Source organism: Gymnogyps californianus, unplaced genomic scaffold (genome assembly GCF_018139145.2).
Source record: "Gymnogyps californianus isolate 813 unplaced genomic scaffold, ASM1813914v2 HiC_scaffold_36, whole genome shotgun sequence".
In the NCBI taxonomy this organism is placed as follows: domain Eukaryota; kingdom Metazoa; phylum Chordata; class Aves; order Accipitriformes; family Cathartidae; genus Gymnogyps; species Gymnogyps californianus.
In genome coordinates, this window is record NW_026114246.1 from 6,589 (window position 1) to 150,767 (window position 144,179).

Consider the following 144,179-nt stretch of genomic DNA (forward strand, 5'->3'; position numbering starts at 1 on the left):
GTTGTTCGGGAGTGAAGTTCCAAACCATTGGAGGTGAGAAGTTCTCTAGATACCTGCCCATATTCTCCCATATGCCATGCCACCCATGGCTATCCAGCCTTGGGGCAGATCTCTGGGTGGTGTTCTTAAATAGTCGTTTAACCTTAAACAAAACCTGGAACACATTCAGGAGACATAGCAATAGGAACATGCTGGTTTGAACATCCCAAGGATATTCAAAATTCTCAAGAGCTATTGTAATTTGCCTGGAGGAGAAGGGGAAGCTGAAGAAATGTATATCTCCCCGTGGATTGGCTCTCTGATGAGAAAAGGTAAAAGGTACAATTATTAATAGTCTCCCATAGGCGGCTACCGAAGTACAGAAGTGACAACAATGCTGAGTACAAACACCCGATTAGTTTCACGACCTGCACTTCTATCGTATGTATCATAAGCCAGTGTTACAAAGTACAACAACATGATAACTCTAGTCCAGTTCCCACGGGTGATAAACAGCACAACAGGGAGCATATACTGCAAGTAAGGTATTACATAACACAACTCTAAGAACAAGCGCACCAACTTTGAGAGCAAATACATCAACATTGTGACCAGCGACTATTGAACTAATATAATGAATGTTTATAACAAATTTGTTCTAACACATTCCAGTCAGATTTGTCGTTATCTCGACCCGTACTGCCCCACGTTGGGTGCCAAAAAAGACTGTCTTGGTTTAACCGCAGCTGGCAACTAAGTACCACGCAGCCACTCGCTCACTCCCCCCACCAGTGGGATGGGGGAGAGAATCGGAAAAAAAGTAAAACTCGGGAGTTGAGATAAAGACAGTTTAATAGGACAGAAAGGAAGGAAAATAATAAATAATAATAACATGACAATAATACTACTAAAAGAATTAGAATATACAAAACAAGTGATGCACAATGCAATTGCTCACCACTCGCCGACCGATGCCCAGTTAGTTCCCGAGCAGCAATCCGCACCTCTCAGCCAACTCCCCCAGTTTATATACTGGGCATGATGTCATATGGTATGGAATATCCCTTTGGCCAGTTTGGGTCAGCTGTCCTGGCTGTGTCCCCTCCCAACTTCTTGTGCCCCTCCAGCCTTCTTGCTGGCTGGGCATGAGAAGCTGAAAAATCCTTGACTTAGGATAAACACTACTTAGCAACAACTAAAGACATCAGTGTTTTATCAACATTATTTTCCTACTAAATCCAAAACACAGCACTATACCAGCTACTAGGAAGAAAATTAACTCTATCCCAGTCAAAACCAGGACAATCGCATAGTGAAGGGACCATTCTTAAATGAGAAAAAATCATTGAGCGGTGGTGGGGAAAGGTTGAATTAGGTTTTTATCTACCTGCCTATCTAACTCAAATATACGTGACCCTTGTACAAGAAAGCTGGCAGCAGCTGATGTTATGTTAAGGCTGTGACACAAAGCTGTATGAAATCAGTAGCTGTAAAACTGCAGATGCCCAGGCTTCCTGACTCTCTGGATTACCCAGTTAAGAACTATATCAACTGACTGCAAGATCAGACTTCTTATTTGAATGAGGAATAGTCAACCCGCGTCAGCTCATGTGAACTTAGTGCAACGATGGGTGCCATTACAAGAATTTGTGAACCCAGCACTTTTTTGGGGTGCGCTTGTGCTATGCTCTGTGCTGCCTGGAGTAAGGCAGCTGCCTGTAGGTAAACCAGCTGGATTAGCTAACAGGGTGTCTACCTTTTTCACATACATAGCAGTCACTTCTCATACCTTCTCAGTTCTCGTGACTGTTGTGTTAGGCTGTAGATAGTTCATGTCTCCCTTCAACTGCGAAAGCGCACCAAGTAAGAAATTCTATTTAATTACATAATCTGCTAAAATAACAAATCAGTAAATTAATGAACTTGAAGCCTAAATTTACTCTCGGCTGGTCCCGTTCTTAGTGAGATAAATGTCTACATAGGTGTCCAAATCGGGGCAACGTGTGTCAAGAAATAGTGGCCTGTTTTCTTAATAGCAACATGCTACGATAAGGAAAGTAAACCACAGAAAGAATCCTCTTGATACAGACCTGTCTGAAGCAGAAGCAAGTGGGGTGTCTTGTCCCTGGGCAACTAGTGTGTTAGATGGTTACCAAATATCTTTGCAATGTTTGTGAAACTCAAATGTTTCTGTGCATGTATCCTTATTTGCGCTTTCTATTTGAGGAGAATGGTAATTAAGTGAAGAAAGGCACAACATTTTAATAAATAGTTTTTCATAAAATTACTGTTCACCTATTCCACTTTCTTAGCTGTAAATGCTAATAAGACAATAAGAGTAGTGCTCCAATAATGAATATGAGAGCAATTTAATCTAGTATTCCTACTGTGTGATATAAAATTGAGTTCTTGCTATGTGCAGTACTTCAGATGCATATAGAACTGATTGGATTTATAGATATTAAACTCAGATTTAGCTGAAATTTCTCAAATGAGATTAGCTAACCTTTCCTAAGTGGAAAAAATGTAAGAAGTGGCCTGATGCTTTGTCTAACTATGCCCACCAAATAGAGTTCCCATTTAGATATGCCTGAAATACATATAGGTCAAACTTAGAATAGCAGAAATGACTGAAAATGAAATAACTCTCTTAAGATGGGCAAAACAATAAACAGAGAAAAACAGAGAAAAAATCCAGCAGCACTGCTTGGATAGTAGTCCTTTAGTAGCTCTGCTAATAAGCTATCCATTTGACTTTAGCCAAATATCCTTTCATTTCACTGTCTCTACTCTCTTTTTTTGTTGTTGTTTTCTTTTTCAACCTACCCAAGTTCAAGTTATCATATTGAACAAATACAGTAAATAAAGTACTCTAGGAGTCTCTGGAGTTGTCTTTCTCAGAAGTTGACAGCTACAATAGACTTAGTTTCTCTGAAGACAAAAAGCAACTGTTCTGCTTTTGTGGAAGCAAGTATTATCTCCAGAAAACTCTTCTTAAATGTACATGGGCCCTTCTCTCTGTCCCCAAAATGTACAATGGCTGCATTTTACAAAAAAGATAACTTCTTTCCGAACTCTGACTAGAGATAGCCTGTCACCCACCTGACCACAGGCATCTGGATATGTCCGATGTGTGGGCTGAGGGCTGGGAGAGTGCATGCTGCTACCCCACTGCACCTGAAACCTGCCGCCCCTGCCCTAGCTGGGCTGGGTCAGAGTGGTAGAGTTAGGTGGCTTGGGCTCAGCAGGGACATTTAGGCACTTTTAAAGTGCATGAAAAATATTTGCTTGCAAAGCAGGAAGGCTCCTGCAGTTAAGCAGTGGGTTGAGGGGAGTGTTTGAACTCCATCTTTCTCAGGCACCAGCATTAGGTGGCTCCTTCCCCTGAAGTCAAGGGTGGGGAAAAATGTTGGGGGGTAGGTGTCTAGTTAAGCTCTTTTTCAAGAAGTAGCTGCCTGAGAAGTGATGGTAATAGTTACCTGGGAAATGTGGGCTTAGTTCTCCCTTGAGGCTTGTGGCAACATAGACTCGCCTCTCGCACTTTTCCAGAAGCGTCTTTGCTACCAGGCAATAAAGCAGTCAAAGAGAAGCACACTCTACCTCTGCTATTGAAACCAGGTCTCTGCTCATCCTGGGATGCATATTCATGTTTCCAGGCAGACAAGCAAAGACAGATCTTGCCTGTGGCCTAACATATGGGGCACTTAGCTGGGAGGAGAGGAGTTCTGAGTTGGCCCTTTTAGACTGCTCATGCAATTCACATTTGGTAAATAGACAGTGCTTAAAAAGAAATTTAGCTGTTTAGTTACATTGTTTAATTATTTAGAGCAGAAATTATTTAATCCAGGAAGCATTCATTGCCTCTGGCCATGATATCAGAGTGGGTCTACAGTAGGATAGGATACCTTGCTCTTAGACAGGGGTGCTTCTATACCTGTATCATATTCTAAATTTTTATATGACTTTGTGCTATAGGTGACAGATAATTTTAAGTTCATTCTGAGTTAGGCAGCTACTGAAGTCTGGGCTTCCTGGATTGTTTTCCTGATTTTTAATGAGCCCAAATTCTGCCTAGGCCCTATCTGGTGCCAGAATTGATCATTTCAACGTGCATTAAGGAGGAATTTAAGTGAGTGATTGGGATGACCTACCTACCATTCAGGCTGCCCAGCCATGAGCTCCCCTTACAATCAGGGGAGAGAAATAGTCGTTAAGTCTGCAATAAGAAAACAAAAGTTCTGATAATTATAGCTCTTCCAACTATTGTATTATATATCCTGTGGTGCTTTGGAGGTTTTCTTGTTGCAGGAAGCTAATGTAGCAAACTTTTTACAACTGAGGCTGTTCTTGTTTCTGGGGCTGTCTGTGTACAGCCCAGAAAACTGAGCTCCCGGCTAGCTCTTGAGAAGCTGTGAGGGAGGAACAGGGTCCTAAACGGCATGATGGCACAGCCACTCTTGAGCCACTGCAGTCCTCACACTGCAGGCTGAGACACTGGAGTGGCAGAGGGATCGATCGTGAGGCAAGTCCTTCAGCCTTTTCCTAATTTAGCCTTTTTGGGTCACATTTAACAGTGATAGAATATAATATGATATAATACACTTATATGATGTAATACACTGAAATTCTCATATAGCCTTGCATTGGGTTTGCGTGGCAAGGTTTTGGTAGCGGGGGGGCACTACAGGGGTGGCTTCTGTGAGAAGCTGCTAGAAGCTTCCCCTATGTCCGATAGAGACAATGCCAGCCGGCTCCAAGACAGACCTGCCACTGGCCAAGGCCGAGCCAATCAGCGACGGTGGTAGCGCCTCTGGGATAACATATTTAAGAAGGGGGGGGAAAAAACTGCGCATTTTGCAGACGGAGAGAGGAGTGAGAAGATGTGAGAGGAACAACTCTGCAGACACCAAGGTCAGTGAAGAAGGAGGGGGAGGAGGTGCTCCAGGCGCCGGAGCAGAGATTCCCCTGCAGCCCCTGGTGAAGACCATGGTGAGGCAGGCTGTCCCCCTGCAGCCCGTGGAGGTCCACGGTGGAGCAAATATCCACCTGCAGCCCGTGGAGGACCCCACGCCGGAGCAGGTGGATGTGCCCAAAGGAGGCTGTGACCCCGTGGGAAGCCCGCGCTGGAGCAGGTTCCTGGCAGGACCTGTGGACCTGTGGAGAGAGAGGGGCCCATGCTGGAGCAGGTTTGCTGGCAGGACTTGTGACCCTGCAGGGGACCCACGCTGGAGCAGTCTGTTCCTGAAGGACTGCACCCCATGGGAAGGACCCACATTGGAGAAGTTCGTGGAGGACTGTCTCCCGTGGGAAGGACCCCACTCTGGAGCAGGGGAAGAGTGTGAGGAGTCCTCCCCCTGAGGAGGAAGGAGCGGCAGAAACAACATGTGATGAACTGACTGCAACCTCCATTCCTCGTCCCCCTGTGCCGCTCGGGGGGAGGAGGTAGAGAAAATCGGGAGCAAAGCTGAGCCCAGGAAGAAGGGAGGGGCGGGGGGGGAAGGTGTTTTTAAGATTTGGTTTTATTTCTCATTATCCTACTCTGGTTTGATTGGTAATAAATTAAATTAATTTTTCCCCAAGTCGAGTCTGTTTTGCCCGTGACAGTAATTGATGAGTGATCTCCCTGTCCTTATCTCGACCCATGAGCCTTTCATTATATTTTGTCTCCCCTGTCCAGTTGAGGAGGGGGAGTGATAGAGCAGCTTTGGTGGGCACCTGACGTTCAGCCAGGGTCAACCCACCACAAGCCTAGAGTGTGATATGGGTAGGGAAATACAGATGCCTTTGGTTGCTTTCCCATCTTCTTGATATCTGTGTGCAAACATGCATTTTCATCTGTGTACAAACATGCTTTCATCGCAGCTGAGACGAACAAATGCAGCAAATGGGGTATAGAGACAGCAGTCGCATTGGTTTCTGTGTGATGACATGCATTTCCTCTCTTACAGTCGTAACATGGCTCATGCTTCTCTGACTATATCTGGAAATATTGCTGGCTTAAAAAAAGGGTCAACAACTGATAATGTGGGCACAAGGGAACAAAATTTGCTGAAGTGAAATGCCGCATGAAAAGTCAGTTTTTATCATAGGGAAGCACATGAAGGTTTTTTTATGATCGTTACTTGTGAAACCAGTGATGTAACTGCATATATATCATATATGTGTGTACAGCTTGTTAGCCTCATGTACTTTTAATTTCTTTGTGATATTGTTGAGAACAAATTGTGGTAGTCTAAGGACAAAGCTGTTTGTTGTACCAAGATAAAGGAAGAAAAGAGAAACTGCAGGTCAGTTTAAAAAGATGCAATTTATGTGAGTTTTCTGTAAAAGAAAGTTATTCCCGCTGAACTTAATGATGGAAACATGCCAGGATAATAAATTTGAGTAGGCTTGAATACTTACTGTCTTTATTAAAAACACATAGGAAGTTGTCAGTCCAGCAGGAACTGTTCTTTTAAGCATTACTTTGGAATCAGTCCTTGTATGTACAGAAGGTTGTTGAGATTTCTTAACTCCAGATGAAGAGCAGCTTATTCATCTGCTCTGGGAGCCGAGGAGAGCAATGTGTGGGCCACAAATAGGGAGTTATCAAGAGAAAGACAAGTCTTTGGGAGTAACTAATGCAGTCGTGGGTAAATTTAAATAGATCTCTTACTCCGCAGCAGTGCCAGAACAGTAAAATAGACAGCACCTAGTAGTGTTATCATCTGTCATGAAAATTTTGCAACTGGCCCATGCCAACTGAGGAGAGAGGCTAGGACGCAAAGTATAGAATTGCAAGAGTAATTCTTTTATTCATGCTCATGAGGTGTCCCATTCAAATTGGGGCACCCCAAATGCAGTTTTACACTTGGTTCTTATACCTTTCAAGCATTCAGGTACAGCATGAGTTGACCAATCACTACTTAACACACACACACTACTGTTTTGCAAAGCAACTATAATTCTATGGCGTCATCATCCACCTGCTTCTTTCTTGATCTAGACATCCCTGGAGTTGGTCTTGCTACAGTTACTTATCTATGATGCCAGATAATGGGAGGGTTTCACAGAGGTGTTAGAGGGGCTAGGATGCTGGCGTTGTCTCAGTAGTCCAGAGGGGTATCCTTTATTCTTCAGGGTGGGGGCTGTCCTTCTCCTCCTTGCAATGAGCTGGGGTCCTTTAGTCATGCTTGCTTAACCATGACTATGCAGTATACAATGTAATATATATATTTTTTTTCTTTTTCAGAAAAGTCATACAATTTCATACTATAAAGACTAATTGGTACAATAGCTAGGGAATGAGATTTTCCTAACATATCCCAGTATCTCCAACTTTTCATTCACAATTTGTGTGTTGTATTATGTTCAGTTTGCTTTTATAGCAGGTTATTGGTAACTCTTCATTGCAGCTTCTCGGATCATAAACGGTTGTAATTGAAAGGCAGTGACTCAGACTTTCACATACTCAGAGGCTTTCAGGCTGGAAGCTGACCTACTTCCAGGAAGAAGCAGTCGGCCAACTAAGCCAAGAAAACTTGTCAGAGGGGAGGGAGGATTTGTTACTAAATGAGACATTGTTTTTCCATTTTTCTGGGTGGTTTTTTTGTTATGGTTTATAATTTATTTCTACACTAAATGTTATAATCTCTGTTCATTATTAAATAGTTTGAGGTATTGTAGCTGGTGTGAAGAAAACTTCGATCTCAAGATAAAAGAAAGTAAAACAAATAGATGAAGCAGTAAAATCAGGACTTACCTTTTAAGGCTTCTGTAAACATGATGAAATATCAACAAAATAGCTGAAGTGAGGATGTTGTGGTTTAACCCCAGCCAGCAACTAAGCACCATGCAGCCGCTTTCCCCTCCCCCCTCCCAGTGGGGTAGGGAGGAGGACCGGAAAAACAAAAGGTAAAACTCATGGGTTGAGATAAGAACAGTTTAATAACTAAAGTAAAATAAAATATAATGCTAAATAATAATAATAATAATAATAATAATAATAAAATTGCAATGAAAAGGAATATAACAAAAAAAAGAAATAAAACCCAAGAAAAGACAAGTGATGCACAATGCAATTGCTCAACACTCGCTGACCGATGCCCGAGCAGCGATCCCCACCTCCCGGCCAACTCCCCCCTGTTTATATACTGGGCATGACGTTCCATGGTATGGAATATCCCTTTGGCTAGTTCGGGTCAGCTGTCCCGGCTATGCTCCCTCCCAGCTTCTTGCACACCTGCTTGCTGGCAGAGCATGGGAAACTGAAAAATCCTTGCCTTAAGATAAGCGCTACTTAGCAACAACTAAAACATCAGAGTGTTATCAACAGTATTCTCACACTAAATCCAAAACCCAGCACTGTACCAGCTACTAAGAAGAAAATTAACTCTATCCCAGCTGAAACCAGGACAGAGGATTATAAGATAGATATTGACTTTTAGTACAAAAAAAAATCCAGTGTCTTGCCAATCACATTCTTTTCTCCTTTTGATTTCCTGTCAGAGGTTCACGTTGTCTTTATTTAGAAGGTTGTTCTCAATAAGAAATCTGGTTGATTTAAAATAAAAACAGATTAACTCTGATTATAAAACTGCTGTTTCAGTACACAAGCTGAAGATGTCTACTTGCCATTATGAGTCTGTACTGATGAGGCTGTGCATATTAAAGAAAAAATTTTAAAAAATAGAGGAGCACAGGTAGTGTTTTCCTCGATACTCTCAGTAATGGGGAGAGACTTTGGAAAAAACAGGCAAGCCCAAGACATCAATACCTGGCTCCAGGACTGGTGCCTCCACCAAAACTTTGGTTTTTATAACCATGGAAGAGTCTTCGAGACACAAGGTATGCTGAAGCCTGACAGGATCCACCTGTCCCGATGGGGGAAATGCGTCTTTGCTCGTAAGCTGGCGGGACTGATTGAGAGGGCTTTAAACTAGAATTGATGGGGGAAGGGGAAACCGTCAGGAGAGCTGAAGGTAAGCCAAGGGTTGGCATGGCATCGCCTGAGGGTGGCAATGCTAGTGGGAACATTTACACTGCTCCAGGGAGCACTGAGGGCTTAGGAGCACATCTGAAATGCCTGTACACCAATGCACGCAGTATGAAAAACAAATAGGATGAACTGGAAGCGTTGGTCAGTTCCCAGAGCTATGATGTCATTGGTATTAGAGAGACTTGGTGGAATGAGTCCCACGATTGGAGTGCTGGGATGGAGGGCTACAGGCTGTTCAGGAGGGATAGGCAGGGCAGGCGAGGTGGAAGTGTCACACTCTGTATGTAAGGGAGAGGTGTGACTGTACAGCCCTTACAGTTAGGGATGATGTGGTTGAGAGCCTCTGGGTGAGGATTAGGGGAATGGAAAACATAGGAGATGTTGTAGTGGGTGTCTACTACCGATCGCCCAGCCAGGATGATAGCACTGATGAGTTATTCTATAGGCAATTAGGAGAAATCTCTGGATCGGTAGCCCTTGTCCTTATGGGAGACTTCAACTGCCCAGACATCAGCTGGGAATATCATACTGCTGTGACGAGCAGGTCTTGGAAATTCTTGAAGTTTGTAGGAGATGATGACTTCTTGTCACAAGTACTCAGGGAGCCAACTAGGAAAGGTGCCCTCCTAGACTTGTTATTTATTTGTGAATAGAGAAGGACTCATGGGAGATGTGATGGTAGATGGCTGTCTTGGCCACAGTGATCACAAAATGGTTGAGTTTAAAATTTTCGGTGTAATGAGAAAAAAGGTCAGCAGAGTTGCTACCCTGGACATCAGGAGAGCAAACTTTAAGCTATTCAGGGAGCTACTTGGCAGTGTCCCCTGGGAATCTGCTTTTGAGGGCTTAGGAGTCCACGAGTGCTGGTCAGTTTTTAAGAACCACCTTTTAAAAGCACAGGAGCAGGCCATCCCATTGTGTTGCAAGTCAAGCAAGCAGGGCAAAAGACCAGCTTGGCTGAACAGGGAACTCCTCTTGGAACTCAAGAGGAAAAAGAAATTGTATGATCTCTGGAAGCAAGGTCAGGCTTTGCAGGAAGATTACAGAGCTGTGGTTCGCATATGCAGGGAGAAGAGACGAAAGGCCAAAGCTCAATTAGAGTTGAAACTGGCCAGTGTTGTGTCAGGCAACAAGAAAGGCTTTTTTAAGTACGTTAATAGCAAGAGGAGGTCCAAGGAAAACATTGGACTGGTACTTGTTGAAGATGGTCACCTGACAAATAGGGATGAAGAAAAAGTGAAGGCATTCAATGCTTTTTTTTTTGCCTCAGTCTTTAATAATACTGATAGACCTTGGGCTGCCTGGTCCCCTGAGTCAGAGGGCCATGACTGCAGGAACAGTGCCTTTCCATTTGTGGACGCTGAAATTGTAAGGGAGCAGCTGTATCAGCTGAATGTTCATAAGTCCAGGGGGCCTGATGGGATTCATCCCAGAGTACTGAAGGAGTTAGCGGATGTTACAGCAGGACTCCTCTCGATCATCTACCAAAGGTCTTGGGAGTCTGGGGAGGTCCCTGCTGACTGGAAGCTAGTCTACGTTATTCCAATTTACAAGAAGGGTGTGAGGAAACTACCCAGGGAACTACAGACCTGTTAGTCTAACCTCAGTACCTGGAAAAATTATGGAGAAGATCATACTGGGTGCTATTGAAAGGCATTTAAAGGGCAATGCAATCCTCAGGCACAGTCAACATGGGTTCACAAAGGGAAAGTCCTGTCTAACTCATTTGATATCCTTCTACGATAAGGTCACCCACCCAGTGGATGAAGGGAAGGCGGTGGATGTAGTTTTTCTGGATTTTTAGTGAGGCTTTTGATACTGTCCCTCACAGCATCTTTCTGGACAAGTTGTCTAACTGTGAGATGAGCAGGTATGAGCAGGTGAAGAACTGGCTGAACAGCAGGGCTCAAAGGGTTGTAGTGAACGGGACCACATCTGGCTGGCGACCATTCACCAGCGCGGTGTTCCTCAGGGCTCAGTTCTAGGGCCAGTTCTGTTCAATATATTTATCAATGATCTGGATGCAGGAGTTGAATGCACCATTAGCAAGTCTGCTGATGATACCAAACTGGGAGGTGCTGTTGACTCTCTTGAGGGACAAGAGGCCTTGCAGAGGGATCTGGATAGATTGGAGCATTGGGCAATTGTCAGTGTAAATTGGGAGAGGAGTGGCTGGAGAGCAGCCCTGCAGAAAGGGATCTGGGGGTGCTGGTTGACAGTAGGCTCAACATGAGTCAGCAGTGTGCCCTGGCAGCCAAGAGGGCAAACCACATCCTGGGGTGCATCAAACACAGCATAACCAGCTGGTCAAGAGAGGTGATTATCCTGCTGTATTCAGCATTGGTGCGGCCTCACCTTGAGTGCTGTGTGCAGTTCTGGGCCCCACAATTTAAGAAGGATGTGAAGGTCCTTGAATGCATCCAGAGGAGGGCAACAAAGCTGGTGAAAGGGCTGGAAGGCATGTCCTATGAGGAGCAGCTAAAGACTTTGGGCTTGTCTAGTTTGGAGAGAAGGAGGCTGAGGGGCGACCTCATTGCTCTCTACAGCTTCCTGAGGAGGGGAAGTGGAGAGGGAGGTGCTGATCTCTTCTCCCTGGTATCCTGTGACAGGACATGTGGGAAGCTGCATTAGGGGAGGTTCAGACTGGACATTAGGAAGCATTTCTTTACCGAGAGGGTGGTCAGACGCTGGAACAGGCTTCCTAGAGAGGTGATTGATGCCCCAAGCCTGTCAGTGTTTAAGAGGCATTTGGACAGTGTCCTTAACAACATGCTTTAATTTTTGGTCAGCCCTGAAGTGGTCAGGCAGTTGGACTAGATGATTGTTGTAGGTCCCTTCCAACTGAACTCTTCTAAATATTCTAAATATTCTAATATATTTTATTCGAGATGCTTCGGTGATTGGCACCCTTTTAATGCATGAGACCCTCTTATTCTGGCACAGGCTTAAAATAGATTTGAAGCAAACTTAGTATTTAGAGTCCTGTTATAAGGGATTATCTTAAAGATCGCCACTTTACTATAAAATGACTCATACTAAATAACTGATGAGGCATATTTTGTGTGTAGAGCATATAGATAAAACTCATTCTGTCTGGGCACACAGGAAGGGAGGGAAAACATGAGGGATGTTGTTTAACCCATGAGCAACTCCGTGAACCTGCCTCACCTGGGAACCTCGGGCAGTAACTGCACAGTGCAACCAGGCTGTGATTTCTTCCATTGCTGCCATTTTTGGAGGATTGTCAGGAGCCCTAAGGTGTTCCTCAGCTGGGCTGTAGCTTATTCCTGGGATCCCACTGTTGTCTCCATCCTTCCACCTCCAAGCTATGGGAGAAGGAGTTATCTACTCACAGCTATTAGGGGTCTCTGGCCCTTTTCCTGCAGCTTCTATAGTGGATGTTCTCCCAGATGTCCACCTACAGCTCTTGATCAGACAGAAATCAGGTCCTTTATGAATGAGGAGTGGGCCCCCACGCCCTGCAAACATAACATTTAGGACCTTGTCCCCAGCCCACGCTACTGGTTCCCCCCAAAAATGGCATGGAGTGGTGTCACGGATGAAGTCACGCACTTCACTCATAAGAGAGAACTAGCAATATGTTTATTGATATAAAACAGCAATTTAACAAAGTTTGATAGTAAATGCGACAGCGGCTTAACAAGATTCGATGGCAAGGTACACTTGATTATTTACTGCATAGAGGACAAGGTCAGACAAAACTGTCAGGGAGACCCTCCCGTTGAGTCATGAGGTTCAGAAAGGACCCCCTTGCATTCTAAACTCCTTCTCAGAGGGGAGTTTAGGTGCGGCTGGATCCAGACTTAGTGCCAGACTTGGTCAATGGTTTATGTCTAAAGGATTATATATGCACAATCAATCCTTTATATCACTTAGCTAACATTTCAAAGTTTCAGTGTGCTTATTCCCAATTCACTTACCGAGTATCTGATGCGATAAGGATTCTCTCAACCTCGAGGAGTAACCTTGAGAGGTGCCCCTGCTGAAGGGGAGATCCTGGCGTGCAGCCTGCTGCCGTGCAGGAGAGCTCAACGGGCCCTGGGCTGTCCACTATTTATGGAGTAAGATAATTGACTCATAGTCATATTTACATACAGACTACAGATGTTAGTTTTTTCCAAATTTGGCTTGAGTCGGACATTGACCAGCACTGTGGTTAGGAGGGCACATTGCTCAAATTAGCCCTTGGCTATTGTGTTGTTATCTGTCTCCCCCGAATCCACATGACCAGACGCATCCATTATGACCTCCACTGGTGGTTATCACTTGAGTGGGGTTACGGGAAATACAGGTCAGGTTGGGGGGGGGAGGAGCACACTGTCACAAGTGGCATACCCTTATTCCTAGGAACGCAAGTGCCCAAGGAAAAGCAATTGTGCTGGTTTTGGCTGGGATAGAGTTGATAGCTAAACAGCAATAACAGCTATAAATTCGATCTAGCACATTCCAATCAAATCTGTCATTACCTTGAACCCTTCGAGCCCCACATTGGGCACCAAAAAGGACTGTCATGGTTTAACCCTAGCCAGCAACTAAGCACCACACAGCCGCTCGCTCACTCCCCCAGTGGGATGGGGGAGAGAATCAGAAGAGTAAAAGTGAGAAAACTCGTGGATTGAGATACAGTGGGCCCCAGAGTCAAGGCCTTTTCTGCTTCTCACCCCACCCCACCAGCGAGTAGGCTGGGGGTGCACAAGAAGTTGGGAGGGGACACAGCCGGGACAGCTGACCCCAACTGACCAAAGGGATATTCCATACCATATGATGTTGTTGTCCCAAAAATCAGGATTCTTTCACCCGGTGTGCAAAAAAGCCAATTAACACACAGAGTCGAGATATTTGTTTATTTCATGTCTGCCCAGAGATGGGTGCTAGGTGGTAACTCCACAAAGCTAGCACACCTGGTTAACACACGGTAAAGCATTTTATACCTTTCAAGCAACAGTTATCAGTATTTTTACAGTTTCGCTGAGTTACCCTCGTTCCTATTGGTTCTCACAAGCCTCATCTCCACTTAAAGTCGCAGCGTCCTCTTTTTTTACTGCGCATGTTCTGTGAGGAAGGGGCTTCTGTTGGTAGGGGGCTCTCCCTACCTAAGGGCGGGTTTTCTAGTATGTTAATTAGGGTAGTTCACTCACAGTTCAAGTAGCTCTTTGGTTGCCCCTGTGCTTATCTTGGTATTTCTTCACCCAGCTGACTTATGGTGTCATCTTGTTTCTCTTCTCAAGGTCCCGCCTCGTTAACTAAGTAGCATCCTTTGGTTTTGTTTCTCGCATATCTCCAACAACGTCATGCTCAGCAATATAAAGCTGGGGGAAGAAGAAGGAAGTGGGGGACGTTCAGAGTTATGGTGTTCGTCTTCCCAAGTAACCGTTATGCATGATGGAGCCCTGCTTTCCTGGAGATGGCTGAACACCTGCCTGCCGATGGGAAGAAGTGAATGAATTCCTTGTTTTGCTTTGCTTGCATGCGCAGCTTTTGCTTTACCTATTAAACTGTCTTTATCTCAACCCACGAGTTTTCTCACTTTTACTCTTCTGATTCTCTCCCCTATCCCACCGGGGGAGAGTGAGGGAGTGGCTGTGTGGTGCTTAGTTGCTGGCTGGGGTTAAACCATGTCACCCAGAAATAATTCCTGTTGCACTTTGATCTGCCACTCCTGCAGCCTGTGTGGTATGGCATTGCCGCTGAACTTTGACTTCATATAGTTCCGTTGCTTTGCATACAGAGTAGTATAATAACTTCCAGTAAAGTATGAGGAATGTAAACTAAATAAAAGACAAAATTAAATTTGCTTTAGGCACAGCTGGCATAGATTTAGATTTGGTTTTAGAATTAGAGGAGTTTATCTTGTTTGGCTTACTTTTTTTGTTTGTACCACACAACAGCTACAAGGCTAGTTTTAGGGCTAGTGAAAGTAAAATACAGTTGTGATTATTAAGTTCTAGAAGTGGATTTGGTATAGAGAGTGATGGTTCATTGGCATAAATAGATGTCTGGGTTGGAATTAAAGTTGAGATTGGGGAAAGCAGGAACTTCAGAGCCCACATTACTGCTGAGCAGCATAAAGCCCATGGAATGAGCTCAAATATGCATTCTGAAAGGGAGAGAATGGCTTTTTCTAAATTCTGTGGATGGTGCTTGTCTCGGTTATGCTGAAAGCAAGGGTTAGGGTTGGCATTAGGTTTGGATTTGGGGACAGCTAGTGCTCAAGCACTCTATTCTTTTTTTCCCTATTTCCTTTTTTTTCCCCTAGTGCTCAAGCACTCTATTCTTTTTTTCCCTATTTCCTTTTTTTTTCCCTATTGCCTTTTTTTTTTTCTTCTCCCCTATTTCCTTTTCCCCTCTCCCCTTTCTTCTGGTGGTGAGGCAGGATTCTTCACTGAGAGGGTGGTCGGTCACTGGAACAGGATCCCCAGGGAAGTGGTCATGGCCCCAAGCCTGTCAGAGTTCAAGGAGCATCTGGATGACACTCTTATTCATATGGTTTAGTGTTAGGTAGTCCTGTGAGGAGCAGGAAGTTGGACTATTCCAACTTGAGATATTCTGTGATCCTATGATTCAAGGGTCACAGGCCTTGGTTGAAAGCTGGTGGCAATAGGTGACAATGGCTAATGTCAAGTTCCCTGGTGCCAGACAGGTTTGTTTGCTGGGTGTTAGGCATTGACATAGCACATGCTAAGAAGGGCAATTATGAATTTTGCAATATTCAAAGCCACCCCAGTGGGATGACAGATGCCCTCATCCTGTATCTGTGGACCCATTAATTAATCAAGCTCTGGTTTTGGGGTACAGTGTAGACTAGTGAGATGCCCACGGTTAGAGTTTGGTCAGGAGCAGTAGGAGCTCAAAGTGCTCATCTGTTTCTGGGTTTTGCAAGGCCTGCCAGGATAAAAAAAAGGCTGGTGCTGGCAGCAGTTGCATCTTAGGGCAGTGTGAGGAAAATTGTGATTCTTTAGTCATGTTTTGGGATACAGATCCAAAGTTACATTTGACACACGTTCTTATCATCATAGTTCCCTATATCAAGGCTGTAATCATCTTTAAATACATGGGTCTGTCTCAGGAACCTCTCTGGAGAAACTCTAGCATTGACCACAAACTTCTATAACATCCTCGTCTCCAACTGCTTCATCATGCTTAATATCACATTAACTAAAGGCATTTTCTCTCAGGTTGATTTTCAGTGTGCATTTCCCTACTACAGACATAGCTTTCACAGGGGTTGATGGTTCCCAGACCCAGGCAGGGCCATGGGAATGACTGCCACCACCATCACCTCAGACAGCAGCAGTAAGTGCAAGCTGTGAGTCTTTAGTTTAGATCAACCATTTGTCGATTGAACATACAAATGCAGGCATAAAAATTATTATGGCTCAACTATTTGAGGAGTGATAGCATTATGGAACAGTTTCCTGTTGCTTCTCATTTTCACTCTGTTTGTATAAACTATGTGCTTTGAGCTTCAGGATAACTCATGGCCACAGAGCAATGCCAGTGCGGTGCAGAGATTTACAGTGAGTTACGTGATCAGATGGAGTGGTGCAGGGGGTATTTCCAAGATCCATTAAGGTCATTCTTTTGAACAGTAGCTGTCCTCCTGCAGGGATTCTGAAATATATTTGCCTTCTGGGAAACTTAGAAAAAAACATACAAATATTTATAAATGTACCCAGTGCAATGTTCAGCTTGACACTTAATGCTGAAAAGCTGTTTGTTTCAGACATTACACATGCAGTTCTGCCATCCTTTTAAATTGTTTTCTGTTTCCATGAAAACTGTTAGCCCTTCCTCTCTCCCATTAGTCCAGTTAGCATTTTATTACTGTAAATAACTCTGTAGTACCTAACAAGGGGGGAGACTGTAACATTGTGTCTTCCTCCTGTCAATCAATATTGACCGGCTCCAGCCCTCTGTGTCACTGCAAGTGTTTGCGAGTTGTATCATCTACCGGAATATGCCCGATGGAGTAGTTTCTAATGAGCTCTGGTTATTTGGTCCTAGTGGTTCTGGTTTCCACTGTGCAGATAAGCTATATTCCTCAGAAAATAACAAGATCAGAGGCCTCCTCACAGCTAGTGTAACATACACTGTTTTTATATAGAGAGATATTTATATGAACCTGAATTGCAGGTTTAGAGATGCTAAAAGTACACAAAATCCTGTTCATGCTGCCTGCATAATCACTGTTTTTCAACAAGGTAACTGAGAAGGAGGTAGGCGTTTTTAAAATATTCCTACACAAAAAAAAAAAAGAATCTGAAGTTACCCCCAACTGAACTGGTAAAATGGACATTATTTGTGCTCTTAAATTTGTGTTTAATTGTGATAAAATAAAGTAAAAAAAAAATGGAGTTAGCAATATTTTCTTTGAGAAAGCTAAAAAGGACTCAAACCCTTGCTTGTGCATCTAAAACTATGTATTTTTATCAAAGCCATTTTATTCAAACTAGTTATAAAATTGCAGCAATAAAATCAGATGACTCCTGGAAAGGTAATATGATACATAGCAATTGCTTTGAAACATAATCATTTCATAAAATGCATTCTTTTGATAGTGCATTACCTACCTATAAAATTTTAAAGGACACCAGTTGAGCTTTTAGCAACCTATTGACCAACTAAAAAAAATGGTTTCTTTTGAAACTCCATATTCTGTACTGGGGTCCCATTGCTTGTCCTTTTACTGTCCCATAAATGCATTAATTACTACCATAGACAGTTCTGTATGAAAGGAAAGTCATATTGCTGCTGGAGCAAACACCCACAGTCCCTGCTTTCTAATCATCTGTTTCATTTTTTCATATCCCTTGAGATCATCTTCCTGTGGTCATGTTTTACCTTACCCTCATTTCACTGCACATTAAACTATATAAAGTTTCTCTTTCAGCCCTACACAGCCCTATACTGTCTGGTGGTTTCACTCTCTGAGAGAGTTGTGCTGAAACATAGGCGTTCTTAAGCAGTATTCCCAGGGGGTGAATTAGTTGGTTTTGTGAAGGCTTTCAGATAAAAATTAAAGGTGCCTTGAGTAGCAGATGTTGGAGGGGAAACCATATGGCAGATGAAGGAATGAGTCAGAGAAAGTGAATCACTTCATATTGTAGGCACAAATTATCATAATTCTTAAATTTCTTGTTCAGAATTAAATACTTCATGTGGCAGTCTATTATCCCCTGCAGTATTTTCTTTCTGACTCAGTGTTGTCAAGGTGTGGTAGTGTTCAAGCTCAGACATAAGCATGTAATTGTTGCTGAGTAGATCCTGTAGGAAATGCTTCTTATCAGTTAAAAGAATAACTTAAAAGGAATCAGTTAACCGTTACCTGACAGGAAAATAAAATTTTTTGTCATTCAATCCCCAACATATATATTTCTAAATTTGTATACATTTGTATATATTAATATCTTTGCTGTATTTCTTCTGACACTATGACATAATGTCAAAAAAGCAACAGTATACATATCTGAGGCAGCCTAATCCCCAGAGGCTTCTTTACCAAAGTTGCCCCTGGTGAATCCAGTGTATTAACATGCAAGTGAAGCTCAGCTTCTGAACAGCTCTGGAGAAAACTCCTGAATGCCTTAGGTGCTATAGCTGGTAAAAGCCTCTTTACCTGTTACCTACAGTGTGCTAAGCAATAATGCTGCTGGACTTTTCCAGTATCATTAAAAACCTAATGAAATTCCTGGTTTTTTAGGTTGTTGGTTGGTTCACCCTGGAGTGGCTATCCAGTTAACAGAACCGGAGATATCTATGCATGTCCTGTTGGTACATCCAAAACCACATTTAAAAAATTGAATTTACAAGGTAAGTTGTAATGAATAATGTCTTGCTACAATTGTTCATTTTTTCCTCATTTTTATACCAGGCCAATCTATCTAATAAAATATCAGAAACTAGCAAGACCAATAACAAAAATAGGTGTCAGCAGAGTATGTGTGAATGTTGCTGCACTGGCATGCAGAGGAATTTAATTTTCATTGACAAGCTCAGCATTCCTTGATCTTAGCCTCCTTGAAGAATAAAATATGGATCTTACTGTATATTATAAGGCTGTTTCTAGAGCAATCTCTCTCTCATCCTTTTCACTTGGCTGTTCCTGAGTTCTAAATTTAACTGTCAGCAAGCACTTACAGGTATTGTTACAGCTGCCCCTGTGATATGGATGTGAACTCTTTTTTTTGCCTTTCTGCCATTTATTTCACACATTCCTAAGGTGGATTTGATTTGTGACATCAGCTTATTGTACAACTGTATTATTATTATTACTACTGTTTGCTATATCTCTTCTGGAAATCTTTTTGTTCTACCTTTATAAATTTTCTTATAGTCTTAGTCATTTGTATCAGCCCTATTAATAATGTTAGTAGTAGTAATATTTATAACATATTTACTTTATACTTGAGGGTTCTTGTTGTAAGGATATGTGGAAGAGGAGTGTCTGCTCCTTTAAGGGTATCTGGTCAAGGACCTTTTTCAGTGCAACAAGAAAAGGAGGAAGCCATAAACAAGAACATAAGGGGACACAAACCTGACAAGCAAATGATCAGGGAGGCAGTGATGAGAACCAAACCTGGTCAGTCACACTAATTGATGGGCTATCAAGAAACTACAGGCACCTCTTCCAGGAAAATCAACCTGGAATTTGCAACTGTTAAGACTGTAAACCAGGGGGACCCCGGACTGGGAGGGGTGCAGGAATTGATGGAGCTGTGCAAACCCATGGGGGATGTGCAGGGGAAGGGGGAGCAGGGAGTAACAAAGAGAGGGGGATAGGCAGAAAAGGGTATAAAAAGGGGTCAGTTGCATGTAAAATGGGGCTAGTCAGGATGCTTGTTTGGCTGAGCCCTGTGTCTGATCACCGCAGTCTGTCCTATCTTCTTATTAAATCTTTTCTTAAACTATCTCTCTGCATAATCTCAGTCTCTGTCCCGTGTGTGTGCTGCAAGGACTAAGCGCCAGCTACTGGTGAGACCGCTGTGTGTGTGAGTGAAAACTGGTACCAGCTACTGGAGTGGGGCCCGGGGTGTGGGTGCCCTGGCCTGTGGTGCCAGCTACTGGAGCCAGTGGGGTTCTTTAACTTTCAGCCACTGGGGCGGGAATGGTGTGTGTCCCAAAACCAGCTGCTGGGGGGGGACCAGGGTGAGTGAGGCAAGTGAGGGGCTCCACGCTGGCAGCTGGAGAGGGACTGTGGGTTACAGCCCAGGTGCCAGCTGCTGGGGCATGAGTGTCTGTATCTTCCCCACACCGTGTGTTCGTGTGTGTGTGTGTGTGTGTGTGCTCATTCATTCGTTCACTAGCAAACTTTAAGCTGGACCAGCTAGCTTAGGGGGGACCTCGGGTCCGGGCAGAGGGGTCCGTGCTGGTACACCCAGGGGGACTTACAAATGTGGAGTGCATGAGGGATGAATGTGTGAGTGCTGCCTGTTTGCAGCAAGCACTGAGCTGGACCAGCTGGTGAATAGGGGACCCGTGGGGTGGGTAAGGGGGCCTGGGATCCAGGCAGGGGTGCTGGTGGACAGAGAGGCCATGCCGGTACTCAGGGGATCCACAAATGTGCACGTGCTTGTGAACCCAGAGTGTCGTGTGTGTGTGCCTGCACTAGTGACCTCCAGTCTCTGCCAGTCCAAGAGGAGCACACCCTGTACATGGGTGCTGCTGAAGGCAACACCTTGTCTGTGGCAGTCTGTGTGACTGGCCATTTCAGGGTCCTCTGTGTGTGTGTCTGTGTGTGTGTGTGTCAGATGTGTGCTCAGCTTCACTACTGGTGCCATGTCCCTCAGTCTGGGCAGAGGCTCTGAGTCCCTGGGCACCGGACTGGGCTCCAGCATCTGGGCAGGAGGGTCTTGGGCCAGAGCAGCTGGCGGAGGCAGCCACACTCTTGACATCACTTAACACTTGTTACATTCTCATTTTGAATTGCACTTACTGAATATATATTATATGAAGCCTTTTCTGCCTCTGTGTGTTTGCAGACTAAGTATAAAATGGGGTTCACTTTCGGATACAGTGAAAATACAGGACCGCAGAGTGTGCTGAGATGCCTACTTTATGTTTATTTGTGGTGCAGCACACTTCTGTCCTCCACCGTTCCTTCCACATTTTTGTCTAAAGTGTGATACTGGATGAGAGGAGTCTGGTGTCCTGCGGAATATAACAGTAGCTGCTCAGCTGCAGCTACTCAGCCAGCCAAAAATACTCAATGGCAAAGACGACAATTTCTTCCTCTCTTTTGCCTTCACCTCACTTGAGGGCAGGCATTCTAGATGGCCACACTTAATTCATGTCTATAATTAACCGTTAGCAAATTTTTTACAAAGATTAGCTTTTGTTTCTTTTATCTCAGAATTTTATACAGCCATTTGGAAGAGGCATCTTAGATTCTGAGAAATCAAGCTTTAGAAAAGGAATTCTAACTTACTAAATTGGTTCTACATCTTATTTATTATTCTGTCATTATTTAATCTCTTTTTATTTCAGCTTTAATAAATATTCTGAATGTGACCGAGATAAAGGAAGACATGAACCTTGGCTTGACTCTAATACAGAACTCAAAAAACAGGAGGATTTTTGGTACGTATTGAGGACATATTCAATAGACAGTCCAAGCTGAATGTATTTTATTATGCAGCATAGATTAATACATATTTTGCATATTTTAAAATATTCCATCCCACTGTCATTACCTAGGGTCCAAAATCAGGAAAATTACAAATTGTCTCCTTCTGCATTTATCTAAATATCCTATAGAAGAGCATATAATTAAATATTCTGTAATTTAAATCAAGTCAGACAACATAGGCAAGAATATTTCCACCATGGACATCTGTAAGGTAGTCTTATATAGTTCTGGTTATGCTTTCAAAAGACAGTATGGGATCTCTCCTCCACCGTAAGCACTTGCACAGTGACTGTTCTCCTGAGATGTCAAGATTTCCAGTCCCATGGATCTGCCTTTTCCTTTAGCAATATGATTTATTTAGTTAGTGAGCTGGAGGAGGATGCATTTTCTACGTGTATATTCTGCAAACCACTCTCCTTGGAGCCTGTAAAACAGATTTCATCATTGAAAGAAAGTTAATGTCCATTTAATATGCTTTTTTACAATCTTAACCATAAGCATGAAAACTGTTGGAATGTAGGTGTATTCCAGTTTATGATGCACACATTGTAGGCATGTGGAATGATTAAACGAAACAATAAACTACAGGCAAATGAGCTTTGAGACTCACTTTAAGCTTTGTATTTCTCTGTTGTATCAGAAAAGTATTCAATTATTTATTATCTTCATTACCATATAGCCCAATTCATTGAAGTAATTAACAGGTCTAATTCTAAGCTTTCCAGCAGCTTTCTTGGAGTTAGTGTATTGGGTTTGCGTGGCAAGGTTTTGGTAGCCAGGAGGGCTACAGGGGTGGCTTCTGTGAGAAGCTGCTAGAAGCTTCCCCTATGATGTCCAATAAAGTCAATGCCAGCGGGTTCCAAGATGGACCCACCACTGGCCAAGGCTGAGCCAATCAGCAACAGTGGTAGCGCCTCTGTGATAACATATTTAAGAAAGGGGGGGAAAAAACTGTGCAACTACAGCTGACGAGAAGAGTGAGAAGATGTGAGAGGAACAACTCTGCAGACACCAAGGTCAGTGAAGAAGGAGGGGGAGGAGGTGCTCCAGGCACCGGAGCAGAGATTCCCCTGCAGCCCCTGGTGAAGACCATGGTGAGGCAGGCTGTCCCCCTGCAGCCCATGGAGGTCCACAGTGGAGCAGATATCCACCTGCAGCCCCTGGAGGACCCCACGCCGGAGCAGGTGGATGCGCCCAAAGGAGGCTGTGACCCCGTGGGAAGCCCGCGCTGGAGCAGGCTCCTGGCAGGACCTGTGGAGAGAGTGGAGCCCACGCTGAAGCAGGTTTACTGGCAGGGCTTGTGACCCCATGGGGGACCCATGCTGGAGCAGTCTGTTCCTGAAGGACTGCACCCCGTGGGAAGGACCCATGCTGGAGCAGTTCATGAAGAACTGTAGCCCATGGGAAGGACTCACATTGGAGAAGTTCGTGAAGGACTGTCTCCCGTGGGAGGGACCCCATGCTGGAGCAGGGGAAGAGTGTGAGGAGTCCTCCCCCTGAGGAGGAAGGAGCGGCAGAAACAACGTGTGATGAACTGGGCCAAACCCCCCCTTTCCCATCCCCCTGTGCCTCTCAGGGGGGGAGGAGGTAGAGAAAATCAGGAGTAAAGTTAAGCCCGGGAAGAAGGGAGGGGTGGGGGGAAGGTGTTTTTAAGATTTGGTTTTATTTCTCATTACCCTACTCTGATTTTTATTGGTAATAAATGAAATTAAATTAATTTTTCCCCGAGTCGAGTCTGTTTTGCTCGTGACAGTAATTGGTGAGTGATCTCCCTGTCCTTATCTCGACCCACAGCTTTTCATTTTATTTTCTCTCCCCTGTCCAGCTGAGGAGGGGGAGTGACAGAGCAGCTTTGGTGGGCACCTGGCATCCAGCCAGGGTCAACCCACCAAGGTTAATCATAACTTCAAAATACAGCAACAGTGCTCTTCTTGATTGTTGGTTTGAGAAGATACTTATTAAAAAAATCTTATTCTATCTCTTTGATAATACCTTTTAATTACTGTTAATACTGTCCCATGCATACCCACTTTAATCAGTATCTGTAGTTGCAGTAATTTAAAACATCTCATGCAGAAAAATTTTCATTTTTAATAATATTTGAACTTCTCTCAAATATAAAGAATTTCCTGATCCATATGGTATTGATTGACTCTACATAAATTGCATAAAGTAACAAAAAAAGAGTTGAACACTAAGACGTGAACAGTTAGCCACTTCTTTGGCGAAGGGAGTTCTTTTTGACAGAAGGAGAACGGGGTATTGGAGACAGGTGCTTATTTGTGACTCAGCCTCAACAAATATCAAAAGTCCTGTGACTTAGATGTGGCTGGAATTGGATAATAAGTGGAGATTATCTTTGCTCGTAATTGCAAGCCGCTGCCAGCCAGGACTTCGCTCCAAGATGCTGTCTCTGGCAGCTGGCCTCTGTGATGGGTTCTTTGGGTTATGCTCAGGGCTTCCTCGTCCCGGTTTGCTGTGCTCCTTCCTCCTGTGGCTGCCTCTCTCTCAGCCTCCGTCCGCTTGCACCAGTCTGTGCTGCATCCCAGGAGGTGTCCTGGGCTGCTTGGCTGGAACGTGACCCAGCCTGATATGTCTGTGCCGTAGCTTGAGGGTCCTGCTGGTTCAGCTGTTTGGTGCCATGTGATTACTTCCCACAGGTATCCTAAGTACAGGGCAGTCATTTTCACATGCTCATTACATTTTTCTGAGGCATGCTTAGTCCTGTTGGAAAGGTGCTTAAGAATTTCACTGATGGTTAACAACTTTTTTCCAGATTTCTGATCTAAGTTTCTATCAGTTTGTTCTGTGTGCAGTGCTGTTCCTTTAGTTAAAAGGAACAGCTCCCATCTCCCTACATGTAAAATTTCCCTTCTATATTTAACACCCCACAGTCATTCTCCTTTGTCCTTCGGTTTGCTAGACAAACACAGAGTTTTTTGGCTGAAATGCACTTTTTAAAATATACCCCTCTCGAACATGAATGACCAGATCTATGCTATATTCCACGTGAGTCTTTCCAGGGCACTATATAGTGTATTTGGTATTTCTCTGTCTCAACTAGAAGTGCTTCTTGTTACATATCTTCAGGGCATATTTGCTTTGCATGTTGGCTGCATGCTTATGGTCACCCTGTAATCAGCCAGTGCCCAATCCGTCTGCTCCTCTCTCTTCCACTCAATGAGCTCCCAGTTTATGTCCACATTTCTTAAGATTAGTCCTTAAAGGCAAGTCTGTGCCCCTTTCTAATATTCCACTTTTCAAGTTCATCAGTTTTTAATATGTGATCTCCCAGTTTTCCCCTGCATTAATGATGCATCTTAAATTTCTGACTGTAACAATGCTAGAACATTAGACCATTTCCTTTTTTTTTTTCTTAAGGTGAAGATCAGCAAAGTTTATTAGAACATTTTTATTTTTTGGTCCAAGATTAACATCACAATTTTGAGTTACCATTAATACAGAAGAAAACAGGCAAATGAGATTGATCTAAAAAGAACTTTAAATCAAAAATAACTTTAATTTAAAGACTCTTCTCCAGCTTCATAGTTACTGGCATAAATGATTTCTTTTGTACCTCTCACCTCTGTAAATATCCATCTTTTCCAGTAAAACTAATCATGCCCCATGTGGCAGCTATAAAGAGCACTTATCTCAAGATCGGATAATGTAGATATACTTCCCTTCTCTTGTCTAGAAAATCTGCCATCTTGTCAAATACGTTAGGATAGTTTGATGTGATCTGCCACTGGTAAACCAGTGTGTGATTTATCTATTTCATTTTCCATTTACTTCTGCCTTTAATTACCTTTTTTCAATATTCTTGAGAAAAGGGTAATAATGCTGTTCACTCTCTCTTCTCTTCCTAAATAGAGATGGTGTGTTTTCTGTTTTCCAGGCTCTCCTGACTGAATAGGGCAATCAGAAAGTATATGTAATGAAGCTATCATTTCTTTCAGAACTGTTGGACAGAGGTTATGTTTTTTCCTTGAGTTCCTAATGTGATTTTCTTTTAAAAAGAACACCACCACCACCCCCCATATCCTCATGACAAAATACTGTCTCAGTATCTGTCTTTTTTATCTAGGTACTTTTGTAAAAATCCTTCTAATATCAGAGGTGTGGCTGTCATGCAATCAGCTGGTTGATCTAGCTGAAAACGTTTATTTTTACAGAGATCATTTTCAGCAAAGAAGCAAGATTATTTTCCCCGGAAGGCAATGAAACACGTAGCCGAGGGGTATGTGAGGCCAGGGCCAAACTTCTTTTAGCTACAGCTAAATAGGACAGTGCATACTGTGAGGCTGCACCCTCACTGGAGATGATGACAAAGTTTAACATAAATATTTTGGCAAAGTGAATTTCCCTTGGGAACAAGGCTTCTCAAATTAATAAATGTGTGTTTGTGCACTGATCACAAAACTCTTCAGTCTGGTCACACTGTTGGTGGTAATCGGACATACCACAAGAAAAGCTCTTCTGCATGTTTGCAGCGACGTGCATGTTCATGGCTCTGATGCCACCTCATGGTTAGTGGAAGTAGTTCTCTGCACGCTTATAAGCGATGTGCAAATACCAACCCTAGTTTTAAACCAATAGTTTGTAGAGCAGGTGGCTTAAAGCAGCACAGATTCCTTGCAGACCAAGTCACACTCCCTAGAAGTTATAGCTGTGCATAGTCTGGAGGGACCAGCTTGCAGGAGGCGGCACTAGGATGATCACAAATAGAGAATCCTTTTTATGAGAAAGTCTATGAAAGGGGTTACCTGACACTGTCACAGTGATAACAAGGGATTTGGCCTGATAATCCAAGAGGGCTCCTCTGATCCTATATTCCTGTAGTCCTGCTTATTGTGCTTTTGTATATGGATATGGTGAGACAAGTATTTGTTATTTTTATAGTTTCTTTTTTTTGTTATTTTTAAAGACTCATGGTCCCTTGTGGGCACAGCAGTGTGGAAGCCTTATGCAACAGGAGTCTGTTCTGAAATCGGTCCAAGTTTCCAGATACTAAGAAGCTTTTCTCCTGCTGTTCAAAGTAAGGCAACATGTGCAAAACAGATTCAATTAAAAAAAACAGATCAAACAAAATCAAGATACATTTTGTCGGAGACTTTTAATTTGGGATTTTTAAAAACATGTATGTGCAAAAAGTAAAGCCCTGTGATTCACATGTAAGGACTGACAGATTCTGATCTAATGCTGATATGAATCTGGACTCACTCCTCTGAATTCAGTGGCATTGCACCAGAGCAGTGAAAATGAAGACAGGCTCAAAATCTGCATATGCTTCTATTGAGTCTTCATTCAGGCAAAACCTTCCTGATCTGAAGTATTGCCTGTGTGAGACCTAACTATGCACCTCTGGATTTAGCCAAAGAGTTGTAAGTACATTGAGACTGAAAGTGTATTTAATGTCCACTTTTTATTTTTGTTTTAGAGTGTTCCTCTGTCAAAGATGTTGTGGTGGTTTGTGATGAGTCAAACAGCATTTATCTCTGGGATGCAGTGCGAGCATTTTTGAAAAAATTTGTATAAGGCTTAGATATAGGCCTTAACAAAACCCAGGTAAGTCAAAGACATCTTTGAGAAAGACAAAAAAAAAAAAAAGTTTTATTAGCATAACTACAGTACCTCCCCCAAGGCCAGAGATTATGCAGTTGTCCTTTATCTTTCAATATTTGGGTTTTTATCTGACAGCTAACCTATTCCAAAGGGGGTTAGTAATTTGATTCAAAACATAGACTAACTAAAATAGAAGTCTAGGTTATATCTAGTGGAGTCAGATCTCTTTCATATATTATATGTAAGAATAATTAAAATGCAGTCTGTGGGGATGTGGTAAAAGTAGAACAGTTTCTTTTATGGGCTTTTCATATGGCTCTTACTTTCCAACTGCTGCATCTTTAAAATAGGAGTTTTTCCTGCTTGGTTACTATCTGATCGTTGAGTTCTTTTTTCCTTTTAATTTGATGATGGTAAGGAAAATTTTATTGCCTTTTTAAAAACATTTTCTGTCTTTGCAGTTGTCCATTTTCCATAAACAGTTCTGGGAACAAAGACTGGGGCACTGGAAATCTCTCTCCCTAAGGCTGCCTTCTTCCTTGGGCTACTTTGGAAGCAAGGTGCTTAAAAGCTAGGCTTCCTGCTCAGTCCTTTCTGAACCTCACCTTTAGCATCTTCTCCTCTTTTTTTTTTTCTTTCATACTAAATGTACATCTTAGCATATTTCTTTAGCATTCACCTGTATTAAAAATACATAGGGTTTGCAGCGCTGTCAAGTAACTAGCCATTAGGATTTCCTTAGAAGAGATCAGAATGAGGTGCTGTCCGCTTGGAGAATTTTTGCTATTTTCTCATTTTTCCCCAGAGCTCCCTGTATTATTGCTGTCCATAAGCTCTTCCAGAAGTAACCAAGCAAACATTTAATGCCTACTATTTCAGATTGTTTGCATTAGCATATTGTAGTCCATAATAAATGACATAAGACACAAGAGCATTTAGCTTTCTTTGCTTTCCAAACGTGTTAATATTAATTGGTTTTATATGTGTTGAAAGAAAATTATAACCCCATATGCATCTGCAGATCTTTTACTCCAGCCTCACAAATAATTAAGCATCATGACTCTATGTAACTGATTGTAATGCGTGATAATCTAACATAATTTCTTTATTGCATAGGTGGGTTTAATTCAGTATGCTAATGATCCCCATGTAGTGTTCAACTTGAATACATATCAAACAAAGGATGAGGTTGTTAAAGCAATGGAGGGAACATATCAGAAGGGAGGAGATCTGACTAATACTTTCAGAGCCATTGACAATGCAAGGTAAAACATATCGATGATTACTGTGCTACTATTGTAACTTATCTTACAAGGTGATTAGCACATCCTGAATTTCATTCCCACTGGGAGTGCAAGTGCTTGGAGCCTCTGAGGAGGTTCCCAGTGCCAGGCAGAATCCATCAGGTACATTTACAGTACCCCATGCAGAACAGTACAGGGATATGTAAACTAGACTTTCTGAAAAACAAGTCCTTAACCTTTGGGTTAAACTCTACACTATAGTAGTTCTGGTAAACAACAGAATTGTTTGGGCTGTCTCAGATGTCTAAACATGACAGTGCATCCAACACCATGGACAAGCTTTTAGGAAAGATACAAAATCACTGAAAGTAGTAAAAATTATCCAGGGATTCAGCGGGACCGATAACACTCATGTTTGCATGTCAGGCCTTGGTTGACTGCAGAGAAATAAAATCTCTTGTCTGGTGTCAGTTTGTCACTGTAGCACCAGCAGCATGAAAAACAGGAAAAACTTAAAATGATATACCATGACTCTGAATACATATACAAACCAGGTCTGTTCCTTAACAGGAAGATGCTATTTTGCAATCGAATCAAGGACGGGACTCTAGGCCAAAATACATGCTTGTCGTGGTTTAACCCCAGCCAGCAACTAAGCACCACGCAGCCGCTCGCTCACTCCCCCCCCACCCAGTGGGATGGGGGAGAGAATCAGGAAAAAAAACCAACTCGTGGGTTGAGATAAAGACAGTTTAATAGGACAGAAAGGAAGGAAAAACAATGATAATGATAATAATAATATGACAATAGTAATACTAAAAGAATTAAACTATACAAAGCAAGTGGTGCACAATGCAATTGCTCACCACTCATTGACTGATGCCCAGTTAGTTCCCGAGCTGCGATCCGCCCCTCCCAGCCAACTCCCCCCAGTTTATATACTGGGCATGATGTCATATGGTATGGAATAGCTCTTTGGCCAGTTTGGGTCAGCTGTCCTGGCGGTGTCCCCTCCCAGCTTCTTGTGCCCCCTCCAGCCTTCTTGCTGGCTGGGCATGAGAAGCTGAAAAATCCTTGACTTAGTATAAACACTACTTAGCAACAACTAAAGACATCAGTGTGTTATCAACATTATTTTCCTACTAAATCCAAAACACAGCACTATACCAGCTACTAGGAAGAAAATTAACTCTGTCCTAGCTGAAACCAGGACAGTATCCACCCCTTATTCTATACCATCTACATCATGTCCAGGTCCCACACTTTCCAATGCATTTTCAATTAATCACCACCACTTTTGCTGCCTTTTAATACATATACACACAGATATCATTCCCTTAATGTATAAGCCTTTAGAATGTCCATTTAAAATGTTCGTTGAGTTCATTCAGTCCATGACTTTGGACTCCATCTGTCATAACAGTCTGTCTGGGCAGGAGGGATGGTGTGAAGTCCACTCAGTCAGCAGAGCAGGATCAGGCTTTGGTGCGGTGCAGCGAGCAGATGACATTGGGCGCAGCAGGAGGATGGTGTGTGGTGTTGGATTGTTGCATGCTGCAGTCAGTCCTGGTTCCATCACTACTGCACTTCACTCAGTTTTGTCAAAGTTCATTCTTTATTAATCTAGATAATTCTTACTGTAATACTGTTGATATAGCATATAACAACTATAGTAGTGATGACATACAGTGGCAGGGTTATATAGCAATTAACATAATACAATTTAATCTATTGGCTATTCTCACCTAAAATCAAATCCCCTTGAGACACACATCGGACTTCCCCGTCCTTCCGCATCACCCACCAAGTGCACCCAGGTCCTTGAGCAAAATCAATCCCACGAATGGGTTTGCCTTTGCCTGAGGCAGGAGTAACCCAGACTGTCTTCCCTAGCATATTTTTCATATGCACTACAGGGACCTTATCCCCTTCTACAGTACGTAAAAGTTCTGATTGGGCGGGGCCAGCTCGATTGGCAGATCCTCTAGTGTTGACTAACCAGGTGGCCTTTGCTAGATGTGTATCCCAATGTTTGAAGGTCCCACCACCCATTGCTCTCAATGTAGTCTTTAACAATCCATTGTATCGCTCGATTTTCCCGGAGGCTGGTGCATGATAGGGGATGTGATACACCCACTCAATGCCGTGCTCTTTGGCCCAGGTGTCTATGAGATTGTTCCAGAAATGAGTCCCGCTGTCTGACTCAATTCTTTCTGGGGTTCCATGTTGCCATAAGATTTGCTTTTCAAGGCCCAGGATAGTGTTCCGGGCAGTGGCATGGGGCACGGGATATGTTTCCAGCCATCTGGTGGTTGCTTCCACCCATTGTAAGCACATGGCGCTTGCCTTGGCGGGTTCGTGGGAGTGTGATATAGTCAATCTGCCAGGCCTCTCCATATTTGTATTTCAGCCATCGTCCTCCATACCAAAGAGGCTTTAACCGCTTGGCTTGCTTAATTGCAGCGCATGTTTCACATTCATGGATAACCTGTGTGATAGTGTCCATGGTCAGGTCCACCCCTCGATCACAAGCCCATCTATATGTTGCATCTCTTCCCTGATGGCCTGAGGTGTCATGGGCCCACCGAGCTAAAAATAATTCACCCTTATGCTGCCAGTCCAGATCCACCTGAGCCACTTCAATCCTAGCAGCCTTGTCTACCTGCTGGTTGTTTTGATGTTCTTCAGTGGCCCGGCTCTTAGGTACATGGGCATCTACATGATGTACTTTCACAACCAAGTTCTCTAGCCAGGCAGCAATATCTTGCCACAATGCGGCAGCCCAGATGGGTTTACCTCTGCATTGCCAGTTACTCCGCTTCCATTGCTGCAACCACCCCCACAGAGCATTTGCCACCATCCATGAGTCAGTATAGAGATAGAGCACTGGCCATTTTTCTCATTCAGCAATGTCTAAAGCCAGCTGGATGGCTTTCACCTCTGCAAACTGACTCGATTCACCTTCTCCTTCTGCAGTTTCTGCAACTTGTCGTATAGGACTCCATACAGCCGCCTTCCACCTCCGATGCTTTCCTGCAATGCGACAGGACCCATCAGTGAACAGGGCATATTGCCTCTCATTTTCTGTCAGTTTATTATACAGTGGGGCCTCTTCAGCACGCGTCACCTCCTCCTCTGGTGATATTCCAAAATCTTTGCCTTCTGGCCAGTCTGTGATCACTTCCAAAATTCCTGGGCGACTGGGGTTTCCTATTCGAGTTCGTTGTGTGATCAGTGCAACCCACTTACTCCATGTAGCATCAGTTGCATGATGTGTAGAAGGGACCTTCCCTTTGAACATCCAGCCCAGCACTGGCAGTCGGGGTGCTAATAGGAGCTGTGTTTCAGTACCAACCACTTCTGAAGCAGCTTGAACTCCTTCATATGCTGCTAATACCTCCTTTTCAGTTGGAGTATAGCGGGCCTCAGATCCTCGATATCCCCGACTCCAAAACCCTAGGGGTCGACCTCGGGTCTCCCCAGGTGCTTTCTGCCAGAGACTCCAGGTAGGGCCATTCTCCCCGGCTGCGGTGTAGAGCACATTTTTAACATCTGGTCCTGCCCGGACTGGCCCAAGGGCTACTGCATGAACTATCTCCCGTTTAATCTGTTCAAAGGCTTGTTGTTGCTCAGGGCCCCATTTAAAATTGTTCTTCTTCCGGGTCACTTGATAGAGAGGGTTTACAATCAGGCTATAATTTGGAATATGCATTCTCCAAAAACCTACAACACCTAAGAAAGCTTGTGTTTCCTGTTTACTAGTCGGTGGAGACATAGCTGCTATTTTGTTGATCACATCCATTGGGATCTGACGATGTCCATCTTGCCATTTTATTCCTAAAAACTGAATCTCCTGTGCGGGTCCCTTCACCTTACTCTGTTTTATGGCAAAACCGGCTTTCAGAAGGATTTGGATTATTTTCTCCCCTTTCTCAAAAACTTCTTCTGCTGTGTTGCCCCATTCGATGATGTCATCAATGTATTGCAGGTGTTCTGGAGCTCCACCTTTTTCCAGTGCATTTTGGATTAGTCCATGGCAAATGGTGGGGCTGTGTTTCCACAGAGGCTGAGGGCTTGTGTCCCTTTTCCAATCGCCTTGTCAATGCCACCTTCCCTAGCAAGTGATCCCAGCTGCTTGGCTTCCCTACCCTCTAATTCCAGGCTACTGGCCCCATTGTCCCAGCATCGGAGCAGCCAGGTGATAATGTGCTCGCCTGGACGACGGCTGAAATCTTTTCGCATATCCCGCAGCTCACTCAGGGATAGGGATCGGGTGATTACCTCTGGTTCTGCCTCTTCCTCCTGTTCTCGTGATGGCCCTGGTTCATCTTCATCCTTCGCTAAGCGAACTGATTTTTTTTACTATTTCTTCTTCTGTATAGGGGTGACTGATACTGGCACAGGTTGGTTCTCTGGTTCAGCTGCAGTGCCTGTCGCAGGGGTTGGAGTAGCCGCAGTGCCTGTCGCAGGGGTTGGAGTAGCTGCAGTGTCTGTTGCAGAGGTTGGAGTAGCCACAGTGTCTGTTGCGGAGGTCGGAGTAGCCACCGTATCTGTTGTGGGGGTTGGAGTAGCCGCCTTGCCTGTCGCTGGGGTTGCAGTAGCCGCTACGTCTGTTGCAGGGGTCGGAGTAGCCGCAGTATCTGTCGGTCTGTTTTCCCTCCCTTCCCCCTGAGGGTGCTGCACAGTATCGAGCAGTGTTTGGTAGATACTAGCCAGGGCCCAGCACAGTGCGATCAGTTGTGCCTCTTGGAATAGCCACAGCATTTTCCTTTCAGACATTCTATCACTTTATCGGGGTCCTGTAGTTGATCGGGAGTGAAGTTCCAAACCATTGGAGGTGAGAAGTTCTCTAGATACCTGCCCATATTCTCCCACATGCCATGCCACCCATGGCTATTAAGCCTCGGGGCAGATTTCTGAAAGGTATTCTTAAACAGTTGTTTAACCTTAAACAAGACCTGGAACACATTCAGGAGACATAGCAATAGGAACATGCTGGTTTGAACATCCCAAGGATATTCAAAATTCTCAAGAGCTATTGTAATTTGCCTGGAGGAGAAGGGGAAGATGAAGAAATGTATATCTCCCCCGTGGATTGGCTCTCTGATGAGAAAAGGTAAAAGGTACAATTATTAATAGTTTCTGATAGATGGCTCCCGAAGTACGGAGGTGACGGCAATGCTGAGTACAAATACCAGATTAGTTCCACAACCAGCAATTCTATCGTATCATAAGCCAGTGTTACAAAGTAGAACAACATGATAACTCTGGCCCAGTTCCCACGGGTGATAAACAGCACAACAGGGAGCATATACTGCAAGTAAGGTATTACATAACACAACTCTAAGAACAAGCGCACCAACTTTGAGAGCAAATACATCAACATTGTGACCAGTGACTATTGAACTAATATAATGTATGTTTATAACAAATTTGTTCTAACACATTCCAGTCAGATTTGTCGTTATCTCAACCCGTCGTGCCCCACGTTGGGCGCCAAAAAAGGACTGTCGTGGTTTAACCCCAGCTGGCAGCTAAGCACCACGCAGCCGCTCGCTCACTCCCCCCCCACCCAGTGGGATGGGGGAGAGAATCAGGGAAAAAAACCAACTCGTGAGTTGAGATAAAGACAGTTTAATAGGACAGAAAGGAAGGAAAAATAATGATAATGATAATAATAATATGACAATAGTAATACTAAAAGAATTAAACTATACAAAGCAAGTGGTGCACAATGCAATTGCTCACCACTCGTTGACCGATGCCCAGTTAGTTCCTGAGCCGCGATCCGCCCCTCCCAGCCAACCCCCCCCAGTTTATATACTGGGCATGATGTCATATGGTATGGAATATCCCTTTGGCCAGTTTGGGTCAGCTGTCCTGGCTGTGTCCCCTCCCAACTTCTTGTGCCCCCTCCAGCCTTCTTGCTGGCTGGGCATGAGAAGCTGAAAAATCCTTGACTTAGGATAAACACTACTTAGCAACAACTAAAAACAGCAGTGTGTTATCAACAAGCCATGTGTTTGAAAAAATCCTACAGGACAGAAATCATAGTTCGTATCTAGGTAAGGGGCTGAAATGCAAATCTGGAAATGTATCAAACCTTTATTAAGATATGAAAGAACTTGGAAAATTCTGCTCTAGCCAGACAGCCAGACTCCTGTTAAGAACTGATTTGAGAATAAGAAAAGAATTTTGCAGTCAAAAAGATTTTATTTACTGGTCAATAATTCATTGAATTAAATCTTTATTGTGTTTTTAAAATTCTACTCATATCAATGTGGTAAGCTGAAAAAAAAATCAGGCTCTGTCACAGAGACATAAGAAGTCATGGGATTTGCAAAAGCTGCTTAGTGTATCATACTGATTGTTCTGGGTACCTTCTATTTTAACATTTGTATGTACTTCCCCAATTACATGTGGATGAGAAGTTGATTGACTTGCTATCGTTTCATCTGTGCTCTCTCTTTTCTTGGCCTTTTCCAGTTCAGTTTATAGTTTTAGGAATATTGCTGCAGTTTAACAGAGATCTTATTTATAAGGCCCATATATTTTCTGATGCATGTTTTTGTGACCCAATAAAGCCAGGCAGTTTGTCTTCTCAGTACATTGAAATGTTTTCTGCAAACCTACAACATGCCTGCTCTGGCAATTCATCCCTGAAGAATACAACTGCATTAAGCAACTATGACTTTCTTATCCTTCAAGTTATTTAATGATATGAGTTATTTTTCCCACTAATATGTAATCTTTTCCCTATGGCTTAGCAGTACTTGTATCCAACACAATGAAAAAACCTAAACCAAACCTTATGAGCAGTAGCTCTGTTGCATGTCTGAGCTCTTCAGATTTTCTATTCTTCCCTTTTCTAGAATAATTCCAAAAAGGTCAGGTCACTTTCTTTCAGCACTTCTCCACTAGGCACTTTCTAGAGTATTGGCCTAAATCTTTTTGGAGCAATGTTGTCGCCTTTTCTTTCTCCTCATTGACACTGTTGCTGTCCCCTCATTTCCCTTCCACCTCCTTCTTTCCCTCACTAAGAGCTCTCCATACTAGTGGGGAGCCCAAGCTAAAGGGCTGCTAGCACAGTACAGCTTGCTAGTTTGGCCCCTGTTCTGCACTGCACCCTCTCACTTCAGATGGCTGTGTGATCTATTAATTAGGAATGTGTAGCCTTAACCTGCAGAATAAAATCTTGTTTTGTTGTTGCTTTTTGAACTTCTGGTCTCTAGTGATGTTCTCTCCCTAGAAAAACATAGTGACTGCACACAAATCTGAATTAGACTTGTATATGTAATGACCAAGGCATAATCCTTTTAGACCGTGCTCTTCACTTTGTACTACAGCTTGCTAAAGACCTGCATGTTCTGCCCAGTCACTGGGATTTTGTTATTCAGTTTAATTATAGTCTTTAGAAAGGATGATTTTGTTTTCTTCTGTTAAAATAAATTTGCTGTAATTAAACCACAGAAATGTAAAATATGTAGCAATGCTAGCTTTATAGTGCTAATACATGTTTAAAATATTTGCAGGTATTAAAAGATGTTTCCTGAAAGCAAATAATGTTAGAATAATGGGAATGAGGATTAAAATGTTCAAAGAAGTTCAAGCCCTTCAGCTGACAAGCTATTAATATAGCCTGTTGTATTCAGCCAAAGCACTGGGCTGTGATTTGGTGAGCTGTGGGGAAAATGCACTACAAGCTTTGCAGAAGCTAGGTGTTCCTCCCTGGTTTGAAGGCTGGCCCAAATGTTGATTTCATGTTTATCTTTATTTCTTCATTCCAAGGATATTCTTTGCACTCTTTTTCCTATCTCCTTCACAAGCATGACATTTTTGTGGTCTATGTTTTACTGAATAGGCTAGACTACTGATCTGTGTGTCATTGTTCTCTCCAGAAGACTATTGCAAGTTCGATGTGACAACTTAGTTTTCCGTCTGGAAGCATCATTCTCTGCCACTAACACCCCAGGTTGACTCATCCTCTGTGCCTTTATGGATAACCAACTGACAACTTGTAGTTAATGGTCTCTCACGTGTTAAATGTTGGCTTCTCTCCCCAGGTTATTCTGTTGCTGTTCCCTCAACTCAGAGCTCCGTCTATTTTGTTGCTGGCGCACCAAGATCCAACTACGCTGGCAGAGTAGTGGTTTATGGTGTTGACAGCCATGGTAATATCACAATTGTGCAGTCCCAGAGAGGCAAGCAGGCAAGTATATTTTGGTCATGAATGCAGATTTTGCAGGCATCTGTTTTTATTGACACAGCAGTAAATTGCGATGTATTTGTTTTGAAAATTCCTCTTTCTTGCAATGCATTTAGAATCCCACTTGCACTTTTCTCTGCCACTAGACTATTTCAATGAGGTTAACTGCAACTCTTAAACAGTATTTTAGGAAGTCATTCAATTAGTGGTAAAAGATAATCTACAAAGCCACTTAATGTATCATGTTGTCAACACTTCTAATTGGGAGAGACTCAGTGAGCTCCACTCTGCCTGAGAAGTTGTGAAGATTATATCAAAAGAGAGATTTGGAAGCTCATTCTCTTTTTCTCCATTTGGGAAAGAGCAGAAAGTTTAGAGGGTTTTGGTTTTGGTTTGGCTTGTTTGTAAGACAAATCTGAGAGTAAATCAGAGACTGGGTAGTTTCATGTGCACAGTTTAACATAAAAAAATATACCTCCCATAGCTTATTCTCTGTTTGCATTCTTATTGTCAAGTGGTAAAACCATAGCAGTAGCTACTGGGCGGAAACAGTGGACACATAGTAAGGATATGATTCTTCAAACACTGGAGTATGTTATATGGTAATTTCCTTCCAACGGGCAATATTTCATTCATTAGTATTGGACTATTTCTGGGTGTAAGAGTTTTCTGAGTCAGGTGTTAAAACGTTATGCTTTACAAAATCCACATACAAACACAACTCTCTTACTACTGTTTCAGATTGGCTCCTATTTTGGCAGTGTGGTGTGTTCAGTGGACGTTAACAGGGATTCTGTGACAGATGTGCTCCTTGTGGGTGCACCAATGTTTATGAATGACCTGAAGAAAGAGGAAGGGAGAGTATACATGTTTTCCATCACAAAGGTAAGAACGGCACTGTAGCAAAGCTGGAATTGGCTTTCTGCTTCCCCGTCCATGATAAGTGGTGATATTTTCATTTGCAGCTGGAGGGATTTGCTGTCGTTCCCTGGACTACAGTTTTACCAAGGAAAAAGCAGTCCAAGCTGCAATAGTACTTAGTGGCAATGTCTGTTCTGTTAAATCAGAGAGTGATCAGAAGAGCGATCCCTGGCCCCGTGGCCAACTGGTGCAGACTCGCTCAAGCCGGCATTGTTTCAGGCTAGCTTCTTTCAAAGCAGACTGGCCACATGCATGCTAAAAAGCCTTTGGCCCTGGATCTCTTCAGAGCCCCTAAGTCACTATTTAGTGTATCTTTTTCAAAGTGTTTGAAATACTGTGAGTGGCGTTTTTGTAATGAGAAACAGAGCGTGTGCTTTGCCCAGGGTGTGGCATAAGTGCAGGGGTAAATGGTGTCAAGCCTGCCTGGTTTAGAGGACTGCGGATGGAGCCCTGCCCAGTGCGATCTTGCCCATTCTGCTTTTCAGGAGCAGCTGCAAACTTTCCCCAGAACTGCTTGTGCATGTAATCTGGGAATAAGCCAGCTGGAACAGACCAAAATGGAGCCAATAAGCAAGTTAATAGCTAAGCACTATTAGTGACCAGGGGCCTGCTGCTCTAGGTGGCTCCCTGGTCCTGGTTTTAGGCACTGTACACAAATATAACACAAGGTTGACCATTTCTCTGAAAAACTTAGCTCAAGGCTTTTGCTAATTAATTATTTGCCATTTGATTTTGACAAATCTGTTCAACACCTAACAGTATTCCCAAAACAGTTCTAATAAATGCTCTTCTGCCAGTTTTCTGCATTGTTTTGTAGACTTTCACACTGGATGGTTGCTATTACTCATGCTGTCTTTGTCAGCAAAACCATCTTATTTGTCTGATGCTTGACTGACTGTGTTTTTTATTCAGACCTGTGGTAGGTGTTTTCAGAATATCTGTATTAACAGTCCTGAAGCCTCTGGCACTTTTGAACAGCTTCACAATCAATCGTGGATGTCTGGATATGCAAAGTAAATTAATACCTGCTATCCATCAGAGAAAACAGAACATGGCCTTTTTACTAGGTAAATTGCAATCAAATAGAGAGAAAGGACCATCCTCTTCAACAGCACCTCATAGTCAGATCATCCTGCAGCAACAGGAAACTGCACCTTAAGGCAATTTCAAGGTAGATGGAGGTGCTGGAAGCCGTACTGCTGGCAACTGACATTGGTCTTTGTTACTGTGGAATTAGACACAAAATATGGAAGAAAAGAAAAATTGAAGGAATTTTTTTTTCATGTTTTGAAAGCTGAATAAATTGGAAGACTATCCTTACAACTTTTAGACTTTGTCAAATGTTAAGTTTAAAATTATTTAAAGTTAAATAATATATTAAGCTAAGAATAATGAGAGAATGATTTTTATTTTTTTAAAAGAACCTGGATTTGTCCAACTTGTCTATGTTGTGCAAATTATACTTTTCTAGCCATTTTTAATAAATAACTTGGCTGGTATCTAAAATTTTAAGCACAGCGTGATAACTGAGGTTAAAGATGAGAATGATATTTGCCAGAGAGTTGATTTTAAGCTAGTGTAAATGTGATTATTATAATTATATATTATAAAGATCCCCAATCTTTCTTTCTTCATTGGCACTGGAGAGGTCAGGAGTTTAGCATTTGGACACATGTTTTTTGCATTAGTTTAGTTAGGAAATTGCATTTCTGTTTCAAAGAATTATGTCCAGTTACATAATTTCCATTCCCTCTGCATAAAAACTGGTAATTCAAAACTGGAAACTGTATTTTTCAATGTATTGTGAAACTTTCAGAACAGTCAGATTAGGACAGTGAGAGCATTTAAGCTTCATATATATGGTTATATTTGCTGTTAGTGCTTTGCATAGCATGCTTTAATTTTGCTGTGTAATGCTTGCCAAGACTCTGAGACATAATGCAAACTGAATGGGCAATACAATGGGGAAGGAATTCAGGGTTGAGCAGTCCAAGGGGAATGTATTGGAAAACAAAAACAAAAAACAATGCACATAGATACTGCTCCTACGTCTAATCTGATGCAATGATAGTTGTGGGTTTGCTTTTTTTTTTTTTCTCCTTTTTTTAAAGGGAATTTTGGATCAACAAGAACTCTTAGAAGGTCCACAGGGGTCAGAAAACGCTCGCGATCACAACACTTGCAGACATTGATTTGGATGGCTTTAATGATGTTGTAATAGGTGCACCACTGGAAAACCAAAACTCTGGAGCAATTTACATTTACAATGGATTTCAAAAGACTATAATTACCAGATATTCTCAGATAAATAACTTTGTTGCATAATGTTGTACTCAGTGCCTTTAGATCTGCTAGAGGAAAACAGAAGGATTTTCTATCTATTTATTGGCTACTATTTCATCCTCTTAAAGGAGTAATGTTATTCTCATGGCTTATTTCAAGTTTTGTGCCTCTCCTTACTTCAGCTGTCAGCATGTCCTGGATGATGTTGTGGTGCTTATAGCTGAAGTGTACAGAGAAAAAATACTTGGAGGATGCTCTATCTGAGCCTCTTATAATTTTTGGTGCCTGTATATGAAGTCAGCTGATTTCCTATACATTTTTTGACACCCATTATTCAGGTTTTTAGGGCTGATATACAACAATGAAGATTGGATAAATCCCAGCTCTGTAAATTATAAATATGTAGTATTAAAGGAAAATACTTTCAAGGGTCTTTGCATATCCCATATGCTAATATAATGGTAATTTTAATGTCACTTTCCATGCAGACTTTCTGGTTGCGGAAAGTATTTGTTAGAAGTCCTGTTAAGCTTCCTATTCTTTGAGTTGCTCAATGTGAGATGGAAAAAGTTTCCAGTAAGTACTAGCTGGCATACAGCAGTCAGTTAATTGATCTACTCCCAAGACAGAAAAATCTAGTCCATTTCCTCCAACAGGGGAGGAAAAAGTGCTTAAAAGCATCTGAGAAAACATCCACAAAAGCATTTTGTTTAAACAATGCATTGTGTATACAGGGAATATTGGTGAAAATCCATTGCTTAGGCTACTGTCTACAGACTTAAGCACCCTTGTGGCAAACTCAGTAATCAAACTCTCTTTCCCAGAAAATTTTAGGATCAGATTCTGCTTTTGGACAACAGCTCCAGTTCTTTGGAAGATCGGTAGATGGCCATAGAGACTTAGATGATGATGACACTACTGGCGTATCCGTTAGTGCTGATGGAAATGTGGTTCTGCTATGGTTGGTAAACTCTTTTAGAAAGGAAGCACTTAATGATTCAGATGCAAGTCGAGCATTTAGTTTATTAAACAGCAAACCAAACAAACCAAAAAGCTCTTTCATTCTGTGTTCAGAGCCTTCATTGCTGCTATCATAGCTAGCTGAAAAACAGCATTAGACTAAACCTCTTTTAAGTATGTATCATCAAACCATCGAAAGCCAAGCCAGCCTGGGGGCAGAGCCAGGGTGCGCGGGGGGGGGGGGGAGCCAGTGGCGGAGGCTGCTGGGAGGGACCCGGGCAGGGACAGGGAGGGCCAGGAGACACCCCTGCCCACTGCCACTGTGCAGGCACGTGGTCCAGAGGGAAGGGGCAGCAGCAGGGAGTGGGGCTTGCTTGAGAGTATTTGTAACAGTAGGTTGTACTCCAATCGCCCCAGTATAATTTTGATAGCTGAGCCTGAGACAGATGAAACCACTTCCCACACAACCTGTGTGACCTTTACTAGCTGGTAGGCTGATATGGGAAAGAGACTTGTCCTGCAGGGTAAGGACAGAGAGCAGTGAAAGAGAGTTGGCACCTATTTCTGGCAAGAAACCCATCTTTTCTGGCACGTGGCCTTTGCCAGAGCAATCTGAGTGCTTTCACAAAACGAAGAAAGGCTTCACAAGAACCCAAATCTTGTGCCTCCCTAAGTACTGTGTATTTTCCACTATTTCCTTGAGGAGCTAAATTAAAAAGCAGCTTGCTTTCCTATCTGTCGCCTATCTTCTCGCCTGAGGCTCCCCATTGTAACAAGAAAAACATCACCGAATTGCTACTTATTTCATAATAAAACAAGATTATTAAAAGTGAATGGTCAGTTTGGACCTTTGACCCACAATAGAACTGCTGCTGGTGCTGATGGGAGTTACATTAAAGAAAATTATGCTCCTTGGAGTACCAGCATTTATTTAGATTTGATTAATGAAGATGCTCATTTTTCTTTCATTCCGTCATTTGGTCTGATTAATGAGTTTCACTTTTTATTAAAGTGTTTGTTTTTACATGCAGGGTTCCTTTGAAACTGTTCTTCAAAATCTTGATTAATTACATGAAAGTTGTTTTTCTGAAAAATAAGATTATTAATTAAAATGAAGAATTACCCTTCTTCGCCTTCCCAGAGGAGCTCAGTAACTTCCCTAAAGGAGCAGAAGAAGCTTACTTATTGGAAAAACAGGATAAGGGCTTTGTTCTCTGTTATCTTAAGGGAAGGATTAGAGCATTAATTTGACATGATAAATTATTTATTGTCATTACTGAAAGTTACTGTATCAACAAATTCAGTTACATGCAAAGAAAAATAATTTTACCAGTGCCATAAAAAATGTTTGCATTGGGAAGCAAAAAAAAATCAATGTTACATTTACAGATAGTAATAGAAAACAGCTTCTAAGTTACCCAGTGCTCTTGAAAATCACACATAACCTTTTAAAAATATTTTTCAGGTCACAAAACATTGCAAATGTGTCCATAATTGCCTCATTTAAACCTGAGAAAATCAGTCTGCTGAACAAGAACACAGAAATAACTGTCAAAATATGTTTTCAGGCTACATTTAGACCTGCTAAGATAAATAATCAAGTGGGTAAGAGTATTTCAATGGCTTGTTTTATATTAGTTTCTTCAAAAGTCCATTATTCAAATGAGTAGTGGAAATTCTAAAGAAATATTGGATTGAATGTCAAGAAAGGCAATATCAGTATAAAACTTAAGTGCTTGAGAAAGTGTTTTAAGACCCACTTTCATCATTGGCTCCATAATCTTTGAAAAGTGAGGAATTAACAATATAAAGGAGAGCTGTATCCTCACTGTTCAACAAACCCCAGAAAATGTCATTAGTGAGAAGCTGATTTTTTTCAACTTTTGCTCACCAAGTTCTGTTGTTTTCTTTCAGCTGATATCACTCAGATACGGCAAGAGACTTTAGGAAGGGTAACTGGGTATCTCTGGAGGATGCTATTCGTGGGGACAGAGGCTTTGTGAGCTGCTGTTTTCAACAGCAGACTGGAGACTTTTCAGAAAAAAAAATAATCTATAGGCTCAGTGCAGATGTCAGTGGGGAGAAGCTCTTCATTTCAGAGGACAGGAGGGCACCAAATATTTCTGAGACCAGCACTGGCCTCTCATGAAGCTATTTAAATGTACATGTCATGGATAACACCAGTTGGACTACTTCAGTGCTATGTATAGTGCCTTTAGGAACTCATGTTAGCTATAAAATAACGGTGAACTTCCACAGTGTATTAGTTGTAACGTGAAGAGAAGAAGACAGAAATTATTATGTGATTGAAGAGAAGATGCAGGTTCTTTATAGTCTCCTCAGAGTTGCAAGGCCCCTTTATCTAGCGTAATCCTGGCCCTGCTGACTGGCTTCTTGCCTGAGCTGCAGGCTCAGACATCTGCAGTGGAGACTGGATTGATTGCCATTTAATGTACTCTCTGTGGATGAGAACTTACATCAGGATTTAAACCTGTTTGACTGCTTTGGAAAACACAAGAAAATTTTATCTTTTTGAGACTGCTCTGTGTTTAGCAAGCTATGAAAAAAGTAAAATATTTAGTGTGGTTTGGAAAGCCTTATCATTCTGTAATGTTGAGCGTAGTAATGAGATCATGGGCAGTCAGACTCAGCAAAAAATGTACTGTTATTCTTCTTGTAGCTATAAAGTACAATGCAACATTGGATGCAGATCTCCAGTCCTCTAGAGTGACTTCTAGAGGATTGTTCAAAGAAAATAATGAAAGGTACATGCAGAGGGATCTTGTGGTACGTCATGAGGAGAATTGTGTTCATGATGTTTTCAGTGTACAGGTAAGTGCAATTGCAAGCAGCCTTATGTGACAAAAACGATCAGAGGAAGACATTGATAAATTTTATGTCTATAAGATGAATTTCATGCATGGTGTAATCAATGATTTACATTTTTCAAATCCCCCACAACTGGAAAATACTGAGTAAGATTCTGATTTCAAAGACACTAATAACTGTCTTATTCAGCACAGCTTTTTAGGACAGAAAAGGCCGCTCTTAATTATGTACTTCAGCTCTGACATAACACAGAGCCCATAGTCCATAGTTTCAATAGATTTTAATTTCCCTGAGTAGATTCTTTAAGAACTAAGACTTATGTGGCAAATGTTTTATCTCAAACTAACAACATTTCAGGCAGACTTCTGCTGCATGCTAGCCCTAGGTATACACAAGTTGTGTTGGAAAAAATAAAAATAAAGTCTCCATCTTTCTCTAGAACCAAAGACCAAACAGCCCTGAGAGCTGCCATATGCCCCCTGCATGATGCTAGGTCAGGTAGTTAGAAAGTCAGAGGACTTTGATTCCTGCTTTGCTTTGCAATGCAAACATCTTTGCCACATTTAGCGCCATTGTGGAGCCATGAGCTATAGGGCTAGAAGAGTATCTATACAGTACTAAGAAACAGAGGAGACGAGGTATATTATGTTTTAGTGTTGCTCAGGTCCAGCTGCTCTCTGTGATGGTGAGGCAGAGTGGAATAGGAATTTGACTTCTGCAGTTAGGTGAGAACGAAAGTCACCTGCTGGTGGCTTTTGAGGACCAGCTTCTGCAGCTGCAGAGAATCTGCATGTTCCTTAGCCCTAGAAGTGACTGTGATGAATAGAGTCTCCAGGAATCCTAGGAAAAGGAGTTTTATCATGGAAATGGTGCTAAAAGCTGTTTAGCAAGAGGAGCCCACACTAGGCAATCTCACAAAATTATTTCGGTAAAGAAATGAAGCTTTGCATTGTTACTACTTGTTTAGAGCAAGTATGATTTTACTATGCATTATCAATTTACAATAGAATTACCGATTTTACCCTATTTGCTGTGCTGGCAGCTATCATCTGAACATGTGTTTTACAGGAACCTTCCGATGCAGTGAATTCCCTTTGTGCATTGACATTGGCCTTGAAAATCCTGGCTCCAGCCCTGTCCTTGATATATATTCTCCTGCATCTGTGGCCTATAGTGTAAGTATACAGACTTACTATTGTAAAACACCTGGCTATACACATGTGCATAGCATGTGACCCCTGCAAACACCGAAAAGGTACATCCAAGTGAAAACTCATGTTCTAGTTAAGTCACCAGGCTGAAAGCAGGCACCTGGGGGGGTGTCGCCTGGTTCCTTTTATACCTTTGTCTGTATTGCATGGGCTTGCTCACATACACACACGCACCAGCCACCATGGCATAACAAGCATGTTGGTTGAGCCATGTCACTGTTCATGTGAACTTCTAGTTGATGGCAAAGATGAAATAATTTAGGTTAGTTTAGCCTACAATAGAAGGATAAATAAAAGAGAGATGGATCCTCTTAGATCATATTTGTTGTGGGTTAACAATACCCTGCCTGTACCATTCTTATGGATCAGTTGACATATAGTAATGTTACTCAGTGTTAACTTGTTCATGTGTCAGAGTTTTTAATGCCCTTTGGAGGGTTTTTCTTATCTGCAAAACAAGAACGTGCTTCCCCTCAAAGGTGTTTAACACTACTGTCTGTAGATAATTTTAAAGTTGAGCACTGTCATTCAGGAAATGTTTTTGGTTTTCATAGATATGTTTTATTAAAGACTGTGGTGAAGATGAACTTTGTATCTGTGATCTTGTTCTGAATGTTCAGCAGAAGGCAGATGATGGGTAAGTGGAATTGTTGGGGTCGGGTGTTAGTTTTCATCAGTTGGTTTGTAGGCTCTGGATGAATTTCTAGATAAGAATGTCTTTCTAGTTCAACATCTACTTAGAAAAAGCGGGGGGGAAGCAATAGCACTTCTGTCTAGTTATTTAACTAATCAAGGAAAAAGAGGTATAATAGGAACACAGATATGGAAGTAGGACTCTTGTCAGCTTAGACAAACCCAAGTTTTGGTACCTTAGGGATGAGGACACGGTGAGCATTCAGAAGAATCATGCCTGGCTGGCTGCCGACGGGAAAGGGAGTGTGCTGGGAGAGCAACAATGGCTGCAGCGGCCATCTCGGTCCCTCCCTCAGGGAGCAGTGAGGATCCTGCAGCAGGCTGTGCCACTGGGAAGCAGAGGTCAGCTGTTCAGGCAGCACATATTCCAAGTCCATATGCAGATATATGCATGCATGTACAGTACACAGAGAGACAGGGCTGCCTTTTCCTGGAGCTGCCATCCCAGTCCACCGCCTGCTCTCTGCCCACCTTTCCACCAGCATGGAGCCCTTGAAAATTCAGCAAAGTGACTCTGACAGTACATAATCAAGGTCTTGCACTTTAAGAAGATACTAATTCCATTCGGTTTTAAGAAACACCATCACAAAGTTTTTCATGTCAAAGGGTTTAGAAAGCAGAGGATTTAAGAGCATAGAACGTAGGAAATGTCTTGCTGCACTTGTTATTTGTTGTTGGCTAGAGGCAACATTTTCATGATCCACAGCTGGTCTAGTACCTCTGTTTACAACAATGGACTTTTTATTTTCCAACAGCAAACAGCAGTTTGTTGTCAGCAGCAAAAACAGAAGAATAATGTTCAATGTGAAATTGAGAAATAAAAAGGAAAATGCATATAACACCAGAATCCAGGCTACGTTTTCAGACAAATTGGTTTTTGCTTCATCGTCTTTACCAGTACGTGGTACCCATCCTCACTGTTTCTGTTATTGCCACTGATTTTCCAGCTTCTCAGAGAATTTTTTTTTTTTCTTTCTAGTAGTGCCTATCCCAGGAAAGGAGAATGTGTGTGCAAACCTCTCTCCCAATTTATTTTCTTGGATACCAGAATTATTCCCTTCGGCATATCAGTTTGTTTAGGTCAAGGAGAGACACTGCCAACTCAGCATAAAAGTTGGCAACCTGTTGAGTTTGACCTCACCTCAGTATTTCAGTCATCTTTTCCTCACTTTAGACCTTGGCACCCACATCTTCTGCTTGACTCCCAACAACATGCCTGAATGCAGTTGCTGTGCCACAGGGAATTCGTATTTGATAAATCAAGCATGCAGCATCGATGCGGCCTTAAAGCACAGACTTTGGATCTAGAAATAGTTTTATTGCCAAGGCCATGTATTCCAGCTAGACAGTTAATCAATCAGATTGAAATGATTACTATACCAGAAGCTCTTCTAATGAATTTTGTCTTAGAAAAGGGAAAAGAAAGGGATTATACAGACTATTTTGGGGAGTGCAGTAAATCTATAATCTCAACTGTTGCTTCCAAACAATTCACGTAGGATGAAATTCAGACTTCAGTGCCTGGCTGTCGTGGTTTAACCCCAGCCGGCAACTAAGCACCACACAGCCGCTCGCTCACTCCCCCCCAGTGGGATGGGGGAGAGAATCGGAAGGGTAAAAGTAAGAAAACTCGTGGGTTGAGATAAGAACAGTTTAATAATTGAAATAAAATAAAATAATAATAATAATAAATTGTAATGAAAAGGAAAATAACAAAAAGAGAAATAAAACCCAAGAAAAACAAGTGATGCAAATGAAAAACAATTGCTCACCACCAACAGTCAGTTGATTCAGGGAATCTCTGCCTTTTCTTCTTGTCCCTTCCTCACAAAGGGAAGGAGGAGGACCACAATGTCAGTTGTACACTGGTCTAGTACTTGGCAGATGTGGATTATCTTATGGTCCATAACTGACTTTTCATACGACCCTGGAGCTCTTCGACTAGGTCCTTCTCCAAGTTCCTGGGAAGGGTATAATAAAAATGGAATTTTTAGATCAAGACAAACCTTTCAGGTCAATCTAGGGGAAAAAAAATCACCATAAGAGCAGTTTAATTCTGACCAAAAACACATATGGTCTCTTAGTTTCCAAAAGTATCCAGTATTATATAATTCACAATCTAGCCTTTCACAGCCACCATCTCATCACAGAAATATATATTATTATGATGCCTATAAACTCCTGAGTATGATGTTATCCAATTCCATTCCTGCCATCTTTCCTAGGCCAGAGATGTTACTTGTCAAGCTCAGATAAATCCACTGCAAATAGGAAAAAGATCTTATTCTGCATCTTTCAAGAAAGAGAACTTCAGAGCTTCCAAAGAACTGGTAAATAAGACTTAGGTCTGCAGTACTGCAGGACAGGGGCACAGAGCTGATCCTTTCAAGCCCACTGCTGTACCTGTGGGGACAGCTATGGCGGGGGTAGCATTCCTCACTCACAGTGCAGGAGTGCAGCCTATGGATGTTCTTACATATTGCATCTGCCTTAGAAGAAAAGGTGTGTGTTCTTCACAGCTTGCAAGCACTTAATTTGTATGCACAGAATAGCAAAGGCAAGGGCAAAAAATCTGAATGTTAAAAGAACATTTGTTAAAGTGTATTTTTTAATGCATGCTGTTGCCTCTCCCTGGAAGAACTGTAAGAATGCAAAGTGCAGTACCATCGCATGCAAATTGGAAGACCTCATGCTGAAGGGAGAGTATTTCGTGAATGTGTCCACTCGGATCTGGAACGGAACCTTTGCTGCTGTATCAATCAGCTGCGTCTTCATGAAGGAACCAATACTCAAATATTTCCTAGTTCCTGATATTTTTCAAACTTCAGTAAAGAGACCTTCCAATCTAGAAAGACCTTCCTTTACTTTACATTGTTGTGTGTGTTTTTCCAGATTGAAAACTTGAATCTAAAAGTTACTTTTAAGTAAGTAGTGAGGCTGCATAATGGAGCTGATAACCTTCAGTCCAGCACAAAACCTAAGAAAGTGCTGTGATAATGCAGATCTTCACAGTTGTAAAAAAACATTTTTCTGCGTCTGTTAAATTCATTCAAGAGGAACTACAGTTTCCACAAAACTCAACATAGGACAGCAGAGTACAGTATTGTCATAGCCTGGAAAATAATGTTGCTTTTAGTTTTCGAACATCATAGCCTACATAGTGATCATTTTAAGTCACATCAAAATATCAAAAGCCTATTAGTGCTGCCAGTTATATTTGTTAGAGAAGGTATGGAATTTTTTTTTTAATTGATTTTTTGTTTTTATTAGAGTTGGTGTCAAAGAAACAGTCCTTGCTTAAAAACCTACAGGATGCTTAAAAATATCCATCAATAATATCTTGACTTTCCCATTTTAAATCACCATGTGTCCTCCAGAATATAACTCATCATGAATTACCAGACTTTTGAAATGAGACCATGTTTGCTTCTCAGCTAGGCATCCAACCAAACTGTCTTGGAGTCCTGGGTTTGCCTAGAGCGTCAGGAACATGACACAGTCTCCTTAGTCTGTCTGGCGAGTCTTATGGCAGGTATTGACATTTAACAGCAGGCTTGTTGTCAGCTTCAGCATTCAGCTCTTAAAAGGAAAAGGTCAGGTTGATAATGTAATATACTTATGCAAGTGTGTGAAGGAAAGCATCTGTCTGTCTGTGTAAAAGTTTGTATTTTTCAAATCAGCTGGGTCAAGACCACTTGTTAGTGCTGTCAGGTATGCAGAAGGTGGAGACCTGAATAAAAGGTTGCTACCCTCACAAGAAAGTGAGTGGAAATAATTTGTTTACCACTGGGAGATGGAAAGGGAAGATCGCATGTCACAGTTTTCCTCTCATCTCCCATTTTGTTATTTTCTATTTGATTGTCAATGTTCAGTGCAAATAATCTTGCAAGCACCCAACAATGCCACATAATCAGCCTTTTTATTTAGTGGCAATCAGTCATTGTCCAAGAAGAGGACAGCAGGCTTCCTGGTACCTGCTAAGCAAAGCAAGGAAAGATGTGTTTAGAAATTAACAAGGTGTCCTGGTTTCGGCTGGGACAGAGTTAACTTTCTTTTTAGTAGCTGGTACAGTGCTGTGTTTTGGATTTAGTGTGAGAATGATGTTGATAACACGCTGATGTTTTAGTTGTTGCTAAGGAGTGCTTATCTTAAGCCAAGGATTTTTCAGTTTCCCATGCTCTGCCAGCAAGCAGGTGTGCAAGAAGCTGGGAGGGAGCATAGCCGGGGCAGCTGACCCGAACTAGCCAAAGGGGTATTCCATACCATGGAACGTCATGCCCAGTATATAAACAGGGGGGAGTTGGCCGGGAGGCGCGGATCGCGGCTCGGGAACTAACTGAGCATCGGTCAGCGGGTGGTGAGCAATTGCATTGTGCATCACTGGGTTTTTTCCTTCTCCCCCCCTTCCTTTTTTTGTTATATTCCTTTTCATTACTATTATTATTATATTTCATTATTACTATTGTTAGTATTATATTTTTGATTTTAGTTATTAAACTGTTCTTATCTCAACCCACGAGTTTTATTTTTTTTCCTTTGCTTTCCTCCTCCTCACCCCACTGGGAGGGGGAGGGGGAAACGGCTGCGTGGTGCTTAGTTGCTGACTGGGGTTAAACCACAACACAAGGTGCCTTGAATAGTGCTCAGGCAGGTTTCTAAACATTTAGGAGTGCAGGACAGACCACTTGGGCAGATGGCCACGGTGCAGGCGTGCAATAACTGTACACTGCAGGGACGGTCAATTCAGCGCACATCAGCTGCTGCAGACCCACAGTAGCTCACGTTCCCTGTGTCAAGCCCACAGTACCTGGCCCTGCTGGGGGCTGTAGGCTTGTTAGAACCAGCTGCAGAGAAATGGTTGAGGAGGCAAAAGGACAGAGCACTCTGCATCTGGTACGGCTGGCGAGTGCTCCTGTGCTCCCGTGCTCCCATGAACCTGAGGCCATTCCCATGCACGGGGAGAAGAACAGTGGTGAGCTGGTAGTGTCTGCACAGCCATGCTCCTCTGCCTCTGGACACATGCGCAGAAGGAAGTGGTATCTGGCACAAGGTCCCTTTTCAAATAGGAATTGGCTTAAGATTTTTGTTGTCATCTTTGTTTAAGCTGAGGGAGCGACGTCAGAATTTGAGCAGTGGAGAGGAACAGATAGTGATAGGAAAAATAAACGGGGAAAAACAGAAGCATTGGATAGAAGTGAGGGGGGAAAGGGAAAGAACATCCAGTTTCCATTTCTTTCAAAGGCCAGAGATATGTCCCCATCTGTCTTTTGTTGCTGAGCTATTTCTCCTTTTCTCACTGTTATTTTTTTTCTCCATCTCTTCCCTGCTAGTAGCAGTGACAGCTTTGAAATAACTATAAAAATGGATATATAATCAAATTCTTCTGTTTTGCTTGAACTATATGTTAAAGAAGAAAAGCCAGTTCTCCAGTTTCATTGCCAATAAGTAAAAACAGCAAAAATAGGCCTGGATTACTGATACATTATTACTTTCATAGACACATTAGCTTGGGACAAATAAAAAGAAAGATAATTTTAATTTTCTTAATACTGTGATTTTTTTCTGGTTCTTAAGTCTTCATTTCAAAGCAAGAAAATTATTTTAGGATATCTATTTTCTAATCAATTTGCCCTGTAATAGAGCTTTACAGGTTTTTTTATCTTCTCTTTCAGTCAACTTTCCAGACATTACAACTCTCTGCAGAGGCAGAAATCTATACACATAACCCCGAGTTATTTATAATTGGAGAGAATACCCTAACTGTAAGTGATGGATAAGTAGGTTTTTTTCAACTTCTCTATCTTTTACTATATTAAAGTGATAATATTTAATTTTCAGTGAACTAATGTATCCTTTTGGCTATATACAACCTCCCTTAAGTTACTAAAATGTTTTAATTTCAGCTGACTGCTATATAAACCAGACAGTTAAAATCTGCAGATCTCAAATAGATTGTAGAACTATCAGCAAAACTCAGTTAGAAACTTCTGAAATTCATTTAGCTTCCTGTTCATGAAAAGATCAAAATTTGGACTTCTTTCTACAACAGAATTGTTGTAGATAAATGAGCTCTGGGAAACATTTTACCAAATCTGATTTATAGTCTTACTTCTGTAAGTGTATTTGGTTTGATGTTTGCAGACAGATGTTTGGCACAGGTCTCCAGCAAATATACTTAATCTCATTTGTAAAAGAATAGGGAGTAATTTTTGCATTTGGAATGGCTGTCATATGGACAACATAGACACAGCTAATCTCAAGAAAAGTCTCCAAACCACCACTTTGTTAGTCTAGAATCCATCTCCCAAGGTTTCCATCCACTATATACAAACATAAACAACACTTGAAGAATACATTAGTGCTGTGGTGGTGTTGTAATAAAAAGATACCTTGTTCTCTTGGCCTATCTAGAGAGGAACACTCTTCCATTTGTAATACTAAGTTTAGATTTATTTTTACAGGATTTACCAGCCTGTTTTATCCATAAAAATAATCAAGGCCTTTGAAGACAAAAATGCAAGTTAGTAAGGGAGTCAAATATCTGTGAGAATGTGTAGCATAGCCCATTCACAGGCAATGGAAAATTCAATTAAATATGTATGAAAGCAGTTATTGATTAACCTATCTCAATGTGGAAATAAGACCATAATTCAGTACTATTTTTTTTGTCATTGTTTTCTCATGGATCACTCCATTTCTTGTAAAGAACCTCTAAATAGACCCATTTGTATTCAGGGAAACCTCCAGTGCCTGAAGAAGCAAATGGAATATATGTGTAGTTCTGGAAATAATGCCATGGTTTTGCAGAAAAATTACATGCCTGTATTTGAAGTGTGCTGAGTGCCTCATCTTTGTGGCATGGTATTAAGCCACTATCCATCATATTTGAGAAGTCGTGGCAGTCCAGGGAAGTTCCCACTGACTGGAAAAGGGGAAACATAACCCCCATTTTTAAAAAGGGAAAAAAGGAAGACCCGGGGAACTATAGGCTGGTCAGTCTCACCTCTGTGGCCGGCAAGATCATGGAGCGGATCCTCCTGGAAACTATGCTAAGGCACGCAGAAAACAGAGAGGTGATTGGTGACAGCCAACATGGCTTTCCTAAGGGCAAATCGTGCCTGACAAACTTGGTGGCCTTCTACAACGGGGTTACAGCACTGGTGGATAAGGGAAGAGTGACTGAAGTCATCTACCTGGACTTGTGCAAAGCATTTGATACTGTCCTGCACAACATCCTTGTCTCTAAATCGGAGAGACATGGATTTGATGGGTGGACCACTTGGTGGATAAGGAATTGGCTGAATGGTTGCACTCAAAGAGTTGCCATCAATGGCTCGATGTCCGGGTGGAGACCAGTGACGAGTGGTGTCCCTCAGGGGTCCGTATTGGGACCAGCGCTGTTTAACATCTTTGTTGGGGACATGGACAGTGGGATTGAGTGCACCCTCGGCAAGTTTGCAGATGACACCAAGCTGAGTGGTGCGGTCGACATGCTGGAGGGAAGGGATGCCATCCAGAGGGACCTTGACAGGCTAGGGAGGTGGGCCCATGCAAACCTCCTGAAGTTCAACAAGGCCAAGTGCAAGGTCCTGCACCTGGGTCGGGGCAATCCCAAGCACAAATACAGGCTGGGCAGAGAATGGATTGAGAGCAGCCCTGAGGAGGAGGACTTGGGGGTATTGGTGGATGAAAAGCTGGACATGAGCCGGGAATGTGCACTCACAGCCCAGAAAGCCAAACGTATCCTGGGCTGCATCAAAAGAAGTGTGACCAGCAGGTCGAGGGAGGTGATTCTCCCCTACTGCTCCGCTCTTGTAAGACCCCACCTGGAGTACTGTGTTCAGCTCTGGGGCCCCCAACATAAGAAGGACATGGACCTGCTCGAGCAAGTCCAGAGGAGGGCCACAAAGATGATCAGAGGGCTGGAGCACCTCTCCTATGAAGACAGGCTGAGAGTTGGGGTTGTTCAGCCTGGAGAAGAGAAGGCTCCGGGGAGACCTTATAGCAGCCTTCCAGTACCTAAAGGGGGCCTACAAGAAAGCTGGAGAGGGACTTTTTGCAAGGGCATGTAGTGATAGGACAAGGGGTAATGGCTTTAAACTGAAAGGAGGGTAGATTTAGATTGGACATAAGGAAGAAATTTTTTACAATGAGGGTGGTGAGACACTGGAACAGGTTGCCCAGAGAAGTTATGGATGCCCCATCCCTGGAAGTGTTCAAGGCCAGGTTGGATGGGGCTTTGAGCAACCTGGTCTAGTGGAAGGTGTCCCTGCCCATGGCAGGGGGGGGTTGGAACTAGATGATCTTTAAGATCCCTTCCAACCCAAACCATTCTATGATTCTATGATTATTTCTGCTAGGAGATGAAACTCATTAATACACAATGCAAATATTCCAATTAATTGTACAGGCTTTTTAGGTAGCTCATAAACCATGTATTACTGGACATTCTTCCACAGTTGGACCATGATACTGCCAAACTTACATTACCAGCAGTTCTGTTGGTGATTTCAGGAGAACCAGAATTTGAATAATTATTCAAATGACTGTTGATTAAGTCAGTTGACAAATAAAAGGTAATTCCTGAGCCAGCCACTGAAACATCTGCAGCTGGAACTTTTACAGCTCTGAGGCAGTGGCTGAACAGACCCTGAAAGTTATCCACAGGGCTCCTAAGAAACACAGTGACTTTTGGTGAGACTTATAGCCTGATCCTTACTCGATAGCCTCTTGCCCTGTGAGAAGTCTTGGCAAATGTGCCAGCTGATGGAGGTACACTCTCCCTAGGGCAGACAGTTTCCTTCGCCACTTCAGCAATGGAGTCAGTACCCAGCACTGCACATACTTCTTGGCAGGCCAGAAGTGCCCTTCACACTTCCTTGGGAATGGGACAGTGCAGTAGTGTCCTGGTTTCGGCTGGGACAGAGTTAACTCTCTTCTTAGTAGCTGGTACAGTGCTGTGTTTTGGATTTAGTGTGAGAATACTGTTGATAACACTCTGATGTTTTAGTTGTTGCTAAGTAGCGCTTATCTTAAGCCAAGGACTTTTCAGTTTCCCATGCTCTGCCAGCAAGCAGGTGTGCAAGAGGCTGGGAGGGAGCATAGCCAGGGCAGCTGACCTGAACTAGCCAAAGGGATATTCCATACCATGGAACGTCATGCCCAGTATATAAACAGGGGGGAGGCTGGCCGGGAGGGGCGGATCACTGCTCGGGCATCGGTCAGCGAGTGGTGAGCAATTGCATTGTGCATCACTGGTTTTGGGTTTTTTTTTTCTTCCCCCCCCTTCTTTTTTTGTTATATTCCTTTTTATTACTATTATTATTATATTTCATTATTATTAGTAGTAGTATTATATTTTACTTTAGTTATTAAACTGTTCTTATCTCAACTCATGAGTTTTACCTTCTTTCCCGATTCTCCTCCCCATCCCACTGGGAGCGGGGGGAGTGAGGAAGCGGCTGCATGGTGCTTAGCTGCTGTGCTGGCTGGGGTTAAACAACGACAAGTAGTAATCTGAGTTTTTCCCTACTTGCCCTGTTATTTTAGACCAGTAACTGGGTTGGTAGGATACATCCAACTTAATATCTACATTAATCATCCACATCAGAGTTAGCCCTTCTATAAACCCTAATCTATAGAAAGAATAGGTATTTCTGAGATGTAATTCATCTCATCTTAAAGATGATTCTAAAAAATAGGTAAGGTGAATTATGCCCTAAAAGAGCCTATCCTTCTCCATTGGAAGCCAAGGGTCTATATTGTAGATATAACACTAGACGTGAATCCCAGCCGTGGTATCTTACTGACCACAGTTTTACTTTAAGGAAGACATTTGTTCTTAGGCATAGATTTACCTCTCCAAAAGTGCCACTTCACTGTTAAAGGAGAAAGCATTACTAGGCAAACTGCACATACATACGAGATTGGCTCTTTAATTTGGACGAGCTGGGTTGCTGTGTAGCCAAATGAATTAATATTGCCTTGTGATGCTATGTGAGGAAGCTGCTTAGATATCTTTGCATAAAAGCTTTCAGATTTTTTCCAAGTTGGAAAGGACCGCCAGCTGGAGGACAGAACGTTAATCTGCTATAATCATCATTATGGCCATTTGGTTAGAAAATACACAAAGCCAGCCTGCCTCAGTGAAATGAATACATATAGCTACACCTAGCACAACATTGGAGCCTTCCAGCAGAAATGACTTAAATCACTGAGGTGTCAGTCCAGTGCAAGTTTCCCGGAAAGCTTAAGATTAAATTACACCAGACAAATGCACTGAGAAAGTAAACCAACATGACTTCTTTTATCATGTTTCAGGAAGGAAAAAAACCTTCATGCTAAATCTATGTCATTCCAAGATTAAATCCAAAGATTTGACAGTTCATAAATATTAGAGCAATGTCTCCCTGAGCAACTATGTTTTATGTAACTATATAGTTGGTGTGCTGGTTTTGGCTGGGATAGAGTTAATTTTCTTCATAGTAGCTACTATGGGGCTATGTTTTGGATTTGTGCTGGAAACAGTGTTGATAATACAGGGATGTTGTAGTTATTGCTGAGCAGTGCTTACACAGAGTCAAGGCCTTTTCTGCTTCTCACACTGCCCTGCCAGCGAGTAGGCTGGGGGTGCACAAGAAGTTGGGAGGGGACACAGCTGGGACAGCTGACCCCAACTGACCAAAGGGATATTCCATACCATATGACATCATGCTCAGCATATAAAGCTGGGGGAAGAAGAAGGAAGGGGGGGATATTAGGAGTTATGGCGTTTGTCTTCCCAAGTAACCGTTACGCATGATGGAGCCCTGCTTTTCTGGAGATGGCTGAACACCTGCCTGCTAATGGGAAGTAGTGAATGAATTCCTTGTTTTGCTTTGCTTGCATGTGTGGTATTGCCTTCTACAGCTGCTCACCACAGATAACAGGCTCCAATAATGCTCAGCTGGAAGTAGTTCTTCTCCAGCTGACGCAGCAAAAGTCTGTTTTGAGCAGATGGGGCTCTACACCAGGCTATTCCCAGCCTGCATGTAAGCATGTCTGGTTTACCTAGTGATGGTGCATCTGTGCACTATGGGGACAACTCTGAAAGACCTCCTGTTAATGGAGAGGCAGAAAGCTGGCAGGAAGAGATTGCTTCGCTGCCTGTTGTGTATGGCCAAGAGTGATGAGGGCCCCTAATCCTTAACTGGCACTGCCATGTGCCATGGTGGTGCAACCAGGTACCTGTGGACACCAGTGAAAGGGCTGTAATTGCCTGGTGTGTTCCAGTCATTGATCCTGGAATGTGTGCAGTCCAGCTGTTCTTGATTAGTGAAGTATTTGGTTTACAAATCCTACTTTATATGCAGTTAACATTAACCCCTGTCGTGGTTTAACCCCAGCCAGCAACTAAGCACCACACAGCCACTCGATCACTCCCCCCACCCAGTGGGATGGGGGAGAGAATCAGGAAAAAAAACCTCGTGGGTTGAGATAATGACAGTTTAATAGGACAGAAAGGAAGGAAAAATAATGATAATGATAATAATATGACAATAATAATACTAAAAGAATTAGACTATACAAAACAAGTGATGCACAATGCAATTGCTCACCACTTGCTGACCGATGCCCAGTTAGTTCCCAAGCAGTGATCCGCCCCTCCTGGCCAACTCCCCGCTGTTTATATACTGGGCATGATGTCATATGGTATGGAATATCCCTTTGGCCAGTTTGGGTCAGCTGTCCTGGCTGTGTCCCCTCCCAACTTCTTGTGCCCCTCCAGCCTTCTTGCTGGCTGGGCATGAGAAGCTGAAAAATCCTTGACTTAGGATAAACACTACTTAGCAACAACTAAAAACATCAGTGTGTTATCAACATTATTTTCCTACTAAATCCAAAACACAGCACTATACCAGCTACTAGGAAGAAAATTAACTCTATCCTAGCTGAAACCAGGACGACCCCTAACGCACAATCTCTGTGCTTTCAGATCCCAGTTACAATAATGAAGCCGGATGAGAACGCCGAGACACCAGTTGGTGTTGTGATTGGCAGTATATTGGCTGGACTCCTCTTGCTGTTAGCATTGGTTGCTGTTTTGTGGAAAGTAGGTGTTTATATTCTTAAAAAGAAAAGCAGAAAGGGATACATTTGGGCTATTTTCTTTGGAATCTCTCTTCTCTGGTGCTGAACAAAACTGCACATGCAGTTTGGTGGTAAGAATAATACTGCATTGGCATTACGCCCTTGATGGGAGCATTTAGAAGTGCTTTAAAAATCAAAATTCTAAAATGGGTCCCCATAGAAATTGGCAACATGAAGATGATAAATGAGTTGCCAATGGTTCAAAACAGGGGCAGTGGCATTTTTTTTTTTCTTTTGACACTGCCTGCCTCCTTCCACAACTCCCCAGCTGGGCTCTAAACTCCCATGATATTCCCAGTGGGCAAAGCTGGGGAATAGAAGCAAGGAGATAGGATATACACTGAACAGACAAAAAGAGACAAGAGAAGGGCGAGGGCAAAAAGTCATTTACCAAGGATACCTAGATTAAGGGGAGGGAAAAGTTTTTCTGTGTGCCAGGACATTGGTGCTTGAAGGGCTCCTTGGCACATTAAAGCAGCCTGGAGATGCCTGTATCTTGGCAGGGAGACAACTGGCTACTCAGAACTGCTGTTCTGGCATTTAGTTGCACCAGGTAGGAGTTTAAGGCCCAGCTCCTTTCATTTTACAGTTAGGAATTGCCTACAAATCAAACACCATATGTGTGTGCATGCACATGTGCATTTCTACTATCATGCTATTTAGCTTAGCTGAGAAATGTAACTCTTGATGACTGACTGTAATGTGGTGTTATTTTAATACGTCTCACAGCTTAGCTTCTTCAAGACACAGTATGAGAAAATGACACAGGATCTAGAAGATATCAATGAAATTACAGAACTCACAAAGGACAAAGACTGAAGATGATGAGTTATGTGGATAAAGAGAGGAGATCTGAGCCACCAACAGTAGTTGTGATCCAGTCGGTTCTTCAGCTGGAGTGCCTTAAAGCTTAATAAAATTTAAACATTTCTAATGAAAGTGTCTTTTTTATAGATGAAAATATTTTACAGATTCTACTCTATTATAAGAGTAACTGCAGGACAGTTTGTTTTTTTCAAAAATGATTTATAGTGCCTTTTCTTATAAATTTTTGCCTTTCAAACAAACTTAGCCCTTAGAACTGGTAGGTCCGGAGTTTACAGTAACATATTGTGCCAGCAACCCTTCTGATCCACTGCAGAGTGAAACAATTTATTTCAGATTATTGTGGAACAGCATTGGTTTGTAATTCAGTTGACAAGTACCATATGTGTAAAGGACATTTTCTGTTAAGTTGATGATGAATGTGTGGTGAATACTGCTTCCAGACTGAGAGAAGAAAACTCATTTTTTCATTGACTAGCTCCATTCTTATTGTTTTAGAGAAATGGTTTGCACCAGCAAACCTTTGTAACCTTCTCTCTGAGAAGAAAATATGAATTTTGTAACCACTTACAGCATGTTCTCTGCAATGTTATGACTGGTTTTCAAATTTCATCTTGAGAAGCACTACCAATACTGTTACATGGGGTTTTATTTTGTATCTATGAAATGTTATGTTTTGGGGTGGGTTTTTTTTAACATTCTGAAAAACAATCTAGATTCTAATCTCAATTGTCAAACAAGATTGTTGCCATCAGCTGAGTTTGTGACTGTGTTGGGTTTGTGTGGTGGGGGTTTGGTAGCAGGAGAGGGGCTACAGGGGTGGCTCCTGTGAGAAGCTGCTAGAAGTTTCCCTGGCTCCAAGTCAGACCCGCCTCTGGCCAAGGCCGAGCCAATCAGCAACGGTGGTAGCGCCTCTGGGATAGCATATTTAAGAAGGGGAAAAAGACTGCTGAAAAACCTGTAGTGGAGAGAGGAGTGGGATGTGAGAGAAACAACTATGTAGACACCAAGGTCAGTGAATGTCCTGGTTTCGGCTGGGATAGAGTTAATTCTCTTCTTAGTAGCTGGTACAGTGCTGTGTTTTGGATTTAGTGTGAGAATACTGTTGATAACACTCTGATGTTTTAGTTGTTGCTAAGTAGCGCTTATCCTAAGTTAAGGATTTTTCAGTTTCCCATGCTCTGCCAGCAAGCAGGTGTGCAAGAAGCTGGGAGGGAGCATAGCCAGGACAGCTGACCCCAACTGACCAAAGGGATATTCCATACCATATGTCATGCTCAGTATATAAACAGGGGGGAGTTGGCCAGGAGGGGTGAATTGCTGCTCAGGCATCGGTCAGTGGATGGTGAGCAATTGCATTGTGCATCACTGGGGTTTTTTTCTTGGGTTTTATTTCTTTTTTTCCTTTTTTTAGTTATATTCCTTTTCATTACTATTATTTTTTTATTATTATTATTGTTAGTATTATATTTTATTTTACTTTAGTTATTAAACTGTTCTTATCTCAACCCACGAGTTTTACTTTTTTCCCGATTCTGCTCCCCATCCCACTGGGAGAGGGGAGGAGTGAGCGAGCAGCTGCGTGGTGCTTAGTTGCTGGCTGGGGTTAAACCACGACAGTGAAGAAGGAGAGGGAGGAGGTGTGCCAGAGCAGAGGTTCCCCTGCAGCCCGTGGTGAGATGGCAGGCTGTTCCCCTGCAGCCCATGGAGGTTTAACAGTGGAGCAGATATCCACCTGCAGCCTGTGGAGGACCCCATGCTGGAGCAGGTGGCTGGGCCCGAAGAAGGCTGTGACCTCATGGGAAGCCCACGCTGGAGCAGTTTGTGGAGGACTGCAGCCTGTGGGAAGGACCCACGTTGGAGAAGTTCGTGGAGGACTGTCTCCCCATGGGAGGGACCCCACGCTGGAGCAGGGGAAGAGTGTGGGGAGTCCTCCCCCTGAGGAGGAAGGAGCAGCAGAGACAATCTGTGATGAACTGACCAAAACCCCCATTCCCCATCCCCCTGTGCTGCTCGGGGGGAGGAGGTAGAGGAATCGGGAGCAAAGCTGAGCCTGGGAAGAAGGGAGGGGTGGGGGGAAGGTGTGTTTTTAAGATATGGTTCTATTTTTCATCATCCTACTGTTACCAAAAGACTTAGACAATTTGATGAAGGGCCCCTTTGTGGTAAGACGGAAGCAGTACTCAATTAAACTAGAAGCTAGAAAAGGATTAGAACCATTAATAGAACAATTCATAAGTTTTGGGTTATTAAGAGAATGCCAAACCCTTATATGAAGCGGTACAAGGGGAAGGAAACCTCCTTGTTTGGACTCAAGAATGCAGAGATGCATTTACAAAATTGAAACAGACCTTAATGAGTGCCCCGGCTCTAGGCCTCCCGAATTTAGAAAAACATTTTGCATTAGGAGTATTGGCCCAGAAACTAGGATCGTGGAAAAGACCCGTGGGGTACTTTTCAAAACAGCACAGTAAAGGATGGCCAGCATGTCTCCAAGCAGTAGTGACTACAGTACTATTGATCCAAGAGGCCCGGAAATTGACACTTGGGCAAAAGTTAACTGTATTTGTGCCTCATGCAGTTACAGCAGTTCTAGAACAAAAAGGAGGACACTGGTTGTCACCAAGCCGGATACTGAAATATCAGGCCATTCTTTTTGAACAAGACGATGTGGAGCTGAAAGTAACCACGATCCTGAATCCAGCGACCTTTCTAACTACTGATCCTGATGGAGGAGAATTAACCCACAACTGTTTGCAAACGATGGAGCAGACGTACTCCAGCAGAGCGGATTTGAAAGACATGCCAATGGAGAATGCGGACTGGGACCTGTTTGTAGATGGTAGTAGCTTTATGTGGGACAGAGCGTGGAAAGCAGGATATGCTGTGGTAACCATTAAAGAGGTAATTGAGGCTAAAGCTCTGTCATCTAATATGTCGGCCCAAAAGTCAGAGCTCATAGCCTTACTAAGGGCATTAGAATTGTCAAAGGACAAGACTGTCAATATATGGACAGATTCAAAGTTTGCCTTTGGGATAGTCCATGCTCATGGTGCCATTTGGAAAGAGAGGGGACTCCTAACTTCTCAAGGATCTCCAGTTAAATATGGGCCAATGACCTAACAATTGTTACAAGCAATTAATTTACCTAAACTAGTGGCCATCATGCATTGTAAGGCGCACCAACTTGGAAATAGTCCGGTGCATATAGGGAACCAAATGGCAGATAAAGCTGTGAAAGAGGCAGCAGAGAATAAAGTATTACTAGTTTTACCGGAAAAGGTCCAGAGGTTGGGACCTAGGAGTCCGCAGTATACACCAGAAGACAACCAACTGGCTAATTTATTGAAGGCAAATAAGAACCAGGAAGGGTGGTGGGTAACTCCTTCACATCAAGTAATAGTTACACAGGAAATTATGCGCGAATTGGCTAACAGACAACACCAAGAAACTCACTGGGGAATTGAGGCAATGGTGGAGGCATTAAAGACACAAGTGTTAAGTGTACAAATGACTGGGATAATTAAAGGTATAGTGAAGAAATGCAAATTATGTCTGAAGAACAATCCTCACTCACCCTGAAGACCTTTATTAGGGGTGATGAAGAGAGGAAACAGTCCAGGAGACTATTAGCAAATAGACTTTTCCGAGCTACTGCGGCAAAATGGATACCGGTATCTTTTAGTGATGATAGATATTTTTTCAGGCTGGCCGGAGGCTTTCCCTTGTCGCACCAACAAGGCAAAAGAAGTAGCAAAAGTATTACTTAAGGAAATAATACCAAGATTTGGGGTACCTATAGGGCTGTCTTCAGATAGGGGCCCACACTTCATAGCAGAAGCCATTCAAAGTTTAGCTAAAATATTAGGGGTAAAATGGGATCTCCACACCCCATGGAGACCTCAATCAAGTGGGAAAGTAGAAAGAATGAATCAAAGCCTGAAGGGACAGATAAGTAAAATTTGCCAAGAGGCTCAGATAAAGTGGCCAGATGCTTTACCCTTAGCTTTGCTACGCATATGCGTTCAGCCTAGAACTAAAGAAAAGATTAGTCCTTTTGAAATCATATACGGTAAACCTTATCAGGTGACAGAAACAGGAGTTATTCTCAAAATTTTAGGGAAACATTACCTGAAAGAATATGTTATCTCTCTGGGAAAGGTTCTGTCTTCTCTTCACAGGTATGTCACTGTGAGCGCACCGCTATCCCTGGACGTGCCTGTGCATCAATACCAACCCGGAGACTGGGTGTATCTGAGGACATGGTCAGACGAACTGTTGAAGGAAAAGTGGAAAGGACCTTTCCAGATTTTACTCACCACTTACACAGCCGTCAAGCTCAAAGGAGTTGCCCCGTGGATACATTACAGCAGGATCAAGCCAGCCACATCACCAGTATGGACTGTCAAACAAAAAGGACCTTTACGCTTAAAATTAACTCGGGAATCATGAAGTTATGGGTTGTATCTTTTGCAGTGATGTCAGGAAGTACAGAGATTGATATAGATGGAGAAACCAATACAGACATAGATGAAAACTTAATTCTAACCTTAATACAAGGGTTTGGTAGGATACATGCTGTTACACTGGTAAGATTATGCATCCCAACTCCTCATTTGGCTAGTCAGCCCATCCCATGGGGCATTATACCAATAAATTCATCTTTATTGGAGGAATATGATATCATTACAGAAGCCTTTAAACGGGCTAATGTTTCCCATTACTTAGATAAAGAAAACATGTGTAGACAAAGAGGTAGTGATGTTTTACAAGATGCCACTTCTTGGAGACCAGGAGACAATAGAACAGTATTTGGAAGAGGCTCAAGTGCACAATGTCCTAGTGGATCACTCCCTTTAGATACTGGGTTTCTGACAGCAGTATTAACAGCCTCTGGTGGACAAGCTGCAGGATTATTAAATCTCTGTGTCACTAACAACATAGTACCTAATGTGACTACTGCTCCAGAATGTACTAACCTTAGGGGAAAAAAAAAAACAAAAAACAAAAAAAAAAAAACTTCAGAACTTGGACCAGGCCTTTGGAAGGGCACTGGAAGTATATGGGAGATATAGATTGGTGCTTTAATTGGGGTGCAAAGGCTATCCACAGCAACAGCAAAGCTGATTGGAGGTGCCCCAATGTCCTAAATCACAGTAAAATATCAATCCTAAATTCTGCTTTGATGATGGAACAGTGTAAGAAACAAAATTCTTTGAATGAAAACTGTAGACAAGAAATTCCGTCCCCAGGTTACACGACATGGGTCACGTCAGATGGATATTGGACTACCTGACTACAGTTCAGTGCAGTAACTAGACAAGTAACTTTAGGATTATTGACCCTATGCCCCATATGGAAAAAGAATTCAATCAAAGCCCAATATTGGGGATGAATTAAAAGAGATATTGTAACAGAAAAAGACCCTGATACCTGGACAGGACCCTCAGCAGCAGTACAACTTGATTGGGGACTCCAAAGTTTCCTATTACCAGGACTGATGGCTTTAGAAGATCGAATGCTGATAGAAAATTTGACCTGGCAAGTAGAAACCCTGTCTAGAGCCACTCGGAAAGGATTCCGGATTATTAATAAACAGGTCCAAGCTAATACTAAAATGACTTTACAAAATAGGCTAGCCTTAGATTTGCTTTTGGTCAAAGAACAAGGGGTATGTGGATATCTTAAATTAGACAAAGAACACTGTTGTATCCACATCCCAAATATAACTGACAAAATGAGAGAAGTAGCAGAGCAATCAGAGATGCAGCAGAAAATAGTTGGCTCAACAAAATTCTCCAAGAATTAAGTGGATGGTCTTTAAAAGGATGGTTAGCTACATTGTTGGAAGGAGCAATTTATGTTATTATAGTTATTATAGGGATCTGCATAGGTTGTGTTAAGAAAACCATTGAGAAAAATATATGGAAGTAGTAAGAAAATCTAACTACTTCCAAAGGGGGGAATTGTTACCAAAAGACTTAGACAATTTGATGAAGGGCCCCTTTGTGTAAACTTTGTACAGATAGAGCAAGCAGGCTTGCATACCAGAGATGAGCAAGTCTGCCTACCAAGGACAAGTAGGCCTACATACCAAAGATTAGCAAGTAACAATACGTGCTAAAAGGGCAAGATGTTCCTCAATATCGGTATTGTACCCCCTGGCTCTGCTGACTGAATTACAAAATGAGCCAAACCTGGAGAAGTCCTTCGTAACTAGGGGAAAGGTGAAAGCGGCAGGGGGAAGCACGATCACCGACTCAATTCAAGACCAAAGAAACTTGCCCCCCCACACCCATAAGGAGCATGTGTGCTAATCTACATTGCAAGCAGAGTTAATTTAAATATGACTGACCAGTAATGAATGAAATGTTTATCACTAGCCAATGAGTGTAAACTTAGGCGTGTTTTTACTAATTGTTGCTAATTAGATAACTGGATATAAACCCTGTAATTTTTGTATGCAGCATGCATGTTAGATGGAATGATCCCCCGTGCATCCAGCGCTGTAATAAAAGAATGCCCGCTTCTTAATGCTACATTGGTGTTAAGAGGTTTATTCCTGATTTTGGTGACACTACTCTGATTTGATTGGTAATAAATTAAATTGATTTCTTTTTCCCCAAGTCGAGTCTGTTTTGCCTGTGACCATAATTGGTGAGTAATCCCTCCCTGGCCTTGTCTTGACTCACGAGCCTTTCATTGTATTTTCTCCTCCCCGTCCTGCCGGGGAGGGGAGGAGTGAGCGAGTGGCCACATGGTGCTTAGTTGCTGGCTGGGCCTAAACCATGACAGTGACCAAAACAATTATTTAAAAAGTAAAAAAAAAAAAAAAAAAAAAGTAGTAATTGCATAAATCTAAAGAATAAGCTCCTGATTTGTAATTACGAACCCTGAGGGCAAATGCTCTGACAATAAAGATAAAAATTTGTCTGCCTCAATTCTTGTATAAACTTATGAGGAAGAAAACAAACCCTACACCTGTACATGTGGGAAGCTCCTACGTAACTAGGGTCATGCACTCCAGGCTAGAGGGAGAATTTCACAACAGAGCAGATGGCAGCATCTTTCATTTCTGGTGCTGCTTGCAAGGAAATTTAGGCATTCAACCAGATTTCCTTCTTCCACCTTAGGTGGGAGGTACAGGTCAATATCTGACATCCAATTTCTTGGGGGGGTTTAACAGTTTATCAATTAGGCAGCAATGATTCAATTTACTGGTCTTCACTGGGTTTTATTTTGTCCCAGACAACAGGATTTTCCTCCCAGCCTGGACATAATACTTTTCCCAAAATAAAGGGAAGGCATAGCAATGGGTAAGGTTTTGTATTCTAACTACTTCAAGTTACTGGTTTTATTTTTCTTTTACAATTAATACTTAAATGGCTAATTCAGTTTTTGTAATGGGTGAGTTTATTGCACTTTTAAGTTGGCACAGCTGCAACTAATGCTGGAAATATGTATATTTTGTATTATGCACAAAGGCTTTTTTTGTTTTAGTTTTTTAAAACAGCATGTTACAGGTGAAATAATATTCTGAAGTGTTGAGCTTCAGCATGTGCTTCTGTTTGTGCTTGCAGCAAGAGAAGTCAGGAATACCTTCAGCAAACTCAAGTTATATATGATTCTAGACTTAAATCTAGCTGCTGACTTCTTGAAGTACTAGAATCCAAACTCAGAGTTAGTTTCATATGAGCCTATGTGTAGTTTTGGGATGTACAAGAGAGTTTATAATCAAACTGACTTCTGAAAGCTAGCATGTAAGCTCTATGGGAGCAGGGACTGTATCTGTGGTGCCTAACTGAGGGCCTAACAGCATTACTACAATAAAAACAAGAATACTGCTGACCATGGCATTTATTTTTAAACAGCACCCTAAAGAGAGGAAATGCTACTGAAAAAGCACTATATAAAATGGGGCCAAATATGTCTTTGTTCCAGTAGCACACAGTGAAAACCCTAAGGGGATGACTCTGCTAGGTATACAAAGAAGCTGCACTTAAAATCTTGTAGGTCATAGTTATGAGTAGAACACTACCAGTAAGCTATATTGTAGTATAAGTCAGTTCACATTAGTGCAAAATATCTATTTGGATAGCTCTGAGTGCAGTTATGTTGGTGTTAAAATCTTACCACAGTCAGGCCTTCCTCTAAACATGAGGTTATCTTCACTGGCATTTAAAATTACACCATATTCTGCCAGCCCTATGCCCTGCACTTTATATTATGTACAGAACTGGTTGGCAGCAGCATCTCCTGACACCAGCTCTAGCTATTCCCCACCATGTGTTGGAAAACCGAATGCAATATTTCAGCAGGAGCACAGTGGGGGAGGAAGAAGGGGAGGAACTTGGCTGTGAATAGGAAGACAGTCATGGCAGTAACTGCCACCTGAAAACTAGCCACTTTCACAGAGCTTCCTCTTTTTTTTTTTCTTTCAACTCCTCCATATTTTAACAGTGGTACATAAAGTTTCAGGCTACCAACTTTAACACTTCTATAATACAGAATCAGATGACCCTAATCTTAAGGCACGAAACTCCATCTTTCACCAAGTCTCAGTGTTCTGCAGAATTGAAAGACAGATTCCTTATATCCTGACTTGTGTGTATTACCCTTTATATCCAAAACTGAGGCGCAACAAAAGTTTGCATATTAAAGACCAAAGAGAAGGAAGGTATGAAAATGCATCTCAAAATCCATAGCTAATTGCCTCAACTTTTTATTGCCTTTAAAGGTAATAAAGTGTACATAATTTTCACAGCCTCAGAAAATTTGAGTTCTATCTTTTAAATCAACCTTTCTGCCCTCATTTATGATCAATTATTCATAGGCAATCACCGGCTTTGGTGTGCTAGCAGTTTTTAAAATGTATTTGCCTCTTTCTCTTAAAGCAGTAGAAATGGAACATTTAAAACAGAACTGCTATAAAGATACATCAGGATGCTAATTTTTGTAACACTTGATAAGATCAAATTGCATGGTTGGTTTGTTTTTTTTTAAAAACAGGCCTATGGTATTAAAAAAAAAAAACCAAAACCCTGCTGATTTAGTCATCAGCCTATTCTTAACTCTCTTTCTTCAAGTACCTCCAAAGGACACTTAATGGAAGAGTTCAAGATTGAGTTTTCAGAGCTTTGGGGGGGTGGTTAGCATTGTCTGCTTTCATTACATTTCATTAATAATTAGTTTTAGCAGTTTCCTCTTTCTAATGTTTTTGATGGAGCAAATGAATGCGTTAGTCTATAAAACTACAAATTCCTTGAACAGCTACAGGAAAAAGTGAGCTGAGAGAAAAGCCAAAAAATCTAGTTTAAAGTTGAGCAATGTAAAAGCTTCATTCCTGAGTGCAACTGTAGCAGTTTCATGAGTGACAGCCGAAGCCAGCACCTGTATTTCCCACCACAGCCAGCACCTGGGCAAGCCAGGCAGGCTGGGAGCCGCTCCTCCCACACAGCCGTCTCTCGGCTTCCATCTCCTGGGTAGGCTCCTTATAACACAATCCCCCCCGCCAGTTTATTTCATGACAATCTTCCATCAGTTACTGTTTTCATAGTATGCATCAGGCTGAGCTTCTCTTGAGAACAGAATGAAAGATTTTGAGCCAGAAAACTCTTAAGCAATGCTGATATATGGACATTCTGCCAGACAAAGGGATCAGTGTATTCAAATATTGCCAGCCAAGACCAAGACATCTTTTCAGAAGGACAAATTCTCACTCTGAAGACATGCGCTTCCCTCCCACAAACACCACTCATCTCTACTCAAGTCACATGTTTACCCTCTGGTCTGCAGCATCTGTTCCTGGGAACATCTGTCTGTACCTGGAGCCACCACCTCTGCAGCACACTGTGACGCAGCTGGAAGAGCCACAGAGGGGTGGGATTAACCTCCCAAGGTTAATAGCCAAGGCAGAGAAATAGCTGGACTCATCCCAGAAAGCTAGGACTGCACTGTATATTGATCTGCAGCTGCCTATCATCCCACTCATGGACCTCACCATAACACAAGGTAGTCCTCATCCAGCAGCCTATTCCTGTGTGTGTAGAAACCAGGACATGTGCAGCCACATCGTTCCTTGACATGCAGTCAGACGCAGCTGGGATTCATCCCCTGGCCTGGAAATTTGGAAGCACTTCTAGACGTAGCCTTAGGCAGCTATCTTAGAACAGAGTGATTTGCCCTCTTAAGATAATATCTCCCTAGCAGAGAGGGTAGCCCTACAGAGGGAGCTGGAACACCGAGCTCGGAGTATGGACTTAAATTTCAGTGAGATACATTTTACCTCTAATTATGCACATCATCCCTCCTAGGGGCTTTTCCATTTTGCTTTTAGATGCCAGCTGAAGAACCCAAAGTTACACAATACTGATACATCATTGTTCCAGAACAAAACAGTACTTGCCTCATGCACAGCTAGGGACACAAAATGACATTTCATTGTTTTGACCATGGCAGCGTACACACATTGTAACACTCAGCTGTGACTCAGTACATCATCTCTTCCATTCATTGTTCCTGGTCACTGTGGGGAAGTACACAATTATTTTTTCTTCTTTTCTGCACCCTCCTTCCCATCTGCATTGCTGATGGGGAAGGTGCACTTAAGGTCACCCTGGAGAAATCTTCCAGGAGACTGCAGCACTAGAGAGGCACTAGTGCAACACAGTGAATCCACAGGAATTGCCCCTGATCATAGGGCATCAAATACAATTTAACTGTTCTAAATACCACTAGTTTTCTGTATCGAAGCATAGCACCAGTATGCAAGCACTGCATAGGTTTTACTTCATTCATAAACCATCCACCACAAGGCAAATTAGGCATTTATTTTTGTGAAATTAATACACTAATTAGTTGCATGGTAACAGCAAACATGAACATGGAAAAATGAACACCAAAAATGGGAAAGTTTGCATATTAGTTTTCTTTTTTTCTCTAAAAAAAAAAAAAAAAGAATTATTTGACAGAGGAAGTGATCTGTACTCGGGATTCTGTACAATTCCCAGTAAAAATGACATTCAAATAGTAGAGGGCTTCTCTCCAACCTCCAAAGCAAAGGAAAATTCAACCTTGAACTTGCTCAGTTCTGCCTAGATAACAGGGCCCGCATGGTTTGGAGGCTGCATATGTGTATGCACACAAGGAGCAGCTGCTGTCCTGCAGAGCAAGGACTTGCTCACTTCCATTGAGGAAAGTGCATCAGTAAGCTAATAAGCACAGTTTAACCATGCTTCTTCTTGAAGTTGTGTGTTTCACTGGGTTTTACTTAAGCTGGATACAGTAACCATCACTAAGTATTAAAACTGATTGAGATCACTGGGAAAAAAGATCATTGCCTAATTTTCTGGTTTTATTTTGTGCAGCTAGCAGCTGTTTGTAGATTTTTTACTGCAGACACAATGAAATGGATTATACAGCTGAGGCTTAAGTGTTGTGTGATGTAATGATATATAAGCTTGAGCAAATAATTTTACTTCTCTTTACCTCATTTCCCTTCTTTTATATCTACCTTGTCTACATTGATAACAAGCACTAGATAAAATTGCCTCTCAGCATGAGTAAAAATGCCATACACAATGGGACTTTGAACTTTTAGCACCTAAACACTATCATAGCACAGAACAATAATATAAATAAAGTTATCTTACTCAGATGAGCAGCCCATTGTTTCCAGTGGAAGCACAGGCATACTATGTCAGTCTTTTTCTCTTTAACTAGGTTTCAAAACAGTAACAAGAGAAAAACTGTATTAAAATCATAAATGCAAATATAAATACATATATAAACTGCAAAAAGTTCAATAGATGCACTTTCCTTTGGAAAAACTAATCCATTTTGATGACTTTGAATCCTAACCTGTCTAAAGTCAAACTACTAAAACTAATTAAACTTATTCTTATAGTTGCCTTTTTGTAATAATAGCTGGCTTTTTTTTCCTGCAGCACCATACAATTACACAACCAAAAAAGCTCCTTCAATATTAATCATGTCTAGACATCATTAAGTAGTTACAGGTTTGCATGTTATTGCTAATCCAAGTTTGTTGCTGGTAGAGTATTAGATCTAACTTTGAATCAAGGTCTGTCCATATTTTTTTAATGTAATGGACTTGTAATATCAGCTGCACAGTAAAAATGTTTCTGTGAGACACAGCTACTGGAAAGTAACCACTAATAAAAAGTTAATAACTCTGGGGTATAGTTTATATTTTCTTCTTTGTCTGTACCAAAATGTTTAATCTACTTCAAGTAGCTTTCATGTTACAAGAATGTAAAAATAGCATAAAGCTTGCAAACTAATTCTGCATTTATATAAAATTAAACTCAGGATTTTAAGATTAAAAAAAAAATCCAATTGTCCTGTTGTGACCTCCCATGCAGACAATGAACACAGACTACCAATGTAAAGGCATTAAAGCAGTATATATCACAGAGGACTAAATACCTTGCAACCAAGAATTTTAGGGAAGATTGTTTTAAAAACTGACTCCATATTAAAAAGCACAAAAAGATGATTTCAAAGGAGAGTCAAGAACACTTAAAAACCCTACTTATTACTCATTCATTTCATTCAGTCCTAATTAAATTGTTCAGATTGAAATGTCTATTACAACTGCTTAAAAACATATAGATTCTCTGTAAAAACAACTCAAAGCTAAATCACTACGCTCATTAGGAACAGTAACACTTTATTTTAAAAAGAGCACAGTTATTTTTCTGAATCTGCCCAAAAGCATTCCTTGTTTTCTTTCCAAGAATATTCGTCCTCAAATCTCCTGGAAATATAAACAAAGAATGGGAAATATTGCGGGAGTCTGCTACATACAGCCACAAGCCAGGCCAAACAACTCAACAGCCATCCTGCTGTTATTTACTGATCACAACAGGACTACACAGCACTTAGCTGGCAAACAGAAAAGAGGACAGCATCCTTAGAACATACTGACTTACATATGGGCAGATCCTGAACCTTGGGCTGAACCCCATTAAATTTAAAAGGGCCCATCTATGCTGAAGTCACTTCAGGAAAGAGATCTAGAAGAAATGATGTAAAAGCTGTAGAGTACACAGCACTCGTGTCTGAAACACTGCCCTTTTTACATGTTGCCATGTTAACCTATTGTACCATCGTATTTAGGAATGAGAGTATTTAAGCGTATATAAAACGTTGATATTAAAAAAATAAAAATTACAACAATACCCAAAATACAGTAAGTACTACATCTTCAGGACAGATTGGACTACCCAGCAGCAGTCCAGTCCTAAGCAGCAAATTCAGCAGGGCCCCTGATTATTCTTTCTGAGACCACAGAACTCCAGTCTCCTGAAAGAGTTGTCAGAAAAGTGGAGCAATGCGGAGAACATCACTGTTACCACATGCCAAGTTTTGCCTGGGAGAGAAGGCAGAGGCAATGCTCATTACTTGCACGCAACACTGTTGTTATGCAATGAGACTCTTTCTAGACCCGGGCTGGTATCTCCACACATTGTTGTGTGCCCATACTAGCTTTGGGACCTCTGCACATCCCTTCATTGTGTGCTGTTGCTTAATGCTTTGTGCTTTCTCAAGGCCACAGGGATGAGGGGAAAACAGAAAGACAAGAAATGCCACTTTTACTTGCAAACTGCAATGCTGTCCAAAGCAGAGCTGACTCAAGGCTCTTCCACAAGCCTGTGCAGAACTGAATTTTTGCCACCCAAAAGAGGAGAGATCAGGGCTCCTTCAGGATGGAGTTAACCCAGGATGCAGTTAAGAGGAAAAGGAGCTGGATGGTACAGGCAAGGGAGGGCCTCCCAGGTGCCCTACCTGCCACAGATGGGCCTGGCTGCATTAGAGGAAACTCACTGGTGCTAGACATTGGCATCGCATCAGGAGCAACTGCTGCCCGTAATGCTTCAGCTCCTTCCCTTAAGAGCAGCAGCAGCCTCCAGCCCAGACGTCTAAGGCTCTGGTACAGGCCTAGAACCAAATTTGTCCCAATGTGGTGGGTTGACCCTGGCTGGATGCCAGGTGCCCACCAAAGCCGCTCTATCACTCCCCCTCCTCAACTGGACAGGGGAGAGAAAATAAAACGAAAGGCTCGTGGGTCAAGATAAGGACAGGGAGATCACTCACCAATTACTGTCATGGGCAAAACAGACTCAACTCGGGGAAAAATTAGTTTAATTTATTACTAGTCAAATCAGAGCAGGATAATGAGAAATAAAACCAAATCTTAAAAACACCTTCCCCCCACCCCTCCCTTCTTCCTGGGCTTAACTTTACTCCTGATTTTTCTCTACCTCCTCCCTCCCTGAGCGGCGCAGGGGGATGGGAAAGGGGGGGGGGGGGGTGGGTCAGTTCATCACATGGTGTTTCTGCTGCTCCTTCCTCCTCAGGGGGAGGACTCCTCACACTCTTCCCCTGCTCCAGCATGGGGTCCCTCCCACGGGAGACAGTCCTCCACGAACTTCTCCAACGTGAGTCCTTCCCATGGGCTACAGTTCTTCACAAACTGCTCCAGCATGGGTCCCTTCCACAGGGTGCAGTCCTTCAGGAACAGACTGCTCCAGCGTGGGTCCCCCGCGGGGTCACAAGTCCTGCCAGCAAACCTGCTTCAGTGTGGGCTCCTCTCTCCACGGGTCCACAGGTCCTGCCAGGAGCCTGCTCCAGCGCGGGCTTCCCACAGGGTCACAGCCTCCTTTGGGTGCATCCACCTGCTCCGGCGTGGGGTCCTCCATGGGCTGCAGGTGGATATCTGCTCCACCGTGGACCTCCATGGGCTGCAGGGGGACAGCCTGCCTCACCATGGTCTTCACCAGGGGCTGCAGGGGAATCTCTGCTCTGGCGCCTGGAGCACCTCCTCCCCCTCCTTCTTCCCTGACCTTGGTGTCTGTGGAGTTGTTCCTCTCACATATTCTCACTCCTCTCTCCCTCTGCAACTGCTACTCCCCTGTAACTTCTTTTCCCTTTCTTAAATATGTTATCACAGAGGCGCTACCACTGTTGCTGATTGGCTTGGCCTTGGCCAGCGGCGGGTCTGTCTTGGAACCCGCTGGCATTAACTTTATTGGACATAGGGGAAGCTTCTAGCAGCTTCTCACAGAAGCCACCCCTGTAGCCCCCCGCTACCAAAACCTTGCCATGCAAACCCAATACACCCAAACATACCTTTTTCCATATTGGGATGGATGCTTTTAAGGTGTTGATGCAGTACATTACAGCTTCAAGGGATTCTGCTCTGTGTGGAGAGGAGACTACAATAATTACACTTGCTTCAGTTATTGGAACCACACTAGGGAGAGAAGAGGAACAACAGCAGCTTTAGCTAATGCTTAACATCAAGAGCACCCAAAAGTTGTGGCCATGTCACATCAATATTCTGGCCACACGCTCTCCTGACTCATTCATACTGAGCAAGTGTCAAGCCATGTCCAAAAGATTATACACTTTTTAAAAGAAAGAAAACCACAACCAAAATCAGTACCAGATGTGAGAATTCCATGCTTTAGAATAAATAAACCCATCAGCCATAGGCTTTTTTCTTCTATTCTTTTTTTTTTTTTTAAATAAAGTCTATGGAATTAAGAGGAAAAAATTGCTAACTTGCAACAATGCATAGGAAACTCACTGGAAGCTGGCTTAATAACGAACAATAACAAGTCAGGAATGGCCGGTTCTTAACTGAAAACCTGAGAAGTCATCTCAGTTTGCACAAGAATTTGTGAAAGAAGAAATTAAGTGCCTCAAACTATGCAGATTTTGCAATGAAACTTAAATTTTGACAAATTCTGATTTCAAATTATGAAGTTTTTCCAGTTTGGTGTGTTGTTTTTTTCCAAACTTAGTTAATAGAAGTAGCACAAGTTTTTGTTTTGCTCCTCACAAGGGTAGTATTCCCAAAAGCTGCCTCCCAACCCTCCCTCTATAGTAAGACTCCTCTGGCAAACAGCTCAGAGGAAAAATCTAAGCTTAAATGCTTTGAGCTGTCCTTGAGAGAATTGCTCTCTCTGTTGACTATAGAGGAAATCTAAGGAAACTACCCCTTAGAGGCTAATATTACCCTTTGCGATCACCTCCTAAGTTCCTTCTGCTGAGAGAAAAGGAAACAAGCATTTGCAACACACTCTGCAAATCCTGCTAGTTTCAGTGAGAAATCTGATGAACAGTGAAGGCTCAAGAGTGTCAGACACTAGTATTCCATGTTTTAAACCCACCAGAAAATGCTTATCCAAGACTCAAGGAACAACAGGAGGTTCTCCTACAAGCATGGCTAGCAATTACCATGCCTCTCCCCCTCCCCATAGTCTAAGCTTTTAGGTTCCCTATGGCATAATTTGACTTAAACCTGACAATAAGAAACCAACATTCTGTGGCACCTCAATGGAAGAAGGAAGAAAAAACAAAGTGGTGCCAACTTCATGTCTTTTAAAAAAAGCAAAAAACCAACAGCATCCCCTTCCCAGCAATGAGATCTCAATCCCTTCTCCACACTTTCAAACCATCACACCAGCATCAAGGTTCCTGCAGTCTAAATATGAATTCCAGCAAACACTACCAAAACATACATTTTGAAAAAGACTATTTCTGAAACTTAGCTGTGCAGCGAGAGCTTGATCCTGCAACCAGCTTTACTGCATTACAGTTTATATAGACTCCTGCACATCCTGCAACTATGTAAGCACAACCATGTACCAGACAAGGATTAATATTCCACTTGCAGAAGGATGTGGTCTGGCCATACATACCCAAGTCTATGGTGCACTGCAATATGTTTGACTGATGGCCATTTCTAACATCTCTGCAGATTTTCTTTATTTCGGTCTCTGCCATTGAAGTATACACTTCATACTCTAAATAAATCACTTTTTTCCCTTCAAAATTATTTTTCGTAGTACCTAAACACAAATAAGTTATCAACCAAAAGCATCAATAAATATTGAGTAAAACCCAGGATCTCCCACTATGGCCAAGGTCAGCACTGTGCAAACATAAGTGACCTCCCCTAATCATGGCTGTGTAAAGAGATTCTTTGAACAAGAGAAATCTATAATATACAAGGAAGAATTTAGTCTACAGATTACACAAGTCTGCAATCTGTAATGCCCAAGGCTGGGACATCTTCTGTGGTAACTGCTAAGGTGCTATTATTGCATTTGCCCATGCAACATTTAAGTACTCAGTATTTAGGAGCCCAGTGGCACTAAGGTTTGAGCATAAAAGGGTTTCAAGATCTGTACCATGTACATTAAGCAACAGGACAGAGCCATCAGCCTTGACCTTCACCACCCCATGGGTAAAACAGTACTTTGCTTTCAACCAAGATCTGAGTTGCAACAGCTTTCATACAGGTGTGGACCTGTGGTTTGCATAGCCACAACATCCCACTTCCCACCTTGAATAAGCTGTGTCCAAGGGGATGGGAGAATAGCTCCCAAGCAGTCCTGTACTCCAGAGCTGCTGTTCTGTTCAGCCCTAGGATAGCCACACCAGCAGGGAAGCTTCTCACCACTTTGTCCCAATGCAACTGTTTAAGAGCTGCCATGGTCTTGTTCTAAATAATTCAGAATGTGTTTTCTAAGTGTCTTGGGTTCGGTCCAGGAATTTATTTATTTGAGAAGCATGAGTTTGGGGTGTGGACAATCTAGGTTCCATTTATTAGACTATTAACACACCCAGAGATCCAGCTCAGAAACATTAAACTCACCAATGAACAGAGACACTGCCCCACAGTATGGTGAAATGACCAGCTCTGACACTTCATCTACAGAGAGCTTTTCAGACTTGAGCTGGATAAAATCTTTTGGCAGATCTTCGCTTACACCCATAGCTCACTAGAAAGGCTGAAACCAGACTCTGTTGTTGGTTTTGGCGATACTAGCATTTGCCAACTGCCTTTTATTCAGTGCTGATGCCCCAATTTATTCAGAAAACATGCACCATCTACTTACCCCAAGAGACCAGTCTCCATGGCAAATTCACTTCTCAGCAGACTTGCTGAGAGAATATTAACTGCAAATATCAAGTGATGACCTGGTTTTTAATGCATACAGGTTCCTTCCTGGTAGGAAAGTCTGGTCCAGTAGGATGAAACTAGGACTAGTGTGAGGCCCCAGTTTAACAGTACAATCAACCAGCATGGACCACTGTGCTAGTAAATCTGTGGTAAAATTGTCAGCCCCTCCTCCCTATCTTATCCTGAAATCAAACACAGTTTAAAACAGAGATTTCTGATAAACACAGATTAGGGTTCTAATCCTAAAGTTTAATATGCTCTCCAGGACATTCAGGTCCTCATACTATTAGTCTGTTTCAGTGACACAGGAGACACTTCTAATTTCTCTGAGTAGAAACCAGTCATCAGTTCATCTAAGAATGAGGAGGAAAAGAAGTATTTTGAGCAGCAGCAATGGAACAAGCTGCAGTAAATACATGCATTGGCACTTGAAAGCATGTAAAGAAATGAAGCTAGTCTAAGGACACCTGTTCCTTTGACAGCAACAAAAAAAATTTTTTTTTTTTTTTTTTTAAGCAGCAGTCAATTCTTTTTCTGTATCATCTTTTCTGTATCATCTTTTCTGTTAAAAAGTGGCAGGAGGTTTTTCATTATTATCTTATTTAGACAAGCTGGATATCTACTGACAGCCAGAAACAACTACTAAAGAATAACAAGACCTAAAACCCAAATTCAAAACAATGCCGGACCTCTCTGGCAATTTTCTTCCATTTACTACATATGTGTTAATCATTTATTGGTGCACCAGCTTATAGTTTTTGGTCAGCACAATGGTTCTCTCCAGCAGGAAACACAAGTTATGCTCTCTCAAAAGAGTACTGGGGGTGGAGGGAAAGAATTGCAATCACATCTCTGAACCTAAACAAAAAAAAGATTATAGGAAGATTATACAGAATCCATGAGATATTTTAGCACAGGATGACACTCCATAGGAAACTAAGCAAGAAGTGATACCTACCTAACAGAGCTTGGACAGATTCAGCCTCCACTAATTGGTGGGATGATGGCAACCTTGTCTCCAGGCCGCAGGACCAGGAGCTAATCTCCAAGAAGCACATACTCCTGCTGAACAGCAAAAAACACTTGATCCCAGATGACAACAAGCCTGAGGGGGATTGGCAAGAGCACAAATAGGTTTCTAAATAGAGTGCATTTAACCATGAGATTTCACTAAACAACAAACTGGTGCACAGTCTAGGGCAGCTGAGGTAAATACCACTGAGACTTACGCAACTCTGCTTCCAATATACTTTCAAAAATATGACAAACACCCACCTCCTACTCTTGGATTTTCTTGTTGCAGCTAAGGAGAAACCAACTCACTATAATTTTCAGAAGTCAGGAACTGGATTTGTCATAGGCCTTTATAAACTACATTAGAACCAACCAATGTATACCAGACCCACTTTAAAAGCTTCTAACAAAGAAGTAGGTAACTCAAGAGGATACCAACTATCCGATTTGAGATTAGAAGGAAATGTTCCCCTGATTCAGTCTGGCTGGACTGGACAGCAATTTTCTTACACAGCAAGAAGTGTCGTGGGATGCTGTTCGTGAGATCTCATGAAGATTTGGTGGTCAAAGAGTTGCTCTTGTTGTGTAACCTCACAGTTTATGAGGCTTTGGGTCTTTTGTACTTAACAGGTCTGAAATTTGCTATTGATAAGGAGTGGCAACAGAGCTAAGAGAGCAGATATGGTTTTCTGGCAGACCTTCTATATATTTTTTGGTCTTCACATCTGTGAGATGTTGTTGTGAGAGTCCACAGCTCTGGATACCATGAGGCAGGGAGTCGCTTTCATGACTAAGTGCAATCACACAGTGAGTATGAGGGCAACACCAGTAAGACAGCAGAAAAAGAATGTCAACATTTTACTTTAGAAGATGCAGGCGTGATAACTGTTATTGTTTGAGACTACAAAATCTGGCACAGACAGCAGAGAGCTGTATTGCCTAGAAACAAGCAAGCACGCCAAAAGGGTACAAGTAAAAATCATCTTATTTCCTACCAGCCAGATGGACAAAAGCAGGCAAGGCACAGGCTGAGCAAAACACAGTAGCACTGACTCAGAGGGCAGACTGAAGGGAGGGACTGTATGAAAGTAAAGCAAGCAACTGAGGAAATGAGCACAACTATGGAACTGAAGTGCCCATTAGAAGGATGGTTTCTAATTAATGTCACTTACAAGTTAATTCATTGGGGAAAATGGGTGGAACAGAAGAGCATTGTCAAGTATGCTCAAGCTGCAGTTTGAATATTCATTAGCAATGTGAATAGAAGTCTGTGGTCAGTGCCCTACAATTATGTTGAGTTTTTCCAGAAAAGCTAGGAACAGAAGCATTTTCCAATGCGGCCGCTGTGAAGTAACTGCACATACAATATGTACTGCTCCAAGTCATCATTCATAAAAGGACAAAATTGACAAACTATGGCAAAGTAACCAAAGGTGCTGCTGCTTCTGACACCGAGTAATAGGCTGCAAAGTAAAATACACTCATTTCTTACTGCTTCTGTAGTGGGTTGACCCTGGCCAGATGCCAGGTGCCCACCAAAGCCGCTCTATCACTCCCCCTCCTCAGCTGGACAGGGGAGGGAAAATAAAACGAAAGGCTCGTGGGTCAAGATAAGGACAGGGAGATCACTCAGCAATTACTGTCATGGGCAAAACAGACTCGACCTGGGGAAAAATTAGTTTAATTTACTGCTAGTCAAATTAGAGCAGGATAATGAGAAATAAAAACTAAACATTAAAACACCTTCCCCCCACCCATCCCTTCTTCCCGGGCTTAACTTTACTCCTGATTTTCTCTACCTCCTCCCCCCTGAGCAGCACAGGGGGATGGGGAAGGGGGGTTTGGGTCAGTTCATCACACGTTGTCTCTGCCGCTCCTTCCTCCTCAGGGGGAGGACTCCTCACACTCTTCCCCTGCTCCAGCATGGGGTCCCTCCCACGGGAGACAGTCCTCCACGAACTTCTCCAATGTGAGTCCTTCCCATGGGCTACAGTTCTTCACAAACTGCTCCAGCATGGGTCCCTTCCACAGGGTGCAGTCCTTCAGGAACAGACTGCTCCAGCGTGGGTCCCCCGCGGGGTCACAAGTCCTGCCAGCAAACCTGCTTCAGCGTGGGCTCCTCTCTCCACGGGGCCACGGGTCCACAGGTCCTACCAGGAGCCTGCTCCAGCGCGGGCTTCCCATGGGGTCACAGCCTCCTTCGGGCATCCGCCTGCTCCGGCGTGGGGTCCTCCACGGGCTGCAGGTGGATATCTGCTCCACTGTGGACCTCCATGGGCTGCAGGGGGACAGCCTGCCTCACCATGGTCTTCACCACGGGCTGCAGGGGAATCTCTCTCTGCTCCGGTGCCTGGAGCACCTCCTCCCCCTCCTTCTTCACTGACCTTGGTGTCTGCGGAGTTGTTTCTCTCACATCTTCTCACTCCGCTCTCTCTGGCTGCAACTGCTACTCCCCTGTAACTTCTTTTGCCTTTCTTAAATATGTTATCACAGAGGCGCTACCACCGTTGCTGATTGGCTCGGCCTTGGCTAGCAGCGGGTCCATCTTGGAACCCGCTGGCATTAACTTTATCGGACATAGTGGAAGCTTCTAGCAGCTTCTCACAGAAGCCACCCCTGTAGCCCCCTGCTACCAAAACCTTGCCACACAAACCCAATACAGCTTCCTTCCCCAAAACACACTTGGTCTCATTCTGTGTGAGGAAAAGGCCCCTGGTCTAACATTTGGTTAGAGCTTCTCATTTGGAAACAGCTGCCATTGCTAAATAGTTGGGTTTTTTCATAGCCTTTGAGAGTAGATCTAATAAAGAAGGGTGGTGCCTTTAAGGAAGACTTCGGCACCAAAGTCCAAACTCCAGTGCATTCAGCGCTAAATCCTGAGGACCTCAATCTCTGTTATGCCTGCCTTTTTTTTTTTTTCTTTTTTCTTTTTTTCCAAACAGTGTTGCACCTTTGTCCATCAGACTCATTCTTGACAGGACTGAGCACATTCCCTCACCTGAGGGGGACCTTCTGCTAACACCCCCAAAGAGCACCAGTGCCGCAGGGGTCCTTACAGCACACACCTAGCACACTCTCAGGACCACACTCCCTATAAAACGCAACCAACAATGCTTTTTTTTCAAAGCAGAGGAGGTTGAAAGTGGCTGAGCCTATTTCCTATGTAAGGGTTGAGTGGCTGGAAGCCCATGGCAGGGCTTCAGTTCCCTTCTTGACCTGCCTTCCAGAGGGTGCCATAAGCTCAGACTAACGGCTAACAGTATAGTTAAAGATAAGTGATCAAAAACACCTGCACATTATCATGAATTTCTTATTTATTGCCCTGGCTGTACTAGATCCCTTCTTGAGACATCTCACATTCTCCACAGGTACTAACACAGCTCAGGTGTTCTGTTTTCACATGCAGTGGAGTTACCACACTGTGGCCCTCCTGGACAATGGGCCACATGTCTTAAACTACCCCTCATGTCCAACTTTTGGGTACGTTTATTGGACCTAGTCTTTCCTAGCGTATACATAAAGCTATAGCATTTGCAATTGGCCAAAACGCAAAACGCTCGCTGCAGGTTACAAGAACAAGGCAACTTCACTGTTTTTATGGTACCAAAGTACCAATACATGTTCCAGCTCAACTATAAACGCTGAATTTTTATTTCTTTACCAAAAAAAAACACCCCATGTTAAACTTTGTGCACCTCAGCAGTAACTTTCCCAAATACCTTGGATGAATCTTAACAATCTCCTCCCAGAGCTGCAGAGAGGTGATCTGCTGTGGCACCGAGGTCTCAGAGCACAGCCCCGTGCTCCTGGCAAAATATGGCACAGCGACCTGCTCGAGGAACAAACGCTGTTCAGGGGAGCAGGGGCCTACTGAAGAAAAACCGCTACTGCACATTAACTTCTCCAAAAATAACAAAACAAACGAAACCAAACCAGCACGAGGAAAAGCTTTCCCTAGCTTTTTTTTTTATGCCTACAAGCTCTGTCACATTCCTCATGCTCTGGTTGTCAGGAGGAGAGCCGGGGGAGGGGGATGTAAGCCAGCGTGGATTCGTGCCCCCCTCCGGCCATTCAGGCCTTGCCCACTGTGCCCACATGGCACTTCTGCCCGCCGACCGCCAGCACCCCGCCGAGGTACAGAGACGGAGGGAGCCCCGCCACCCCCCCTGGAGACCCGCCTCGCCTCTAACTGGAGCCCGCTCCCCATGGGTGCCGCCGAGCCGGGAACAGTGGCACCTACCTGGCAGCGCATGGAGCTGCGGTCCCTGGGCGGGCTGCCCTCCACCACAGGCTCCTGGCGGCGCCTGCGCCCGGACAAGAAGCGTCGGGCCCAGACCGGTCCCTGCAGCCTGGGCTGGGAGCGTGGCACAACCCCACTCCGGGGCTGTCAGGCCTGACTGGGCCGGGCCAGGCCGGGCCTAGCGGTGTGGCACAGCCTCACTCCGGGGCCCTTCCCCCTCCGTGAAACCAGGTGTTAAGCACGGGTGGATAATGGAGAACACTAGAGGATCTGCCAATCGGGCTGGCCCCGCCCAATCAGAACTTTTACGTACTGTAGAAGGGGATAAAGTCCCTGTGGTGCACGTAAAAAATATGCTAGGAAAAACAGTTTGGGTTACTCCTGCCTCAGGCAAAGGCAAACCCTTTCGTGGGATTGCTTTTGCTCAAGGACCTGGGTGCGCTTGGTGAGCAACTGCATTGTGCATCACTGGTTCTTTTTTTTCTTTTTTTTCCCCTCTTCTTTTTTTGTTATATTCCTTTTCATTATTATTATTATATTTCATTATTGTTAGTATTCTATTTTACTTTAGTTATTAAACTGTTCTTATCTCAACCCACGAGTTCTACATTCTTTCCCCAATTCTCCTCCCCATTCCACTGGGAGCAGGGAGGGAGTGAGGGAGCGGCTGCGCGGTGCTTAGCTGCTGGCTGGGGTTAAACCACGACACCAGTACATCGTGTCTTAATCCTCTGCTGCGAGGAACAAATGAGTTATTTTTTAAAACTGTATTCTTTTGTTTGTGAATGATTAACTACTGTTACAAATTGAACATGTGTTCAAGACAGCATGTGTCAAGTGAATAAAATGATTGTGGTTTTTTTTTTTCTCTGGGCTGTGTAATTTTGGATCTATACATCTTAAACGAAATAGATCACTTCTTTGACAAGGTGCATATGACCAAGCCAGTAACTAGCAAGTGGCTGGCACATTTTTCCAGTGCAAAAGATGTGCCACAGGTGTCTGTCCTTAGAGTCAAGTGGGTGAGTGCTGGGCTTAGCTGGAGTAAATTAGCCTCTCAGCCCAGAAAACAGTGAGCTCTCAAAGATTTATCCCTAGATTTAGGGTTGAATTTAGAGTTAGGTCCACTATGGAATAAGGAGAGAAGAGTTACTGCTAGTGAGTTTCTGGATTCTCTTTATTTGAGCTCCAACTAATGACTCACCTAAGCCAATTCTTGAGTATTTTTCAAAGGATGGGTCAGTCTTCAGCCCTGTGTTGTGTGACTTAAAGGCAGAATTTGGGCCTAGAAGGCACAGGAATAGAGTAGGATTTGTGACTCTGATAATCAATTAACTGTGTTCTAGAACCGATAAAAAGAGGTTAAAAGTTCTTAAGAAACCAAAGCAGGAATTAAGCTGAGGTGTAATATGAATGTCCAAAACAAAAACTCTCCCTAAATACTTCTTAATTCTGGAGGTCTTTTTTACCAGGAACACCAGCCTCAGAAACAGAGCTGTGACTACTATGCTGCTTAGTTTGCAAGAATGAGTTTTCTTCAGATTGCTATTTTATTGTTTGGCTTGTTTTGTGGATTTTTGGGAGAGTACAGGTACCTACGTAAAATGAAATGAGAGGAGAGATGTTCCTACAGCTCTGGAGAAGGTATGTTAGCTCTGTAGAGACTGGGATTTCAAAATCATCTCTTCTCTATGATTCCTATAGGCTAGCTCCACATGATTTTCCCTTAACATATTTTCTGGTTTGGATCCTTCTTTCGGGCACCATTTTCTTCTTGCAGCTTTTGGTTTGGAGTGTAATTGTGAGTAGCTGCAACATATAATGTCTAGTTCTAAGTGTTATTTATTGAGTCTAATATTTTGAATTAAATCTTGTCCTAAGCCATGGCCTTTGCTTTAGTTAACAAGTGTGTATGCATCCTCCCACACCCATATGTATATTAGCCTCTTAGATGATATTTCTTTTGGAGGTCTTTAATTTTAAAAGCTGTGATGAAGCCCTCCAAAGCAGACATTTCCTATTCCGCTTTCCAACCTTTCTTTGTTTTAATAATGTTTAATACTGAAAAAGTGCAAATCTTACTGTACAGAATTCCCTTACACCACCAAAATAGAACGTGGCTTAAGAGAAATTAAATTCTAATAATACCAAGGAGAGGCAAATGATGAGGAGCTGTTATTCCTATTAATTTATTTCTTGCCTGCCAGCAGCATACTTTGAACTTGAAGATCTAGCTTGAGTATACCCAGGCATTAAGCTTACAGTCTAAAAGGCACTGATTCTGCAGTGTGCTGTTGAATGGAGAGAACCACAGTAAAGTCAATGAAACTTAAGTAGGTACACTAGTCTGCTAGTCCTAAGCTATTTTTGTAATAACTTATTACAAGAATTGGTACAAAACATGACTGCATGTACTGGGAAAACCAAAGAGGAGTGAACTGGAGACATATTATTAATCTTTATTTCTTTTTACCAATGATTTATTTAATGTCACTGCAGCAAAAGTGACTCTTTAGGACTGCACAAGATTGTGATTGTCTAACCTCTAGTAGATTTTCTGTTTCCTTCTGTTTTCATTTTAGACCTTTTCTCAGGACTATTTGGTATAAATCATGAGTTACTGCTCTGAAGTTCAGATATATATTTAGGAAGTCTTCAGAGAACTTTTACTCCAGTTTTACTGTTGTGATGAATTTAGTTATGTTGGTGTTAGACCTGAGTGCATCTGTGTTTGTTACACACCGGAGATGTAGATATTGATGCATAACACTGTATTTAGAAGAATGGACACAATCCCTTTACTTCGAGCTTCCTGAAATAACCAGGGAAAATAAAAATGATCATGATCTGGAATAACCCTTCATTACCTGTTGCACCCTTCATTTGTCTTGGGTGACCAGCCAGATCTAAAGTCAGTTTAGCATTAACCTCCTGCTACTGAGTTCATTTAAAAGAAAAGAAAGCTGTTTGGAATAACCTACAAGGATCCAAAAGTGGGGTAGGTATAAGAGATATGTCACCATGAATTCCAGTCATTCCACTGAATTCAGGTCTGAATTTGGCCTCATGAATGTCAATGCTGGTAATAATCTGGAAAACATTTCCTTCCTGTTTTGGGAGGAGAGAGAACTGTTCCTTGAGTTTCCATGGTGGAAGAATGGGGAGAAAAAAGTGAAAATATTAATCTGTCTGAGGCACTATGACCTCTAGGATTCCTGTGTGTGAGGTATGTGTGGCTGTTTGACCAACGTCTTTAACATTCCCCTTGGCACTCTTTGAAATTGTCTATTACAAAACATATGGTGCAGTAGTTACTTTTTGAAGGGCTAGAAGAGCATGATCACATCTGGGATTAATTTTTAGGTCCCTAAACCAATAGATCACCCAGTTTTAAGAGGGCCTTCCAATATAAATGCATTGCACAATTACAGAGAAAGAATACACAGCTTTAAGGCAGAGTATAAGCAGTCTGGAACTATAATTCATAGGCACACAACTCTTTCTGTTCAACTGTCTCATTTACAGGCAAGTCTTTTCTACAAGAATTTCTTTTTATTTTCATTGAGCAACAGCAGTAAGTGAAATATGTAACTTCTTAAATGAGATTTTAAAAATCCATAAATTTTCTTTTTTTTTATGAAGTATTTTCCTTTTCTGTTGATGGATACAGTATTCCTAAAGAGATGACCTCTTTCATTTTCATACTGTCCTTTGCCCCAAAGGATAGCTAAAGGTTATATTAAACCAACATGCACACAGCATCATCCAAATAAAACTAGCTATGGAGTTTTGGATGATCATTAAGCAGTATAACACATGCTCTGAAGAATGATGGGAAAGGGCGTTAGGGTGTTTTACAGTGATGATGCTAAGGTAAAAACTGTTTCTGCAGTCTTTGATACCAAGGCAAAGCACAAGCTTTATCCCAAAGAACCTCGTATTTCAAAGTGCCTGGTACTGAACTACCTGGCTAATATTTGATCTGGATAATCTAAATACTTAAAATATCAAATGTGTTATCTGTCATTATGGAAAAAAATTGTAATGTCAAAAATGCATTACTTCCTGCAAATACCTCAAATTCTTTTAACAAAGTAGTTGTAAGGGCAAAGAATTTTGAATGCTATCAAATCTACAAGTCATGTCTCCCATATTATGTTTAAAAAGATACAATTTCTCTCTTGTCTCTAGTATTTCACTTGGCTTGTATGCTCTTCTGTCCTTCTTTTGTAAAGCACCTAGCACAGGGAGATATGGAACGCCTGCAGATAAATAATACAGTGTTATTTTATATTCCCAGATTAAATTGTTGGCCCTCTAATTATCATAATGTGTAAGAATTTGAAACATTGAACAAGGTAAGAAACATTTCACGATATGGATTTGCTGAAGCCAATGGAATTCCACAGGAGTTAAATCTGATCTGTGGGTGCCTGATGAAAATAAAACCAACCTCTTTACCCACCAGTTCAGAATCTGAGTTGAGGTAGAAACTTGTTATATCAGATTACACATTGCAGCTACTCTACTGTCCTGGTTTCGGCTAGGATAGAGTTAATTTTCTTCCTAGTAGCTGGTATAGTGCTGTGTTTTGGATTTAGTAGGAAAATAATGTTGATAACACACTGATGTTTTTAGTTGTTGCTAAGTAGTGTTTATCCTAAGTCAAGGATTTTTCAGCTTCTCATGCCCAGCCAGCAAGAAGGCTGGAGGGGCACAAGAAGTTGGGAGGGGACACAGCCAGGACAGCTGACCCAAACTGGCCAAAGGGATATTCCATACCATATGACATCATGCCCAGTATATAAACTGGGGGGAGTTGGCTGGGAGGGGGGGATTGCTGCTCGGGAACTAACTGGGCATTGGTCGGCGAGTGGTGAGCAATTGCATTGTGCATCACTTGTTTTGTATAGTCTAATTCTTTTAGTATTATTATTGTCATGTTATTATTATTATCATTATTTTCCTTCCTTTCTGTCCTATTAAATTGTCTTTATCTCAACCCACAAGGGTTTTTTTTTGATTCTCTCCCCCATCCCACTGGGTGGGGGGAGTGATCGAGTGGCTGTGTGGTGCTTAGTTGCCAGCTGGGGTTAAACCACAACATCTACCTATCAATTCTTTACAGTCATTGTAGCTGCTTTGCTCAGCTTGAACATTGAAGTTTTGCTGAAGTTTTTACAGTGTTTCAGATCAGTATTTTTACCTACTTCTGGAAGCGCACACAGCACAATCATGATAGGATATCCTGCAAATGGCAATCTAGCTTAGTTTTAGATTCTGATTGTATCGCATAGTTAATTCTTTCAATATCAGTGAAAGTATTCCAGGTTTTTTGCCTTCAATCTTTTCTTTACGCTTTAGATATAAAGGTTATATAGTTGATTCTGTAGAACACTGGGCTTGTATTTAAACATCCTGATTAATTCTACACCTAAAGTTTAGCGATTTTGAGTAATAGGGTCAAAAGTACATACACTTTTATAAGCACTCCAAAGAGACAGTGGCACAAGATGTTCTTCACAGATGAATCCTATTGCAGGCAATTAGACACTAGGGGTAGATCTGCATTGACCCTAGCCAGGGGGTTGGCTGCAGCTTGCACCACGCCATGTTCCCATACCTACCTCCTTGCCATCCTACGTAGGAGCCTTGCTGACAGTCTGCAGATGATCATCATCATACAGTCGATATATAAAACTGAATCAGTATTCTTATTGGAAGTGTTGTATGCTTTTCACTCGTCTGTTTCGCACATTTCCAGAAAAACATGGCTAGATCCTGACTGATAATGTCTTCCACTGAGGTTGATCAAACTGGAATTATTTCCACCAGCCTATATGCACTGTGCATATTCAGCTCTTCTCTGTGCTGGCTGACAACTAGAATGCTTTCTTTGTAAATAAGAAATGCATTTTTTCAAGAAAGATTATATTCTGTTGAAATTTTTCCAAACCCTGGAAAAAAGTTGTGTGATTAGTTCTGAAAGCCAGTCACTTGATAACTTTTACTTTTTAATGTGAATCAATAGTTTTTGTGAGGGAGATGATTGATAGATTGTGGCTGTGCAGTTAAGAATGAGTTGAGTTTTGTACTTCAAATTTACATTAAGAGCCATGCTATAACTAACATCCTGGCATCTAACTAGGAAATTCTGCTTACACCTAAGTAATATGGGATTGCCCACACTGCAAGGAAATAATGAAAGCCTGTCTTAAATAGTGTTCAAATTCTGTATGCAAAATCAAGACACTAAAGTTCCTATGGCTTTGTTTTGACTAAAAGTTTCATTTTCTTTTATATATAACAGCACACATATCCACATGAGGGCACCAGCTGACATCTTATTCTCAGACCAATGTGTAATCTGTTTGTGAAATGAACATCTCAATCAGTGGTCACTCCATCCTTATACTTACAGAGCTAGAGTAAAGATTGAACTGTTAAACGTGCCCAAATTTTGTTTTATTCTTTTTCGATTCTTAGGGCAGCAATATTTTTACTTTCCCAGCACTCTATATTCAACAGAAATCTTTTAATCACATAGAGATGTGGGGATGTTAAGTTTTTTAAAGAAATAAAATTAAAACCCTTTTTTTAACCTGGCTGCATAATGGAATGTAAGTGAGATCTCATTAAAATCAGTAAAGTTTATTATTTCTTAGCTTTGAAAGGAGAACAAAAATCCCAAGTTTTTAGCCTCATTTTTATTAAATCCACAGAAATATGCAGACAACACCCATTCCATTTGTAGAAGTTATACAATCTTTAAAAAAAGCAAAGAGCAATTACTGTCGCTCTACGCTGGGTTAGAGTGAGAATTCAGGACCAAGACTGTCCACTTCCTTTCCCCACCAAACTTGAAGAACATTCACCAACGTAAATACACTACAAGAGCAATTGCGTTTCCTCTCCCAGCTCCCAAAGTGTCAGGCAATCAAAACTGCAAAGGCATGACACTTTTTTTCAATTCACAAATGGAGTAAATAATTGGTTCAAATGGACCATTTCACAAACTGAATCCAAATGTGTTAACATGAAATTTGTGTAATACAAGCCATAAAGTCTCCTAAAAGGCTCCTGCTTTTACAGCGCTGTATTTGGAGTAATGCTATTCAATAATTAAAATGAAAATTAACAGAAAAAAAAAAATCTGTTTATTAAAAAGAATAATCCTTCCATTGTTGTCCCAAAAATCAGGATTCTTTTACCTGGTGTGCAAAAAAGCCGATTAACACACAGAGTCGAGATATTTGTTTATTTCATGTCTGCACAGAGATGGGTGCTAGGTGGTAACTCCACAAAGCTAGCACACCTGGTTAACACACGGTAAAGCATTTTATACCTTTCGAGCAACAGTTATCAGTATTTTTACAGTTTTGCTTAGTTACTCTCGTTCCTATTGGTTCTCGCAAGTCTCACCTCCACTTAAAGTTGCAGCGTCCTCTTTTTTACTGTGCATGTTCTGTGAGGAAGGGGCTTCTGTTGGTAGGGGGCTCTCCCTACCCGAGGGCGGGTTTTCTAGTATGTTAATTAGGATAGTTCACTCACAGTTCAAGTAGCTCTTTGGTTGCCCCTGTGCTTATCTTGGTATTTCTTTACCCACTGACTTATGGTGTCATCTTGTTTCTCTTCTCAAGGTCACACCTCGTTAACTAAGTAGCATCCTTTGTTTTTATTTCTCACATATCTCCAACAATTCCCCCCTTTGAGACTTAGATAAATAGTTCTTTATTTTAAATAAGTCTCACTTAGATATTTTCATTCTAAAACTTCAGTCTCTGGGAGATTTCAAAATTTTCCAAAACTGCTCATAGGTTCCTTCCCATTGACATATGTCTCGCTGGAATTTTTCCCTGTCCTTTATAGGGAAGTTTTCAAGTTTGAGGGATTTATCTCCCTCTGTCATGAGCATGCATACCCTGGGTGATTGCATTAGAGCAATTTGCTTCATCATGTACCAAACCTTAAAATACAGTATGATTATAAGCAGTAAACATGTTAGTGATAACAAGATCACAACAGGGTGTAGCATGAGATTAAGAATGCCTGTTGCCTTGGGTGACCATCCGAGGAGGGCTTCCCACCACCTATGTTCTCCATCTTTCTTCACCCGGTCCAAAACATGATGTATCTCTTCTGTGTCATGGTGAATGGTGATTAAAGTCTTTTGTCCCTCTTCTCGGGCACGTTCCAGCAACTGGCGTAGATCATTATGTTGCAAAAATTTTTTCACCAGCGTGAGATTCATCCCAATGGAAGTAAGCAATAGATCCTTAACTAAAGTATAATTGGATTGTAACAGCTGATGAGTCGTAACCGGAGCTGAATAGTTGAAATCATCATCCTATAATGTTAGTAAAGTTACAAATGCAAGTATTTGAGTGATTATTTATCCCGACAGTAATATTATCTATGACTATAAAATTACATAGAGTTCTTATACACACACATCCTTTCCCAATATATATAAGTACAGTTCCAGGGATTTCTTTTGGATGTATCTCAAAGTGACAAACATTGTGCTCAGTGTCAAGACAAATGTCTTGAGCTTTGATGGTATTACTTTTGCAAATAAATCCCTGTTGTCCCCGTACCACACGTGCATCAACTTCAACAGTCTGCCATCTGTTATTGTCTCGTTGGGCCCATACTCTAATGGATAGAGTACAGCCCCATTGTGATTTAATCCTAACGCGATGATCGGGTAGATGGTTTTTACTGATGCATTCTGTATGGTTACAACAAAGGCCGTGGCTTTGTTATGGATAGGATTGTGAGTGAAATTGCCCAGATACCACCATGACTGGAATTCTCTTTCAAATGCAGTTGCCTTTTCCCAGATTATTTCCTGAATTTCAGTAGGTAAGGTGCCATCTTCACCTTCTCTTACAATTGCTGCTATTGTATATTGCACCCACAGTTGAGCCTGGATACAACTAAGAGCTAGAGAAATATTATTTTGGGCTATACCAAGTGCATCTATGATTATTGGTGGTCCTTTTCATTAACCCTTTCCCACTGAGGCAATATATCAGACAACAGCCATTGATGAGTTCCTAAAGCTGACAGGGAGGATCGCAATGGATGTTCTAATTTTTTTAAATCATGTGTGGCTGTACTAAGTTTTTTTGCAAGTACTTCATATCTGTGCTGTTTAAGACTCTCAATCCTGTCCCTAGGATACCAGTTACATCTCTTTTTGCTCGATTTGGAAGGGTAAGAGACCACCCATGTAACCACGCTAACCATCCTGTATAGGATGCACTTATGAATAGTGAACAGGCTTGTTTAACTGCAGAGATATTAATCTGCATTGATAGCTCTACCTGTTTGAGGGACCATGATGGATTAAACAAGAGTCGTTGTTGTCCAACCCTTTTAATGACATATGGTCCAACTCTAGCTATCTGGGGGGTTATTTCCTTTAGTAATATCCTAATTACTTCCCTAGCCCCATTGTTGTGACAAGGGAAAGTCTCAGGCCATCCGGAAAACGTATCCACTAGAACAAGTAGATACTTACACTGTCCACATTTTGGTAATTCAGAGAAATCTATTTGCCAGTATTCCCTAGGGGTTATTCCTCTTTTTACATCACCTGCTGGCAGCTTTCTTTGTATTTTGGGATTATTTACACAACAAGTTTCATCTCTTTACTATTATATCTGCATTTGTCTGCATTTTTGGCCCTACAGCGTATCTCTCAACACCGCTTATCATAGCATCAGCTCCCATGTGAGTTTCTTCATGTAGCTTCTTGAGGCGAGCTTCCATCATTTTCTTTTAATTTCATCAAAACTACTCCGACACTCTGGAGTCCATTCTAACAACTTCCCACAAGGCCCTTTGTGGCTGCGTATAAGGGTTTTGTTTTAAGTCCGAAATTGGGGATCCATATCCAGCAGAATCTGGCTATTCCCAGAAAGTTTAGCCGGCTTACTGTGGCTTCTGTACAAGTCTGTTCTGTATCTGCTCCAATTAAGATATCATCCACATACTGTAAGAGAGTAACATTATCATTATTAGTTTGCCATTGTTCTAATTCTTTGGCCGGTACTTCACTGAACAAAGTGGGACTATTTTTAAATCCCTGGGGAAGAACGGTCCAACACAGTTGTCCTTTCCTTCCAGTAGTCGGATTCTCCCATTCAAGAGCGAAGAGTGTTTGACTCTGTTCATTCACTGGAATACAGAAGGCGACATCTTTTAGGTCCAACACTGTAAAATAGGCATTGTTTTCGGGTACAGATGCTAACAAAGTATAAGGGTTAGACACCATAGGATGTATGTCTTTGGTTATCCTATTTATAGCCCTCAAGTCCTGCACTAATCGGTAATCCTGGGAGTGAGGCTTTCTCACCAATAAAATCGGTGTATTGTATTCAGATTGACATTCTCTGAGCAGTCCATATTGAATAAAGGTATTTATCAGGGCTTCGAGGCCCTTGCGAGCTTCCAGCCTAATAGGATGTTGATGCACCCTTACTGGTTTTGCCCCCTCTTTTAGTTCTACTTTAATCGGACTCACTTTTTTGCTTTACCTGGGTTTTTTGAAGCCGATACCAGGGGAATTACCACATTTAATACAGCATCTGGAATATTCTCTTCAATTTCTTCCGGTGTTTCATCTGTCAGCAAGCAGATCTGAGCTCTCCAGGCGGTTTCAGGCGGGATATGGAGCTGTACAGCATTCTCAGAAAAGGTTACTTGTGCATTTAGTTTTCATAATAAATCTCACCCCAATAAAGGTAGGGGGCATTCTGGCATGTATAGAAACTCATGAATTAACTTAGCTCCCCCAGTTGTGCATTCCATTGGTTGTAAAAATGGCCTTAATGTTCTTTTTCCCGTTGCCCCAACAATAGGTATAGTTACTTTACTTACTTAGAGGTCCTTTACAAGTGGTGACTACTGAATGAGTAGCCCCACTGTCAATTAAAAAAAATCTATGGTCTCGTTCCCCAGCTTAACTGGAACCAGGGGATCAGCTGGGGAGATTTTAATGTTCTCCCCTGGTCCCCTTCATTCATTGTCTGAATCTTCTAACATAATAAAATTAGCATTTTCTGCATGATCCCGTTCCTTTGGCCCCTTTCGTTTCAGGCATTCATTCTTCCAGTGTCCCTCCTGTTTACAGACCGCACACTGATTTAGCCCTAAAGGGGTTCAGTTTTGCGGACCTCTTCCCTGCATTATTCCACCGCATCCTCCTCTTCCTTTACTTTTTCCTCTACCCTTCCCTTCAACATCATTTCCATTTATTGCCGCTGCCAGCAAAGATGCGTGCAACTTTATTTTGCTCTGTTTTTCTTTTCTTTCCCTCTCATCTCAATTGTCATAAACCTTATACTTTATCAATTGTGAGATCGACATTCCCCCAGCTCCATCAACTTTCTGCAACTTTCTCCTTATATCCTGAGTCGACTACCCAATAAACAACATATATTGAACATCCTCTGATTTGCCTCATCGTCCGGATTCAAGTCCGTCCATTTTCTAGCTACCTCACATAGCCTTTCGTAAAAGGCAGATGGATTTTCCTCCGGACCCTGCCTTACCTCATAAAGCTTAGACACATTCTTCGGTTTAGGCACTCCATGCTGAACCCCATATAGTATCACCTGCTGATACTGCTTCAGTTGAGCCCTCATTCCCCCCCATTAGGATCCCATTCTGGGTCCCTTTTAGTAGGTAGGAACTCCTCAGAATCTTCTTGCCTGTTTCTCCTTCCCCCTTCTTCCCTGGCCCTTTCAATCACCATTCTCTTTTCCTCTGCCGCAAAGAATGTATTTAGCAGAGCCTGTATATCTCCCCAGTTGGGATTATGTGTTAACATTATAGTTTCTAATAGTTGATGTATTCCGTCAGGGTTTCCCTTATAGGATCCAACAGATTGTTTCCAATTTAACAGCTCAGAGGTAGTGAACGGAACATGTATAAAAACTGGCAGTCTTTCCGGTCCCGCTGCTTGTCTCAGGGGAGCCTGTACAACTGGTTGAGTGTGCCCTCTAGTCTGGCTGGAAATGGGGCTAAAGTTCTCATTGCCCGATTGTAAATTAGGATCAATTGGCAATTGTCCGGCACTACTTTTGTATAGTGGTGGGGCTGTCGGGACTAACAGTTGCACATCTTTCTGATCTTCTCCCCCTGCAATCTTTCTGTCATCACAGCCTATGCAACAAGCACTCTCCTTTTTCTCAGAAGCTGTATACATCACTAGGTCAGTCTTTAGCTTACATTTTTCCCGCATATCAGATTTTCTGTACAAAGTCATAAAGGCATCAACATAAGGTACTTCGTCCCATTTCCCCATCCAACGGCAAAACGACATCAATTGTCATATAGTATTATAGTTTACCGATCCATTTTCTGGCCAGACCTCATCGTCACCCAATTTATAATTTGGCCACCATTGATTACAATATCTTTTCATTTTATCTTTAGTCATCAGATTTCCCCCAAACTTCTTCCAATTTTTCAAAATACACCCCAAAGGGCTACAGGGAGGAATCGTGGATTGGCTTGATTCCATTTTAACCAAATTTACCTATTTGCCGGCTTTGACTCCCTTGGTCAGTAATTACCCTTCTGACCCCTTTGGTCAGTAATTACCACTCTGACCGCTTTGGTCAGTAATTTCCACTCTGACCCCCCTTGGTCAGTATGCGCACTCAGTTCTGACCCCCCCGGTCAATTAAGGCAACCCTTGCTGAACATCTACGTGTGACTTTATGCGCCCCCCGGCGACTTGATGCGCACTCGGCTCTGACCCCCCTGGTCAATTACGGCACCCTTTGCCGAACGTCTACGTGCGACTTTACCCTTTAACCTTCCATGGGAGTCGTTGAATTTGTAATTAAATTTTATACTCACCAGTCCAAGGATTCATCCCCCTTTCACCCTGATATACAAATATCTCTGGTCGGCATTGCACCTTTGAGTCGCTTGTCGCCCCGGCTTCGGAGGGAATCCGGAGGAGTCCCCGATCAATAGGTCGGTGCGCACTGGAGCTCGGTCCGGTCCGGTCCGGTCCGCTGTCGGGGACGGCAAGACGATCCGGGCAAGGCCTTATGGCTGTCCCATCTGGGGTGCCAAAATGTTGTCCCAAAAATCAGGATTCTTTCACCCAGTGTGCAAAAAAGCTGATTAACACACAGAGTCGAGATATTTGTTTATTTCATGTCTGCGCAGAGATGGGTGCTAGGTGGTAACTCCACAAAGCTAGCACACCTGGTTAACACACGGTAAAGCATTTTATACCTTTCGAGCAACAGTTATCAGTATTTTTACAGTTTTGCTTAGTTACTCTCGTTCCTATTGGTTCTCGCAAGTCTCATCTCCACTTAAAGTCGCAGCATCCTCTTTTTTACTGCGCATGTTCTGTGAGGAAGGGGCTTCTGTTGGTAGGGGGCTCTCCCTACCTAAGGGCGGGTTTTCTAGTATGTTAATTAGGGTAGTTCACTCAGTTCAAGTAGCTCTTTGATTGCCCCTGTGCTTATCTTGGTATTTCTTTACCCACTGACTTATGGTGTCATCTTGTTTCTCTTCTCAAGGTCAAGCCTTGTTAACTAAGTAGCATCCTTTGTTTTTGTTTCTCGCATATCTCCAACACCATGAGCAGAAGCACTAACATGTTTTCCATGGATTAACTCAGATGATTTACCACATATCTCTACCATGGAGATCAAGTAGTCGTATAATTAGTAAAGATATTAGGGCAAACTGCAATTTTTTTCCAACTGCCAGGTAAAGCCAAACATTTGTTAGTATAAATGATATTTGAGTAGAATTATGGTGTTACTTTTTTTTTTTTTTAAATTCAGGGCACCTCCCAATTGTTTTTCCTCAGCACATTCCAGTCTCAAGGAAGTCCTCTGGCCTCCCCTTCCTTAGTCTGGACTTCTCCTGGCCTCCTCAAATTTTTATTTTTCAGCTTTCACTATATACCCACAACCAGGGAACTGCAACCTCTTTTTCCAGGCAGCAGCAGGACCTGGATATACTTGCTCCTGGCTGGTGTTTGCTCTGAAGGACAGACCGCAGTGGCCCTTTTTTCCCCACCCTTGCAATGAGTCTAGATACGCTGGAGAATGCTTCAAGAGTGTGGTAAAGATACTGCCCTTAGCAGCTTGAGAGAAACATACTCTGTCCTGATGCACAGCAACTTTATAGGGCTTTGGGAATTTGCAAACTAGGGTCTTTTTTAGAGAGCTGATGTCCCTCAATCAAATTCTGCAGGACTGATACAAATGGAAAGTTAATATTGATTAAAATAAAGGAATGTCTCTTTGCCTTTCGATTTTAGACTCAGGGGTAAAACCACTACTGAAATTCAGGTTTTCCTGGCTGATCAGAATTTATAGCTAATCCTAAGAATAGTCTTGTCACTTCCTCTTAAGCCTGTATATCTAAACAGTGAGAAGTAAAAATAGTTGGAAAGTTTGAAGCATACCATATCTGCTTAATACATGAAGTGTGGTATCTACAGGCTTGAATTTCACGTGGTTTTATGTGCTTTCTGCAATGAGGACATTTACAGTCTCTTTTGAAGAATTTTCACTTACAAGTCTTGTAAAAATTCACAATACTCTTAAATTATTGCAGATAACCAGTTAGTCATAATCCCTTTTTTGATAAGGAGCAGATGATACATTTCAATCAACCTGATGCTAATGATTACTGACCTTGTATTTAAAAGGCTAACAAACAAAAGTATTTGTTGCTGTAGTATGTACACGCATAGCATTTCTAATTCTGTAAGCACTTTCAGCTAGTGTAGCCAGCCTCGCCATCAAATGTGGTAACTGCTGAAAGCCCTCTAGCCCCAGCCAAAAAAAAACTTTGCAAAGAAAGTATATCGGTTCACCATGCAGCTGCATGGACATTGATGCCAGCTCAGGAGAGAAGGTACAGGTGGGAACAAGCAGTGGAAAGGTGGGATCATTTATTTCAGCAGCAGTGTGGGGTTTATGCCAAAATAAACTGTTCATAGGACTACTGACTAAGGGTTGCCAATATAACAATGATATGTAAGTAGAAACTCACACTGATAAAGTCTTTTGTTAGTCATTCATAAATTTAAGAACAGAAAAGTGAACCTAGATTTCAGAACAACTTCAGATGTCTGATACCACAATGTAACTGTTCTCTCAATACAAAATTCAAAAAAGAAACAATTTGTGCATAAAGATGAGCATGCTGTTGTCAAAAAAAATGAAGGTGCAAGTTAATGAAGCTGAGTGCATTTCATCTGCTGTTCATGCACATCATCAGCTGACCTATACAGCTGGGGTCAGGGTGCTGGTACCCCCAGACACAGGCCGTGATTGTGGGCAGACCTAGAGGTGGTTCCTTTGAAGTAAAATTGTCATATATTTTGAGAATAAATAAGTCTAAATGCTGTGATTGGTTTATCAAATAAAAACTTCAAAATTGATTAGTTGAGCTAAAGAAATTATATTTGAAGTTACGAGAAGAGATCTCTAGAATATCAAGTAACCTCCATTAAGTGAGGGCCTATGGTTTACTCAACTAATCTGGAATAAAGCTTTCACTGTAAAAGTAAACTCTCCAAATTAGAAATTGATATGGAATTTCCTTTGGGCTCAGTACTCAGATCTCAGACCTGGGAAATGAATGTGATCTATAACAAACCTAATAGGGGCTCAAATGCTACACAGCCTCCTCCAGTGACCCCAAGGTAATCATTCTTTTCTTCAGTGCTTCTGTTGCTACTATTCCTTTGGTAAAAGCTTCTTGTGAAGGCTTCTCAAGACTGAGGGAAAATGCCTCTTTTTTAGACTCCTCCTCCTGAACTCCAATCTCAGTTTCATATAGCTCCAGCATCAGACCAATTTAAAACTGGTCATGTCCAGTTTTAGCCTCCTTATAACTAAGATTGAATGATGCACACACTCATCCACATATAAATTAACATGGTTAGTTGTCCCGTCCCACTCAGTGGGTGAGGGTGAGGTTAACCTTTTGATTCTCTGTGCGGTAATCCGGAGCAACGACAATTACTCGAGAGGTTCAATCAGATCACAACTTTACTCAAAACTTGCTTAAAACTTGGCAGAAAACAGTGGATAGTGGCTTGGCAAAACTTGTAACAGTATAACCATGACAAACTCCTCGCTAAGATATCACCATGACAAACTCGCAATATTACCACGACAAGCTCACAATGATATTACCCTGACAAACTCGCAATGATATCACCGTGACAAACTCGCAATGATATTACCCTTATGTGCCCAGAATAAGGTCAGAAAACAGAGAGAGAAAAAGAGAGATACGAGAAAAGGGTGTGATAAACGACCGAGTCCCGAAATAATACGTTAATAGGAACTTGGTTTATTAGCGAATAAAGGCAAGCAAACAGCGCTGGGTGCGCGGGGAGCCTGGGCTCTACCAACACGCACCCCTACAGACAGCAGCATATAGCGTTTATAGTCTATACTCTTACATATTCAACAGGGTGATGCAATATGCAAATTGTCCTTCGCTTCGTATTAAAATGTATTTCGCAAGTCCCTTTCACATGCGCACTGCCTCCTGGTGGTCTTGGGCGAGGGTCTCGGGATGAAGTAAGAGTCTTCCTCAGCGACCTTTATACAGACTTTTAAGGTTGAACTCTTCACCTTCTTATCTCGCGCAGCGCATGTCTTCTGTCGTTCCTCCCGGTAATCAACCGTCCCCCAACCGGTTTTAAGCTTGTAACACTTAGAAACTTACAACCCCATAGACAAAGGAACTTCTGCAGTTTGCGATTACACAAGCTTCCCTGTCAGGGTCCGCAGTTGCATTAAAACAATGGTGCTTTCACTCAACTATGTCTTCACATCTACATGAACCAATCCTCCCTCTTCTATTCTGTTTTTACTCACACGAATCACATTCACATTTCTCACAATCCCCCATTTTCTTTTTGATTGCATTGATTCGTGTTTTGGTTTCTAATCTTGTTAATACCTGTTTTATTGGAATTAACTCTGGATCTTCCTTTGTTTTGACTATCATTAGGGAATGTGTTTTCCCTTTTCCTTCCTTGGGATCAATAGGTACAGCCAATATTTGTATTCTTTGTATAATCGTGTGTATTAATCTAATAAAACACGGTATTAAACACGGGATAATCAATAATCCGCCAAATATGCCCAAAACTATTATTCCAATCCTGGTGAGCCAATCATTGTTGAAGAGGTTTCCCCACATTCCCCCTAAATTTATCCTGTTCCATGTTTGAACTGGGACATGTGCAATTTTCTTCATTTCCCTTATAAGTTCGTTTACAGCTTTCCCTTCATCATCAATTTCTAAACAGCAATTACTAAGGTTAAATTTTCCACACACACCTCCTTCCTGTGCTAACAAATAATCTAAAGCTAAGCGGTTTTGATATAAAGCGGTTCTCATTTTTGTATTTTGTTTTGCAATTAGTCCTAATGCATCTCCAGTCTTGTTTACAACTATTTCTACTACAGCTTGTAATCTTATAATTCTATTAAGCATATATATTGGAGTTCTATAACCCCAAGACCCGTCCTCCGCCCATGTAGCAGGACCATAGTAGGCAATTATTCTTTCGGGTGGCCATTCATTGTCCGCCCAATTCCCTATTTGTAGATTTCTTTTTTGCCGCCTTCGCCTTAACTCATCCGTTTCAGCATACACTCGGACTCCCAATCGTTCTCCTCGGCTTATGGGTAACAGGAAAAAACTAGGTCTTATAGTTCCTAATACACATGATCCTGTCCAATTCTTTGGCAAATATGCATAAGCTAGTTTGCCACAAATCCAATAATGTCCTTCAGGGGTTGGCCAACCCTTCGATATGTCTCGCCCACTAGTCCATTTCGTAAATTGATCATTCATTTTTAGTGGGCTTCCCCACTTATCCCAGTTATTCGTTGTTTCATTCCATAGGTAACCTCCTTCACATTCCAAGTGACCTACTTGCTTTCCATTATCTTTTAGGTTTTGCCAACAACTCCTTCCGATTATACTCGTTTGGAGTACCCATCGTTGTTTCCTGTTACCTGTTCCCGTTGTGTTCCATACTTGGGAATCACTTATGTTGCTCTCCATAGCTTCCCATGGCCATCGTTCACCTTGATTTGTTCCACCATAAACATAACAGTTACACTTAATGACTTAGCAATGTTTTCAGCAAGATTTACAAATAGATTTTTAGCTACTGTGGGGATTTCATATTTCACTCCTGTTTCCATTTCATGGTAGAATGAGTTAAATAATAATCTGTGTTGTACTGATTCTTTTGTCTTTTCTTTAATTTTAATTTTAATGACTACACCTGGATCTTCTCCAGGTCCATATATCTTAAGTCCAATTTTGGTTACCTGTTTCTGCTTCCAATTTTCCAAATTTATAAGGGTTAAATTTACCGGATTACAGGTACGAGTTGTGCAATTACTTCCTGTTTCTATCCTCGTTATTAAAGCTTTTAGATCCTTACAGTGATAATCATATCCCCAACCTGTAGTATCCCAACATATGCAAGACCAGTCCCTCCTTCCACATAGATGTGACGACTGGTACCTAGCTGTTTGACTTGGTATATAATCAGGATTTATTTGACATTGATGTGCACCTGGGCAAATATATTTTGGTTGATTACTGTAATATCGTCTCCATTCTAAACTTCCACAATTAGTATCTAGATCATCATCTATAACGTCACATGCATCAAAAACTATTGAAACCGGAGTACTCAAATCGGTTATGACCTCACTTGTTTCGATTAATCTACCTTCCTCTGAATTTGTCCTTATTTCTACCCAATATTGATAAGGGAGTTCTGTGGGATCATAGCATACAGTTCTATTTCCTTCGTTACATAGGGCATACTGGGTTGAATTATGAATACAGTTCCCATTTTTTTTGCCTTTGCAGTCATAGATAGTGTGATAAACCAAGGTTTGGGAGCTTACTTTTCCCCTCCTAGTGGTCATCACACATAGACTGCAGTTATCTGTCGTAGCCAAAGTTAAGGAGTTTACCCCAAGTATAATCAAAAGAGGTCCGGACAGGGCCATAGTATTCAGCAGTCACAGCCCAAAGGGGTTGCAGCCCTTAGCAGACTTCTACAGCCGCAATACCGGTTCCCACTCCGGTCTTGCCCTCTTTCCTTTTAGTATCGGGTGACTCCTTTAGGTTACTTTGAGACCAAAGTTGGGGCTTCTCAAACCCTTTAGTCACTTGTATGCTATGTTCCAATGGTTAGTTTAATTTCTGATTTATAATTTAGAGATTGACCCTGCTCTTATTCTGTTATTTAATATTTTCGCTGGGCCCTCTTCCATGCAAACTCTTTAGCACACTTGGCCAAAACCCGATACCAATCGTTCTCAAATACTTCCCATGTTTCAGGTAAAAGCAATTCCCAGCCGCAAAACAGTTTAAGAATTTCGACTTGCCTTATTTATTCCCTTGTAGGGAGTGAATTAGGGTTTCTGCACTTTTTGCAGTATGGTTGTTTGTTAAATGATACACAAGACCATTTTCGGTTACAATTCCAGCATCTACAGACTATCCAACATAGATGACCCGAATCAAGGTGTTTAATGCATGGGATTTCAGGTGGGATTATTGATCTAGGAAATCCGGTATTTCTTTTTCTAAATCACAGGCCAAGGGAAAAATTTTTGGGACTCCCGTGATTTTATAACAGCCTGTTCCCCCTGTTAGTTGAGGTATTCTTTCTTCCCTCCAAGGAATAAAGTATACCTGTTTCACCTTACATCCTTGTGGTATTTGGAACCATGTATAAAGACTTTCTCTAACTTCAATTGACATAAATTAATCCAGACAGAGTTTGCCTGGTTTAAAGGAAGCTGTCCATAGGTCCAGTCTTCTTTTCGTTGTCCGGATCTTCAGGTTCGTCTTATGATTAGCTTAGTCTCTCCTGGCTCCGATGTTACCTTCCACTCCTTTATTGGACCCTTGACTCGCGATACGTGGGTCCACCCTTTTTCCGCAGTTCGGACAGCGGTATCTGTGGTTAACAAAACAAGAAAAGGTCCCTCCCAAAGAGGGGATAAAGTTTCTTCTTTCCACGTTTTTATCAACACCCTGTCCCTAGGCTTCAACTGATGGATTGCAAATCCCAGGGGTGGTGTTTGAGCTAACATTCCTATTTCTCTTAATTCTCTCAACCTGTTTCCCAAAATAATTATATATTTCTGAACATCATGATCTTCTACTATATTATTTCCAAGTGGCATCCCCTGAGAGTAGGGCATGCCATATAGCATTTCATAGGGTGATAATCCAGTCTCACTATGGGTTTTGTTCTTATATTTAGAAGTGCCAATGATAGGCATTTTGTCCAAGGCATCTGTGTTTCAATCATTAACTTGGCCAGTTGTTGTTTTATTGTTTGATTCATTCTCTCTACTTTTCCCGAGCTTTGTGGATGCCATGGGGTGTGGTATTCCCACCTGATACCTAAGGATTGACATAGCAGCTTTATTATTTTGGAAGTAAAATGAGTGCCTTGGTCAGAATCAATGTACTGGATTATCCCATATCTAGGTATTAAGTGTTCTAATAAAATTTTCACTACCATTTGTGCTGTAGCTCGTGTCACAGGGTAGGCTTCTACCCATTGTGTTAAATGGTTTACTATTACCAATAGATATTTCAACCTTCCGACTTTAGGGAGTTTAGTAAAATCAACTTGTATTCTCTCAAAAGGTCTATAAGCTGTTCTTCTTCCCCCTGCTGCCACTTGTCGGAACACTTTCTTGTTTACTTTGTGACAAGTCAAGCAACCTTGTGTAATCTGTTTAGCTATTTCAAAGATTCCAATACAGCCAAATTGTTTAAGAAAATGATCACTTAATGCTCTTGTACCCCAATGTGTTTGTACATGTAAACGCTCCAAAATCTGTCTAGCATAAGCCTTTGGCAACATTTCTCTGCCATCGGGCAGTGTCCATTTTCCTTGTTCGAATTTTGCCCCTATTTTCTCAAGTCTTGTTATTTCCTCAGGGGTATACTTCTTTTCCCTTTCTCGTTCCTCCTCACTTGTATCCTCTTTTGTTTGTATTATATTAACCCGAACAATCGGAGCCCTTAAAGCTGCCTCCTGGGCTTCTTTATCTGCGAGATTGTTTCCCCTAGTCTGATAATCTAACCCTTTTTGATGTCCTCTTATATGTACTACTGCTATCTCTTTTGGTTCCCTTAACATTCTTAAAATTTTTATTATTAATTCTTGATGTATTAGATTCTTCCCTTGAGTATTAATTAGGCCTCTTTCTTCCCAGATTTTTCCAAAAGTGTGGACCACTCCAAATGCATATTTAGAGTCCGTGAATATTGTTCTGCTTTTTCCCTTTAATAATTCTAAAGCTCTGTATAGAGCATATAACTCACAAGCTTGAGCTGACCATGCTGGACTTAAAGGTCCTTATTCCACAATCTCTAAATCTTTATTTATTATTGCATACCCTGATTTTCTTTTCCCTTCAACTATTCGGGAAGATCCATCTACAAACAATTTTTCTCCTTTTTCTAGTTCAGTTTCCTTTAAATCCGGTCTCACTTTAGTTTGAACTTCGATTACTTCTAAGCAATCATGTTGCAACTTTTCTGACGGTTCTCCGAACAAAAATTGTGCTGGACTTTGAGCAGAAGTAACTTTTAGCTCTAAATCTGGAGAGTTAATCAATATGGTCTCATACTTTAAAATTCTGCTATCCGTTAGCCATTTTTCAGCTTTTTGTTGGAGAACCCCCCTAACATTGTGTGGGGTAAATACCTTCAAAGGGGCGCTAAAAGTGATTTTCCTAGCTTCTTCTATTAATAGTGCTGTAGCAACCAAGGCCTGGAGACAAGCAGGCCATCCTCTACTTACTGGATCAAGTAATTTAGACAAGTATCCTACAGGCTTTTTAATCCCTGCCCAGTCTTGAGTGAGAACTCCATATGCTGTTTGATTGGATGTATTTACAAATAGATAAAAAGGTTTTTCCAACTCTGGAAGGCTCAACACAGGTGCTTCCACAAGGGTCCTTTTAATTTCTTCAAACTTTTTCTCATCTTCCACATACCACTTAAACTGGTTATTAGTCAATTTCTCATATAGAAATTTTACCTTTTCACTATAGCCTTCAAGCCATGGTCTGCAATACCCTAATAATCCCAATACTTGTCTTATTTCCTTTTTAGTTTTTGGGGGTCTCAGGGCTAAAATCCCAGATATTCTGTCAGGGTCTAATTTCTTTTTTCCTTTACTTAACCAATGCCCTAAATATCTCACTTCTTGTTCTGTAAATTGCAATTTTGACCAGGACACCTTTAATCCCTTTTCTCCCAGGAAATTTAATAGTTTAATAGTAGCCTTTCGGGTTTCTTCCTCGGTTTCCCCTGCTATCAATAGGTCATCTACATATTGTAATAACTTTACCTCCCCAGGTATAGTGAAATCTTGTAAAATTGTTTCTAATGTTTGTCCAAACAGATTAGGTGATTCTGTAAACCCCTGTGGTAGCACGGTCCACCTCAATTGTTGTTTTCTCCCTGTTTCAGGATCCTCCCATTCAAAGGCAAAATAATCTCTAGATCCTTTATCTAGGGGGCAAGCCCAAAAAGCATCTTTCAGATCTATTACACTATACCAAATATGCTTGGGAGATAAATGACTCAATAAAGTATTAGGATTAGCTACCACAGGGAATTTGGTAATCGTTCGTTGATTTACGGCCCTTAAATCTTGTACCATCCTATATGACCCATCGGGTTTCTTTACGGGTAGGATGGGTGTATTATGAGGTAACATACACGGTTCTAAAGTCCCTTTTTTTAAAAGCCTGTCTACTATAGGTTTCAATCCTCTTCGACCTTCCATCGGTATGGGATATTGTTTGATTCTAATCGGACGATGTGGATCTATTATTTGGACAACTATTGGATTCATATCTATCTTCCCAGTTTCCCCTTCCTGATACCATACTGAGGGGTTGATAACTTCTTCATCTGCTTGTGTTAAAGTGTATAATTTAACCTGTAGTTTGTCCCCTTGACTCTGAATACTCAAATTTAATTTCAGAATTAAGTCTCTTCCTAACAGATTATATTCTGCTTCGGGAAGCAAAAGTAAATCATTCAAGCAGATTTTCTTTTCCGATTCTATTTTTACGTCTTCTAGAATAGGTACCTTAAAAGGCTCCCCTTTTGCACCAATTACTGACATGTAATTTTTCCCTTTTTCTATGCCTTCTGGAAGTTTTTGAATCGTTGATTTCTCAGCCCCAGTATCTACTAAAAATGAGTATTCCTCTTTATGGGGACCTATTAACAATTTTATCAAGGGCTCTGTTGATGTTGAAGTCCCCAAGAGATATAGCCCCTGACACCCCTATTCTTCTTTAAGCATTTGCTCATCCTGTTTTCGCTTACGGCAATTCTTCTGAATGTGTCCCTTTTTGCCACAGTAATAGCAAACAAGAATAGTTGTTCTTTCTTGGCGGGGTGGTTCTTGGGGAATTCTGTTCATCCCCTCTTTCTTTCCTTTCCCCAGATGAATTCTTATTTTTCTGACTCTCTCGAACAGCAGCTACGAAAATTTTTGCTTTCGCTTTTTGTTTTTCTTCATCTCGTCTGACATAGACTTTTTGTGCTTCCCTGGGTAACTCCTCTAATCCCTCTCTTGCCAATCTTCTAGCTTTTCTAATTTCCTTCTTATATCTCCCCAGGATTTGGCCACAAATTGTGTTCTGAGGAGTGCGGTTCCAGCTACTGTATTCGGATCAATTCCTGAATACATCTGCAGACTCTTCCTTAATCTCTCCAACCACTCCGTGGGAGATTCATCCTTCCTTTGCTGTTCACTAAATGCTTTATTGATGTTTTGTCCTCGTGGAACCGCCTCCCTTATTCCTCGTATGATTAACGTTTTCAAATCCCTCATGTTCTGTCTCCCCTGGGGTTGTTGATGATCCCAGTGAGGATCCACGTTCGGCCATTTCTGGTCCGCGGGGGTCCTGCCCGATTCTGTCTTTCCCAAATTCTCATTTCAGCCTGTCTGATCATTCCCTTTTCCTCAGTAGTAAATAAAATCCCTAAAATGGACTGCATTTCTTCCCAGGTATAGGTATTAGGACCTAGGAATTGATCTAGTTTTTCGGCCACTCCTAGAGGATCATCTAATAAAGTCCCCATTTCCTTTTTGAAGTTTCTCACATCTGTAGTACTTAGTGGTACAGCTACAAATCCAATGCCTCCCTGATTTCCTCCAAGGGGTACTTCCCTTAGGGGATATAAAACAGTTCCTTCAGAAGCGGCAGTTCTACTTCGGGTACACGCAGCTGGTGGTAGATCTAATCTGGGAGCTGTCAGTGCCGGAGGAGGGGGTAGTACCATCACGGAGCGGAGCTGCCGGGGGTGGATTATACGGTGGTGGTATGTTGTCTAGCGGCTCCCATTCATCATTATTTTTTCCTTTTTCTTTCTCTTTTTCTTCCTCCTCAGGCTTTTCATCTGCCTTTAATGCAAGTATTGAGGCGGGAAAAGGACGTGAAGTCCTAATCCATAATCCTGCATAATCACTTTCCTCTTGACTAAAAGGTTCCTTTGTATTAACATATATATTTAAGGCTTGGCAGACCCAGTCCTCAAAAGATCCAAAAACAGGCCAAAAAACATGTGGTTTTAAAGGCTCCTTTGGCCACTCTACCATACAATATTGAACCATTTTTAATTTACTTTTTCCTTTTCTGGGGCCTCTATTATTCCAATTTCTAATCATTATCCCTAATGGACTTTCTAGTGGTATGTCTGGTAATTTGCTCCCTTTCTTCTGGTCCTGGGTCTTAGATTTTATTTGACCCATCTAGGAATTTTACCATGGCAATTCCTACAGCCCTTGGTTACCTTAACAAGAGTGTCTTGCAGGGGGCTTAGGACCTATCACCCGCCCACGAATCCTATAGGAATCGCTTCGGTCCTTCACCGGCCAAGTCCCTCGCGGGAGATTGGAACCACGGTTAGAAGACCTCTGCACTCGCTTCGGAACTACGTTCCGTCTCAATCACACTCTTCACACACAGGCAACCGAATCCCACCCAACCGAACGGTATACGCCTTTAATACTCACGACTCCGTCGTCTTCGTTCGGGTCTTCGCGCGCAGAATTATGGGCAAAATCAACTGCCGCAACTGGCAAGGGAGCTCCAAAAATCGAATTCTTTGCTTGCCTCTATTCAGGTTCAAGATGGCGTTGGTCCTGACCCGACCCGAACAGGAGCCACCAAATGGTGGGGCGCCCCTCCTAGATCAAGTCAGAATTCAGGAACCAAGACCATCCCAGACGAGTCCCCAAATTGTGATAAACGACCGAGTCCCGAAATAATACGTTAATAGGAACTTGGTTTATTAGCGAATAAAGTCAAGCAAACAGCGCTGGGTGCGCGGGGAGCCTGGGCTCTACCAACACGCACCCCTACAGACAGCAGCATATAGCGTTTATAGTCTATACTCTTACATATTCAACAGGGTGATGCAATATGCAAATTGTCCTTCGCTTCGTATTAAAATGTATTTCGCAAGTCCCTTTCACATGCGCCCTGCCTCCTGGTGGTCTTGGGCGAGGGTCTCGGGATGAAGTAAGAGTCTTCCTCAGCGACCTTTATACAGACTTTTAAGGTTGAACTTTTCACCTTCTTATCTCGCGTATGTCTTCTGTCGTTCCTTCTGGTAATCAACCGTCCCCCAACCGGTTTTAAGCTTGTAACACTTAGAAACTTACAACCCCATAGACAAAGGAACTTCTGCAGTTTGCGATTACACAAGCTTCCCTGTCAGGGTCTGCAGTTGCATTAAAACAATGGTGCTTTCACTCAACTATGTCTTCACATCTACATGAACCAATCCTCCCTCTTCTATTCTGTTTTTACTCACACGAATCACATTCACATTTCTCACAAGGGGAGAGAAAGAGAAAGAAAGATATCACCACCCTTGGATCCAGCGATGGTCTCTGCTCTGGGTTGTAGTCCTCCGGTGGCGAGCACACCCAACGTGGCTCTTTGCAATTGTGTCTTTTATAGTCTAAATCTCCGTCCACAGTCATGCCTCCTGAAGACTTATATGGGTTCATTCTAGACAGTTCTAGACATATATGGTGGTATTCCAGATGGTTCTTCACCTATTGAGCATGTGCGGCTTATTGGGGTGGTGGTTTAGGGACTTTCCAAGGAGCTACAAGCCCCCTCCTCAAATAAGCTTTGTGTGGCCCCTGGCCATATGTGGTGGGTTACCAGGCTGGTTCTGCCAGAACACAGGACTGCATACCCTCGGCAGGCCCCCTGTGTCCATGCCAACCAACTTCTTGCTAATGGCCCTCTTTGTTATGCAGACCACACCTTGGTTGCTACAATGTTTGACATTGACAGACGTTAACTCTTTCAGTCCCTTACATTAGTGGGAGCCTGTAACTCACAAGCCTATAGTAGATATGAGCTTTTGCTTTGGATCTTTCCCTTGAATTTGAACAGAGAGAGAATGGAGCTTTTTGTGATTTCTTTTTTTAAAAGTTGTTGCTCAATGTAGTCATGCTTTCTAGTAAGAAGAGTAGGAGTTGACATATTCACCCATCTTCGATGCAGCAGCATAGTTAGTTTTACAATCCAGCTTATGTGTGAGAAAGGATATAGTGTAAGTGAGTAACTGTGGTTTGGGAATCATTTCTACTGTCTTGTCCATTTTTTACTCTCTTGATATGTGACAATCCTGGTTTTGTAGACTCTCTTGGGATCTCAGAAATTGTGAAACTGAAGGTGACAGGGCCAGAATTCACTTCAAGTAATTACTGATCAGTTTCAATACCATTTATACCTCCTGTGTACCTGTTTTAGCTTTTCACAATTCTCTGACCCAGCAGAAATAGAGAAAATGTAATGCTTGATGCAAATTGTATTTGATGCAAATTACAGCACCACTTTAGCTATACATGCAAACTATGAAGACTTTTCACCTTGGCATTGCCTTTGTATGTTACTGAACAGAGATTCATCTTTTTGCCTCTTCCAGTTATGGATCCTTCTTCTCTTTGGTCTCTTCAGGAGGCTAGGGCAAATTACAGCACATTGCTTTTGGCAACTCTGAAAGAAAATTCATGTTCTCACATTCCAAGACCAACATTTGAAAGGACTGTATATAGGTATGCCACATATTCCCAGCACATGAATGAGATGATAGAGCAACACTTTCAAGAAGTAGGACCTGTGATGGAAAAGCAGAATATCTTTCCTTCAAAGACTTTGCATTACCACTTTTTCTACATATTCGTCTTGGAACTTCTTCAGTTCTACATTGACCACTGTCAGAGATGTTTTATTGTTAAAGTCAGACTACTGGGGCTTCAGAGTGATTGCTACAGTTTACTAAATGCAGAGGAAGGTATCTCAGCTTTAACTATTAGAATATAAAGGGAAAAAATAATGTAAATTATCAAGAATAGATTTTACTTCATTCTGTAGGAATGGAAGTATTTCAAATACAGTAAAAATCTTTTAAACTAAATATTTCCAAGCATATGAGTTTTCACAATATTGCTACCCTAAGAAGAAACTTTAAATATTATAAAAATACATAAAATTATGCTAGTAAGTATCCTTTTTAAGACCATTTTATATAATTATAATTACATTGTCATGCAGACTAAAGTGGACTAGATCATCATGGTCTTAAAGCTTAAAAACATGTCAAGCTGGAAAGAGGGCATGACACCACAGAAGTCCCAAGCAACAGAGCCTGTTAGCATTCATGGAGGTTCTGATACTGAGAGGTGGTGTAAATAAAACCAAATCACTCAGATTCCTTTGACCACAGTATTAAGTAAAGCATATATATTTATGCAGAAGAAACACAAGTATAACACCACTCTGTCTGTAGGTGAGAAATCTGGACAGATAGTCACTGATGTGTGCCCATCACTGACATCTGCTGCAGAAGTCTCCCAGAACTCGCACACCTCAGTCGTAGATGTGCTGGGAATTCACTAGCCTTCCCCAGAGCAGGGGATGACCATGGAGCTTCCCAGCTTCATTTCACTGAGCAATCCTGGGGGACTAGAATCTGGTGGGACAGCAAAATTTGCAGAGTATATGACAGGAAAATAGTAGGTATTGATAATATGCAACTATACATATTATAACTTCTGCAACTATTTCAAGTTCAGTACCTTTGCTTGGTAAAATTTGCAACTGGGTAATTCTCATACCACTTGCCTTTAACTGTTGGCATGTAACAACAGTATTGGCCATTACATCAGTGTTACATTTAGTCATGGGGAAAGAACAGGATAGTTGTTGTAAACAGTCTTGGGAAACAGGGATCAATGGTAAAATTGATTTAAACTGACCCTGACAATGAAATGGTCTCATCACAAGGCTCTGCATCCAGGGCCTGTTAAAATAATTGTTTATTTTCCTTGCTGTTTTGAGACACTGAAACTTTGTCATCCTTGAAACAGAATGAACTGCCAGGAGTGTAGTTGTCTTGAGTAAATTTTCCCAGAATTTCAACACACCATGGATGGCAATGACATCTCTTTTGATGTTTGTTGTCCTAATTCCAATACACAGTGCTGAGTGTAAAACACAAAACTGCAGGTTACTCTGCAACAGATTTATGCAAAGAAAACAAAAATCTTAGTAGCTCTGTTACCTGCCCCTTTTATTTTAATTTTGCTCTGGCATCTCCAGAATTTCCAGTTATACCAGTTTCCGAAGAGGTTGCTCTTCCAAGAACAACTTTCTCAAGGGGTAAAATGAAGAATAATAATTCTGTAACATGCATTTTTAAAGTTTCCAGAAAAAAAACTTACTTTTTTCATCTCTTCCAGGAAAGGCTTAGGCTGGACTTGATTTATTTTTTTTTTATTTGGGGAGCAAGCACTGGACAGAGGAAGCAAAAAGTGTTGTCTTCTTCAAGTCAGTTCAAGATAATTGGATGGTTGGAGCAATATCCATTTCCCCCCTCCCCCCCCCAAAGCACCTGCTATTACTCTGGAAATTACCCTTTGAAGATGCTAAGGAAAATATTTTCACAACAGGATTGGTCGAGCACTGGAACAGGTTGCTCAGAAATGATGTGGAGTCTCCATCCTCGGAGGGATTCGAAACTCAGCTGAGCAAGGCACTGAGCAGCCTGACCTGACGTTGAAGGTAGTTCTGCTCTAAGCAGGTGCTCGGACTGGATGATGTCCCACACTCCCTTCCAGTGTAAATTCTTCTATGAGTCTATTATTTTGAGGACTTCCACAGAAAATGTTAATTTCTTCAACTCTTACACTTCAGTTCTCAATGGATCCCTGTGCTCAGGACCACACATTTATTGCTTGCTCAAACTTGGTAGCCCATAAATGGGCCCTTATTAATCAGTAAAATAAAATAACTGACTATAGAGGAGAAAATGAGAGCACCAGAGGATTTTTACAAATTAAATAGGTATTTAAAAAATGGGACACCTTTCTCAGGAACTAGGTAAGAACTGAATAATCTTGGTCACCAATAATATAATAATCCACAGCTGGAACTAGCCCAATGTTCAGGGCTCTTCCTACTTGGATTTTTTCTCAGCCCATTAGGTTGCAAACTGTTTGGTCACAGAAAATGTCATTATTTGTATATCTTCCTCGGAGAGTAGGAGACCTGGTTCCACTATTTGACCCATTTTTGTGGCTTTCTTTCAGACCTCTCAACATTTATTTCTTGCTGGCTGAGTCTCTGGGGATTTAAGAAACAAAGACCGGCACGTTTTTTGCCTGTAGCACTGAGCAGCGCTGTGGCTTCTCTGGTTACCATATGTCCCAACACGCAAATGCATGATGCCAGCTCATGCAACATGTGCTATGTTACTGGCTGAATAAAAGTGTCACACAGGATTCAGCTGCATCACTTTCTTGCCTGCAGTTCTACACTTTTTCCTCTCATTCTTCCTCAGTTTTATGCATGTAGAATTAAGGTTTGTGGGATATGAGCTGAATGCAAAGGTCTGATTCACTCAGTTTAACCAAGGGACTTAAATTAGGAGCATATTTGCTCTAGGCTACTTTAATAGTCTGTTAAGAAAGAGAGACATTTTCAGGGGGGATTTAGGGGTGAGCTGAATAATGCTCTGGAAAGTTTTTCCCTTTTCTCTTTCAAGAGGGAGCTAACAATGAATACATTCCTGATTAAGGTACCTGGCCAGCTGCCTAGATTTAGGTGAGATGAAACCAGCCAGAGTATAAATGCTAACAAGGCCAGCCCTAATCAACAGTCCAAGCAACAACCTTATTTTCCTAGCAGCCCCTCAGACCTGGCCTGTTTAACCTTTCTTCTGTCCTTAAATTATCATATGCCAATGGCACTGTCCTTCCTTACTAGCAATGTGCAGACTCCTACCCCACAATAACTCATCCTTCCTTTATAGAGGAGTTTGCAACAGCAAGCTACCTGGCATGTTCCAAGGTCCAAGCCTGCCCGCAGGCAGGTGCTGCAGACCAGAGAGAATCCAAGCAGAGGCATGGAGCGGGCTTGGGAAGCAGAACAGCAGCGAGCAGAGGGGAGAGAAGATGAGGTGCTGAGCTGAGGAGATGAAAGACAGGAAGATGAAGAGAAGAAGATGAGGGGATGGTAGAAAGTCTTGGGTTAGGAGAATATGCATCTGGGCTTTTGGGAGGAATGTAGAACCCCTAAATCCTAGCGGGGACCTGAGCTGTGTGAGGTCTGCCTCTGTGCGAACAACTGCACTGCACATCGCCTTGTGTTCCAGCCCCTCTACCCTGTTACAGAATAGAGTCCAGCAGTAGTTCAAAAATGATCCATGAGATTCAGATCCTGATTTGGATTTGACCCCGCTGCGCCCCAATACTGAGAGATAAACTGTTTTGGAAGCACAGAAAAGGTGAAATATGAATAAGCTAAAAAGAAGGAAGAAATGCAAAGCTGACTAAAAAGGAAAGGGGAATTACAGCTGATGTGCCCTGGATTCTGTAGGAATTTCTTTTTCCTCTCTTGGTTAAGTATTTCCGGATCATATACCTAGCTGTCATTTTGTCAATATTTAATAATCGTCCACTAGTCAATACTAGATGCATCTCACTAGCCTCCCACACTTTTGGGGTCAAAGAGAGCTTCCTATATCTCCTGTCAGCTTTATTAGGTGTTGCCCACATTTTTTCTAGGAAGACTTCAATCTGCTGCAAAGCAAGTCCTGCAGTGGTTTGGGACTCTCTCTGTCCCACTGAAGCTTTTGTGCATGAATAAGTGCAGTGGATCTGGTGCACTCCTTTTAACTGCTGAGCCCACATTTGGGGCCATCATGTATCTCATTAGAGATAGACAGCATCTTTTAGCATTTTAAATTTCAATGTTTTCTAGAAGACATTTTGCTTCATCCATAAAATGCCATGAAATTAATATCCTGACTTTATATGCCAGACTGGCTAATAGAAGAGGGAACGGGATCTAGCAATAGTGTTCAGGTTTTTGTCTTAGAGGTTTCCTAGTTAGTCTCTGATCATCTATTTTTGTCTATGATTATTCCACTATTAACCTTTTTGTGATACCAGATTAATTTTATAAACATGCAACTAGAGGTGGGCCCAGTCCAGTCTGAACATTTGTATATACATTTGTGTGTTTATCTTTGCCTCTGTGTGTGAGGCTTATTTCCAAAGAATCCAAACCTGGATCCAAATCCAAAGTCCTCACATGGTCCCTGTCACTGCAGAAGGCTAAACCAAAACAGCTGAGCACAGCTTTGAAGACATTTAGATTCTAAATCCTGATCCAAATGACTTGAATTCCTTTCCTTCTCCCATCCCTTTAATCTAGATTAAAGATAAGATCTTGGGAGCACAGGAAAAAGAAAAGAGAATACCAACAGTTGATATTAATTGCCCTCTATCAATCCCTGAAGAGTTCTCAAAATATTTAGACAATATGATGTAACAACATTAATAAACTAAATGTGAGAAAGAAAAAAAGTCAGTAATTACAGGAAAGTTTAAACATCACATCAGATAAGTAAAAAAGACCTCTAAATATAACAGATAAAAAAGATAAAACAAAAAGCATAGTAAAGAAAAAAAAATCAAAATCAAAGCATTGTCCTCAATGCCATAGGGGTCACATGAATTAAATAACTCTAATGCCTTTCCAAAAAGAAAACATCATTAAAAGCCTGGAAGAACTGAGTTCTGAATTAATTCTTCATCGACATTCAAAGCACTTCCCCTTCCCTTCCATCCCAGCATTTTTCCTAAGGCATCTTGCTTGACCCATTAAAAACATGTAATTGTCATAAACAAAAAATAAACTTCTTACCATTAACAGAAGATTAAAACTTTGTAAGAAGTAGTGTGGAGTAATCAAACCTTAAGCCAAGAGTACATTCAAGGTCTGAAAGAGGCTCTATAAATATGAATATATGGAATTTATCAATTTTATTATTACAATTATATACTGTGTTTGCTAGTCAGTTTTATTTATTAAGTGTCAGTTACTAGCAGATTTGTTTGATTTAAAGGTAAAATAGTTGTTAATTCTTTATGGCAGTTCTGCAAAGTAGTAGAACCCAAATTTTTACCAAAAAGATCCCAGTCAGTGCAATTTGCAAAAGCTTATGGTGGGTTAGCTTAACCCAGCTTTTTGGACAATAAAGTGGGTCATACATGATTCTTCTTTAACTGGACTTGAATGGACAGATGTCTTAAAACCGCCTTTATTCCCTGCATACAAGGCATTGGGGCAGGCAGCTGTCCAGCATCCTCTGCCCAGCACTCTCTTCTCCCTCTTGCTGAAACCTCCTCACCTTCTTCCTTATTGCTTTACATCTGCTGATTTTCTTCTCTTTCATCAGTCATTTCTAACAAAGTGAAACAGTGGGGTTTAATATACTTCACTCTAGGGTAACGAGTATATTTTTTTCTGTGTTTTTGCTTGCATTTTCTTATAAGAAGTTACATTTCAATGCAGCCCTACAATATTTTCATTAAGATGAAATACTGGGGGCATTTCCATTGAGATGAAGGATATGTCACAATTTTAAGACTGTTTCTCATGTGGTTCTTCAGTGACATATGTTTTTTTCCTGTAAAAAAAAAAAAAACCACAATAGAGGGAATTGGCCTGGAGAAAATGCCACCGAGATACTGTTAAGAAGACTGACTTAAAGCCAAGTAGCATTTGCAGAGCAGATGCTCAGTCCACCCATTGTGCTTACAGCCACAGGGGGCTGAGAATAATACTCTATGAGATTTTAACAAAAGTGTGGTAAAAATATTTTGGTATAGCTGCCTCAGTTTCTGAAATCAGACAGTTTTAATTTATACTCTTTCTTTAACATAAGTTTTTATTTCTATCTTAACACTGTATTATTATGCATTTGAAGAAGAGCTGTGAAGAGAGTGCAACCTGCCACTTAGCATACAGCAACATTAACAACTTTAACCCGGATACAACTCTTATTCCAATACAGGTGATGAGCTACTGATAAGGAGTCAGCAGTTGCAGAGGTTATGGCCATGGTGCATTTATCTGCTAGTACTTTGCCCAGAAAGCAGCCTATGAAGAGCTATTTCAGTCTAGTGTAATTTTGAGCAATTTTGGGACTGATTTAAGTTGGACTAAGGAAAAGATTGCTTTCAGGCATAGGCCAGAATTAGGAAGATGAAGAGAAGAATCACCTTTGTTCAGTTTTAATTCCCCTGTGCCCAGAACAGTGTGATTTACCAAAGAATCTGATCCATCTTTGACAGTTTTTCTTTTCCTTTCAGTTAAAATAAGGATAATAATTTAGGGCCATCTGATAGCTTGGAAGTGTAGAAGTGAAAAGTGAAGAGGGGACAGCATGCTGTGCCGGACAGTCTCCCAGGAAACACACCCTTTAAGGGGCAGAGACCTGGTGTAATCACTGCCTCCTCACATCATCACGGTAGCCAAAGCAGAAGGTAGTTCCTGAAATCACAAGTACAGCCCTGGTCTTTTCTGGTGGCAGTGCAGCAATGCACTGCCTCTTGCTTAGGGCTTGGAACAAATCCACCATTCAGCCTTAAGGAAAGGAAAGTTTGTTAGCTAGAATATTAGCTACAACCTTCAAAACAAAACTTACTATATTGTCACAGAATGCCTGTAGATTTATGAGGCCTTGGGAATACAATAAATTAATCACAGTAGTACTTGTTTGTTTGTGTGAAGATTTGCAAAACAAGTAATAAAGTGTTGATTTGGTTTTTTCTTACTTGTTCTGGATCTAGTTTCCTTCTTTAAAATGAGTTATTCTGGAATACATCTAGGAAGCCAGCAGCTGGTAGAATGTGATTAGGATTTCAGGAGTCACAGTCACAAGTCTTATCAAAAATAATTCAGATCCTAAGTTTGATCTTCATTGTATTTAGCTGAAAGTCTTCCATAAATTTTACAAAAACTACATGGTACAATGTATAGCATTACAAAGAATAAGCTAGAAAAAAAAAAGGATTATTAAAGGTAATATGCACTGACTTTCCAGTAAAATAAATGGAAATAACAAATGGTTTTATTTTATCTCTTAAAATAATGAATAATTGAATAGAAGCTTTCCGTTAAGAAGACTCAGATGTTTTTTATTAGGACTGCTAAAAAGCTTAACAAACTGTTTCAGAATTTGCCAAATTACATCCATCTGCATAAACTAATAAAATATAAATGATCATTTCCAGTAGTTCTGAAGAGATATTAATTCAAAAGTTGATATATTAAGCATTCTTCACAATCTAATTCAGTTCTTATCCTTCATCTCACTGTACATTAGAAAACAGTGTTTTACGCCTAACGCACGCTGAAACTGCAGATGTCCCTACATGCTATAAGCAATGCCAGCCTGAACTCCTGGGGACTTCCATGCTATCTGCATGCTACATTGCCTCTTGAAGGAGTCTGTTTTCTCAATTGATGACATTGCACAGCTTTTATTTTTGGCAAGGCTTTTTCAGTAGAGGGACATGATGTGAAATAGAATAACCTGATGAAATACAATAAGTTAATAATAGTGTTGTATGCAGAGCACCTTTCATCATGACAGATCCCAAAGAGTTTTACAAACTGTACATATAAAAATCATTCTTCACCCACCACTGAAATGCAGTTACTGCTGGAGAAGAATAGGGTAACCATACCATGCCAGGAATAACAGCTTTTTTGAGGAAGGGAAGTTAAGAAAAATGTCTTCATATGAAACAATAATGGGAATATTTAGGGTGGCCGGATCTAATTACTAGCATTTGCATTTAGTCAACGTGTTTAAAGAATTTCTTGTAAATACATGAATCAGTAATAGGGATATGAGTATCCATAAATATTTCATTTGCCACAAGTTCTTATGACTTCATTTTGCCTTTTCTCAGAAACAGCACTTTAAGCAGCAGAAAAAAAAAAAAAAAAAATTATCTATTTAAGGATTGTTTCAAAATTTACTCAGAGGAGAAAATGCCATTTAGTCACTAAAAGCTGTCTTCAAAATGCTTACATTCTCTCCCAAAGTACTGGACAATTCTAACTCTACCATCTGGTGTAATTCAAACAAAAAGGCATTTTACATATGTCCAGGTAGAAAGCTGTCACATCAGAGTCTGAGTCAGGGTGTCATTCAGTGTAATACAATGCTGGCAGTGGCAAAACTTATGTTATATTTGCTCTCAGTGGTTTGTGATACATATGCATACATTGATAGTGGGAATGTCAAAGCCAATGGAACTGTGAGCTATAAGCATTTACAGTATAGATTTATCACCCTTGATTTCAAAAATACAATTAAGTTGCCATAAGTCATCCAAGCCATGGTAATTGACTGTGTATGTTCTCCCAGCCTTTACTAGTTGCAAAGACATTGAAAAGAACTTAAACTTTTTCCTTTGCAGGTTAAGTCCATTTGCTGTGGGCTAACAGCACTCCCTATCAGTGGGCTCATTTGATGCGCTGGACACTTTGCAGCCTGATCATGTGCTCTTGCTGCAAAGAATTATTGAAAAATAAAAGTGATCATATGAGGATAGTTAGGGAGAGAGAGAGGGATCATAGCATCCTCTGTTTATTGATACTTACTGCAGCATGGAAATCAGCATCAGTGATTTGTATGATACTGTATATAGAGTAAATCTAGCCAGATATAAGAGAGGAATTTGTTCATTGCTTCTTGAAAACTTGGAAAATTAATGTAACTTGACTTGGAAGTGAATAAGTGAATAAGGGTTATAAATTAAGAGTAACAGTTAATGGCAATAGGTCAAGCTGGTGGTGAATTATCCATACAGTGTCATAGGGATTAGTCTCATTGCATGTCAATATTGATTCAATGGAAGAGGATAGTAAAACTACAGTAATTAAGTTTGCAGATGATAGAAAACAGGGAAGTGAAGTAAACATGAAGGAGGCCAGGAGTAATAATAAAGTCTACGTTGAGAGGTAAGGAATATGGGTTGGAAGTATTAAACTGTGATTCAGCCTGAAAAAATGCAACCTAATATAACTAGAGAATCTAGAATTTCTGGAAATTAGCAAAACTGAAAGGTTGGACAGCAGTTTAGATATGTGTAATGTGATCTAGTGCCTAAATAAAAAGTATGTTTCAGGGCTACACACTCAGAGGAGAACAACAAAAGGCAGTAAGGGGCAGCAGGGGCTGAGTTACAAGTCAGGTTGAAAAACTAAACCTATCTGCAGCTCTGACAAGAGAGCTGACTGTGCTGGGTAATAGCCATCTAGCATGCTTGAATTTGATATGATCTGAAAAGTGAAAAGCATCACTCCTGTGGATTTTTTTACCACTGCTATAAGAAAATTCTCCCATCCCCTCCCTCCTTGAGGCCTCGCTTGAATTTCTATCTCACTGATATCATGAAAGTTACCTTCACATTATGATTGTAAACCTATTCCTGTTATCTCAGTTTTCACTCTCCAGCTCCTTCCAATCTTCCATTCTAGGAAAAAGCCCTATAGACTATAAAAAAGGAAATAAATCTTTTTCACAGAATCTTTTTTGCCAACTCCACAGAATTCCCCAGCTTGAAAAAGCTCCCAGCAAAGACAATACTGGGGGGGAAACATGCAGTAATTAAGGATTTAGTCTATGATCAGGAAGACTTCAATTCATACCCTACTCAAGCCCAGATCACCTATTTGATCACAGCGTTGTTCTGGCTCTCATTTCTCATCCTTAAGATGGATTTAATAGTCCCTCTCTACATCACAGAAGTCATGTGAGAATAAATATGCTACAGATGGCAAAGTACTCAGACATTAGAGTCCTGAGGGTCAGAGTTATATCCATGTATCTGTCTTTGGAATCATTTGAAATTGAATGGACAAAGCTTTCACAGAACATGCTAGAGATAATTGCCTAACTTACAGCACATATTTTATTCAATGAATTTAATTTCCATTATGCTTATGAATTGTCCATGAGTGGTTTAGGAACACAAGAATTCCCACCCCACCAGGAGGAGTGTTTAATAGAAGGCAGGCATTGTGGCACTGCAGCAGGGAGAGCAGCGCAGTGCGCAGCTTCCCCCAGCACCAGCCTCCCAGCTCTCCCCTGCATGCACAAGACTAACTTGCACAGTAAGTGTTTTTTGCACATATATTTAGTTCAGTTGATTGCATATAAAGTTCAATCCCAAATGTCATTTCCTGGAATATTTTCCCTTTTTTTAATTTTTAGGTGTCTCCAGGTATGCCCTGGGGCTTACTAGAAGATCCCAGTGGGAAGGATGGGATGTTTTTCTCAGAAGATAAACCAAAATGAGCCCATTACCATCAAGCTGTTGCAAATGGATGGAATTTAATGAATACGTCATTCCACAATGAGAAGCATCTCAGCGTCAGCCAGCCCACCTAATGCATTTTAGCAGTGATGTCCTGTGTGTGGTAATACTTATCTGTATGTTAGCTAGTACATTTATAAACTTGACCTATTTTCTGAGACTAGACAGGATCTGTGTTTGAGTAGATTTGGGGCTTGGTACAAATATTTATGAATATTTACAAACACAGTCTTGCTTTTTACCAGTGAATACTATGTCTGCATTTTTAATCTGGAGCTTCTTTTTTCAGTAATAGACTTTCTATCTTTTCAACACTGTGGTTTGACCAAAAGGCATTTTTTTCTTGATTAAATCCGTTTTCTTTAAACCAGCTTTTCATCATGAAAAGACTCATTCATGCTCAAGATCACTTTCTTGTTACACAAAACTGCTAGTTGACCTTATCAACACACTTATTGTTATTAATTCTTACAACAAGCTTTGAGATCATTATCCTCTTACTGAGCAGTTAGGATGTGGAAGCAAAGGCAGACAGAATACGTGATACTCCTCCAGGCCACAAAGAAATCATTAGCAGAAGGCAGATTAAAATCCTGATTCCTTGTCCAGTATTTAGATGATGCCTTCTCTTTGCTAACTTATCCTGTTGTTCAGTGTGCTAATGCAATACAGGGTTTCTTATAGCACTTGAGTTTTGGTCCAGTGTTTTAAAAGGACCTAACAACTATAATAATAGCGGCTGAACCCTCTTGGGTTTTGTGCAGAGGCCAAGAGAAGAACTGAAAGAGAGATAAAGCACAGCCCTGGGAGGGGGGCATGTTTTTGATCCTCTGTAAGATGAAGTTGCCCAAACAGATCACTACACAGTAGCTAACTAAGATTTTCCAGCTTACTGGAAAAGAAACCATCATAGTTGTTTCAGAACCAGTGTAAATCTGTCTTGTTTTACAGAAATGATCCTAAATTGCCCCCCTCTAATTTGAATGCTGTTTTTTCTAGGAGAAATGGTGACTTCTGCAGAGAGATATCTGCAAAACTCTACAATGTGGTATATAATCCTTTTTTTCAGTCTTTATGAAAAAAAAAGAAACAGATCTTGCACATCATTAGCAAAATCTTTTAGGTCTTGGCTACTTTTTCCTATTAAATATGTCTTGGCACTTGCCTAGATTATGGAGTAATCGCTTGCACAACATCATCCTTTAAATAGGTCAGCCAAAACTCTATATCCAAATACACTCTAAGCATTGCTCAGATCTCAGAGTTTTACAGTTGGGTTCTGTCTCTCTAATGGTCTGAATCAAAACTGTGAATACATCCAAATACCCTGAAGCAAGGGTATTGCAAATGCAGATCCAGTCTGTCTGGCACAAGTCTTTCATTTTCAACTAAGGCTTCTTTTTTCTTCTCCTTTTTTTTCCCCCTTCAATTAAAGCAAAAGCATTTTGTTATTTCATGAAATCTAGAAGAGATTATTTTCCAGGATGGGTGATATTCATATGTGAAAAATGAGAAAGCAATTAACTTGCAATGCATCTTGAGTGAAACTGATGGAGAAGAGTAAAAACATTGAAATTCAGCACATATGTTTTGTAAAGAAAACCTATTGTCCTCTCTGGGAGGCTTTATTTCCCCAACTTTTTAGGCAATGCTTCATTGGCCCATAAATCAATATGGAGGAGGTCCTGGTGCTTAAGCCTATGTTATTAGCTACAGTTGCAGAAGGATTATATGTGTAGTAGGATGGGCACCAAAGGTCTGGAAGAGACCTCTCAGGACATTACAGTAGTTGTAACTACTTGAGGTAATCACATTATATACAATGCTTATTGTTTTATTGTGACTAATATTTGGCTTTCTATCTTAAAAGCAGAGTCAGAACTCTAATTAATCCTGAACCATCACAGTGATAAATTTTCCAGAGGATATGTGAACTGAGACTAATTTTTCCATGGTTTCATAAAGTATTCCATTTACTTGATTTTTTTTTAACTCTGTGTTGTTGCCACAGACAAGTATAGGATAAGATCTCAGTATTTGCCCTCCAGGATATAATTTTTCATAACTATCTTTAATTGAATGGAATTAACTTTCCTTTATAAGTCTACAAAATATAAGGTGTGCTCAGATGCATTAACATTTGTGTTAACCCAGATCTAGTTTTGTGACTGAACTGTCTGGAACAGCATACCAGAGCTTGGTTTTGGCATACCTGGAACCTGTCTTCTGGCCGCAGGTATTTATATTCTGGCATTTCCTTTCATTAAAAAAATTAACTTCATATTTACAAATTATTCTGTGCATAATAAGGACAAAAGGCATTTATAGATACTTTCTTCTTCTGTTGTTGCCATTTAATCGTCTGTTGAGCACTTAAATTTGCTCTTACTGCATTGCTATCTCCCTCTATCCTTCCTGCAGTGGATGCTTCCTGCTTTGATGCCCCATTCATCTCACAAATAGTCTTTCACATTGCCTCAGATCTCAGCTGCACTTTTTTCTCCACTGCACCTCGATCCTTCCTTATCATTGCGTCCCCCAGGCCGACATACATGGACTCACCAAGGCGATCAGCTCCGTGCTGGCATGTTCTGCAGCGGAGCGGAGGATCGCGGTGTACAGGGCGGTTTCCTGAACCGCGGAAACGCCAGGGTCACAGAGAGAGCCGCCAGGAACTGGCACCTGTCGCGAGAGCAGCTGCTGAGGCTTGGGCGGGGCCAGGAGCAACCGTGGCCAACCCCCGCACCTGTAAAAGGCAGCCCCTAGGGAGTGCTAGCGACCAGGGTGGGCAAACAGGACACCTATACCTAGACTGACCTCCCAAGAACTGAAAGAGCTGCCTAGGCCCAAAGTTGTGTGGAACTCCAGAACCTGGAAGTCCCTCTAAGATCTGAAGGCAGAGGTGGATGTCATGGGTGCAAGTGTGCCCAGCTGGATGAACTCTTCAAGCAAGTAGCCATGTTACAAGAGGAGTTTAACAGGCAGCACAGTATTCAGGAATCTGAGCAAGAGATCAATGTGTGATATTGTGCACTGTAACAAGCTCAGCAACAGCCCTGCCTTAAGTCTTTACAAAGGGAAGGTAAGTTTGCTTCCAACCCTGAGCTGACAGATTCAACTAACTCACAAGACAAAGGAGACTGGACTCTTGTCTCTGCTTGGGGCAGGAGGAGGAATCTTCCCCTTCCCCCTGAAGTGCCCCTATGTAATAGATACGATGCCCTGGGGCTGGAGAATGAAGAGAGTGTGAGTAACAGGCAAGACCCAGGAAAGGCCAACTGTGCAAAGTTGGTTCAACCACCCATCCACATTAGAACCGGTGACACCAGAAAAGTCTGTAGGGTGTTAGTAATTGGAGACTCCTTGCTGAGAGGCACCAAAGTGCCCATTTGTCGTCCAGACAATGTCTCTAAAGAAATTTGCTGCCTGCCAGGAGCTCACATTCGTGATGTCACAGAGAGGCTGCCAAGCCTGGTAAAGCCTGCGGACTATCACCTGTTCCTACTATTCCAAGTAGGGTTGAATGATGCTGCAATGAGGCGACTCAGAAATATCAAAAGAGACCTTATGTCCCTCAGAAAAATGTTAAAGGGATTGGGAGCACAGGTGATGTTCTCTATCCTCCCAGTCAGAGAAGGGGGTTCAAGAAAAAGAAGACAATTTGAATAGGTGAATGACTGGCTGTGTAGCTGGTGCCATGCTCAGGGTCTTGGCTTCTATGATCTTGGGCATACCTTTGAGAAACTGGGCCTGTTGACATCTGACAAGGCTCAACTGACCAAGTGGGGCAAGAGTGTCCTGGGCAACAAGCTGGCTGGACTTAGAGCTTTAAACTAGATTTAGCAGGGGAAGGGGATGGAGTTCTAAGTACTAGAGAAGAGCCAGAGGCTGCTGAGGCATTAGGAAACAACAGGAAACACCTGTGAATTGCCTCAAGGGAATTAGGGCAAACTCCTCTAAAAAGGTGATGTGGCCAATAGCCCAGCTGAAGTGCTTCTATACTGATGTATGCAGCATGGGAAACAAACAGGAGGAGCTGGTAGCTGCTGCCCAGATGAAAAACTATGACCTAATTGCTATCACAGAAACTTGGTGGGATGAATCACATGATTGGAGTGCTGTGATTGACAGCTATAAACTTCAGAAGGGAGAGGCAAGGAAGGAGAGGTGGGGGAGTTGCCCTCTATGCCAAAAATAGGATTGATTGCACAGAGCTATCTTTGAAGAACAGCAATGCGCAGGTCAAGGGCTTATGGGTGAAAATTAGAGACCAAGCCAACAAAGGAAACTTTGTGGTTGGTGTCTACTACAGGCCACCCGATCAAGGAGAGGAGGTTGAGAAAGAGTTCTTTCTTCAACTGCAGGAAGCATCACACTCACAGGCCCTGGTCCTGATAGGGGACATCAACCACCCGGACATCTGCTGGAAAAGCGGCACAGTGAACTGCAAGCAATCCAGGAAACTACTGGAGTGCGTTGAGGACAACTTCCTAGTACAGGTGATGGAGAGCCCGACCAGAGGAGAGGCACTGCTGGACCTGTTGCTCACTAATGCAAAAGAACTTATCAGAGAGGTCAAGACTGGAGGTAGCCTGGGCTGCAGCAATCATGCCCTGGTAGAATCCTCAATCTTGAGGGGTACAGGATGGGTAAAAAGTAGAGTCAGGACCCTAAACCTCAAAAGGGCAAACTTTTGGCTGTTTAGGGCGCTAGTGCGTGGGATCCCTTGGGAAACTGCCCTCAGAGATAAAGGAGTGAACAAGAGCTGGGAGATATTTAAAAGACATTTTTCTTAGGGCGCAAGAGCTCTCAATCCCGACGTGCAAGAAGTCGGGCAGGAAAGGCAGGAGGCCAGCTTGGCTAAGTCAAGATCTCTTAGCCAAACTAAAATACAAAACCAAAATGCATAGGCAGTGGAGGCAGGGACACACATCCTGGGGAGACTATAGGGATATGGCCTGGGAGTGGCAGGAAAGTCAAGGAACAGCTGGAGCTGAACTTGGCTAGGGACGTAAAAAATAGCAAGAAGGGTTTCTTCAGGTACATAGGACAAGAAAGGAAGATGAAATAAACTGTACCCCCCCGATGAGCGAAACGGGAGACCTGGCTACAACCGACGTGGAGAAGGCTGAGGTACTCAACAACTTTTTTGCCTCGGTCTTCACAGGCAAGTGCTCTAGCCACGCCACCCAATTCACAGAATCCAAAGGCAGGGACTGGGAGAATGAAGTACCGCCCACCATAGGAGAAGATCAAGTTCGAGACCATCTAAGGAACCTGAATGTGCACAAGTCCATGGGACCTGATGAGATGCATCCGAGGGTCCTGAGGGAACTGGCAGATGAAGTTGCTAAGCCACTATCCATCATATTTGAGAAGTCGTGGCAGTCCAGGGAAGTTCCCACTGACTGGAAAAGGGGAAACATAACCCCCATTTTTAAAAAGGGAAAAAAGGAAGACCCGGGGAACTATAGGCTGGTCAGTCTCACCTCTGTGGCCGGCAAGATCATGGAGCGGATCCTCCTGGAAACTATGCTAAGGCACGCAGAAAACAGAGAGGTGATTGGTGACAGCCAACATGGCTTTCCTAAGGGCAAATCGTGCCTGACAAACTTGGTGGCCTTCTACAACGGGGTTACAGCACTGGTGGATAAGGGAAGAGTGACTGAAGTCATCTACCTGGACTTGTGCAAAGCATTTGATACTGTCCTGCACAACATCCTTGTCTCTAAATTGGAGAGACATGGATTTGATGGGTGGACTATTCAGTGGATAAGGAATTGGTTGGATGGTTGCACTCAAAGAGTTGCCATCAATGGCTCGATGTCCGGGTGGAGACCAGTGACGAGTGGTGTCCCTCAGGGGTCCGTATTGGGACCAGTATTATTTAACATCTTTGTCGGTGACATGGACAGTGGGATTGAGTGCACCCTCGGCAAGTTTGCAGATGACACCAAGCTGAGTGGTGTGGTTGATACTCTAGAGGGAAGGGATGCCATCCAGGGGGACCTTGACAGGCTAGGGAGGTGGGCCCATGCGAACCTCCTGAAGTTCAACAAGGCCAAGTGCAAGGTCCTGCATCTGGGTCGGGCCAATCCTGAACATGGATACAGCCCTGCAGAGAAGGACTTGGGGGTATTGGTGGATGAAAAACTGAATATGAGCCGGCCATGTGTGCTTGCAGCCCAGAAAGCCAATCGTATCCTGGGCTGCATCAAAAGAAGGGTGGCCAGCAGGTCGAGGGAGGTGATTCTCCCCCTCTACTCCGCTCTTGTAAGACCCCACCTGGAGTACTGTGTTCAGCTCTGGGGCCCCCAGCATAAGACAGACATGGACCTGCTTGAGCGAGTCCAGAGGAGGGCCACAAAGATGATCAGGGGGCTGGAGCACCTCTCCTATGAGGAAAGGCTGAGAGAGTGGAGTTGTTCAGCCTAGAGAAGAGAAGGTAAGGCTCCAGGAAGGCTCTTATAGCGGCCTTCCAGTACTTAAAGGGGGCCTACAGGAAAGACTGGGAGGGACTCTCTATCAGGGAGTGTAGTGATAGGACAAGGGGTAACGGTTTTAAACTGAAAGAGGGTAGATTTAGATTAGATATTAGGAAGAAATTCTTTACTGTGAGGGTGGTGAGACACTGGATCAGGTTGCCCAGAGAAGTTGTGGATGCCCCCAGGACAGGGCTCTGAGCAACCTGATCTAGTGGAAGGTGTCCCTGCCCATGGCAGGGGGGGGTTGGAACTAGATGATCTTTAAGATCCCTTCCTACCCAAACCATTCTATGATGACTAGAGTGACAGCTTTATTTCTGTGAAGAGTAGTGCCAGGAAATAAAAAAATGTATTATCCCAAGCTGGTCACATGACTTTTCTAGCTACCAGCAATCTTAGTACTTTATCTTGCCATTCATCTTCTCTTCATTCACCACTTCTGTTTTCCCTTTTTTTCTCATCCCATCCAAACTCAGAGAATGAGGGGTTCATGCCAAAGGCAGCCTTCTCCCTCGGTTCTAGCTCTAGTGCACCTGTGGATGTTGATAAATAAGTACTATTCAGGCAGATAGATAGGAAGGCACAGTGCTGCCCAGAGGACTGCACAGGCTGAAGGTTTTAAGTGTTTTGCTGTCTGTGGCAGGCTGGCAGAGTGTTGCTCATCCCCACAGCTCAGCACCCACTTCCGTGTCTGGTGCAGAAGAGTGCAAGGCTTGAGGGCAAGAGGGCAAGGCTTGACCTTTCCATCTCATTGCATGGGTGTCTGAGCCAGTGGTAGCACGTTTGTACTGGGGCAATGCCTGGAAGTCCCTCAGAGCTCCTGTGCACTAAGTACTGTACATAAATACTGTAAAAGAGTAGCCCTCACCCCAAATAAGTCAGACTTTGTTACCATGTGTTTTTTAATTTAGCCCAAGTACCAAAATTAGGACAGTCTGTGCATGAGACCATGAGAAAAGAGATGCACTTCTTTCTTACATTCCCATGCTGCAAATGCCAAAATCTGACCATAAGTTTTGTTGCTTTTTTTAAAGTCCTAGTTATTGGCATGATTCATTTTTTGTTTTGTAATAGTACCCAGATGTCCCAATCAGGGTCCTGCTGTGCTTAACATCATACAAGCATATAAGAAGATACAGGCTTTGCTCTGCAGAACTTAAAATTTAATTTAGGAAGCAAAAGTAGGAACGTAAACAAGGTGAAATGAGCATCAGGGTGACTGGTTGCTGTAGACTGGCACTGCTCGCCGAAGAACAGTGCTAAATCATGCACCAGGACTTCTATGCGTTGGTCAGTGTCCCACTGTGGCTCTGTCAGTCTCTTGCATGCTTTGCCCGAGGAGCAAGTCTTGAAGCAGAACTTGAAGTTGATAAGATTAATTTAGTAGACAAAGACATACAGAATGAAGGGGAGGCATATAGCTTGGTTAGGGGTTTTTTTGGTTTTTGGTTTTGTTTTTTTTTTTCCTAATGGAGGGACAGGAAATTCCTGGCAAGTTAATGTTGATAGGCTTGGGGAACACAAGCTGCAGAAAAGTATTAAAAGATAAAAGAAGTGGTGTGGTAATGAAGGGGGAAATCCCAGTTCAGACAGGAGATGTTCAGCTTTCAGTGAGGGCATGGTGTAATAAAGATTAGAACTGAAAGAATGAAGGAGAGGAAAGGGATTTCAAAAGGTTTGGCATTTTTATTTAATCCAATAATAATTCCCCTTTGGATCTGAAACACCTAATTTCCTATTTTCTACTCATGAAATACTAAGTACTGTACCAAATTTATTATTTTATGAATAAAAACATGTTTTTCTAACAGGCCACATAAATCATTTCTGGGAATACTGGTCATTTTGCCTAGTGTATAGGGGAAACTGGTGCTTTTCATTTAATCGACCATTTGGTGGCAGTACGCGTTAGCAGCAATCCCTCACTTTTACGATGTTATTGTTGTGGTTTAACCCGGCAGGCAGCTAAACACCACACAGCCGTTCGCTTGCTCCCCCTCCCAGTGGGATGGGGGAGAGAATCGGAAAAAAGGTAAAACTCGTGGGTTGAGATAAAGACAGTTTAATAGGACAGAAAAGGAAGGGAAAATAATAATAATGATAAGAGAATATACAGAACAAGTGATGCACAATGCAATTGCTCACCACCCGCTGACCGATGCCCAGCCAGTCCCTGAGCAGCGAGCTGCCACCCCCCAACCAACTCCTCCCAGTTTTATTGTTCAGTATGATGTCATATGATATGGAATATCCCTTTGGCCAGTTTGGGTCAGCTGTCCTGGCTGTGTCCCCTCCCAGCTTCTTGTGCACCCCCAGCCTCCTCGCTGGCAGGGCAGTATGAGAAGCTGAAAAGTCCTTGATTTAGTGTAAGCACTTCTCAGCAACAACTAAAACATCAGTGTATATCAGCATTATTCTCATCCTAAATCCAAAGCACAGCACTATACCAGCTACTAGGAAGAAAATTAACTCTATCCCAGCTGAAACCAGGACAGTTATTCATTATGATTGTATCTCAACTTTGTTCTTCTCAAATGTATCAAATGCAGAAGCCAAATCTTGATATAAAGTATTTAATGCTAAGGGATGAATGCCTACTCTTCTTAAAGCCCACTAAGAAAAACAGGTAAATGAGCTGTTCATTAACATTTCATAGTACTTCTTTCAACTATAATGAAAACAGTTCATTTTTGCTTATTACCATTGTTCCTTCTAAGGGACTGTGACATATTTTCATAGGAATTATGCTTATCATGAAGTATCAACGATATGCCTGCATTGCTTTTTTCTTTAAATGCAAAAATAAAATGAAGGCAAATTAAATAAAATTAATGGCATGCACGCAAAGAAGAAAGTCCAGCTATATGGAAAAACCCTGGCCAGGATTTCTCCAGGGACTCTCTGCTGTCCTTGGTAACAGGTGTGTGTTACCACACTCCTGCAATGCAAAGTACACTACACTCTGAGTGAACAGTTTTATCTGGTACAGTTTAGAGAGACGCACAATATCCTGTTTTTAATGCAGCACAGGTGTTGGCAGATCGAGTTACCAAGTCTCATTAAATCATATATATAGTCATGAAATCAATTTTCTATTTCTTATATTTGTGTACTAGATCAAATTGTTAAAACTAAGATGAGGGAGGTGAAAAGGGGCCAGTTATGGTGCTCGTAGGGGTTGATATTTGCTAATCTCTGTTTTGATCCAAGCAATATTTCATTTGACTGTTTATTTTCATTAAGATGCTTTTTGAACTTATTTATTGAGCTATGGTACTTCTTGGGAAGTGTTTCTGGCTGTGGACAAATACCATCTGCACTAAAGTAAACTTGTGTATAAAAAAGCTCATTAGTACAAACTAAAACCAGGAAAGGATCCTAGAAAGGGCCCAAGGAGGGAACCTGTAAGAGTAATAGCAGGATGGAAGGGCAGAAGGACACTGAGCTTCAGAACTTTTACAACAGTCCAGCTTCGAACTAAACAACATGTAGTCAGCTTGTATTAATGTTACTGTGTGGTTTGAAGCAGGCTGCAGCCACCTGTAAATCATTCCTGGAAGCAAGAGAATGCCTAAAATACAGACATGGAGGAGCAGGATACACAAATTATATATCGCATATATATTTAAATATATATGCACAATAATACGTATCTATATAAAAAGGAGAATATAAGCTCTGCATTTTCAAGTCTCTTTATCTGAATTTTAGAAATGGAATTCAATATACAAGCACCCAAGTTAACAGTCTCAGCTTTGGAAGTCCCTCAGTTTTCAACAAGAGCTACAGGTGCACACTAGTTTCCAGTAGCTGTTGGCATAGCTAAATGCTTGAATAGAGAACAGGCTGTTTAATTTGATCTTCCCTGCTTTGACAGTCCGGCTTCCCATATTTTATAGTGTTTACATTTTCTCAGTGCAGAACATTCATAAAACCTCACAACACCTCTCTGCAGTAGACAAGTGTTACTACTCCTGGGTTTTGGGTTCTGGATGTGAAAGAACAAAACCATTTAAAATATTGCAATGCCATACAATGGCCAGAAATACAGAAACAGCCACAGTCTTGGGGTGGGATTCTACAGTCTCTGAGTCACATCATCAATATTTTTCTTGCTTTTGCATCCAATGAATATATTGTACTGAGAACACCATCTGATTCCATTCAGAATTTAGAAATTAATTTAAAGCGTAGCTTTTTCCAGTAACAACCCAATTCAAACTAAAAGGTACTGGGTATCCTTGAAAGTTGGCCAGTATTTTCTTAAGAGATTTTGACATACTTAACTTTATTAGCCATATTTGCAGTGTTTGAGTACTACCTGCAAATACTTATTCCTACCATTGGGAATACCCAAGTTACTGTAAGTCAGAGAAGGCTGGGAATTTTCACTGAAAATCTCAACAACAGAAGAGGAGGAGCTGCTGCCTTCTCCTCACCCTCAGCAGTTGTAAAGGAGCTCTCCTTTATCTCCTAAAATAAGAGGATTTCACTGGCTAAGGAAAGTTTCTTAAAGATTACAATTCTGACAGTTAAAAAGAAGATAAGCAATATAGCAAGCACTGATTTAATGAGCTATTGTTTGTAATAGATGGTGTCTGATTTCTTAATGAGTGTGTATTTCAGTCAAAAGAGTGATTTGTGGTGTAAACAGGGAGATCACCCCAAAGATGAATAGATCTGTTGCACATTTATGTGGTTGTTTTGGCCTCATTAGGAAAGAGGTGAGTTCCCAGAGCTCACCTACGCTGGGACTTTGTCACATGAACTTGTTACCACAGAGCCATGCATTAGCTTGGCCGCTCTGTACTTGTTCTTCACACACTGTACTCTCCAGTAAGTACAAACTAACTTACTCCTGCTGCCATTAAGGAGTGAATTTCCTGACCAGGATAGTTAACAGGAGCAGTTAACCCACACTGTACCCACACCGTGCTTTCGGTGACTTGCTCATGTACCAAGAACCAGAGACTGAAGAGCAAACATAGGGTAAAATCCTGCTGAAGACAACCCAGCTTCTATTTCTAATGTGAGGTGGCTTACTGTATTGGGTTTGCATGGCAAGGTTTTGGTAGTGGGGGGGCTACAGGGGTGGCTTCTGTGAGAAGCTGCTAGAAGCTTCCCCTGTGTCTGATAGAGACAATGCCAGCTGGCTACAAGACGGACCCGCCGCTGGCCAAGGCCGAGCCAATCAGCAATGGTGGTAGCGCCTCTGGGATAACATATTTAAGAAGGGGGAAAAAACCTGCTGTGCAACAACAGGAACAGCAGCTGGAGAGAGGAGTGAGAAGATGTGAGAGGAACAACTCTGCAGACACCAAGGTCAGTGAAGAAGGAGGGGGAGGAGGTGCTCCAGGCGCCAGAGCAGAGAGAGATTCCCCTGCAGCCCCTGGTGAAGACCATGGTGAGGCAGGCTGTCCCCCTGCAGCCCATGGAGGTCCATGGTGGAGCAAATATCCACCTGCAGCCTGTGGAGGACCCCACACCAGAGCAGGTGGATGCGCCCGAAGGAGGCTGTGACCCCGTGGGAAGCCCGCGCTGGAGCAGGCTCCTGGCAGGACCTGTGGACCTGTGGAGAGAGAGGGGCCCATGCTGGAGCAGGTTTGCTGGCAAGACTTGTGACCCCATGGGGGACCCACGCTGGAGCAGTCTGTTCCTGAAGGACTGCACCCCATGGAAAGGACCCATGCTGGAGCAGTTTGTGAAGAACTGTAGCCCATGGGAAGGACCCACATTGGAGAAGTTCGTGGAGGACTGTCTCCCGTGGGAGGGACCCCACGCTGGAGCAGGGGAAGAGTGTGAGGAGTCCTCCCCCTGAGGAGGAAGGAGCGGCAGAAACGACGTGTGATGAACTGACCAAAACCCCCATTCCCTGTTCCCCTGTGCCGCTCAGGGGGGGAGGAGGTAGAGAAAATCAGGAGTAAAGTTAAGCCCAGGAAGAAGGGAGGGGTGGGGGGAAGGTGTTTTTAAGATTTGGTTTTATTTCTCATTATCCTGCTCTGATTTGCTTGGTAATAAATTAAATTAATTTCCCCAAGTTGAGTCTGTTTTGCCTGTGACGGTAATTGGTGAGTGATCTCTCCCTGTCCTTATCTTGACCCACGAGCCTTTCGTTTTATTTTCTCTCCCCTGTCCAGTTGAGGAGGGGAGTGATAGAGCGGCTTTGGTGGGCACCTGGCATCTAGCCAGGGTCAACCCACCATACTTACCCATAACCTTAGATTTTCCTGCTATCTGTACAACCTACCAAAATGTGTGAAAACTATAAGCTGCCTTGTCTTCACTAAGATTTGCAGTAGTCATAATGTTTTGGTTAAGAACAAATCAATTTTCCTAATAAAGAAGCACCCTATATCTGTTTTCCACCTTTGCAGTGGTATAAACCAGACTTTCCATACAGTTTTTTGTCCTTTTCATACTGCTGAAATAGTGGAAATTATCATAGTGGGGGTTTTTTTAAAAAAAAGGCAGAATCAAACCCCTGATTTTTCAAATCAGTGAGTCTGTCCATGAGAATAGTAATTCCAGCATGTGCCTACTATTTGCTGAGTAAGTAACATAATTCTTGGACAAGGGATAGAGAAACTACAAACTTTTACCTTGGAGGAATCCTGGTGAGCAAAAATATTTATGTTCTCAGGAAATCCATGTCTTCTCACCTGCGGTGGAGCCATCTGGGCTCACATTGCTTGTGCTTTGCTCTTGCTCATGGTTATAAGATTCTTTGGGATCAACACTGTAAAGATTAATTCCTACCACTGTCCCAGCAGTGAAACCATGCATTGGCTACTGCTTTAAACCATCCCCATCACATTGCTTTGATATGTGGCTACATTGCTGTGATGAAAGACATGTTCTGATCAAATATTTGTGGTTTTTACCCCTACTCACCAGCTATTGCTTCCTGGCAGTACAGTGTCAGCAGTATATTTCATGAGCACAGTGTATCCCACATGGTTACAAGGAACGGGCAATACAAATGAGTATCTTCTGATTCAGTAGGAAATTGCCTGCCTGCATGTAATTTTAGACAGCATCCAAAGAGATCCAAATGCAAAATCCATCACTCTGGGACACTGCATGGTTTTGTGACTCCAATGCCCTTTGTGTCCAAAAATCAACAAATTAATTATAGTCATCCCTCTGCATTATTTTCAACTGTGAAAGATACAGCATGGCTTTTATTGTGTTATGGTAAGGTGATAAGAATAATTTGACTCCAAACCCATCTCTGAAAATTACAAGTTCAGCTTTGTAAAACTTTGCCTGCAGCCACCACCCTGAACTTTGTCCTGTGCAGGATTTGGCCAGTCAGGGCCAGGGCAAGAAGCTTCCACAAAAAAGGCCAGGGTGCAGGTCACTTAGCTGCGATACTTTTCCTCTGAGTATATGGTGGGACACATCTCCTTTTTGGTACTGCAGGAGCTGTGCTGTAGGTAGGAACACCAAATCAGAGGGAAACTCAAGTGCTGTGATGATGGGCAGCCTCTATGTGCATAAGATCATTCTATGTGGAAAAAAATGAACCTTTTGGACCTGATACTGGCCTTCTTTTGACTATGGAGCTCTCTGTCTCTTCTTAGTTCCTAAAGACAACATCAGTGACTGCAATTAATGATCAATGACAGAATCAAGGCAAATCAGACATCCACAGATAGCAGCACTGTCCTGTGAGCATAAAGTTACCTGCTGAAACTGGTTTAAGGGCAGGAAGTATAAAGAGCTAATAACTCCAGTCATGGTGTTACATTTGGGGTTTTTATTTCAGGAAAACCAAAGCTGTGAAGAAAACTTATTCTAAGTATGACTCCATTGCACAAGAACAGCATACACATAAAAGCGTGGGGTTAAGCTCCAATATTCTCTCCTTGGAGAGGGACCCACTGTTCTTGCATACAGCAGGAGGGAAAAAGACCACCATGTGCCCCATTTTCAGCCTAAGCAAGCAGTTATGTCCAGTCACGAGTGGGAGTATTGTAATGCCATCCCCTTTATTTCTACATGGGAAAAGAAACTGAGGCACTAGGGTCTTCACTTCTGCTACTGGTTTGTTTTTCTGTAAAGTAGAATATTGGGCCTCAGTTCAGGGATGATACCATGGAGTAGAGCCACAGAGTGCTCTGTACAGCCCTCATTTTATAATCAGTAATTAGTTAGTCATGGCACTCTTACTGGACCTTTGCTTGGCTAATACTGGCTTGACACCAAACAGAAAAGGAGGTTGTAATCTGATCTCTCCGTGTGTATGTTTTAACCAGTTTCATTTCTGTATAGGACATTGAGTCCATCTGCCTATCTACCCCTTTACCTGCTCAACCAGCCGGGAGCGAAGGACTTTTCTGCAGTGACTCTTGGCCACTGGAACCCGGCTGGGAGCATTGCCGCTGCTTTCCCAGCTCCAGAGCAAGGGCGGACACAGCAAATTCATCTTCATGAATTTTTAACATAACAAAGGCTCTGGCTCTGCACCAGCCAATGTGAGCGCCCGGTGAGGCCTGGACATGCCTCCTCTGGGTGACGTCATAGTGGAACCATTGTGTTTTAACCAATGGGAAGGGTAAATGCAAATGAGGAGAGGAGGTGAGGGGGTTGCCTCTGATGATACAATCTCAGCTGCCCTCCCTGGGAGGAAAGGAGGAGAGAGATGAATATGAAAATGAGGGAAAAAATAATGGGGCAGAGACCAAGGGACTCTTTCTGGAGCCATGGTCTTGCCTACATTCTCCCTCTCACTGGTACCTGGTGGGACAGGGGCAGGAAAAGCTGGAGAGACCGAGAAAGGAGAAATTTTAGTACTCCCATACTGTAGGCTTGATCTATTTTAAATACCTAGCCTGGGTTTTCAAAACCTTTCAGATGTCTGGTACCCCAGCATGAAAACCAGAACTCCAAATTAGTTGTCTATAAATTGTCCGTGCAAATTTAGGCATCTTAGAATGACAGCAAAAACCTAAGAGCAAGCTAAGCCAGGAGCTACCTTATGTCAGTCAGCATACAGCCACCAGGAGCCAGCCAAAAAAGAAACCCCAAGAATATTGTGTGTCTTAGATCTTGCCCTTTACTCAAGGCTGCAAGAAATTGCTTTAATGCACTTGATATGCACAGCCAGGACCCTCACTGGAAGGTATATGTCTCTAAAGAACTAGGCAGGGCTCATTTGTTTCTTTTAAAATGTAGCCAGAACTTGTGCTGTGCCCTTCAAAAGTAGTGAGAGCGCTCAGGGGAAACAGACTCAGTTCTTTCCTCATCTCAAAATACTTTAATCCCTCTTTTCCTGCTTTCCAGAAGATGGAGATTACCAGGAGGTTACCTAATCCTGATAGGCTGATGCAGGAGGTAGAAAAGGACTCCTCTCACACCCTTGGGAAAATTGGGCTGCTGCGCAGAAAATACTAAAGACTGACTGAGAGAGGCAGAGCATGACTGTATAGTCTAGTGGTTAGGCTTACAGTTAGGGAGCACAGTTCTGGTGCCCGTTTCCATGATCATTCCTGTATTTTATCTATTTCATCTAAAATGCAGACACTGTCTTGGGAGCAAAAAGCGGAACTCAGATCTTTTCATACTGATCTGAGCCACTTAACCACTAAACTACTGAATCGTGTTTGGCCCCATAAACCTTGAAGTCTTGTCAGTGCAGTGGCATAGTGGTGGACCGTATTCTGCCTAGAACAGTTTATAGTCTGGTGTCAGGACATTTCCCTCTAAGGGAGGAGGTATAACTCTGAATCATCGCATAAAGAAGAGGGAACTAAACTTGATTGTCCATGTCAAGATGGGTCAATATAGATATACAAACTGAGCAACTTTGGAGGAAAATTTAAATTGAAAAAAGTCAACTGCCTATTAACCCAAGGTGTCTCCAGGGTTAGGCAGGTATTTTCAGTGCCATATTTTGGACTTAAGCTCCTGAATTCCACCTAGATCCCAAACAAAGTGCTTAAGTCCTCTTTTGGAGCTGGCCCAAAGTCATGGTTAGATCTGAACACAGTATTTACATTAAAAATCACTGCTTTCTCACCTTAGTTTTGGGTGCAAAGTTCACTGAGTTCATGAACATAAGCCAATGATCGTGAAAGTTTGGCAAACACAAGCTAAGGTGGTTCAGAGAGCTGGGAATCTGGCAGACCTACAATGCTAGATTTCTACAGTTCATACATCCTCAAAGCAAGAGAGATTATATTTACCACCCCAAACACCAGCCTGAGCAGAGCTCTGTGCAGACAGCTGGGAGGAAAGCGAACAAGGGAGCAGAGAGTCTGAACTGGTAACAGTGTGCCCATAAATGCTGTGACATTCAAGATCCTTCTGCTAGCACTGCCTAAATTGCTGTGTGCACAGGGAGCTGCACTTCAACAAACCTGCGAGATGTTTGTGAGCACAGTATGTAATATCCTGGCACTGCGGCTGATTGCTTGCAGGTGGTAAAGGAGACCCTAACATCCACATCGAAAGCACCTTTGCATGATATTAGCCATTAAGGCACACAGTGCAAACAGGTGAAAAAAATGCACCTGCAGCTATTACTAACGTGTCTCTGTGCATTTACAAGGAAGCAGCAAGGGACAATGATAGAAACAGTAGTTGGAAGGGCTCTCTAGAGATCATCCAGTCGTGCCTCCCACCTGAAGCTTGAAATTGTGGGGGTCTTTCCAGTGCCTCACTCTTAATATCTTCTCAGGCCCCTTGCATGCTGACAGACTCAAAGATGTGGAGTACCATTTGGGTTCTATGGTGTGAAAGCCAAATAAATGCCTAAATGAAAAAATAAAAAAGAGAGAGGAAGAGAGAAATCAGGAAAGAGTCTCTAGTTTTAAAATGCATGTCAAGGTTCCCAGATAATCTTGTAGAGATCCAAGTATGTGGAGCTTTTTTGCTATTAACCTCAAGATGAATGACTTGTTTTAAAGACGGTAAAAATGCCATGTTGTGCAGGTGCCTGTATGTGTGGGTAGATTTCTCAGGAGGACTTCAGGGACTGTAGCCACAGCGTTGGTGCTCCCCGGTGCTCTGTGCCATCTGTGGCATGCGAGGGGGAATCAGCTGCAGTCCTGCACAGCCCTTTCCCTGGGTCCTCCTCCCCATCACCATCCTGTTCGCCTCCAGACCTGTGTACGTGAAATTGCAGACTGGAGGTTGTTAAACAAAATGCCAACTGAATAGAGCAGTGTCCTGGTTTCGGCTGGGACAGAGTTAACTTTCTTTTTAGTAGCTGGTACAGTGCTGTGTTTTGGATTTAGTGTGAGAATGATGTTGATAACACTCTGATGTTTTAGCTGTTGCTAAGTAGCGCTTATCTTAAGCCAAGGACTTTTCAGTTTCTCATGCTCTGCCAGCAAGCAGGTGGGCAAGGAGCTGGGAGGGAGCAGAGCCGGGGCAGCTGACCTGAACTAGCCAAAGAGGTATTCCATACCATGGAACGTCATGCCCAGTATATAAACAGGGGGAGCTGGCCGGGAGGCGCGGATCGCGGTTCGGGAACTAACTGAGCATCGGTCAGCGGGTGGTGAGCAATTGCATTGTGCATCACTGGTTTTTTTCTTCCCCCCCCCCCTTCTTTTGTTGCATTCCTTTTCATTACTATTATTATTATATTTCATTATTACTATTGTTAGTATTATATTTTACTTTAGTTATTAAACTGTTCTTATCTCAACCCACGAGTTTTACTTTTTTTTTTCCTTTGCTTTCCTCCTCCTCACCCCACTGGGAGGGGGAGGGGGACGCGGCTGCGTGGTGCTTAGTTGCTGACTGGGGTTAAACCACGACAGCCTTTTTGGCGCCCAACGTGGGGCTCGAAGGGTTGAGATAACGACAGATCTGATCAGAGTGTGTTAAAACAAACTTGTTATAAGTATTCATTATATTGGTTTGATAGTTACTGGTTACAATGTGGGTTCGTTTGCTCTCAAAGTTGGTGTTGTGGTTCTTGAAATTGCGTTATGTAATGCCCTACTTGCAGTATATGCTCCCTGTTGTGCTGTTTATCATCGGTGGGAACCGGGCTAGAGTTATCACGTTGTTGTTGTTTGTAACACTGGTTTATGATATGATAGAAGTGCAAGCCGTGAAACTAATCGGGTGTTTGTACTCAGCATTGTTGTCACCTCTGTACTTCGGGAGCTGCCTATGGGAGACTATTAATAATTGTACCTTTTACCTTTTCTCCTCTGGGAACCAATCTGTGGAGGAGAGATCTCCGTACTTCGGGTGCTGTCTCCTAGAGAATATTAATAACTGCACTTTCTACCTTTTCTCCTCGGGGAGCCAACCTATTGGGGAGACATCTTCCCACATCTTCCTTTTCTTTACCAGGTTAATTGCAATAGCATTGAAGGAGTTTGTAAATTTTGAATATCCTTGGGATGTTGAACTTAGTATGGTCGTACTGCTAGGAATCAGCCTGTTCCTGAATGTGATTCAGATCTTGCCTAGGGTTAAACAACTATTTAAAAATACCACCCAGAGATCAGCTCCCATGACTGCAGCTACTTCAACTCTGGTGACAGGCACTACGGCTACTCAAACTCTGGTGACAGGCACTACGGCTACTCAAACTCTGGCGACAGCTACTGCAGCTACTCTAATCCCTATGACAAGCGCTGTGGCTACTCAAACCCCAGCAACAGGCACTGTGGCTACTCAAACTCTGGCAACAGCTACTGCAGCTACTCTAATCCCTATGACAAGCGCTGTGGCTACTCAAACCCCAGCAACAGGCACTGTGGCTACTCAAACTCTGGCGACAGCTACTGCAGCTACTCTAATCCCTATGACAAGCACTGTGGCTATTCAAACCCCAGCAACAGGCACTGTGGCAACTCAAACCTTGGCGATGGATGATGCAGCTGAACTAGAGGATCAACCGGTGCCAATATCAATCGCCCCTATACAGAAGAGGAAATATACAAAAAAATCAGCTCGCTTAGCGAAGGATGAAGGTGAAGCAGGGCCATCACGAGAACAGGAGGAAGAGGCAGAACCGGAGATAATCACCCGGTCACTATCCCCGAGTGAGCTGCGAGATATGCGAAAAGACTTCAGCCGTCATCCAGGCGAGCACATTATCACCTGGCTGCTCCGATGCTGGGATAATGGGGCAAGTAGCTTGGAATTAGAGGGTAAGGAAGCCAAGCAATTGGGATCCCTTTCTAGGGAAGGGGGCATTGACAAGGCGATTGGGAAAAAAGCCACAAGCCCTCAGCCTCTGGAGGCGACTTCTATCGGGCGTGAGGGAAAGGTATCCCTTCAAGGAGGATGTTGTATGTCAGCCAGGCAAGTGGACCACCATGGAGAAAGGTATCCAGTACCTGAGGGAATTAGCCGTGCGGGAGATGGTTTATTATGACCCAGACGATGGGCAGTTACCCACAGATCCAGATGAAGTCCAATGTTCACGACCCATGTGGCGGAAGTTTGTACGAAGTACACCATCATCGTATGCCAGTGCATTGGCAGTAGTGGACTGGAAAGATGAGGAGGGACCAACAATAGATGAATTGGCTCGCCGACTTCGGCAATACGAAGAAAGTCTCTCTTCCTCCCTCGTCGCGGCTGTGGAGAAACTGCCAGACACGCTAGCCGAGAAATGGTCCCAAGAGTTCCAGCGATTTGAGGATAAGTTCTGCCTTCCACCTGTACGGACCAATACCTCAGCTATTAGGAGAAGGTATTCTTCTGGGCAAGAGAGAAGAGAGAGAAGGTATATACCACGGGGTACCCTGTGGTTTTACCTGCTTGACCACGGAGAGGATATGAGAAAGTGGGATGGAAAACCTACCTCAGTCCTAGATGCACGGGTACGGGAATTGAAAGGAAAAACAACTACAAATGAGGGTTCTTCCAGGAAAATGGTTGCTTCAGCCTCCAGTGAGCACTGCGAGCGGTGTGGCCGACAAAGTGGAAGGGCTGATCTTACTCCTGATTCTATGAAAAGGAATTCTAATCCATTTTTACAAGTGAGTGGAGAATCCTATGACCAGTACTAGAGGGGCCCTGCCTCCAGCCAGGCGGAGGAGAGGGACAACCGGGTTTACTGGACTGTGTGGATTCGATGGCCTGGCACATCAGATCCACAGGAGTATAAAGCTCTAGTAGACACCGGTGCACAGTGTACTTTAATGCCATCAAGCTATAAAGGGTAGAAGCTATTTGTATTTCTGGGGTGACAGGGGGATCTCAACAGTTAACTGTATTGGAGGCTGAAATAAGCCTAACTGGGAAGGAGTGGCAAAAACACCCCATTGTGACTGGTCCGGAGGCTCCATGTATTCTTGGCATAGATTATCTCAGGAGGGGGTATTTCAAGGACCCGAAAGGGTACCGGTGGGCCTTTGGTATAGCTGCCTTGGAGACAGAGGGAATTGAACAGTTGTCCACCTTGCCCGGACTCTCTGAGGACCCTTCGGTTGTGGGGTTGCTGAGGGTCGAAGAACAACAGGTGCCAATCGCTACCACAAGGGTCCACCGGCGGCAATATCGCACCAACCGAGACTCCCTGATTCCCATCCATACGCTCATTCGTCAACTGGAGAGCCAAGGAGTAATCAGCAGGACTCGCTCACCCTTTAACAGCCCCATTTGGCCAGTGCGAAAGTCTAATGGAGAATGGAGACTAACAGTGGACTATCGTGGCCTGAATGAAGTCACACCACCGCTAAGTGCTGCTGTGCCAGACATGCTAGAACTTCAATATGAACTGGAGTCAAAAGCAGCCAAGTGGTACGCCACAATTGATATTGCCAATGCATTTTTCTCAATCCCTTTGGCAGCAGAGTGCCGGCCACAGTTTGCTTTCACTTGGAGGGGCGTCCAGTACACCTGGAATCGACTGCCCCAGGGGTGGAAACACAGCCCCACCATTTGCCATGGACTAATCCAAAATGCACTGGAAAAAGGTGGAGCTCCAGAACACCTGCAGTACATTGATGACATCATCGTATGGGGCAACACAGCAGAAGAAGTTTTTGAGAAAGGGGAGAAAATAATCCAAATTCTTCTGAAAGCCGGTTTTGCCATAAAACAGAGTAAGGTAAAGGGACCCGCACAGGAGATTCAGTTTTTAGGAATAAAATGGCAAGACGGACGTCGTCACATCCCAATGGATGTGATCAACAAAATAGCAGCTATGTCTCCACCAACTAGTAAACAGGAAACGCAAGCCTTCTTAGGTGTTGTAGGTTTTTGGAGAATGCATATTCCAAATTATAGTATGATTGTAAGCCCTCTCTATCAAGTGACCCGGAAGAAGAACGATTTTAAATGGGGCCCTGAGCAACAACAAGCCTTTGAACAGATTAAACGGGAGATAGTTCATGCAGTAGCCCTTGGGCCGGTCCGGGCAGGACCAGATGTTAAAAATGTGCTCTACACCGCAGCCGGGGAGAATGGCCCTACCTGGAGTCTCTGGCAGAGAGCACCTGGGGAGACCCGAGGTCGACCTCTAGGGTTTTGGAGTCGGGGATATCGAGGATCTGAGGCCCGCTATACTCCAACTGAAAAGGAGATATTAGCAGCATATGAAGGAGTTCGAGCTGCTTCAGAAGTGGTTGGTACTGAAACACAGCTCCTCTTAGCACCCCGACTGCCAGTGCTAGGCTGGATGTTCAAAGGGAAAGTCCCTTGTACACATCATGCAACTGATGCTACGTGGAGTAAGTGGATTGCACTGATCACACAACGAAGTCGAGTAGGAAACCCCAGTCGCCAGGAATTCTGGAAGTGATCACAGACTGGCCAGAAGGCAAAGATTTTGGAATATCACCAGAGGAGGAGGTAACGCGTGCTGAAGAGGCCCCACTGTATAATAAATTGCCAGAAAATGAGAGGCAATATGCCCTGTTCACTGATGGGTCCTGTCGCATTGTAGGAAAGCATCGGAGGTGGAAGGCGGCTGTATGGAGTCCTATACGACAAGTTGCAGAAACTGCAGAAGGAAAAGGTGAATCAAGTCAGTTTGCAGAGGTGAAAGCCATCCAGCTGGCTTTAGACATTGCTGAACGAGAAAAATGGCCAATACTTTATCTCTATACTGACTCATGGATGGTGGCAAATGCTCTGTGGGGGTGGTTGCAGCAATGGAAGCAGAGTAATTGGCAACGCAGAGGTAAACCCATCTGGGCTGCTGCATTGTGGCAAGATATTGCTGCCCGGCTAGAGAATCTGGTTGTGAAAGTACGTCACGTAGATGCTCATGTACCTAAGAGCCGGGCCACTGAGGAACATCAAAACAATCAACAGGTAGACAAGGCTGCTAGGATTGAAGTAGCTCAGGTAGATCTGGATTGGCAGCATAAGGGTGAATTATTCATGGCTCGGTGGGCCCACGACACCTCAGGCCATCAGGGAAGAGATGCAACATATAGATGGGCTCGCGATCGAGGGGTGGACCTGACCATGGACACTATTGCACAGGTCATCCATGAATGTGAAACATGCGCTGCAATTAAGCAAGCCAAGCGGTTAAAGCCTCTTTGGTATGGAGGACGGTGGCTAAAATACAAATATGGAGAGGCCTGGCAGATTGACTATATCACACTCCCACAAACCCGTCAAGGCAAGCGTTATGTGCTTACGATGGTGGAAGCAACCACTGGCTGGCTGGAAACATATCCCGTGCCCCATGCCACCGCCCGGAACACTATCCTGGGCCTCGAGAAGCAAATCTTATGGCGACACGGTACCCCAGAAAGAATTGAGTCAGACAACGGGACTCATTTCCGGAACAATCTCATAGACACCTGGGCCAAAGAGCACGGCATTGAGTGGGTGTATCACATCCCCTATCATGCACCAGCCTCTGGGAAAATTGAGCGATACAATGGACTGTTAAAGACTACATTGAGAGCAATGGGTGGTGGAACTTTCAAACATTGGGACACACATCTAGCAAAGGCCACCTGGTTAGTCAACACTAGAGGATCTGCCAATCGAGCTGGCCCTGCCCAATCAGAACTTTTACGTACTGTAGAAGGGGATAAGGTCCCTGTAGTGCACATAAAAAATATGCTAGGGAAAACAGTCTGGGTTACTCCTGCCTCAGGCAAAGGCAAACCCATTCGTGGGATTGCTTTTGCTCAAGGGCCTGGGTGCACTTGGTGGGTGATGCGGAAGGACGGGGAAGTCCGATGTGTGCCTCAAGGGGATTTGATTTTAGGTGAGAACAGCCAATAGATTGAATTGTATGCTATTAATTGCTATATAATCCTGCCACTGTATGTCATCATTATTATAATTATTATGTGCTATATTAATGGTATTATAGTAAGAATTACTTAGATTAATGAAGAATGAACTTTGACAAAGCTGAGTGAAGTGCAGCAGGGATGGAACCAGGACTGACTGCAGCATGCAACAATCTGACAACACACACCATCCTCCTGCTGCGCCCAATATCACCTGCCTGCCACATCACACCGAAGCCCAATCCTGTTCTACCAACTGAGCGGACTTTGCATCATCCCTCCTGCCCAGACAGACTGTTACGATAGATGGAGCTCAAAGTCATGGACTGAATGAACTCAACACACATTTGATAGAGACGGCCCATAGATCGCGGGAATGATATCTATACGTATATATTAAAGACAGGAAAGGTGATGGTGATTAATTGGAAATGTATTGGAAAGTGTGGGATCTGGGCATAACGTAAATGGTATAGAATAAGGGGTGGATATTGTCCTGGTTTCGGCTGGGACAGAGTTAACTTTCTTTTTAGTAGCTGGTACAGTGCTGTGTTTTGGATTTAGTGTGAGAATGATGTTGATAACACTCTGATGTTTTAGCTGTTGCTAAGTAGCGCTTATCTTAAGCCAAGGACTTTTCAGTTTCTCATGCTCTGCCAGCAAGCAGGTGGGCAAGGAGCTGGGAGGGAGCAGAGCCGGGGCAGCTGACCTGAACTAGCCAAAGAGGTATTCCATACCATGGAACGTCATGCCCAGTATATAAACAGGGGGGAGCTGGCCGGGAGGCGCGGATCGCGGTTCGGGAACTAACTGAGCATCGGTCAGCGGGTGGTGAGCAATTGCATTGTGCATCACTGGTTTTTTTCTTCCCCCCCCCCCTTCTTTTGTTGCATTCCTTTTCATTACTATTATTATTATATTTCATTATTACTATTGTTAGTATTATATTTTACTTTAGTTATTAAACTGTTC

General features: G+C 42.4%; 1 protein-coding gene and 2 pseudogenes across 1 annotated transcript; 1 reads left to right on the forward strand and 2 right to left on the reverse strand.

The window, feature by feature from the left end:
- The first annotated feature begins 16,230 nt into the window (after nt 1–16,230).
- On the forward strand, nt 16,231–58,462 carry LOC127028611 (integrin alpha-2-like; annotated as a pseudogene).
- A 12,717-nt stretch (nt 58,463–71,179) lies between these two features.
- On the reverse strand, nt 71,180–76,278 carry LOC127028601 (molybdopterin synthase catalytic subunit-like). Its single transcript, XM_050914323.1, is given in 6 exon segments — nt 71,180–71,246; nt 71,845–71,861; nt 73,622–73,745; nt 75,199–75,244; nt 75,247–75,348; nt 76,158–76,278. Coding segments are annotated over 6 exon segments (477 nt in total).
- A 1,166-nt stretch (nt 76,279–77,444) lies between these two features.
- On the reverse strand, nt 77,445–86,957 carry LOC127028606 (molybdopterin synthase sulfur carrier subunit-like; annotated as a pseudogene).
- Nucleotides 86,958–144,179: the final 57,222 nt, after the last annotated feature.